The 137,989-nt window shown below is 36.9% G+C and overlaps 1 protein-coding gene and 1 long non-coding RNA gene across 3 annotated transcripts; one reads left to right on the forward strand and one right to left on the reverse strand.

The window, feature by feature from the left end:
• The first annotated feature begins 16,256 nt into the window (after window positions 1-16,256).
• Window positions 16,257-105,307, forward strand: LOC119776562 (potassium/sodium hyperpolarization-activated cyclic nucleotide-gated channel 1). Of its 2 annotated transcripts, XM_038275034.1 has the most exons (9): window positions 16,257-16,868; window positions 23,201-23,624; window positions 62,914-63,075; window positions 75,248-75,466; window positions 83,448-83,594; window positions 85,778-86,018; window positions 91,160-91,324; window positions 98,286-98,349; window positions 103,654-103,972. In XM_038275034.1, exons 1-9 carry the CDS (start codon window positions 16,513-16,515, stop codon window positions 103,838-103,840), a joined length of 1,965 nt encoding a protein of 654 aa, XP_038130962.1. In that variant the 5' UTR covers window positions 16,257-16,512; the 3' UTR covers window positions 103,841-103,972. The 2 variants fall into 2 exon arrangements, with proteins under 2 accessions (XP_038130962.1, XP_038130961.1); XM_038275033.1 differs by lacking the exon at window positions 98,286-98,349 and having other exon boundaries at window positions 103,654-105,307.
• On the reverse strand, window positions 36,191-46,564 carry LOC119776563. Its single transcript, XR_005279795.1, has 3 exons — window positions 46,406-46,564; window positions 37,533-37,591; window positions 36,191-36,242 (listed from the first exon to the last, which is right to left on the reverse strand). It is a non-coding gene; the product is annotated as an uncharacterized LOC119776563 (long non-coding RNA).
• Window positions 105,308-137,989: the final 32,682 nt, after the last annotated feature.

Below are 137,989 nucleotides of genomic sequence, written 5' to 3' on the forward strand. Positions count from 1 at the left end.
AAGCTTCAAATTCAGGTATGGGTCTATTGAGCTCATCCTCATAAATAATTAAGTGCTTCACAATGGCAGGGTGCCTCAGTTCGATCTCAAAGTAATGATTTAGTCACTAATGACTCACTTAGTACATTTGAAGTGACATGACTAGAGCCAGCATTTAACAGAATTTTACCCAAACACTGTTAACTCATGAGGTGTTGGTTTAATGTGTTAAAGCAGGTGTGGGCAATTCCAGTTCCTGCAACTTTTAGATTCACCCTTGATCCAACACACCTGATTCCAATGGCTGTTACCTCCACAGTATGTAGTCAGTTCCTCCGGAGTCCTCTCAATTATCTAATTGCTTGATTCAGGTGTGTTCAACCAAAGGAACTGGAATGGGCTCTATGCACAGCTCCACTACTTCCTGAATTTAAGGCAGCTCCTTTGTTCCCTGTCTTTCATTACTGGACGAACTGATTAATCCAGGTGTGTCTGGCCAGTTACTTAGGTCACACACACCTGGATTAATCAGTGCATCCAATCATGAAAGACAGGAAACAAAGGAGCTGCCTTAAATTCAGGAAGTAGTGGAGCTGTGCATAGAGCCTATTGCCCACCTCTGTGTTAAAGCCTTGTCTCATCTGTTCTACATATTTTCTTATTATAGCAGAATAACACACACAGGGAAACATTGAAAAGACCCTGTTTTGTGAAAGCTTAGGGTAAAAACTAAAGGGTTAATGAGTCAATAACTGTAAATTTGAATCAACATGATATTTGATATCCATTCTATTTATCCCTTTGTTTCAGAATTTCTAAAAAGCTATTTCATCGAGTCAGAGAAGATTGAGATACTGTCATGGTTTTGGTTCTCTTTAAGTTTTCTCTTTGATTTCTCATTTGTTTTATTTCCATTTTGTGTTATCCTAATCGTTTTTGATTGTTTTTTAGTTCTTATGTATGTGTTGAGTTACTCTCTGTTGTCCTTTGTGCCTGTCTCCTTTCCCTTTACTCCCTTCTAGTCACTTGTATCCACAGCTGCTCCATATCAGCTGATTACCCCAGTCTTTGTAATCTATCCTATATATACTCTCCCTGTGAAGTTCTTAGTTCCTCTTGTGTGTTTTCCCCTCCCATCTGTATTTTTCCCCTTCTGTATTTTTATTTCTTGAATTTTGCCTCTGTTGCCTTTTGGAACCTACATTAAATTGGCAAAACTCGTCTCTGCCTCCTCGTCACTGCACTTGGGTCCTTACTAACTCCACCAACCCTGACAGATACACTGCCGTAAGAATAATTTTCACGCCACTAGAAAAGGTGGTGGTGGTAGATGAACATACTGAAGTTTGTTGATAATGAATGACTCAAACCAATAAAAAAAAAGAATATTGTCATTGTTTGTTTATATGCCAGTACTCAGCAAGTCTTTGTCAACAGCAAGGCATGAATACAACTGTTTAATTACCATACTGTAAAATATACTGTAGTGTTCATCAAGACAACATGAGAATAATCTTAAGACAAAAAAGCAGAAAATAAAAATAAAAACATTTAAAAGTGGCAATAATTCACAGTTGGATCTGTTGGATCTTAAAAAAATTAGAATGAGATAAATGAGTCAGAAACTTATTGCAAACAAGTATTAACTGAAATCAACTGTTCATTAGCTGGTAAAAGTTTCTGCAGTTTATCAGCTAATCAAAGAAAAAAACAACAAAAAAAACCCTCCAAAATAAAAGTCTTCTTAATTACCTACATAATTAATTTTGCCATGCTATTAATTTGTGTTTCCAGGAGACAAGAGAAAAGGTAGCTCCAGAAGGCATCTACTGGAATCCATTTCTGCATACTTTCATTGCCATCTAACCTGAACAGAACTGCAAAAAAATGATTTTAAGTGGTCTGAATGCCTTTTATCTCTCCCCAGAAATAGTTTTACAATGTACAGGGTGTAAATAAAAACAACAGGCATTTTGCTTTAGGCGTAAAGTAAACAATAATTGAATCCCTATTTAATGGAGATGATTTCAAATCCCAGCATCTTTGTAATTTGATGATTTATTTGTAGTAATTCTAAGAATACATAATATTTATTTAAATAATGATACTTAAGAGACTTATCATAGAAAGACATTTTTCAAAGAAATGAAAATACCCTCAGAAGTTTTTAGTGATAATGTTCCTCAGGGTTAAATGTTCAGCTTTAGACAATAAGAGCATCACCTTATCTCTGTTTAACATTTCTTCTCTGAGTATTCTTTACCTGCTTACACCTTGAAGTGCTGTCCTGAGCCATCGTCTGACTTAAATGATGGAAGGATTTATTGAAATGCTGATCACACAGTGGTATACAGAGCTCTGCACATTCATTTCCATGCCTTCTCTCCGCTCATGTGCAAAACACATTATCAAACCAGAATGCTGTCAGTCTTCCAAGGTGAAGGTGCTGTATGTGTTAATGGGTAAAGCTGCAGGGAGCCCTTCCCTCTAGGGAGCTTTCACCTTGGTCGTCTGCTGAGGCAGCAGACCAAAACCCCAGGAAGCCTTACTGCTCCGACAGACTAGGAAAACAGAGAGAGCTGAGCTGAGGCAGCTGAAGGCAGCAATCAAGACGTTGGAAAGGGAAGCAAGGAGAGGACCATACTGAGTTATCTGAGTTCGGAGGAATACCTGAGTGAAAAAAGCCATAAAAGGCAGAAGATATATGATGGAAATAGGTGACATCATTACAGAGCGCATGTAGTAATCAGCAAGGAGAAATGTTTATCCAAAATTGAGAAAGGAACTATTAAATCTCCTAAAATAAATCTTTCCTCACTATCAATGCTTCAGCTGCACATGTGGATGTCTGTGTGTCTGCTACTAGCTGTGTCTTCTGCTGCTCGCTTGTACTCATGATTACTGTAGAATACTAATGGATTTTATAAACAGCAACAAAAATCTCTGGCTTTCAGCCTTCATGCGATTTGACCTTTTGGAGCTTTAAATAAACAGGCAGGCTCATCTCATACACACCCCAGCCAAAAACATACAGTAGCTACTAACGTTTTTCTAGAGCTCAATTTCTCTATGTTCAACAGTCCAACCTGTTATTTTCTGAACTCAAGTGTTAAAACAAAAACATTCCTTATCTAAAAAGGTCATTTAAAAAAAATCAAATTAAAAAAGGCAGTCACAAATAAACTTGACCAATTTCACACTGGAGAAATTCACCTCTGCATTTAACCCATCCCCTTTAGGGGAGCAGTGGGGTGACACTGTGCAGCAGCCAATGAGCAGTGTGGGGTTAAGGGTGGGTGGGACTTGAACTCTCAACCTCTGGGACCCAAGTGCAATGCTGTAACCAGTAGGCCACCACTCCCCTTGAAAGTGCCTCATGACATTTTAAGAGTCAACACTTTGTGTTTTCACAGATCATTCAACCGTGAGATAATTACAGCGCATGACAGCTTTTACAGATCCCAGATGGACACACTAACTTGGTACTCACATGTTTGACAGTCTCTAAAAGAGCTGCAAAACTAACTTTATTGATTGGCTGAGCAGATCACAGATGGGACCTTGCAATTTTCAAAAACTGCAATAGGTGGGGAGGTATGTGCTGCAGTTTTAGATACTACTGGATCACATATTTAGCTATTTCTCTCTGTAGTAGTTTGATGCACAAACTGTGGTCCAGGATTTCGCAACAGCAAAGAATATCACTTAATAATTATATCATCATATCACTTACCTTAGCAATGCAAACTTTCTGTATCTTTGTTCATAACATTGAAAGTAGTATAAGGAGCGAATGCATTCATTATAGACAAGCATGAACATACTGTAGGAAGCCTAAACGAATTTAGACCGACACTCATGCCTGAATCAGGCAACACTGGCCTGGCTTTTTAACCTTTAATCTCCATATATTAGGGATGTACAAATCAGGGTTATTTTCAGATAATTGACAACTGAAGCTCTAACTAAACCTTAATGCTAACTTTTTTTTTTGTATAATTTTGGGGATTCTCTCAGTTGGGTCTATAGTGAACCACACGACTGTATTACAGACTGCATATTATTATATTAAAGACGAATCTGGGTTATGACCAAGTTGTTCAAAGGGAATAAGGGACTGTGTTCCTACAGCTTCCAGTCTGTTTCTGTCTTGCTACCTGCTTTCCTGTTTGGATGCCAAGTGTCTAAGAGAAGTTCTGATCGCATTTAAAAATATGAAGCTTATTTTAAGCTTAGATTGCAGGAAAAGAATATTGCAAATTTTGTCAACACACAGAGTCTGTTTGGGAAGAAAATGGTTGTCTTGTGGAGCTTCTTTAAAAAAGTATCTGTTGGTCACAAGAAAAAAGTCAATCATTTTAGTTTAGAATTGGACTGTGTTTCTTATTCCACAAGAGTAAGTTCTTCAAAACAAACTGATTGGGACATCCTTGGATGTCACACTAGTGTTTAGTTCTGTAATTAATGTACTAATATAAAAAGATTCAGGTAGGTGAAATCTATTTTCATGGGATGCTTGGAGCAAACTCTTAATAACCTCTGGCAACATTAACAAATGCGTCATTAGAAGCACTTTAGTCGCAATAAGCGGTAAATATAGATCAGTGTTGGCTTTGCTTCAAATACAGTTTTATAATTTTCATGTAATCAGACAAGTTTCCTATTTTATCAGGATCACTTTCCATAATTTGCCCTATGAAAGTTTTTGTCAAGTGTAAGCCTTCTTGTTGGAGCTTTCTTCATGCAGAAGCCAACAGACACTAACCTACAAGTAGGCAAGCTTCACACTTACACATGCATCGCTGAACACTTTGTTCAGGGGCTTGAGCGGCTCACTCCTCCATGACTGTTCTAAAAGACGCTACCCATCAAGGGATCAACGGACGTCAGTAAATCCATTACTAAAAATACTTACCAATCCTTTGGGATTATTACGCTTAGCAAGTAGACATTGTGCAGGGCACAAATCTGGAATTAGGCAGTGAAAGGCTGTCAATGGCCCATCAATACCTGATCCACTGTGTAGGCATATGGTTTTCGCTGGCCAAACGTTCATGTAGCTGAGTTGCTTCATCTGAGCTGCGCATGTGTCACAGTGAACTTGGTCCACTGTAAGAAACACGAAAGAAGCAGAGAACTGTAGTTGCTTGCTATGAATACAGTAGACGGTTATACAAAGTAACCAGACACATTTACCTTGGTGTTTATCAAATGGATTATGCAAATGAAAATGTTCCGTTATTTATGTTGATATGGTGCCCAAAGGTCAGTCATTTGTCATAGGTCATTGGTCAGTCATGCACATACATGTCATATATGTGCATTTAGTAAAGTGTGTCAAAGATGAATCCATAAATATATTCTGAACATATCACTTTAAGGTCTTAGAGTTTGGGCCACATTAGATCAGGTGAATAAACTGGGTGACACCCAGCTTAGGCACTCAGCCCAGTGTGGTATTAGGCCTTGGTTTATCCTGCAGTGTGTTAGCTCTACTGTAAGTGATAGCCTGGAGTAGTAACGATTTACATGTCTTAGCGTAATTTTTTTGTCTCTTGTTTTACAGAAAATGTATGTGAAATGTGACAATTTTTTATAATAAATCTGTTCCATTTTCATAAAAACTCTATTTCTAGTTGTAGGAATTTATCATTTATTTATGTAACAAATTAGCCATACCTGACATTAATTTTCTTTCATGTTTTCCCATAATAAATATATGTGTTTACCTTAGCTCCAAACTCTTCTTCTACTCTTCAACTGGAAGAAAATGGGACCACGGCGTATCTCTTATTACAATCAGACATAAACTGCTAGGGAAAGATATATGTGACTGATATTTATTTAGTAGGGATCAGATAAAAGGTTAAAAGCAGTTCAAACCAATGAAAAATTAATTGCTTATACTTACGAATACAATAGCTCATGCTACAGTAACACGTGGTATATGCTCTGAGTGGAAATGATTGACCTCTTCTTGGTATGTGTTTCACACAGGGTGGTCATTGCTGGTGCACCATCTCTGAGACTAATTTTCTGTGCAAATAAAACCATTACTTCCAGGTTAAAAAAGGCCCAAAACCTGGCACAATGCTTTGACATTAGAGATATTTTAAGATGGCAAATTTCCTCTTTAATATTTGTACCTCTCAGACCAGCTGTTAGCTTCAATGATGAAGATAAACTGTTTTGGACAAACAGTGAATAAAGGCCTCTTTAGGTCAGATATCAATTTCTTAACCTTTTATCAGTACCTTTCTAAAACAAATCCCAAACTTCCTATTCAAACTTAAATAAACAATTTGCTTGTATAACACAGAAGTCCAAATTTAGTTCAAGTAGTTTCTGATGTTGTTTTCTTCTTCAGTTAAATTAAATTCAGTTTATTTCTATAGCGCCAATTCACAACACATGTCATCTCAAGGCACTTTAAACTACAGTGAAATTGATTCAAAGTTTTCTAGCTAAGGAAATTCAGTTGATTGCATCGACTCAATTACTCTAAAGCAATTCCTTATACTAAGCATGCTTGTAGCGACAGAGGAGAGGAAAAAATTCCCTTTTAACAGGAAGAAATCTCCAGCAGAGCCAGACTCAGTGTGAGCGACCATCTACTGAAGCCGACTTGAGTCTAAGGAGACAGAAGCAGACATACAAAAAGAAGCAGAGATACAAAAGGCAACTGTCAACCACCTCCATAGGCGGCCCTGTCCAGGAAACACACAGTCAGGCAGATGAGCTCCGAGCCAGCTCCCATGTCAGAGGATAAAGAGAGCGCATCCAGCTAGTCACAGTCAGAGAAACAGGACTAGACTGAAAAATAGGCTGGTCTCCAACATCTATAAACAAAGGTGTTGATGGCAGCAGCACAGCTGATATTTCTCTCCAGGATGGTGTCACAGCCAAACAGGAATAGGCTAGATGAAGCTACTATGAGAAAAAGCAGAGAGAACATAACGTTACAGATTAAACCAACAAATTCTGCAGAGTGGGAGAATAGAGATAGAATGAAGCAGAATGATGAAAAATGGTTCACTATGTCCTCCAGCAGTCCAAGCCTATAGCAGCATAACTATAGAGATAGCTCAGTATAGTCTGAGCCACTCTTAGTATAAGCTTTATCAAAGAAAGAAAGCTTTAAGCCTACCCTTAAAAGGCCATTTTTTGTTTTCATTTCAATTTTGTCTTTTTTCGTTTTTAACTGATCTACAACTGAAACAACAGAGAGGAGAGTTATATATGTCAAAATGGCCTGCCAAGTACACTTCACATAAACTTACACATAACTTAAGCGGCATTATTCTACACTGTCTTTCTAACCTTTACAGCTGTAGCCCTGCTGCTTGTTATTTTAAACACATTCAACAATTACTTTTTTGATTTCTGCATCAGCATCGCTAGTTCCAGTGGTGTCAAAATTGCCACGTCCTGTCGCCTTTTGTCATGGTGACTTGTCAAACTGGGGCTCCACAGATAATGCTGTGCAACTCTGGGTGGACCCATTTAAAGTTGATTAAACTACAGCTGCCATTGTGAAACCAAAAACTCAGAGTTTCCAACCTTAGGCCCCGTCCACACGAGGTCAAAACGAACACGAAACGCTGATATTTTCCAAAACGTTTGCCGTAAAGACGGAGACGTAAAATAAATGTGAGCGTCCACACGAATGCATGAAAACGCTGCAAAATGTATGCCAGGCCTGTAAGTGGCGCTGTGGTGCCAAAGCAAAAATAAGCGACGAAATGTTGGGCATGTGCACTAATATTTATACATGGTTGCCCTGCGGGTCCATTTTCGTGGTTAAGTCAAATTCAGGTGCTGAACTATGTCATCGATATTGCTCTGTTCTTCCTGGAGATATTCCAGAAGAAGAAGATTCTGTTGTAAGCCCGACAGCAGGGTGAGTAGCATTAGCAGCAACGGCGCCATTGTTGTTGTGATACTGCTCGCGCATGCGTGTTTAGAGGCGATGCTATGACGCATGCGTGTAAAAAAAAATATGCGGTTAGAGCGTAAAGATGGAAACGCGAAAACGGCGTTTCGAAATCTTCCCACTCTGAAGGCTGAATAAAAAAAAGATTGTTTACAGACCCCCGAAATGCCGACTTCGTGTGGATGAGAGGCTGGTTTGGTGAAAAATTTGTGCGTTTAGGCCAGGGTTCGTCTTCGTGTGGACGGGGCCTTAGGCTAGATCAATTCAGAGCAGTGGCAGAGCCAGAGGGTTAGTTGGGGTTGCAATTGCCATCTCAGAAAAAATCCTTGCCACCCCTGTTGCCACCCAGCTCAAAACATTAAGACTATGGTATTTTCACAGACATTTGCAAAGAAAACAGTCAAACTTCCCAGCATACCTGATTGCATCCTCACGCAGCAGGCTTCTGCTACACTTTTCACTGGTTAAGCTGAAATGCTGTTCCCTCCTGCTCTAAAGTACTAAACCTGAGACATTGCACCACAGTGCTTATGCTTAGTATTACCTATGAGTATTACTACTTAAATTACTTGTCTCATGTTTGGCTCTGCTGTCCATATGAAGTGCCTTGATGTTTATAAAGAAATATATAAACATGAAAAGCCAAGGGAACTTAGATGGGCTTGCAGGTACATGGTATGTAGAACTATGAGAGACACGCTTCCAGCAACTTTGAGGATCTACTGTATCAAGACATTTCACCAGAGAATTATTGTGGAGATAGGATGATATAAGCAAAGGGTCTTTTAGCACAAATTGACCTACAGTTTGTAGAACTTTTGTTTAACTTTTGCAAAGTATTTGGGGACGTGAAAAACCTGTCTGACATGCTCCAATCCAGAAGTCTTGATCTGGTTAGAGAAATAAATCTAGTTGGTTCCCTTAAAGACACGTTAAAAAGCCACAGAAGCTACAATTGTAATGAACACTGACGGACAGGGGCACTGTGAGTTTAAAAATAAGGAATAGTTCAATAGAGGTACTTTCTATCAGGTACTTGATTGTCTTGACGCAAAAATAGATAGACGATTTTCAGAAAAGAAATGTGAGATAATGGATGGAGTTGCAGTCTCTTGGCCCCAAAAGCCCATCATTCCTATGAGAGGCGCCTCTGCTTGCTTTCAGGAAAACATTTTAGTCAGATTTAGATTTGATCTATTATTACTCTTCTTGTTGCACATATTTAAATGCGCACCCATTATATATTGACCCCCCCAAATAATAATAATAATAATAATAATAATACATTTTATTTAACAGCGCCTTTCTTGACACTCAAGGTCACTTTACAAAAAATACAAAAGATAAATAAAAAGAAAAATGAAAATACATAAAAACAAATACAGGAACATAAAAACTGTTATGGATAGGGAAAAGAGCAGTGTATTCACAAATAACCAAGCTGGAACAGATGGGTTTTGAGTCTGGCTTTGAATAAGGGGAGAGAGTCAATACTGCGCCACCCCTTTGCCGCCACTGATTCAGAGTTGAGGATTTGGTATGACTTTGTTAAACCTGCTTCGTGAAATGAACTCCAGAACATAGATATTTTGTTCCATAATTGGCTAGAGTTAATATTAATATATGTTAATATTAATATAATCATATCAATATCATAATCATATCAACCGTTATCGTGCAACTTTTCTTTTTCATTTCAATAATGTTTTACTTAAGGTTAAGTAATACCAAAATGTATTCTAGAGTTGGGGATTAAAGGATTTGAGGTAGTGTAAAGTTGGCAGATTTTCTCATTTGTCTAATACTAAAAACAATACATTATTTTATGATTGTTTTGGTTAAACGTCAAACCACCATTAGGCTATACATTTTTCACTTAATTCAAAAGAATAAAATTAACTGCAGATTCCAGATCAGCTCTAACTTCATGATATTATCAGCTCTTTCTCTTGTTACAACCAGCCACTTAAGTAGGAGAGTAGGCTATACTGTCTACATCTATAGTACAAACTATCTCTCTGTGTTCTGCTCTCAGTTAGAAAGTCCTTTTTTCCAATGTCTTTTAAAAGAGTGTTTCATTATGATTTGATGTTCTTGTTATTTTATTGTGACAATGCAACTTTAACAAACTCTGGAACAAAGGATACATTTTTGGAGATATTTACTATGGTCTGATTAAGTTCAGGGATTTTCTGTAAAAGTAACTGGTGCACTTGAGAAAGTAGAAGGCCTCATTTAGAAAAGATAAAATGGTGTGGAAGAGCCATCTCAAGCTATCATTTGTCACAGGAGGTCTGTCAGGAAGAGTGAGTAAAAAAATGTTCCAAAATTTGATAAGCTTTTTGAAAGATATCCAAAATCATTGCGCCAAGTCATTCACACATATGAACAGCAATTCCAAAAAGTACTTAGGAAATGCTTGTAACATTTAAATCTAATTAATTACTCTTACATTTTAGAGGTTAATATTGCAAATGACCTGAACAAGAAGTTGTATGATTTGATTTCAGATACTAAAAAAAAAAATGATTATGCCTGTTATTCTCTGTGCATTTTAGTATCTGGATTTTAACTTCTGACATTAAAGTTCCATTTGAAAAGCTTATCAGGAAAAATATCCTATTTTTCTCTTTTTTTCAGCAAAGCTCCAGCTCCAAGTGAACATGGTAGCAGCCTGAATTAGCTTCTGGATCCATGGAATATCTTCAGCTGTGTTGATGCACTGCAGTCACTTTTTATGCTTGATATCAGCTTAAAGGTTAAGTACTGCCGTGACTCTGCAGCTACATAATCTGCAAAGGTTAAAAACAGCTAATCTCGGGTATGAAGATCTTTAGTAATTATGGTATGGCAATGCCAACTGTCACATTAACCCTACTAACACATAACGTGATCATCTATTTGACTAATGTAATATTCTGTTGAAGTCCCTCATATTGATTATATACAAATAGTTTTAAGTATTTTCCAATTACACAAGTAAAATATGAATTTGGACAAAATAAGTAATGTTTTGTGCATTTGTAATAATGTGTACTAAAATGTTTGCAATCCTAAAACCACTTTCTTGTTTTCATCTTATTGCCTGATAATGAGCTTTGTTCAAGTCCCCTTGCAGATTAAGCAAAACATATAACTCAAGCTGGTCCCTGCCCAATGCCTCACCCCTATCTCTCAGCTCCATGATACCCTGCTGGACTCAACTGGACACAAACCAAAGCTTGCAATCCTATTATAACACTACCATCATCCCTGACTCAATCAAAGTTTAATTAAAGCAGTCTGTCGTTGTACAAGTGTCTAAAAAAACCACAGTAAATGATTTTCTTTCTCTTGTGTGATGTAGTGTATGCTTCACTTTTTGATGTACTTTCACTTGTTTACAAGAGAATAAAAATCACTAGTTTAATGCTTTGGCATCTAAGATTTACTCATGTGTTTAATTAATAGTAATTGTCTGGGTTATATTCACTACAAAAATAGTTGATAGCCTCACCTGCATAAAATATAAAAGGGGGCTCATATTGGACCTGAAACACAAAGCTCTCCTGTAACTGTCTGCAGTTTGTGGCATGAGCAATGCTCTGCAAAGCAAAGGGGATTATGGACTGTTTCATGTCCAGTCGAGGTATCGACTGTAAGCAGAGATGACTGAATGCAATCTTGGACAGTAAATCTAATTTCAGAAGGGCAAATGAGAGGAAGGAACAAGGACAGTTTCTGATTCAGAAAGCAGGGATTTACTGTAGGGCCACCATTTTACATATGACCCTAACGATATTATGATGTCAACCTTCATTTATCTGGGATTACGTTAAACTTCCATATTAAAACTGCAATGTGTGGTAAATAAACTGCTAACAAGAGGTATTAGAGTTAAAATGGTATTATATTTTCTCTGCATCTCCAACTAAAAATTATGAGTCTAAAATTTGAACCATGAGCAGTAAAGATTTATTTTGGTGTGAGGGTATTTATTCTCTGGACACGTGAGCAGGCCATTTGGGATTTGTACTTGGTCAATATCAGCATTAGTTAAAGCCATAAAATGTTATGTAACATTTGTCTCCCTTGCTACCCCTCCCAACAACACTGGCAGCGTAGCCAAAGTTACACAAGCTTTGCAGAGTGGGAGACAGTTGGCATTCCGGCTAATCCAACTCAACCCAAACCAGCTGACAGGGAGGGGAAAAAAAAGCAATAAAAAATTAAGGAATGTCTGCTTCAATTACAATAACATTTGGATCATTACATCATAATCCACATCCGAACATGCAACAAATATCTGAGCTAATGCCCTCTCCAGTGATACACACAGCCAGCTGTGGTTTGGTAAAGCCATCGAAAAGATAAATAGAGAAGGCATGGTGCACAGTATGGAGGCAGTGACGGTGGTGCAATAATTGAACAGAAAATATGGAATTAAATATATTTATTTAATTTGCTAAATGATACAATGTAAGCATTGTGTGAATGAATGTAAAAGATTTGATTTTAATTTTGTTAAATGCACTGATCAGTGAACCTCTGACTTTTCACTGATGATGCCATGAAATTAAAAGGCTTTAACCCTGCATAGTTGGGTTAAACAATAAAACTTTTTCAGTTCTTTTCCATTCTCATTTTGATCCTCTGCTTCAATTTTTGATACGCCTTATTTTCTTTTCTTCAAACCACTGTCACAATATAGCATTTGTAGCTTCAATCAATAACACTTTATTTCTATAGCACTTTTCAGATGAAAATCAATGCAAAGTGCTCTATTGAATAAAAACCATACATAAGGCCCCCCAACAGCCTCATCCAAACAACTCCCTCCCAAACACAAACTTTACTATTGGCAAACCCTGAATTCATAACTTTAAACAACACGTAGAAATTACTGTCAAATTAATTGGTATATATAAACGTACATATCGTTCTTTCTATTTATTTTGTTCATTTTTTTTAAATTCCACTTCCTCTCTTTGTAGCATCTGTAGCACAAATTAAAAACCCCATACATGCAGCACAGGTGCTTTGTTGAAACTCTTAAGCAAAAACTGCATAAAAGCAAACAAAATAGCTAATTTTCAAGACACTTTATGAACTAACATACTGCCCTGATTAAAGCACATTCACCTCAACAGGCCCAATGCTTGAAGTAGCTGCTATGGCATGGCAGTCATTCACATTTTCTGAATAATGCCAATTTCAATCACATTTATTTTAAGGACATGAAGATATCAGATTAATCTTTCAGGCCAAGATAGTTAGATATAGGTATATACTCTGCACTGTGCACAAAACTCACATAGGATTATAGGCTCTTTCTAAAGGCTCCAATACAAGCAATAATAGACAATACAAGTTGAGTGATACATAAAAAAAAAAAATCTCTGAATAGAGTCGTGGTAAGAAAAAAATCCGCCTCCCTTTAATCTTAAGTGTTTCAAAAACACATTCCAATCCTGCTGATATTTAAATTTGTGTGCTGTTTTTTAGCTTAAGGTTGTAATCCAATATTTTACCAGCCTAATGAAAAGATTGGATTGTACATAGAAAAAATTCCTAAAACCTCCAGTACATTACTTTCTATGGCAGTTCATTACATTAATTTTTTCTAGTCAATTAATTTTTACTTAATGTGTTTTTATTTTTACTATTTTACGCATTATCATTCAGTTCTTATATGGTTACTCAAAGGTAAAATGATTTTTGTTTATCTGTTTTTTTTGTTTTTTTTTCAAGATATCTTCCTAACAGATTCATTATATATAGGACTCCCATCCAATATTAGCCAATTTAGTAAACGTCACTAATGGGAACAGCTGCTTTATATGAGGAAAACAATACAGTGTATTCTTAAATTCAGATATATTGTGATCTGAATGGAACTATGGGAGTCCATAGTGAGATACAGCAGCTGCTCACTTTGACGATATTAGGTGGTAAAGCACTGGATCGGTTGTACAATAATCGATCTGTTCTTGTAAAAAGGCAAATTTTATATCATAACGGTTGTCATGATAGTATGTCAAGCTTTCTCCTAGGTTGTCATAAACAAGGGAAATTATTTTAAATTTCAGGCGAAAGAGAAACATCTCAAACATCATCACCGGAGGGGAAGTGGAGGTGATGAAAGTGTATCATTATGAAGGTGTTCCCCTTTTAGAATAATCTGGAGATGATTTTACAAGGAATTCTCTACAAAATGAAGATTGGTTTCTAATAATCTTCTTCTAATATATGGAAGTAGTAAATTACATTGATACTAGTTGATGCAGCAGTTTCAGAGAATAAAGAGTAATAAAAAACTTCAAAGAACAATGGTTACAGCTCCTTCTTATACAGCTTCAGAGAGAACAAGCACACAAACGTTGCCATATATGGTTTGTCAGCCTGTAACTCCACTCACCCCCTTAGGATAGTTAGGAGTCCATTCATTGCCTTTTTTGAACACTCTTAGTATAAACATTTGGCAAAGGAATGTGCTCCCATCAAAACCTAAAGCTTTGAGAATCAGACACTGCTAAAGAGTTTTTGAAGTGAACTGAATTTAACAGAATGATTAATGAGGAAGGATGAAATGCAATTTCAACCCCTTCTTCTGTTTTGGTACACCTACATTAATGTGTTTTTTAAATTTAATGTGCACATAAGAGAGTATATGTATAAACAGATTTGATAAAGGAAAGAGATCTGCAAACTTACAACAACATTGTCATTTAACTAAGCTGAGAGACTAATCAAGGAGAGCATTAGCCATGGAAGTGGGCAGGTGGCCCAAGATATACCTGGATGAGTTAAAAATTCAAAACTTAGATAGGAACATATTTTAAAAACCTTGAGGAACAAGGACCCTGTTATAATCAGCAGGAACAATGACTAAATTTAATCATCAACTTGATCTCCAACCATTATTGCAACCAAAGCGTCAACATTTGTACATCAAGCCATCTAATTTTGCAGCGCAAACATATGTATTGTGCAGCCTTACTTACACCCCCTACAGCGTGAACACAGTGATGGCAGCATTATACTTGGTTAGATGTTTTTTAGCGCTGCATACAATTGGCCTGAATTTATGTTATCGATCAAGTGAGAATGAAAAAAATAGCTCAACTGTTTAGATCTGGAAATTTGGTAGAGACAATACATAATCCCCAAAGATGTACTATTTGATTGATTGATTGATTGATTGATTGATTGATTGATTGATTGATTGATTGATTGATTGATTGATTGATTGATTGATTGATTGATTGATTGATTGATTGATTGAGTACATTTATTTCAGATGATTTCCACCATGGAGCAAGAAGGTTTTAGGATTGATACCCGGCCTGGGGTCTTTCTGCATGGAGATGGCATGTTCTCCCTGCATGTTCCTCCAAAAGTCCAACAACACTACTGGTTAATTGGCTTCTCTAAATTCTTCTTAGGTGTGAGTGTGTACGTGAATGGTTGTTTGTCCTTTTTTTCTCTGTGTTGCCCTATGATGGACTGGCAAACTATCCAGGGTGTACCCCGCCTCTCGCCCGTGTCAGAAAATGGATGGATGATTGGATTTCCACCATCAAAAATAATTGTTTAAATAAAATGTACAAATGGAAAAAGAACAACGTATATATGTATTCTTTAGTATAAAGTCAATGCTGCATTACATATCCTTAGAACACAAAGGAAATAGATTAAACACTCTAAATTTCAAATTGAATAAACTATAAATAGGTATTTATGCCCTCAGATATGAATGATTGTCTGAAAAGCGGTATGAGGTAAAAGTTGTATAAATCCTAAGCAACAGGTGGTTATACCAACATACAACTTTCGTTCTCTTTCCCTGAACTTTGTTGCCTCTAATTTAAATCTGTTTTGAATTTGCCATGGCCTAGAGTTTGCATAGGCAACTAGTACTTACAAAGTGTTGACTTAGAGGGGTTGGATAGGTTTAACACAGCTCTTCAGATTTATGTTTGTGAAACAAACAAGCAAACACTGATTTTTTTTCTTCTTTCTGCCTCAAAATTAGGCAGAATATTAGAATGTAATATGATCTGAAGTATGTTGTGAGAAAATGTGGAAAGATATTTGTTTTTACCCCTGTGACCAAGTTGAAAACTGTGAATTGGTCACCCTTATTTTGCATATTTAAGTCGTTGTGGTAGTTTACATAGATGCTTTATTGGAAAAGAATAATAAATAAAAAAAAGTCTGAAAGCTCATCAAAAACAGAAAAGATATTAACGAAAAAGAAATGTTGACAGATGTTCAGAGAGGATGACATAGGGATCTCACGGGCCATATTATCATTATGTAAATAAGGTGCAGGAACATGTGCCAGTTAAACCGCAGTGCCGTACGGTGAGAGGGATGAAGCACAGGCGCTGCACGGCAGGAGCCGGGGCCGTCGGTAGATGGCGGTAACCCTAGAAACCTGATCCACCGGGCTCCCGTGCGCTCCGTCTCAGTTTGCAGCACTCGCATCTGAAGACCAGAGAAGCCGAACAGTTTGAAGGACACCGAGAAGAACCAGCAGAGCCCACGGCGGGTCCTCTCTCGCGAGCAGGCGGCGGAGAGCTCTGTCAACAGAGAACAACGGGCAAACTCGTCGCACCATGGAAGACAAATCCAATTCGTTCTCCAGTAACAAGGAGGAGAAGGCGGATGGGAATAATGTTTTTCAGAGACAAGACTCGATACAGAAAAATAACACGGGGAGCCAGAATACAAAGGACCATGGCAACTCCGTGGGCTTCAAGGGGGAGAGGGAAGAGGCCATGGTGGGCTTTGATGATCTGGACGGGGCGTCCAGGCAGCATGGTTTTATGCAGAGGCAATTCGGGGCGATGATGCAGCCCGGAGTCAATAAGTTCTCCTTGCGTATGTTCGGCAGTCAGAAAGCCGTGGAGAAAGAGCAGGAGAGGGTCCAGACGGCCGGATACTGGATCATTCATCCGTATAGCGATTTTAGGTAAGGACTGTAATAGACACCTGCTCACCCCTCCCTCTGATTGCATCCCCTCCGTCACCCAAAGGGTCTGAGAGATATATAGCCTCATACAGCCTGGCCCCTGAGCGCATCCACTAATCTACCTCTGCATGTAAGCAATCCGGTTTCTGCAGGCGGAGAAGCTCTTCTGCTCCAAGGCTTTTTCATTGCGACACATTAAAAAAAAGATCATGATTAAGATTAAGGCGAAATGCATATTTTGATGGAGTGTCCTTGGGGGTAGAATGCTGAATGTCAGGGTTTGCAAACACTCTCACAGTTTAGATTTTCTGCCTGTTTCATGCAAACTGGGTGACATAGTCCGCTATCTGAAGGAGCGACTTCACCTGGGAACAACGTGACAAAAACCTCTGCAGCATCACGGTAGTAAACATTTCATTGTAGGCGGCGGTGAAGCGAGGGGCCTGCGTGCAGGAAGAATGCACAAAATGCGGTAAAATCAGGCAGGGAGGACGAAAAAGAGCAAAAACTGCCATGTTGAATAAATTTAGGAAAACTAAAGCGGTGATGTAAGGTTATATCTGAGTTGCTGCCATCGGAATTTCAAACATCTTTCTGCATACGAGGGCAGAACATATGTGCAAACTCTAGCAGGCTGTTCTGGGTTATCTTCCACCTAGTGAACCCCGAAAATTTTATTTCTTTCACAATCTAAAACAGATAACCAGGACGATGTTTTTCTTTCCTCTCAACTAACTTTTATTTTTTTTATTTCTTATTCTAGTTTTATTTACATAAATAAATAGTTTTATTCTAGTATTTAGATTCTAGTCTAAAGCCATCTTCACAATTTCACAACAACACAAATAGTAACTGAGCTATAATCATTTAAAGATGCTGAGTCTGATATGTTCCCCCAATTATTCTTCAGAAGAACTATAGACTGCGGTTAAAGGAGGTTATAACTCCTTCCATAAGTGGCAGTATTATTTATATTTGTATGATTGCCTTATTTACATATATTAATTCATATAAAATACCTTTCCAGCACCAACTAGACCATGCTCGTGAAATACCAGTTACACACATGCTGCATGTTTACATATTTACAGTTCAATTCTTGACCAATTAAGCGTCTCATCTGGTCCAATCTTTGCACCAGTGGCCTTTTGGCAGGGAAACACTGAGCCCAGTTGCTCCCTCCCTTTGCCTCTATCACGGAGCTGTCCGTGGTCCTGAACCAGTGGTAAAGGACTGTGAGTGCAGCACACTGGGTGCGCTGCTAATGATGTACAGTCCACTTGTTCTGAGGTTGAATATGAGGGACCATATATTTCTTCTACTTTTCATTTTGTTAAAATTTTGCATAGAACGGAGCAGGAAAAATATGTTCCATCATACTTTTAATGAGATGCCATATAAATTGTCAAAGTAACTTCCTTTCTTTTATATGCTGTCTTTTTAGAGAGAGGAATAATGTAATGTGCCCTTTCCCCAATTATTTCTTGAACTGATCAACTGGTTGAAGCGCTGTTCTTGCACTTTTCCAATGTTTAGAAAAAACTTCAATGTGCCTCTCTTTAAATATGTATTGCTGTAGAAAAGTATTCAACATTAATAGTGACCAATCATCACTACCAGTAATACAATAGAATGTTTACGTCTTTCACTATAAAAATAACTATTAACTATGTAGAGTATTACTGTATTATCCGCTAACAGTAAAGTATGTTTAAAGGTACAGACCCAACCATATGCAGATGCTGTTATGGACATACAGATGTGCAACGATGGAGGGCAAGGATTAACAACGCACAGCAGTAAATGAGCTTAGTAGAAAATATAAACAATTACATAAGAAGACTGACCCATCTAAAGATGTCCAAATGTTATGGCATGAACAAAGAGAAGTAATCCATACTTCCTTAAGATAGTATTTGCTTTGTATGAGCAGTGTGTTAAAGCAGATTTCAGTGAATAAAAACAGAGGAAAAGTCGCAGCAAAACGACCAGACTCATCTCCTCCTACTTTCTGTCATAGTATTGCAAAATGTTCCTGTTACCAGAGCTTTGGAAGGTTGGGCTCAGGTACCCGTGACATTTTCCAAATAGTAATTCGACAGCATTATTTTTCTCACTTTAGTCAATGTAAACCTACAATAATGCTTCCCCGTCCTAACATTGGTAGACCGTACTCCAGATATCTACAATAGCTTTTGTTAATTAGTCAGTGCAGTGTTTTACATCCAAATATAAAAAGAGTATTGCATAAAACATCACAGGGTGACACCACTATTGGTGGTATGTTACTTTGTGGGAGTGTTTGAAACTCAATATGCAACATATTCTTTGTGCACATGACCTGCTCAAAGATTAATATCAGGTTAGTAATATCTATTATTCATGGATTATTTTAGAGAGGCTTCATGTCTTTCTACATGGACCTGTTATGTTTTGATGGGCTCTGCCACAGTCTACTTTGAAGGGAAGACTGCTAATATGCCATTTTGAAAATTAGTGATGCACTCATTAAGCTTTTCCTATATAGGGGCTTTTATTTTCTTGTCCCATCGTTTTATCTCTTGTAAATAGTCTACAAAAAAAAAGAAACTGCAGGTTATTCTCATTTATGCATCAATGTATTTATTCCTCACTTTATCTAAAATATCACTTTGTAAAACCAAAATGAGTCATGAAAGCTCATATAAATGTTTTTAATTTACAAACAATTGTGTCAGCTTTTATTTTGTACCATTCATACACCAAAATAAGAGCTTTTATACAAAACCATTCATAGTTTTAACTAAATAAATGAAAAAACAAAAAATCTAAATCACCAATGAAAGTCTCTATGGAAAAACTGTTAAGAACATATCACCAGATTGCAGTATCTGATAGTTCTATTGGTGCATCTCAACTTAATAAGTGGCATTGCTGTGTTTGTAAAAACAAACTAATCCTTCTTTCAGTTAAAACATTAGAAGTGTAGCACATGACATTGTACAATGGAAGTGCCCAAATATTTTAAATGATAAAAATGTAATAGTATAGGGAAGCCAGTACACATAATTCAATCAACAATGATTAAGGCTTGGCTGTACATATATATTGCAATTCCATCCATAAATTGCTTTGGCCCCACTTTAATTGAGTCAAAGATTGTACGTAACTCGCTGCACACATCATTACTTGGTGACCTTTCAATACGTGCTTTACCTGTTATAGTGCAGACAGGATTGGACCAGCCTGTGCTGACTAAGATCATGTGGGGTTCCCTCTGTTGCTTGGCAGGATTGGCCTGGCACTGATTATGATGGATCGCTTGTTGTAAAGAGGAAATCTACAAGAAAAAAAAAAGTACTGGCTTGATTTAAAGCAGGATTAGTTCCACTGCTGAATCCCTCTTCCTGGGAATTTTAGTTCAAGGTTCATGCCTTTTAAAACTTTAAGCTCTGGTATGTGCATGGACAGTTTGCCCTATTTTTTTTGTTGGTCTGTGTATTTATTTTTTCTTAAAATTATATATTGAACTGATGCACAAGGGATTTGCAGTCTCTGCGTTCCTAATGCAGAGTCAAGTGTGTCTTGCTTCTGTCTCATGTTAATCAATGACGGCTGACTTGTTTGGGTGTGTGGGGTGAGGTGCAGTGTGAAGCATGGGAAGAACAGTGTGCAGCTCATCTGGAGGTGACTGACTGCAAAGCTGAACAGAAGTACAGGAAAGTACTTCTTGAATAATGCACTCTGTCCATTGCTTGACACATTAAATCTGAAGCAGGTGCTGAGTTAGAGTCTGAATGCAAAGCCAGAAGGTACAGTTTCAACTGCTACTGGTTTAACTGGGGCTGGGTAAACCCTGGGAACTGAAGCGTTAATCCGAGAGCTTAGTCCAAGGATAACTGAGAACATTAATACGGTTGTAGAACTACTGTTCTTGTTGGAGTCTTGTGACTTATTCTGATAACAGCAAACACCACCTTCTTAGATTATATAAATAAATATCACATAGAATCTTTGAGTTCAGATTAAAACTTTGTAAAGTGTCTAACTTCTGTTATTTTCAGTGGGTTTAATAAAGGTTATGCACAGTATGATTGTTAGTCACCACAAGTCATGATAGTGATAAAGGTATATAAAGATGGGGCCATATTTTTTATGATTATATAAATGAAAAACATCTAAGATTTCCATAACTTGAAGCCTAACCTTTTGAATATTCTGATTTTGCTTTAATGAGACTTATTGCTTTAACAGCAAGCTTACATTCCTTCTTCTCTTTACTCGTTTTATTTCAGTCTCCACTTTTGACCCCTCCACACCTCCGTATCACCGCCACCATATAAATGTTCACATTCTTGGTGTCCCTTGACACCTAAAAGATGAATCATAGCATATAATTTTACTGCAGCTTTTAATATTCTGTGACAATGCAACCTCACAGAATTGGGAAGGTTTTAAAGTGAAAGCAATATAGTTTTAAACATATTTTTACCAGCATCTGAAAAGCATGACATGTTACAGTACTCAGGGTTTGTTAGTTGTGCACCCCATAAATCTGACCACAGTGGATAACTGATGGAAAATGGGGGAGAAGAAGGTACTGTCACTAACCAGCAATACAAAAAACACAACAAACAGCTGTAGAGAGTTCATAGGAAGATGGTTCCTGTAAATGACAGCCAAACTTTCCAGCAAGACAGGAATGATAAACATACAACCAGAACCTTATTGGAAGGGTTAGATCAAAGCAATGTCATGTGTTAGTGGGCCAGTGAACATCTAGCTTTAGCTCCGGCTAGAAATCTGCAACAAGACAGAAAGATACTAACACAAATGCATTCCGTTTAGTCTGACAATGTTTTGCTAATTTAAAAAAAGAAAATATTTAGCAAATTTTAGATGTCAAAGCTGATTAGAAGAGAATAGAATTCAACTTTATTCTCATTACTGTCACAAGTATAAAGCAATGAAATGTAGTTTGCATCTACATATAAGTGCTATACAGGATATAAATATTTATTTACATGTATACAGAGATTATATATGTCTTGACTATAAATGGTATATATAAACAGGGAATAATTGTAAGATGCTAAAAATAAATAAATATGAAAACTATATACAGATTATATAGGACATTTAGGATATGGATTATATATATATTATAATACATGGTTGTGACAGAGCCTAAAATACTTGCTGTTGTAATTGCAGCAAAAACATGCATGTCACAGTGTTGAGATTGTCCTTGGTTAAAATGAACACTGCACTGGTGTATATGATAAATTTTGATCATTATTGTGTCATCAACATGACATAAATAGGAAGGAGTATGAATAACGTTCCTGTAATGGTGTATTTCAGTGGTTGAACTCAAATGTTAGGTTAACAAAAATTCCTCTTTCTATTTCTAAGGCCTAAAATATTCAATTAAAGGTTGTCATTGTTATAATAGCATTCACATCTTAAAATAATGCATTCCTGAGGGAATCTAAAGCTTAAAATACCAATGGCATCATACAATGTCCTTAAACATCCTCACCAGAGCTTGAAATCTGCTGCTGGTGTAAAAATACTTCCAGTGGTTTTTTTATCAGCCACCTCAAAGACCGCTTCTCAGTCAAAGTGAAGACAATTATCGGACACATGATCTGTGGATATTTATAAAGCCAAGGCCTTGGTTTAATTTATTCACATAGATCCATTACTGCGTAGCCGGTCCTCCCGTCTGACAGGCTGCCTGCCAAGCAGCCGGTAAGTCCATTTCCACCTTTGGTAACGTCAGCGGGCTGGTAGTGAGGCAGGGAAAGACGCAATGAGGGTGGTGTCGGTGGAGAGTTTTTAGAAGGAGATAGGATTCCTGGAAGCATTTATTCTCATTTTGTAGTCACTCAGCCTTTGCTGGGGTCTGGGACACTTGGTGAACAGAGCATGGGAACTGATGAATCACTCCTGCCTTTTTCCTTTTACATTTTTTTTTTCTTCGCACGGCCAGGCAGAGCGCAGGGACATTAACTGGACTGTGAAGTATGAGAAGGTCTCAGTCCAAAGATTTCTGAGAAGGGATAATAAATGGCAGCAGTTGATAACACTGTCCTTGATTCATTGTTAACTTTGAGTTTAGATTTAGTGATGACTCTGATGCACATTCTTAAGCTTTTTGTGAGTTTACATAGAAGAATAAAGGACAGACTTAAATGTTCAACTTATAATTCATCCAGAATTAAGAAAATTCCATAAAAAAACCCACAAAACATAAAAAACCATATCAAATGCAGCAAAACCTTTCTATTTTATTGTTTTCTAGATCTTAACGAGTTACATTTACTAATATGCATGTATTGCTCTTACAGGTTCTACTGGGACTTGATAATGCTCATCATGATGATGGGGAATCTAATCATCATTCCTGTGGGAATAACCTTCTTCTCAGAGCAGACCACCACCACCTGGCTGGTCTTTAATGTGGCTTCGGACACCATCTTCTTGGTGGACCTGGTCATGAACTTCAGAACAGGGATCGTGAATGAGGAGAGCTCTGAGATCATCCTCGACCCCAAGGTCATCAAAATGAATTACCTGAAGAGCTGGTTTGTGGTGGACTTCCTCTCCTCCATACCGGTGGATTATATCTTTTTAATAGTGGAAAAAGGCTTTGACTCAGAGGTGTATAAAACTGCACGTGCCCTACGAATCGTCCGCTTCACCAAGATCCTCAGTCTCCTGCGTCTGTTGAGATTGTCCCGGCTCATCAGATACATACATCAGTGGGAGGAGGTGTGTATATGGCTGTTCAAAGCCTATAGATTTTACAGAAAAAAATCAGAAAGTTATTGTTCTAAAGTCCCTTGTATATACTTAAGATCTTAATGCTGCCATGGTAGAATTAACATCATGGAAGCACTTTTGTTTTTTTACATACATAGAAAATTCAATATAATAAAAAGCAACATTATCTCCTGCTTTTAATCATTTCAATATACAGAAATGTTTACACTGATGGGTTTCCTGCCATTGCCCTATGTAATGCATGGTCTTACTTTTACCGTGGACTCCAGAAATGTCTTCAGAAATTGTCAAGATTGTCTTGTTAAGTTCCATCTAGTTGCTGTGTAAGCCTGATTTTTTTCTGGTGAAGTTGATTTTATCTATTATAAATTCTCCATGATATGAAGGTGTGCACTTTAAGAGAAAATCATATATGAAAGTAAGACAGGAAGCCGTTCTAGAGCTGCAATGTTGTGTGTGAGAGTTGTCTAATCAAAGCCTCTTTTTAGGATGCATATCCAGAAAAAAAGAAATACTTTGAAGCGTTGCATTGACTTCTAAACAGATGCTCTCCTGTCAGCATAAGGCTGCCACTATCATGATGAACTACAGGGATGGTTTCATAGCTCAGTTCCTTTTCCCAAATTTAAGGTTTTACAAATAGTGGCAAAAACTTAGTTTTTCAGTATGGCTTTTGTGAAAGTGCCCAAATGATTTACATTTTCTTTTTACCAATGGGTCCTTAAACGCCCCCACATAAAGCAGCGTTTCGAGTGCATGATCAATAACTGTCCTGAGTCCTGACAATAGATCGTCCCATGGAGCTATGGGTCTCTGCAAATCTTCCATAGATAATGTTGCTTTTTATTATATTGAATTTTCTATGTATGTAAAAAAACAAAAGTGCTTCCATGATGTTAATTCTACCATGGCAGCATTAAGATCTTAAGTATATACAAGGGACTTTAGAACAATAACCTTAGGGCCTCTTTGAAGTTTCTCTAAACACTACTACCTTGGCCATCCTGTCAAGTGTATTTATGTGCACCATGTCTTGCTACTGAAATGTGGTATACAAAGGAAGCTGCCTTATTTTGCCTATAGGCCATGTCTTGATATGTTCCTTTAATTTCTTTTAATGCTATTTTTCTAAGAATGCTTTTATTCTTTTTTAAGATCTGATCACATAAAACTAACAGGGGTAGGTAAAACTGGAAACATATGCATATATCAATTTCAGTTTTGCTAAAAAAAAACGCAGCAAATAAACAAAAAAATATTTTATGCTCACAGATATTTCACCAATCACTGTATTTCCTTTTCAGTTTAATCTCTTTTTATGTCTGCTATCTATAATGTAAGTGCTCTTTGAAAGAGACAGTATGGAGCACAAATATTTGGTGCAGCAAGGTTAATGAAAATCTGCAGTGAGCATGCAGCCTTCAGTGCAGCATAGAGGGCCACGTCATAACGCCTGGTTAAAGAAGAAGAGCTCACAGCCTTGCTTTTCTCTCTGTTCTTCTCATTCACGTCATTCCACTTCCTCTCCAGTTGTCTCTCTTCTTTAATTTGTTTCCCTCATCTAGGTGTGTTGTCATGTCTTTTTAGCAAATTTTCCATTCGAGATGTCAGAGAGTTCATTTAAGAATACAGAGTTTGTGTCACTGAATAATCTGCAGTCTTTCTTAGATCCCTATTCATGACAGTTATCCACAGGAGATGTGAGTCGGAAAAGGTCCAACCTGTTTTAACATGTCAGGTGTCTGCATCAGGATTAGAGCACTAATGGAGGGACAAATCCAGTCTCTGCCATCGTAATGGGCTTCAAGCAGCGTACCGTCATTACATCAGTTCAGCTATAGACTTAGTTATTCAGGCAGTCAGTTTCCACAATAAGTCATCCTCCATCCTCTATCTTCATCCATCATTCCGTCTACAGGTGCTGGTCATAAAATTAGAATATCATGAAAAAGTAGATTGATTTCAGTAATTCCATTTAAAAAGTGAAACTTGTATATTATATTCATACATTACATACAAACTCATATATTTCAGATGTTTATTTTGTTTAATTTTGATGATTACAAATGACAACAAATGAAAATCTCAAATTCATCATATCAGAAAATTAGAATATTACTGAAGACCAATAAAAACAAAGGATTTATAGAAATGTTGGCCAACTGAAAAGTATGAACATGAAAAGTATGAGCATGTACAGCACTCAGTATTTAGTTGGGCCTCCTTTGGCCTGTATTACTGCAGCAATGCGGCGTGGCATGGAGTCGATCAGTCTGTGGCACTGCTCAGGTGTTATGATAGCCCAGGTTGCTCTAATAGTGGCTTTTAGCTCTTCTGAATTGTTGGGTCTGGTGTATTGCATCTTCTTCTTCACAATACCCCATAGATTTTCTATGGGGTTAAGGTCAGGAGAGTTTGCTGGCCAATTAAGAACAGGGATACCATGGTCCTTCAACCAGGTACTGGTAGCTTTGGCACTGTGTGCAGGTGCCAAGTCCTGTTGGAAAATGAAATCTGCATCTCCAAAAAGTTGGTCAGCTGCAGGAAGCATGAAGTGCTCTAAAACTTCCTGGTATGTGGCTGCGTTGACCCTGGACCTCAGAAAACACAATGGACCAACACCAGCAGATGACATGGCACCCCAAACCATCACTGACTGTGGAAACTTTACACTGGACTTCAAGCAACGTGGATGAAGTGCCTCTCTTCTTTTCCTCCAGACTCTGGGACCTTGATTTCCAAAGGAAATGCAAAATTTACTTTCATCAGAGAACATGACTTTAGACCACTCACCAGCAGTCCAGTCCTGTTTCTCTTTAGACGCTTCTGACGCTGTCTGTGGTTCAAGAGTGGCTTGACACAAGGAATGCGACAGCAGAAACCCATGTCTTTCATACGTCTGTGTGTGGTGGTTCTTGAAGCACTCACTCCAGCTGCAGTCCACTCTTTGTGAATCTCCCCCACATTTTTGAAGGGGTTTTGTTTCACATTCCTCTCCAGGGTGCGGTTATCTCTCTTGCTTGTACACTTTTTTCGACCACATCTTTTCCTTCCCTTCGCCTCTCTATTAATGTGCTTGGACACTGAGCTCTGTGAACAGCCAGCCTCTTTAGCGATGACCTTTTGTGTCTTGCCCTCCTTGTGCAAGGTGTCGATGGTCGTCTTTTGGACAACTGTCAAGTCAGCAGTCTTCCCCATGATTGTGTAGCCTATAGAACTAGACTGAAAGACCATTTAAAGGCTTTTGCAGGTGGTTTGAGTTAATTAGCTGATTAGAGTGTGGCACCAGGGGCCATCAATTTTGAACCTTTTCACAATATTCTAATTTTCTGATATGATGAATTTGAGATTTTCATTTGTTGTCATTTGTAATCATCAAAATTAAACAAAATAAACATCTGAAATATATGAGTTTGTATGTAATGTATGAATATAATATACAAGTTTCACTTTTTAAATGGAATTACTGAAATCAATCTACTTTTTCATGATATTCTAATTTTATGACCAGCACCTGTACTGTCGTGGTGTGTTGGCCGCCCCCTTCTTCACTTTGTCACATCTCTCTCCTCCATCTGCGGAGAAACGAAGGGTGTTTTTTAATCATCACCATAGGCTGGACAGTCAGAGTTGGCCATATATCATTTATTTTTTATTTTTTTTTGTTCAAGCTCCCTGAGATTTTTCCTCACCAGTCAATACTGTACTGTAGAGACAATAAAACCAGATTAATATATTGTCTGTATTCATGCAATTATGTTTTCATTTTTACCTACTGAGAGAAAGTTTATTTTTACTTGAACCAAAGGATGGGGGCCATGTGTGTTAAGAATAGGTTTGTAGTCAGCTGCAGGTGTGTTGAAGGCAGTAAATCTGCCTCTTTGTTTTGTTAAACTTGCTTGTGTCAAAACAGGTACATGTAGGGTTTTAAATAAAAAAAGCTGAGTGGATACTTCCTATTGACTATGACCTATTTGGGAAAAAAATATTTAAGAAAAGCTGGGTAGCTTGTTGAATGTTACACGCATGAATCCATCTACCTGATTGGAAAATTAAATCACCAGTGCACATTTAGACTCTACCTTGCTTGTTATTTCTGCTGCTGGTTGCTGCTTTTTTTATTCATGGGTCTCTCTGTGTTTGATCAGCCATTCAAGCATTTGTTTACTCGCACATAATTATCACAATGTGGAGAGCTTTGGGAAATTATAGTGTACAGCATAAAGGTCATGCCGAGCAGTAAATATGGCGTACCCTTCAAACAGGACAATTTAAATAGGCACTGGCTGCTCAGAAGCCAGTGAACTGTACACTAAAGGAGTTCCTTTTCTCATCTTCTTGTGAGGAGGTGAATAAGGCAGATTGGATTCAAACGGGCATCAGCAGTTTTTTTTTTTTTTTTTACTGCATTATTACTGGAGTCTTTTTTCAAAACAATAGCAGACCATATATTTCAATACACTTCAAGTATTTCTTGAAAATCAAAAAAATATTCAATGTTTTGTTATGTAACAGGTCTACAGTTTAAAGTATTTTGGATTTTTGTTTTTGTTTACCTTACACTCTAAGACCATGGCAATGTTAAACCATGAATCTCCAAATTATTCCATCTTACAATAGGCTTGAATCTTTGTAGGTTCTGATTTAATAAGTTTAAAGCATGACAATTTTTATCCCAACTGGTTGAGAATTGGAAATAAATCAGAGCTTCATTTTCCCACAGAAATATTAGCCCTGAAATATCTTGAGAAATTGCTTCTGGTTCTGGAAAAAAAATCCACTTGGATAAAACAAACTGCGGCTCAATAGAAACAGTTGGTTTGCTCATGAAAGTTTATGGACTTTGATGTGCTCTTGGGCAAAAGACTAAACCCCAAGTGGCCTACAGATCCACCTATGGCTGCATAAAGGTACCCATTTTTGTTTGTGACTTAGTAAATATGGTGATATTTAAAGTCAGGTTCATGTCAGGGCTCTGAAAACTTTACAAACTATACCACTACCATGTCTACATAAAGAATGAGATCAAGATTTTGCTTTGTTAAAGAGAAATGTATCCTTAAATGAGTGACTGTCAAAATATTGGAATATTTTTACATAATTTGACTGTGTGTAGATTACAATATTTTTTTGCTTGATATTTGTTTCTGAAAATCATCGAAGCAACTTTTTTTTAAGGTCATGCCACAATGAAAAGAAAAATGCCAAAACTAACAGGACTTTCATGCCTGTAATAAGTGAAAGTGAATTTTAACTGCAGGTTAAATCAGTGAATGTGGTCATGAGAAAACTCTCATTTAAAGCCTGGTTGTTGCAGAACTCCTTTAAAGCATTAACATTCTGTAGTAGTAATTACTGTATATAATTAAGAAGCTCCATCCCCTGAAACTGATGAACTCTTGGTGATAATCAATAGTATTCTCAGTACTGAGGTCTAAAACAAGCTATTCTGCATTAATGTTGTACTTTAGGGAATACTTAAGATACTTTAACTAAAGCAGCTGTGTTCACATTCCCCCTTTGTCTTTCACAGGATAGGGAACTCTTTACCACTCAGAGCTAGCTCTATTTCCATTTGATGTTTTTAATTAAAATATAACTTCAAACCCACATACAGTTTACAAAATCTTCTATAAAGAACAGAAAACAAAACTGCCAAAGCTGCCAGTAAAATAAATTTAAATTGATTACATTTATTATAGTTTTGTGTTATTTTAATTCCTAGAGTGAATTTATAATTTCTTTTAATGGGAGATTATGTTAACTTTCAAGCATAACTGTTGATATCACTAAATATTTCTCTACATCATATGGAGAATACAATATTTACCATGAAAGATTGCTAAAGTACAGTATATCATTAAATTGTTAGATTACTAGTTTTAATAAGCAAGGACATTTTAGCTCATTTCGTTTATTTGAGAACACCATGAAGGACATCTATTAATGCAGTGAATAATTAAATCAGTTACTTTGCTTAAAAAAAAAAAAAAATGACTGTGTTTTTTATTTTATTTAATTATTAAGGTTAAACAAGAGTTTTTGCTGCTGTTGGCCAGCTTATTTGCTCTGAAATCATTTACATTTTATTAACTTGCTCTAGATTAATGTCCCTTGTTTTGTCCTCATTTCTCCAACATAGAGACGGAGAAACCAAGACATTTATTCTGCGTGTTTCATGGTGCAGAGCTTGTAGTTTATTCCGGTAGTGACAGATCACCTTGATTTCTTACTGGGTGAGCTTGCCAGCAACTCATATGTAATGTCTGAGAGTTTAATTAATTCTCTTTAATGATGACAGTGACTAGTGGTGGCATTTTCTTTGTTTTATCTGCAAAATTCACCATCGTTTTGGGGATGTTTCAAGGACGTCTTTGCCCTCTGCTCTTGTGTTTTTCTGTTCTTCTGTCCGTATGTTTCACTTATTATTTCATGCCCTTGCAGACATAGAGCTAATTATCCAAATGACCTTAGAGTCATCATACTCAGGCTTAATCGTGTCAAAATTACAATGTTGTTTATACATGACCATCGTAATTTTGACATTTGTTCAAAAAGATTAATAAGAATAGGTTATTTAACTTGCTACTTCTGTGCTGGTTTTGCTCTTTTTATTTAATAAAAGATGCAATCGCATAATTAAAGGATAACAGTTGTAAACTGCATGTAGAAAATCCCCAGAGCTCCCAGTGCCACATCTGGCTCATCACGGCCACCAGGCCTCCTGCCAGATTCCGGCTCAAGCTGGAGGGCTCAGGTTGGGCTTGTGGAAACACAGCAACCCTCAGGGGTGGCTCTAACCTCTCTGAGACCTCAGGCTGTGAATAACTGATGCTGCACTGCTGGATAACACATGGAATCCTTAAATCATAATAGATCAGAAATATTATGTAGAAGATGTTCTGATTGAGTGATTGAGCTTTTGAGGTCAATTTGCTACAAAATCTCAGACTGAAACAAATGAAACAGAAATTGTTAAAGGAAAAGTCAGGTCACCAAGAAATAACCAATGGGTCATTATTTATACCTAACACTAATATGTTGCAGTATTTTAATTAATTCAGCGTTAATCAGTAAAACAAATAATTAAAATAATAATTAATAAAAATTTTTGACGCGATCACTAAGTCCAGGAATGGACTTGACGGCTCACTCTTGACATCTTCCAGCAGTGACGGTGCGGTAAGCCTTGCGCCATTCTCCCCGCTTTACAAGAAAAATCAATGGGAACCACTAGACATCCCTGCAATCAACAACAATTACTTAAGATTTCGAGAGGACTACACCATTGAAATTTGCAAGAGCTATAGTTAAAATGACGATTCATACATGCATGACAGTTGGGTGTTGTAATACATCGAGTAAACGTGAGAAAAGATTTGTTATTTCACCTTTCATGATCCACCACGGGTTTGTCGTTGGATTGCCAACTTAAAGAGGGAGTCTGTTACTCTGCTTAGCATTGTGCATTTGTCATCATTATCATTGATGTGATTGAAGTGCGTTGTGACAAACACCAGATACAGCACTGGGACTTGCTCAACAGCCAATACCTCACTGTGACGTTACAAAGCGGTAGGTGGCAGTAGTGCTCTTTGACAAACATGGTAAAGCACATTCAAATGAAATTACTCTTAATTAAAAAAACACTTATAGTTTATTAAAAAGTATGCAATAATTTCATACTTAAAGTACTTTCAGAAGTTTGTATTTTGAATGTGACTGGACTTTTCCTTTAATGTTATTGCAAACATATTTTTCCCGTTTTTTGATCAGTTAAAAGAATGAAATATTTACAAAAATGTTTATTGTAAAATAAAACATATGTTTTTTTTGGTTTGTTTTTATCAAACTAAACCAAGCTACAAATGTTTCACAGCTAATTTCTGTAAACAAATATATTCTGCCTACCGGTATATGTTTTCTGCTAAAATCCTTCCTACATGGCATGCATTAACCAGAGAATACAGTCATAAATCCCCCAACTTCCACACTGAAGAGGGTTATGCATTTATTGAACAGAAGACTATTGAATTTGATTATTAAAAAAAACATCTAATTATCTATCATGACTGGTTTATCTTAATATAGAATAGTTGGAAATGCTTGAAAGGCTCCTTTTTAGATGCTGCAATGTCAGAGAAGTATTTCAAGTTTTCCTTTTATGCTCCCTTTTTAAAGTCTTATCGTACTTTCCACCTACAGTGAACTTATTTTAGCATTGCTTGATAATAAGATTTATGTATTTTATTTAGAAATCCTTGGTGTTGAAGAGAATTTTGTGTTTGCAGTAATGTAGTTTGTTGTAGACTGAAGGTTTAGAGCTGACTGCCAATCGTTAAGTAAGGGATCTGTTTAATTAGAGCCTATCGGCACAGATCTGTCCTCCAAACCTGAGGTGCCGGATTTACAGCTGGTAAATTGATCTGAAAGGCGGAAATTGTGAGTAAACTGACCTGGTTGTCCAGCTCATTGTTTTTAGGAGAAGGAAGACTGAACTATCTTCCACTGGCCTTCATTCTTACTTCAAACCATCCTTTTTTGCGACTGTCTGAGACCACAGCTTTTGACACCCTGTTAGACAGGGTGTGAATACCTGTACCTTTTCTATAGTTTAATATTATTTTTATCTATTTATAATTTTTTTTACAGTTTTCCTTTAATGGTACATTTTTAAGTACGTAAGGAAAATTACAGCTGAAAGTTTATTCTTAAAGTAAAAATATGAAAACGAAACAAATTTAAGTGTCTTTCAGGGACCACAGGAACGCACAACAGAGAGTTGGTGTTTAGGGGCAGGTTTGGGATTCAGCCAGGTTACTCATCCAAGCAAATATTGATTCACAGAATCAAAATCTTCTGCTGGGGCCTTAATGCCTAAAGAACTTATTTCAATTATGTCTTTACCTGCTTGCACCTTCTTTAACTGCATTCGGCCTCGCAGAGGGCCTCTCACTCTGAGCCTGGTCCAGCTGGACGTTTCTTCCTGTTAAAAGGTAGTTTTCCTCTCCACTGCCACTACATGCATGCTCGGTGTGAGGGATTGCAGAGTTAAAGAGTCCATGCATTTGCATGGTTTTCTTTAGAGAGAAACATTTTTGAAGTATGTGATTTTGTTACCTGCATAAATAAATTAAATAATATTTTTCTGTTTGCAACTTTTCTCTGTGTGAGAATTAAAAATGAATAACTGCAATGTCAAACACCCCACTTGAGAAGTCCTTTATTTAAACATCCTAAGGAAGGGATTTATTGAGGTTAGCAGTGATATAAAACATTTCTGTCAGTATTAAGTTTATTATCATGTCTGTCGTTTAGCTCCAGTCTACTAGGTTGTGTCTCAAGTTGTAATGGAAATCATAAAGGATAAAAGCATCCACTGAATGCAAAAACATAAATATTTTGGATTCTATTTCTAAATCAATAATTGTAACAACTGTAAATTTTAAATTGTAATTCTGACTTGTCGGGGACCACTAAGCAGATAAGGTCTTCTTCCATTAATTCAGCAGATTTTTACAAATTTCACTCTTCTCTGATCACTTTAGAAAAAAGTCAACATGCAAATACTAATGCAGAGTCATTTTTCCTATTCCTGGTGCTGCTGTAATATGTGTATCCTTAAGTAAGTCAACAGCTGCCCTAAATTAGTTTCTTTATTCACCAAATTGTGTTGTTGTTATATGTTGTCTAAAATTATTTTATTATACTGTTGAGGTAACTGTCTGCAGTAAAGTTAAATTTGATTATGTCTGGAGACTGTTTTATTAGAGCTCAGGAGATTTATAAGCTTAATAACTCAATACAGATGGTTGGGAGACTATAAAAAAAAAAAAAAAAACTATAAAATAAAGTGCTTAAATAAATAAAACTTATAGGCTGAAAAAAAGCAAACTCCGGTCATCTAATGCTGTGTTTTTAAACCCTTGTCCTTAAGGTACAAGGCCCTGCATGTTTTAGATACTTTCCAGCTTTAACGCACCCGATATCAATTGACGGCATATAAAATGGCTTTGCTGAACTACAATCTTAACGATCATTTGGATTGATGCAGAGAAACATCTAACACATGAAGGGCAGTGTGCCTCAAGAACCAAGGTTGAAAAACACTGATCTAATGCATCATCTGTTCCAGATCTGCTTGTAATGGGGCATGCTGCCCTCTAATGATAATGAATGGTAATGGATTGGGAGGTGTGTGGATCACGATGAAGCCAATGGCATCTCATCACCATCTTGTTTCATGTTAAAGCAGATTATTGGGTGATACTGCATCCTGTGGTTTTGGTTCACCTGTCTTAGTAAAGGCTGTGCCAGGTGCTCAGAGCCAAGGGGCCAGCTTCCCAGAACCATGCAGAGACAAAGGTGCAATACCAGGCACACACAATTGGAAAGCTGTGCTGACTCATAACCTGCTGAATTGTTTGTTAGACTAAAGGAGAGTAGCATGAGGGAAAAGAAAGAACGGGAAGCAGATATTACTTCCTAACCAGTAGGTACAATAGGAGCATGCCTTACTTCTACTCTGCATTGAAATCAGAAAGCAGGCTACTGCGGTTAATTATGTAAAAACAAGCTAAAAGGTTTTATAAGGACTTGCAAAGGATCTCTTTTTTTCTAATCAGTCTCCCACTTAGTTTTCCAATGTGAATATAAAGAAGAAACACACAGCTAATTTATCACGAAGAGTGGCAAATGGCATTTACAGGAGCATAATTAAAAGGAGCCTGTCCTCATTACCACATTCTCTCAAATGGTTTTTAGTGGTTGGACACACAAGCAGGAAGTGGTTAGCAGAACTATGTGTAATTGCAGGACTCTCATTTTTTGTTGGAGCATAACCACTGGCTGTTTTCTGCTTACAACTGTTTCCTGTTATGTGTTGTGATTTGATGTGATGTGAGAGGCTGAGGATTGTTGGCATGTCTACGTGTTCGAGTGTGATTCTGGTTATGTTCTGTCCTGTGGCCAATAAGAATAGGCATGTAGCTGCTTGAGAGCACAAGTGAACTTCTTCAGTCTGGCTCTGTGGAAAATATCGATCCACCATTAGCGTGACTGATACTCCTCTTGCAAAGATAATCAGTAAAAAGACTTTTTTGTTCCCTAATCAGTAAAACAGAAGCCTTTATTTTAATGGCTTTGCCTGGAATTCTCTGAGTTATTTATCAAACCCTTAAAGCCTGGAACCACCTAGCATGTTATGACCGCAGGGGTAGGGGGAGTGTTATGCACCGTATTGTGCTAGTGAAAAAAGTGAGATGAATGGTCCAAGTGATTTTTCACTTTCTTTATAGGATTTGAAACATTGCAGGCATGATAAAATAAATGCAACAAAGGGGTTGCAGCAAATCTCTCTGCCAGCCTTTTGCTAGCGCATGCTGGGCGCAGTGAGAAGTGGGTTAGGAGGGACATCAATCCTATCTGTGCTGTCCAAATCCATCCAAGCCAAGAAATTTTTCTTTTCTTTTTTTCTTTTTTGTATTAATCTTCATTTCTTTTTAAAAATCTTAATTAGATCAAGTCAGGACTGTAACTAGATTATCTTATTAACATAAATCGTACTTGTGTTCAAAAATAAAAGCAGATTTGAGACAAGTTTTATCATCCTTCCTTAAATGCTAAATGTTGTAAAGGGAAATATCCTAACTGTAACTGGATTTTGCTTGCTTTCCCCTTTTCCTTTGCACTATCATGTCCTTTGCATTCCCTAGTGTCATGTGATATATAAATAGGCTGGAGTCTGTTCCAATATTTATTTTTATTTTACTGTCAGATATTCATATCCACTCATTTAGATCACACTAGTTTGTTCCCTCTCTTTTTTATGCTAATAATTGTGTGTAACTGTTTGCGTGTATGCCACCGTCACACTCAAAATTCCCAAATAAAAATGGGATAAAGGAATTTTTATTACATTATTTTTTTTTTCAACCTGGAGAGATTCGCACAGAGAAAAGCTGCAATTAGAAAAGTTTAATGGACATGAGGGAAATAAGTTATTTGGCGCTTGGGCCCGGCAGAGAACATTGATGCTGTGAATGAGCATTTGCATGGTTGAGGAACCTAGGTAAAGGATTAGAGTAGTCTACCCCCACCCCTGTGCCACACACTGGTGTTGAAATAAGCTAGAGGCTGAGTGGGACAGAGAATAATGTGACAATGAGGGAGGAGATGGGGCGGAGGTGGATAAAGGTTTTCTGGTGTGCTAGAGAGAGGCTAGTCCAGCAGCTAAATGAAGGGGATCTAGAAAGATGATTGGCTTCGAAGGAGGTGCTGCCCCAATGATCATTGGCTGAACATCGTGTGGTGCAGGTGAAGCTAATAAGAGTCTTCCAGATAGAATTTTTGCTTCAGCCTCATATCAGTGTTGAAACTCTTCTTTAAATAGGATTCGCCTTTAAAAACACCTGCTCTTACATTCACATCAGTTTTCACACCCAAAAATGTAGGTTTACAGTAAAAGAAATGGATATGGATGATCCTGAAATTACAGATTCTGTAAATGTACTCTTTATTCTACTGATTATAGTACCAAGTAGCATGGCCTACCGGTTTGTTAGAAGCAAAGCAGACGTTTCTTGTCTTGTGTGTGGGAGCTGGAGCCTGCAGGGCAGATAAAAGGCTCACTGTCACATTTCTATGTGTTGTACTTTGATTGTTACAAAGATGACATTTTTCAGGAGGGGGTTTGTCTATTCAGATGACTTCAGGAAATATTTTGACATTAATTTTACAGCTGATTAGATTTTTCTTTTAACTAAACTGTGCCCCTCGCTTTTAGCAAAAGATCCAGTGCCAACACTATCTCTATGAAAAATATTTGGAGAAATTTACATCCTTCAAATGCATTCAGTACTTTTTTAGTGCCATGGAAATGTTTATGAAGAAAACAAATTTGACTTATGCTCAATACCTAAATGGACTTAGTCAGACCAATTTTGTCAGCCAAAGAAAAATAAAGGACATTGCATTTTTCTCTTCTCATTCTGTCAGTTCTTGTCCTCTGTGTCTCCAAACAAGCCTCCTTGACAGTGAGCATAATTCCCCATGAATTCTGTTCTTGCTCAGCTCAATGAGGAAAACTCACTCTTGGCTCAAAGGGAGAAAAATCCCAGAGTCCAAAGCCTAAAACAACAACTTCTTCTCCTAGTTCCCCGCAGACTATCTTTTTTTTCCATGCCAAATGAATTGCCCCTTCTGTTGCTACTTGCTCTTGTTAACTGCAGCAGGGAGTGCTAATTGGTTATCTATATGGTAGAGCACACTGAGTTTCAGGTCATATTTAGGACTGAGAAAGAAAAGGGAAATCTATTGTTTAAAAAAAAAAACTGTTTAGACATTTTATTGATCCAACCATTGTCGTAGAAACCTCTTAAAAATGTGTAATAAATTTGAAAGTTCATTTTTATTGGAGTGGCAGGACCTGATATTGAAAATTGAAAGAAAAAAATCACACAAAAAAATCATAGAGTTTTTTTTAAGAAGGGGAAAGAATCATTATAAGATATAATGATATTTTATGAAACTACCTGTGCTGTTGCTGTTTTTTTTACTTTGTGCATTATGTAACCACACTTAACCTTTCTTTAACAAAGTCAAATCAAAACTATTTCGAGCACAATTGTTCGAAGTCATCTACTGTAGACTTTTGAGTCGACTTTAATCCTCTCCTCAGTTCACTTCACCAGTTTTTTATAGATTTCAGGTTAAGGACTGAGATACACTGGAAATACATGGTTGGCGTTTTTTGTCTAATGAACCATTTTTTGTTGGATTGAAGAAAATACAAATTAAAACATACTGGAAACTGGAACATCAATTATTCACCACTTAATAGTAGACATAAATCTGTTTTGTTTCAGATATTTATTTGGTATTTCAATCCTGACTTACCTGGTGGGTTTGTTGTGCTCCTGTCTCATCTTGCAAATTGACAAACAACATTTTACAGTCTGTAACGGGAGGACAGGAAGGCATTCTTTATGACATGTTTTCCATCTGCAGGCTTTCAGTACCATCTACAGTACAGATAAAGTATAATTGATAAATGAATGAAGTGGTCATACTGTTCAAGCCTTTGCTTGGTATATGTCTCTGAGATGTCAACAAATATAGACCAACATTATTTAAGAGAGACATCTGAGAGCATTGATTTGAGTTCAGAATAGATCATGACTTTTAACTGAACAGAACATTTTTATTTTGTTAAATTGGTACAGTTAACTCTTTTAGTTTAAGTCTTCTGTCTAGAATGCAGTTTATTTTCTTCATTTCAGTTTGAGTTATAGCAAGCTATATTAACAATAATCTTATAGCAATCTTCTTTTTAGGGTCTCCATAATCTTCAGAGAGACCAAGCTACGATATGGTGAAATACTAGTCCTAGCAGTGAATGGAGCTGAAGCACTTTATCACAAAAGACAGAGGCACAGGTTAACTTGTAGGTAATATTTTTTACACTTAATATTGGTTTATTTGTTTATTTAAATAAAGCTTCAAGACCAGAAAAAAATCAAAATGATCAAGAATATCCTGAGATTTAAAGTTTTTTTTATGAAAATACAATCAGCCAGAGAATTTAAATCTAAAGAATAAAATTATAACCATTTCCGACACCAGAATAAATAGACTTGTTAAAAGGAGCAAATGCGAAACAGTATCCAGCAGTTTGACCTAATTATAGTAGTACTGTAAATAAGATATATTTTAATGCAAGTATCATGTGGGTGATAAATATAATCATTCATACATGTTTTTGAAATATGAATAACAGGATGGCCTTCAGTTTGGACTGAATTTTTTAGGTTTTATTATTGTTTTTAATAAAGCGGTATATATATTTTTTACTTTTTTCACAGAATATCAATAAATTACTGGAGAATCATGTTATAAGTATAGCATTTTCAAGCAAGCAACTGAAGGTTCACCGGAAAAACAGAATGAAATTAAGTAATATACTGTATTACGGGTATTCTAATTTCTTAAAGTTGCTTGTAAAATTAGGGAACATTTATTTATGAATGCCTTTCCATCCACTTTTTGACTTGTTCTACATTCTGTCTCCAGGAAAAGAAATACCTGTAAATAAAAACTGCTACAGTATGTTGTGAATGCAAAATCATTTGAAACCAAAGGAGAAGCAAACTGCAGTGTTATGTTACTTCTAATTCACTTGTGAGGCCAACTTCTTCTGTCCCTTGTGGGTGAATGAGTCTGAGGTGCTTAAGAGTTATTCAAGTCTTTCTAAGGCCTCTTTAAAGTTGTAATTATTTTATTTGCTATGCACCTTTGCAAATACTCTGTCCCTGATGAGTTCTTGTTGGCAGTCTTTATTTTCTGTTAGAACCTGTATCGGTGCAAAGTACTACTTAAAGAGAGGATCCAACCAATAAGCCTTGTGATATACATTAAATGCCCACAGACTTAAAATACCCCCCTGCTTCAGTTCTGCACAGGTCTTGTGCAGCCTTGCTGGTTCTTTGCTTTTTAGAGATCTACCTTGGAGATGCACTACTCAGCAGTCTGGCAAATTAGAAAAAGAAAGCCATATTGTCAGGATTTATTCACTATGTTCTATTAGTTAAAAATATATATATTTTATGTGCTGCTTTAAAAGTCCTTTTAAAAATTCTAACAGATTTATTTTATATTTCATTGCTACACTGACAAACTGTAGAAGCATAATGTAGTAATGGCAGATTAATAGAAAACAAGAAGTGGAAAAACAATATGTTAAGCTAAATACACACTATTGTCAGGTACCTGCGTTTTGAGCTTTACGATGAACTACAGATAAATCCCTTTTTAATCCATAGTGTTTGATATGATGTAGGTGCAGCTTTTGGTAAACAGACCAGTCAGACTGATACAACATATTTACAGCTTATCAGTCTGGTAAAGTGCTGGCACAGCTGGTTTTCAAAGGCAGGACTAACAGGGTCAGCCTCATCAGGTGAGAACCAAGGTGAAAATTACAGATTTGATGCAAACTCTCCAAGTGATGTGCTCTGGTTTTGTAATTTTGTGGTCTGTAAAACATGTCAAGCCATCAAAGAAACCCTTCAGTGAACAATTTCCGATTTTGCTTAAAATATCAAGGATATAAGGTGTGCTCTCTCGGATGTTTTTTATTTTAATTGTAACAATGCTCTGTTGTGGGTGCCAGTTTGTTATTATGCTAGCAAAAAAAGAGCTGATGCATTGTGGGTAAATTTGGTGCTGACAGTCATGCATCGTAGGGTCTAACTTCCTGCGCTGCCGTTCCTTCCTGCGCTGCCGTTGGTCTGGCCAGATCTGGCCAGACCAACGGCAGTTTACCAGACTGAAGTCAGTCTGACTGGCCAGCCCAGGCTTTTGCAGCTAAAACAGCTTGAAATCTTGAAATACTCTCCTCATTTAGGCAACATTTTTATTGGCATTTTTTCAGAAGTGCTTTCATAAGTTTAGACATATTGGACATACAATTCAAATGATTGTTATTGAAACTGCATTCAGTTCGTGTTCCTCTACTCCAACCTGTCTTATCCATGCCTTCATAGACCTTGCTTTCTAAACTGAACTTTTTAGAATGTGGATTGAAAAAAGGTGGTATGGTAAAAAAAAAAAAAAAAAAAAAAAAAAACCTAAATAACTGAAATACATATATACAACCAGTAAAAGGTTTGAAAACTTTTTCTCATCCATTGGGTTACCTTTACTTTTATTGCTAACTTCAAAATAGGAGATTGGACCTACAAATTGAGATATTTGGATTGGGCCTCAAAGCTTGCAGGTTCTTCACAGTATCTGGGTTGTCCCTAGGCCTGCACTTCTCTGGCTGAGATACCATACCAGCAACTTGGTTATACATATATAATACATTTCATGTATCATTTTCATGTATATTTACTGCTGCTGTATTTTTCCATGCTGTGAGATGCTGGGATATTTCTAGGTACTCTTTAAATAGCCAACACCTGGGCTCGTCCAATGGTGAAGCTGGATCTCTATTGTTCTGTGGCTCAGGGCTTGCTTCTGTGCTGCCATGATCAGTGATTTGGTGCTGTCCTGTAGTCTTGCCTTCTCTAGCCATTGGTCTGGTCATATCAGCCACTTCAGGTAATGGTTGTTGGTATACTCCAAGATAGGGCTGAACGATTAATTGCATTTGCAATAATATCGCGATATGATAAAACGCGATTTTCTAACCGCAATGGACGCGATTTGACGGTCACGTGATGGTCACGTGACGGTGACGCGCTAGCCAAACAACACAGAGGGAAAGCTGATGTCGTCTGCGACTAACTTGCTGAACAATGGCGTCAGAATGCACAAACACCGACACAACTGAAGGTCTGGTACCAAAGAGGAGCGGCACGTCATTGGTGTGGAATTTTTTTGGGTTTAAGAAAGAAGACGCTGCGCAAACTCAGGCGTTGTGCCGGACATGCCTTGCTATGGTTGCTACCTCACGAGGTAACACGACGAACCTCTATCAGCATTTGAAAAAACACCACAAGGCTATGTATGATAGCTGCATGGCTAGAATGGCAACTACCAGTGCCTCAGCGTCAGTTAAGCAAAGTACCACCCGACAGGGATCACTGACCGAACTGTTTGAAAGTGTTACTCCCTATGAACATAATGCGAAACGGCACGTTGAAATAACTCGGGCAATTACGGAGTTTATAGCGAAAGACATGATATCCGTCAGTATAGTGACCAAGCCTGGGTTTACGGCTTTGGTACACACGTTGGATAAGCGGTATTCAATGCCCTCGCACACATATTTTAACCAAGTCGCAATACCTGAGCTATACAAAAAATGCAGAGACAGAGTTGCTGCGGAGCTGAAAACAGTGGAGTTTTTTGCAACAACTACAGATTTGTGGTCAAGCCGAACAGCGCAGCCGTACCAGAGTCTAACAGTGCATTATATTGACGAGGACTTAAATCTTAAAGCTCGCTGCCTTCAAGCTTCCTACTTCCCGGACGACCACACAGGGGAAAACATTGCTGCTGGCTTGAAAGAGGGACTGGCTAGCTGGAATTTACCGGAAGAAAATCACATCTGCATAACGACGGACAACGCATCAAACATGGTGTTGGCAGCACAACTAAATGAATGGACCAGACTGCAGTGTTTTGGGCACCGATTACATCTTGCCATCGGTACGTAACATATCTCAGCATGAGAGTGTGTGATTGTGAATGCGCAGAGAGAGAATATCTGTGGGTGTGTGTGTGTGTGTGATTGTGAATGCGCAGAGAGAGAATATCTCTGTGTGGGTGTGTGTGTGTGATTGTGAATGCGCAGAGAGAGAATATCTCTGTGTGGGTGTGTGTGTGTGATTGTGAATGCGCAGAGAGAGAATATCTCTGTGTGGGTGTGTGTGTGTGATTGTGAATGCGCAGAGAGAGAATATCTCTGTGTGGGTGTGTGTGTGTGATTGTGAATGCGCAGAGAGAGGATATCTCTGTGTGGGTGTGTGTGTGTGATTGTGAATGCGCAGAGAGAGGATATCTCTGTGTGGGTGTGTGTGTGTGATTGTGAATGCGCAGAGAGAGAATGTGTGTGTAATGTAAGGGGTTGAGTAAAAGAATGTGAAAGTTAATATCCTTTTTCACTAGAGATGCACCAATCCATTCATTTTATGATCCAGTACCTGTGCTCTGCATATTGGCTGATATTCAATACCAATTTGGAGGTATTGTTGTAATGAATTAACTGTATAACTTGCAAGACTTGATATAGACATTGATAAAAAAAAAAAAAAGGTAACAAATTACGAGATATAAATGTACTTAATATTATTTATTAAGAAATGAAGTGTAGATTTGCACTGCATTATGCTGCAAATTTTGCAGCATAATAATATAATCTAATAATCTAATTTTATGTTGCAGGACATGCACTTAAAGATGACAGAGTGTCCAGAGCAATAGGGCTGTGCAAGAAGCTGGTGGGGCACTTCTCCCACAGCTGGAAGAAGAAGGCAGCAATGGCTGAAGCTCAAAGGGAACTAAAACTTCCTGAGCACTCCCTCATCACTGAATGCCCTACAAGATGGGGATCCAAAGAAATGATGATTGCCAGGGTGCTAGAGCAGCTCAAAGCCATCACTCAGGTGTTGTCAGGTGACCGATATGCACGCTCCCTGATCCCAACCTGGCAGGATATTGAGGTGTTGGAGTCCATTCACAAGGCACTGCATCCTCTCCAGGAGTTTACGGATGCTCTCTCTGGAGAGGAGTACGTCAGCATCTCTTACTTAAAACCAGTTCTTCACCTTCTGTCCACATCAGTCCTGGCTGAAAACCAAGAGGACACTGACCTGACAAGGTCAATTAAGACCAAGGCCCTGGCTTACCTCACCGATAAGTACAGTGACCCCAGCATCCAGGAGCTTTTGGATGTTGCATCCTTTCTAGACCCAAGGTTCAAAACCAAGTACATCGCTGCAGACAACATTCCCACCATTAAGACCCGACTCAAAACTGAAATTATGCAACCAGCAAGGCGTGCATATAACCAGGTTGGTAATTATCACATTTATGATTCCATAAACACAATATATCTTTCTAGTTATAATTTAACCTCAACACTAATTACTGTATTTTTTTTGTTATCTGACAGGAGAAGAGAAGTCGTACTGAAACCACAACGATGCCTAAAAATGCACAGCCCTCTGTTGAAAAGGGCAAGAAGTCTCTTGGGAGTTTCTTCAAGACTGCTGTGGGCTCTTCTGTTTCTTGCATGCAACCCGAAGATGTTGTTGAGGCAGAGTTAAACAGCTACCTCATGACTCCTACCATCGATGGAGAGGAAGACCCCTTGGCCTGGTGGAAGATGCACAGGATTAACTTTCCACAACTGTGCAACATGGCCCGCAAGTATCTTTGTGTCCCAGCCACAAGTGCTCCTTCAGAGCGTCTTTTCAGTGCTGGAGGGAATATAGTGACTTGCACTCGCTCCTCTTTGAAACCAGCAAAAGTTGACATGCTGATTTTCCTGGCAAAAAATCTGTGAGCTTCTAAAATAAAATACAGAGACAAATCTTTGTGGCTTACAGTGCCATATGTTTTTTGCACTTTACAATAGTTGTTTGCTGCTCTTACTGAGTGAATATATAATTTATATGATTGTTCAAAACGTTTCTTAGGATTTAAAAAGGTCATACACTAATTTATTTTCTGTTTATTTGAGAGTTTGATTGACCTATTAAAATGTTTACAGGTTGAAAGAAGTAATTCATTCGGTATACTATGCTGCACTTTAGTATGTTTGATGCCACTGACTGGAGATCAGTGATTTATTTCGTTTCTTATTTTGTTTATTTATTTTTAGACTGTCCTGTTAAAATCTGACAATGTTTAAGGAGTGGAGTCTATATGTTTATATATCGCGTTTCATGAAACATGAGAAGATGTTAATAAGGTAAACGCACACAGATTTGTTTCGTTTATTATTGTAATCTGTGCTTTAAATAAATCTGATTATTATGAAACAGATTTGTTTGTATATGTTTAAAAAGACATGAGAAATTAAACCAGGATAGAAAAATCGCATTAAATCGCAATATCAAAGTAAAAAATCGCAATTAGATTATTTTCCAAAATCGTTCAGCCCTACTCCAAGATGGTTATTTTCTTCCTATAATGGTTCCTTTACTTCTGCTCCCAACTTTCTTATGCCCATTTGGCCTCTGCCACCTTGTGGGCTTTTGGTGTATAGCCTGTGAATACTGGATTTGGGGAGGAATCTGCCATGCGTGGTGAGTAGCTTTTGTGGTTTAACATCAGTGGTCTGACTTTTCTACTTTGGCTAAATTATTACCCCAGCATGGCATTGGATTATTGACCAGATGTCTTTTTGGGGTTATCATTTTCTTGTGGTATTTTGAGGTACTTATAGGCCTGTTCTAAATCTGCCATTGTCCCTTCTGGGGGTGCAAACTTCCCTCTACTTGTTACCATCTGGCCACATTCTTCTTCAGCCAGAATAACATTTCCACATCCCTACTGTAGGTCCTCCTGGTGTGGATCAGCTAAACAATGTCTTAATCTCTGTAGCATACAGTTTGATGTCAGCTAAATACAGGAGGTAGCATTAGGCCTATGAAAAACAGCAGAGGGCACAGAGCATATTTTCACAGGTGGCTTGAAGTCTACAATGAAGGCTATTTATTTATTTATTTTCAATACAGCTTCAGCCATTCCAGGGTCAATGTGTGTGGCATTAAGACAAAGGCTTTCTTTTAAACAACCTTGGCACACGTTTGTTAGTCTGGTTTTGCAGTTTCAGGGAAATGTCCTGTCAACCCATATTTGGTGTTTGGCTCCTCAGGTGTTTTACCAATGCCTTTTAATGCCACTATTATGCTTATCCATGTGCTCACTTATCTTAGCCGCTATGATGCCTTACCGGGACTCCCATGTTGTGGAGAAATGGGTTGTTTGCCAATAGTTGGTTTGTGTCCCTCCTTTCTGTCTTCAGTCAGCCATTTTGGGGTGGGTCCCATTGCTCAGCAACTCATGCAGAAAAGTCAGCTTATGTAAAAATCCCTCTCTCTGTGTCTCTGTAAAATGTCTGTGCTAACATCTGCTGTCCTTTGTACTGATACATTATCATTTAGATTGATGCTAAATTCCAGGTAAGCCTGCATATATTCCAATTTCAATGTATCATATTGTGTCAACCTGAGATGAACTCATCAGATGGGGTTATTTCTTTCTATTGCTCTTAGTCTCACTATCTTTGTCTCTTTATGTTGTGCTGTCAGTCTGTCTCTGGGTTTATTTCCTCTGGTTTGATAACAGGTACCAGGGACATGTCTGCCCAGTGGAGACAGTAAGACAGACACAGAGACAGAAAGGTAGTGACACCTAAAGGAATAAGCAGGGAAGAAATGGGTAGATTGTGAGCATGAGTTCATTCTTATCCATGACTGAAAATAAACCAACCTATTTATAAAATGATAAAAACAAATGCTAAATGGTCATTTTATTTTTTTCCCCCATTTGGTCTAGTTTTCAAGACTGCTTTGTATTTTTTATCTAACATCAATGTAAATCAAGTGTCCACTTTCAGGCCCTTTCTTTTCATTATTGAGTCTTTGCTTTTATGTAATTTTTCTTTTTTTGACCTGTACTTTATATTGTGACTGTGCCTAACTGTAACTTTAACTACCAGTAGATCCTTGTTTCTCTGGGCAATCTGACATTCAATGGTGGAAGTTAAACTTTATGCTGCTAGCTGTGCTTCTGGCTTAATGAAGTGCCAAAAATCATGAAACTCCTCACAATTAACTGTACTATTGGCATCATGAGGGATGAGGAACAGTAGACTTTGAGTCATAATGTCGGAGCACAACTTTAAACCTACACTGAAATGGTAAGGGGGGCATTAATCAGTGAAGCAGATTAATGCAGAGTTATATTATAGCTCGAGAGGAGAAGCATTGAGCCATGTCTAGATCAAAAAATCTGTCTACAGGAACACGGTTTGTCTTGAACTCTGCAAATGTGGCCTTCAGTTACAAAAGTATAGTAATTGTTTAAAGAAAGATACAAGAGGTACGCTTTGGAGGCTCAGAATGTCATAAAGAAGCCAAACCTGTGGAAACTAAACTCAGGCCTTTAAGTAAAGCATTTTGCCCAGTGAAAGACTACTGCTATATATCATCATGGAAACATCAACATCAAACACTGGGAATATTTTTCTTTGTTGGGGACAGGAAAGCTACAACAACATTGTAGTAAAAAAGATGGACCTATAAACTACTTACCCAGTGGAGCTGAAAGCACATGAACAGTACAGTACAACTCTTATTTCTTGTCAAGTTTTGTGACGTTTGGTTTACTGCACGATTCCCCACTTGAAAGGGATAGTCTCTACTATGGAACTTCACAGGATTTCACTCAAAGAGCCTTAAATTTAGCTGATCCATCTTCATTTTTTCATGATGGTCACCATGGCCTTCAAGTCATATAGGTGAAAAACCTCAAAAGAAATAGAAGCACATGCATTACATTTCGAAATCAACAAGATAAATACATTGTGAAATATTGAAACAGATTTCCATTCCCTTTAATCCATTTTTTATCTTATTTTTTTTATTGATTTGAATTTTAAAACTGTCCAATACAACAATCTATCAGAGTCCATATGCTGCTCCAATGAGAATCAGGAAATGTACAACAGCATTGTGAGGTCTACCGGCTGTCCTTCACAGTTTGTAGAGAACTTGCACAGTTCTGACTTTACATGTGCTACCAGCTCTGATTGCTCATCATGCTGTGGCAGTTCTTCAAACACGAGTGACAGGTCAGTCTAACCAAAAGTACCTGCACTCTCTGATTGCTCTGAGATTGAGTCCACCTCTTTTTCATCAAGCCACAGAGAGGTGCAGCAGTGGGGAGTGGCTACCAAGGAGTTCGCCAGAACATTTCTAGTTGAGACAACAAATGAATGCATGCTATTCTCCCCCTTTCACTGCTGTTTGTTATATAATAATCAAATAAAGTGAGTTTTGTGGCAACATGGCGATGAAAGGTGAATGAGTTCAAATTACAAATAACTTTTAAGGCTCTTTTTCATGATGTTTCCTTTTGCATTCTGTTATACTAGTTCCATGCCTCGATTTAAAACCATCATTATTTTCCTATAAACATCTCTACGGGTTCTATTTTTCCCCTAAAATAGGCAGATGGCTAGTTTACTGTCGATTAGTAGTTTTACAGCTTACTTTACTCTTCCTAAGGTGGCTATTTTCAACAGCCCCCATTATCTAGCACAATTAGAGCTAGGTTTTTGCCTAATTTAGCTTCTGAATTCATACTGTGTTTAGCAGCAACATCATCCTTGAAGTTCATTAACTCCCTCCAGAGTTGTGATTTAAAAACAGGCAGTAAAAGGCAGCTTTGATCTTCTGTCCATCCCCATGGGATATCCCCCGGCAGAGACAAGTTTCTCCTGCTCATTGTTCACAGTACAGTAAGCAGACAGAAGACAGATAACTTGGTCTTTCATGTATCTGGTTGGTGGGTGAGCAAATCTGTAGATTAGGCTTATCAATGGCTATTTATGTAGGCTGAGTTCTTACCTCGCCTTAGCAATGCTGGTCAGACCACTTTCTAATTGAAGAATGACTTAAAACATTGTTTAATCACATAAATATCACATTAGCCATATTTATTTATTTATAAGCTACAGACAGTATGATAATCTTTAAAAAAAACAACCTTTCGATGGACAGAATTACGCTGGGCAAAATTATGAACACAAAACATCTTTTATATGTATATAAAGATAAACACAATGGTGAGTAGAACCAGCTACATTTCTACATTTATACTCAGTTCATTTTTTTCATAACTTTTTTGACAAAAATGTATTAGAAGCAGTTTTACCGTTCTACTTTACACTTTTCCTGTAGTAATATTTCATATTTTCATCTTTATTGTGTAATTTTTTGCCTAGTCTACCTACCATGACACACCTCATTTCACTGAATAAGAGTTAGGAAGACTGTTACATTTTGGCCAAAATTAGTTTTATTTCATTTTATTTTTTGAAGTACCGGTAGTTAATAAGACTTAGTAGTTCAAATTTGTCAATGTCTAAACATTTCTTCTCATTCAAATTTATTTGACTCTGTGTGACATACTGTATTCCTCTTTTTTGACTATATTCAACTCAAACCTTTAAACTGAATTGACCTTTTTATCTATTAATTAAGCATAACTTAATTCATTTAGTACAGAACAATATGTCATAAGGAAATGCATCTGCAGATTTTGTTGATAAGACCAAAGTAACTGACTAGTTGGTGAAAGGTGTGGCTAGAGCTGCAGTTCCATGAGTGAGGTTGCTGTAAGATTTAAAGGGGCCTGCTCAATGTTGGTTTCTGACAGATGGTCAGATGTCTTAAACCTTGTAGACTTTATAATTAGAATCAAGAACATGAAATTTGTGCTTTGATGTTTGGTGACTTTGAGCACGGATGAGGAAGGAAGGTGAGAATGTTCAGTAAATAATTTTTCCTTAATTTCCAGAGGTTTTGGCTTTGCATTAAGTAAAATCAGACTTCAATCAAAAGTTTGATGACTTCAAACTTGATTTTATTATATGAATTATATGAATTTATTATATTTAAATGGGCCTTGTGACATACTCTGACTCACTGACCTTACACATTTCTATAGTCGTAGCAAACTCTCATTGCATAAGACTTTTCAATAAATTATCACATCCTGTGGACTGTTTAAATCTAGTCCTGGTGTATCTTCCAGAGACGATACAACATGACTAGATTTAAACAGTTTAATTCATATCCCAGTTTATATGCTGACAAATGTCCAGGTTAGACAAACAAAACAATTTACTGGCCAGAATTATCCCCCCAAAAAATTCGGATTAATTTTTTTAAACCTTCAGTGTATTCTTTATGACTAATCAACTAACTGACTGACAAACAGTGGGAATGACTGACAAATCAGTTCTAGTCTGATTGACATATTTGGCATCAGGGGGAACTATCTGTCAGTAATTAGAGTGAAGTACCACCACTCATGCCATGCATTCTGAAAAAGATGCCCTGTGCAAATTAATTAATTGGAAACTAGCGGAGCATTAAGATTTCTTCTCTTTTCGCTTCCCAGGAGTTAATGTGGCGGTGAATGAATTTAGCTTTGCGTCCTTTGTCTTGCTGTCATGACTACAGCTGCTCTCATACAGTGTCCCATTGAGAGGTAATATCAGGATTGTTACCTGCAATAAGAGCACACAGATGTGTGGTAGACAACTTAAAGGATTATGCAGAACATCAGCTGTAGTCATGACGCAACAGCCATGCATACAGAAGGCTTTGTATGTCAAGTTCCTTGCAAAAGTAATCAGAGCCCTTGCACTTTCTAGCCTTAAACCTGATTTTACTTAGTTAAAATTTTAACTAAGAATAACTCGTTTTATTTTGTGGTTCATCTGTTTTATTAGCTTGACTGCATGATTTTGTTGTGCTTTTATCCTTACTTGCTTTTATTCTGCCTTTGTGTTCCTTGTATTATACCGTTTAATTTAAATAAAGCCTTTTGAATTGTCTATGTACTGAATTGTGCCATATAAATAAATGTCCCTTGCCTAGCCTAAATAGACCCTTAAAATGTGGAACATAATTTTAAATCAGGAAAAAAATAAGATTTTTTTAATTTTTTAATTTATTTATTTTTTTTAGAAACATCCATCCATCCATTATCTGACGCGCTTGTCCCAATTGGGGTCGCGAGGGGTGCTGGTGCCTATCTCCAGCAGTCAATGGGCGAGAGGCAGGGTACACCCTGGACAGGTCGCCAGTCCATCGCAGGGCAGTTTTTAGAAACATGAATCTTAAAATTATGGTTAGGATTTGTGTTCAAGCCAATAAATTAATGCATCGTAAAGCCAGCTTTGTTGCTATTTAAGCTGGAAGTCTTTTTGGGAATTTTTCTACTTACTTTGTACAAAGAGAGATATTTTTCCCTTTGTTGCACAATAACTAAAGCTTAATTTTGTAATCCTGCCTCAGATTTTCCATTGGTGTTTTTCTGGACTTCTACTTGGTCACTCCAGCACAAGAAATCTTGCTCTAGCAGTTTGTTTAGCTGGTCTTACTTTCAGGTCTTTTTCGGTATTTACCATTTTTTTCCCATGATTGTATTTTACTCCACCCATCCGCCCCCAACCACTGATCCCGTTATCCTGAGCAAGAACCCCCACAGCATGTTTCCATCATTTGGTTGCATTGAGTTATTTCTGGTTGTCAGAATGACTGAATATGGAGCTCAGTTTTCAAATTATTATTTGGGGAAAACTTTAACGATACACAGAGTCATGCTGATCAGTCATATAAATCACAACAAATATGGGATATAAATACTTTTTCAAGGCACTATAATACCAGGTGAGCACTGTTTATGTCATTTTTTATGCTTGGATTTCTTCCCACAACATTTCCTGCTGGGCTATCGTCAGAATTATCATAGCAGGTGGTTAGGATCTAACAGTGAGGATCAGTTGGGGCTTGAGTATCTCAATGCCTTCCCTCATAAAATGGCTTCACTTTACATTGTAGCGAAAAGAATCCATCTTGCTGATGTTTACAAGAGCACAATGGGTCACCCTGTGCAATCCAGTCCAATCCCTCCCGCTCTCACACGGGCACTAATCTTTCATGACTGCCATGTACAGCACAACTACAACTTAGCTTATAGGACTACATGACCCTGTCCTCTCCATGAACCTTTCATTAGCTCCTTTTTGGTTTTATTTTTCTGTGAGTGTGTGTTTTATGTCTTCACAGTGAGTTCTTCTCTTCTGCTTCTTCTCTTCTTTTTTTTCTATTGTCATTCTTCTTTCTTTTGTTATTTAGTTGAGTTACACATTTATTAGAAAAATACATCTTACATTTCTGTTTTACATGGAATTTAGCGGTGATTATTAGTGTGTGTTATATAATAATAAAAGGAGCTGTGACCATGTCAGAATAACCATTTTAATATCATCTCTGTGATCACTCTTATGCTATTTCACACTCTGTTATTCTGCCATTGTCTCCATTGAGTTTTCCAAATACAGTACAAACTGGGCAGATTGGCTGGTGAGCTAGTGCTAGCCTACTAGTTCTGCTCGATTAACAGGTATAAATCAACAAAACATGAATCCACAAAGAGGTTGAATTCTACCTTAACAAGGCAAGGTTCTGTAAGCCTTGAGAGAAATACCTCCAGGATTTCACATAAATCATCATCATGTATTAATTATATAGAACTCAACAGATACCCAGAATAGTAGAATTTCCATATAATATGTGGGTAAAGATATGTGGGGGTTACTAATATAGGAAGTGGAAGATGCCAAAGTATGAAATCTGTGTTTTTTTTTTCCAGTCCTAAAGCCAGTCTTCTCCCAATAGCCACTCATTATTCTATGCAGACAATATCATAACTACAATTCCCTTTGGCTGTGTGAACCTGCAGAATGTCAGTGCTGCCAGTAAACCTCTGAATGGGAAAAGCACAGATTAAGCCAGAACCCAAGTGTTGAGGTTATCACATTCATGTGACTAAAATAGAATGCAGAGCGGGTGAAACGTCGGGCAAAGCAGCAAGGCTTGAGGTATATTGTGATGTACTTTGTGGGAGAGATTGAGAATGCTGGCACCTAAAAAACAGTGGAGAACAATATGTTTCTGTCAGAGTTTCCCCATGGATGACGCAAAGGTTAAAAAGGCATGCGGTCTTCCAAAAATCATTAGTCCATTCCAAGATCTTCAGAAAAACGTTCATTTTCATTAGGTGTTTGTATGCATTTGCATGTGGTACAAATAATTATTGTATGACATTATTTATTTGTAGACTCCATAGGCTGCAGATAATAAAAAAAAAACAGAACAAACTAAAAAAACCTAAGCAAAAAAATATTAATTATAAGTCCACAGCATAGTGCCTGTTACTATTTCGTGTTTCTAGAATACAGATATTAAAACAAAGATTTTAAAAGAGAAGCAGCAGAGGGTAACCATCCAATCTGTTTTTGAACTCACTGTGGTTATGCTGCAAATGTCTTCACATTAAATTACTACTTTGCTTCTTTTCTCTTTGGTTCATTAGCGCTCAACAGGATTTGCCTTTGAGTAAAAAAGTTTATGTTTTTATGGAAAGATGATGACAAAACCAATCCTTTTGTGCTGTACAACATTTGGTTCAATTCTTGAATAAAAACAACAAATACATATTCATTGCTTTGCAACCAATATTTAAAAAGTACTGAACAAACTTAGCAGTCACTTAATCATTTCTTTATAATAAACTACTAAACAAATTATGGTCAGCAGGTAACTATAGACAAAAAATTGGACAAACTTTACTTTTTTTTATCTTAGTGTTATACATTAAACAACAAACAGGATAATCAAATGCTTGTATACTGCAAAAACTTCATATTAAGCTACATGCTTTAGGATTTTAAATCTGATACTCAGCAATTAGCTGGTCTTTAACTACTAAATACTTATTTTTGTTGAACAGAAAAATCTTTACTAATGGTGATATACTTGGAGAATTAAACACTTAGTAACAGTTAACTCAACTACTGCTAATAATGTGCCAGTTTACACTTGGGGGCAGAAAAAAGGTTTCCTGCTGATTAGATCTGTGTAATCCACATGCTTGACTAAATAAGAAAATAAATAGAATTAGCAATTACAAAAATAAACAGATAACAAGATGTCTTCTGTTTCATGCCTTACCACTTGCATAAGTGCCACTTTTTTTTTTCAATTAAAACATTACTAAATATTTGGAAAATTATTTATTTTCTTGAAACAAAACAGAAATGTAATTTAGTCACGACATTGTACTTTCATGCTTTATTATTTTTAAATAGAATTGTTGAATATTAACCCAATTATCTCTCAATTTGTCTTGTGAAAGAAACAAGCAGCTCATTCTCACTCTTTGTAATCAACAACTTACTAAGCATTTCTTAATAACTTTTAGGTACAAAAAAGTGATCAGCAGTTTCTCATCAGGTACAGTAACAATCTACTTTTTACAATTACTTAATCGTGCTGGTCCATTCAGTTTATTCATATAGCATCAATTCACAACAGATATAATCTCTAGGCACTTTACAGAGATCACACAGATGTACAGATTCAATCAGATCACACAGACAGATTGGTCAAAAGCTTTTTTTAATCTAATGATTGCATCAAGACTAGATGCAATCAGTTAGGTTTCCTTACAGGATTTGCTTTTCCTGGATGAATTGTAGAAACAGTGGATTTTTGCTTGCATTGTGTCATCAACTGTCCAGAAATCCCTAACAACAAGCATATATGATTTTACAGAGGAGAGAAAAACTATCTTTTAACATTAAGAAACCTCCAACAGAACTAAGGTCAGGTTAAGCAGCCTTCTGCCGATGCCAACTGGGTGTTTAATTAGACAGAAACAACAACACATGAGGAAAAGATGGAAGCACTAATCCATAAATACTTTCTATTTGGGGAAATTGACTGTAGGTGGCTGTCCATGAACAAAACAGTTAATTAGGTCAGCTCTGGGCCAGTTTTTGAAGTCAAAAAGGATGAAAGAAAGCAAATACAGGTAGTCACAGTCAAAGCTGAACCCATATCTAACCTAGGAGAGGGCTAAGCTCTGTAGAAAAAGGCCCAACTCTCTTATATCTTATCTAATTGCATTTGTTAATGGCAGCAGAGCACCTCATGTCTCCCTTCAAGAAAATGCCGCAGCCAAACAGCAACTGAAGCTACTTTGATGAGAAAAGGCAAAGAGAACAAAAGTTAGGGATTGAAATACCAATAATGCACAATTTGAAAAAAAAAGTAGAAAAGGGCAGAATGGTTAAAAGTGGTCGCTATGTACTCCAGCTGCCTCAGCCTATAGCAGCATAACTTGCTGAGGATAACCTGAGCTCCTCTAATTATAAGCTGTATCAAAAAAGAAAGTTTTAAGCCTACCCATAAAACTAGACAGGGTGTCTGCCTCACAGACTAAAACTGGTAGTTGGTTCTACAGCCCTTTTCTACTTTCGATAGGCAGTCGTGGGTGAGCGGTTAGGGTGTCAGACTTGGATCCCAAAGGTTACCGGTTCGACTCCCGACCCGCCAGGTTGGTGGGGGGAGTAATTAACCAGCGCTCTCCCCCATCCTCCTCCATGACTGAGGTACCCTGAGCATGGTACCGTCCTGCCACACTGCTCCCTTGGGGCGCCATTGAGGGCTGCCCCCTTGCACGGGTGAGGCATAAATGCAATTTCATGGTGTGCAGTGTTCACTTGTGTGCGCTGTGTCACAATGACAATGGGAGTTGGAGGAGTTTCCCAAAGGGCTTTCACTTCACTTTCACTTCACTTCACTACAGTAGAGGAGCCTGATGCCTAAAAGATCCGCCTTTCAATCTACTTTCAGAAATTCTAGGAACCACTAGTAAACCTGCAGATTGAGAGTGCTCTGAAAGGAACATAAGGGACAATCAGATCTCAGATATAAGATGGAGCTTGGCCATTTAAAACTTTATATGTGAATGAGGATTTTAAATTATACTCTGAATTTAAGAGGAAGCCAATAAAGGGAGGCTGAAATAGTAGAAGTATGATCTCTCTTTTTAAGTTAATTTCATGTATCTGCTAACTAGAACCTAAACGTTGCAAACTGTTAAATATATTTGGTTATTTGGTAATAATTAACTGAAAGTTAATGCTCACAGGGCACACTCTGTTTACTTTATTACTGTTCTTTTACTGACACACATTATTGTAATGTTTACTAAGAATAAAAATTATTATTGGACTTGCATACAGTAAGTATATGCAGTGAGGGAATAATGACATTTTCTTTAAATTAATTCCTCTTTTTCTGAGTCTGTCAAGATCTTGTGGATAATAACAACTGCCATTTAATCAACCTTCTCCAATACAGATTCATACTTACTAGAAAGGCATCTTCTGCCCTTCTGGGAGGTCTGCTTAATTCTGAGCTGTACAATAGACAGAACTGCACACTGCATATACAGTACAGTATCCTGCCTGAGGTCTAAAAAAGCAATGTCTGCTCTGTTTATGTATATTTCTTGCTGAGCTTTATTATAACCATTAGAAACTGTTCTGTGCAGTCACATGAATTATAATTACTAATTTCACTTTCACTGATTGGCTTTTAAACACAGTATACATCTACACCACAGTTGGTAGAAATCTTGATTGCTGAGGGTAACATTTCAATTTCATCTGACTTTTAAAAAGCAAATCTATGTTCAGCCTGGCTTTTGTAATTAAGCAACACTAAAAGACTTCCAAAGAGAGATTTACAAGATGATGTTAAGCAGGAGAATTGCAGATTTTCCTGGAAGCAGTTTTGTTATCCCTCAATGTAATATCCAGTGGTGGATTTAATCCCATCAAATTAGTCCCATGCTAATCCTCACTAACCTCAGACAGAGGTCACTCATGTCCAATTTTAAGATGCATATAGGCCACTTTGTAATTGTGCTTTTAGAAGAAACAGCTTGCTCACAAGTAAATGTGCTATTTTTCTTTGCCTATTAATCTGAAAAGGTCAAATCAAGAGTGCAGCAATGAAAATAAAACAAAGTTGCAGGATTTTTTTTTTTTACATATTAAAAGAAACCTTATTTTGTATTTATCCAATGGCAACAGTATGTGAGGAGGAGGTGTAAGATATTATACTGCCCAAGTTCATATAAGTTTGTTCTTGTTTGTTCTGTTATGGGAGAGCTTTGCTGGCTGGACATAACCCATAACCAGCATGTGACTTTGTTTCACTATCATATCACATCTTGTGTGTTTGTCCTGGCAATTTTAGAGGATTATACTGACCAATTGCTCTTTCCCCAGAGAAATTGTAAGCTTTATGCCCTTAATTCTGAGACAATATTGTTGTCAAAACACCAGCTGTAGACCTTGATGGTGCTTTTTGCTCTGTGTTACATTTAACCCACTAATAATTATTGCTTATAATTAGTCATTTATATGAAACATTACTGCAAATATTGAGAGGCTTTCTTTGGATAGCTTGTCATGTAATAGCATTCAGATCCTTTACCCGGTAAAAGATAACTTTCATTATGCAACTGTAACTCAAGCTTCTTTCAAAGTTATTTCAAGTTATTGGGGTTTTGCTTCAATTCCACACACTAAAATCAATTAACTTTATGTTTGCATAAAAAAATGTTGTGGTACTCACTGTGATCATAAAATACAAGTGATAATACAAAAAGTTGTTAAAATGTGTTTTTAGTTTTTTTAAGGTTATTTCACGCCACTGCATTCAGCTACAAACTTATTATTTCTCTTAAAAGCGTAACCCTTCGCAATTAGGTTTCTTTAAGACAGTAGTGACAAAAAAGGATATTCCCATTTATAACAGAATTGCACAAAATAAATGCATTTAATTATGATTTCAAATCTATTGGTGTTTTTAAAGATGATGAAGCGGAATGTATTGTATTTATGTTATTATCATGGTAAGATTATATAAGTTAAATATTAGCAATACTAGAAAAGCTCATCTCTTCCTCTAATAGTCCCTGACATCAGTCTGGAAAAAATGTGGCCAAATCCCCTTTTTTTAGCACTAAGATGCTTATGGTTTCTTGAATATTCAGGTTATTATTGTCACAATATCAGCTTACTAAATCTCAACCAGTCTTTGATACAGTAGATTTCCTGTTTTGTTTTAGATATTAACAGATTCTGAAACTGATTCTGTTGAGCCATATCATCCCCTAAATTATTACACCTCCATCTCCATCTTTTATGGTTATTAAACATTTATTTTCCTTGAATTCTGTTTTTGGGCAATGTCCCCCCAAAAAAATCAACTTTAGAGTCACGTGTTTGAGGAAAATGGTTTTTATCTGAGGTCTCTCTGAAATTCTTCAAGCTTATTTCCATGCATTTCTTGCAAACTAGTTTTGTGATATCTCATTTGCTGTCTTGCAGTCTACTTACTGAGCTAATTTACTAGGCCAGTCAGATCTGGGCAAAACATTAGAATATTCTACAATGTAAGATATTTTCGATCTAGTAGAATATGTTAGTTTAAACTTATGAGAGAACTCTCACTTCTAAAGGACTCAGCAAACACTTTGGATCCTACATTGGTTATCACTCTTACTGGGCTTTAGTATAGCTTAGCATGACACTGTAAATGTCTTAGGTTTAAATGGGAACAAATTGAGGATTGTCATATCTAATTTCTTGCTGAACCTGTATTTTTTGTTATATTTTGCTGATGTATTTTTTTCAGTTTTTGTGTTTATCTATATTACTTTAAATTGCCCAGGCTCATTAAAGTTGATAATAAAACTATATGTCCAGAGATAAAGTAGGGTGTTTATTTTTTGTTTTTGTTTTATTTTATGTAGCTTACAGTGTTTTGCCCTCAACATTTATTGGTACCATGGACAAGTTTTTTCATGTCTTCATGGTTCCATGCTTAAAATAAACTTAATCTTATATGAATATATTCTTAATGAAATATACAGTACTTTGGGGTTTGCTGTTTAGGCTGACTTCTCTACATCTACATGTTGTTCAGCATGATGCACACTTGAACACCTCATCACATACCAGAGAATTAGGAAGCAGTCTCTGAGCTGCAGGTCAAGAGCAGGAGTATCAGCAAGAGAATGGTAAAACATGCAGATGAATGCAGACAATTGCATCTGCAGCAGACTACTCAAATTAGTGAGGTATGCTGAATATGGAGTCTGTGTGATCAAATGTAAAGCAGTTGGCCCTGATCTAACTTTCAGGCATTGCCTCATCAGTTACTCTGGAGACTTGTTGACCCAAAGGCACCACTCTTTAGTCCCTAACAAGCCTCTTACAATGTGACTGCGAGATAAACAAGAACTCTCATCAAGTTTAGTTCCAGTTTCAAACACTTTTTCTTTATTACTGTGAGAGCAGGTAGATGCAAGTGTCTGTTTTCTTGTGACTATTTCCTGGCATATGAAGGTCAACACACATCTGCCTCACCTGGCTGACACATCCTCCTTCCTTTCCCTTATTGAAGGGGTGGTCAGAAAAATAGTTTTCCTGTGATGTTATATTTATACCCAATGAAAACAGGAAAACACAGCGAAATCATTGTTATTTTCAGACCATTTAAAAAAAATGCTCCATTTCAGTGATGTAGGATTTCTCAATGTGCTGGGAAGTGTGGCAATGGTGAGTTATTTAAAAACCATTTCTTTTTACTTAAATTGCATATCCTACCCTTGCAGAAGCACTTTGCTCATTTCAGGGCGTTTGTGTTTTTGGAAATATGTTGTTTGGAAATATTTTAGTTAAATACTGTAACTGGGTAGTAAATAAACTTGGAAGATGCAGTAGACTAAATGTTTATTAGAGTCAAAGGTACATGTTGTTAGAGCAGAGTTAAAACGACTAACCTAGTAAGAGAATAAATGTGGACTTTTAGAATCAGGCAACCTTTGCAATATGGTTAGTGAAGTTTTTTTTTTTTTCCCCAAATAACTGTACTATTTGCTAGTAATTGGCAGTGCAATCTGAAAAGGGAGTTATATAGCTAAGCTGACATAATAGAATCCTAAAACTTAAAAGGTAACTACTGTCACCTGTTGTAAGTTTTAATTTGCCAATTGGGATTTTGTTCTTGCTTTTAATCTAGAATCCAAACACAAAATCAAACTTTAATGACATAAGGGTCCGTTCTCTCTGTGATGTTGTTTGCTTTAGGGGCACATGACACAACACATGGCACCATCCACTGGCATGCAGCTTCCTGGCAAAGACTAAGACAGAGAAAGAAAGAGTTTAAGCACAAGAGGGGATTCTTCTTTGTTAATACTCTGTGTAAATAATTAAACGATATAAACATTTTAAAGCACGGAATCTATAGAAAAAAATTAAGATGTTAAAACTGCTAAACAGTGGCTCACAAGGTTTAAGTGTACATCAAAAGTACAACTATAAACCAGTGTGTTATATAAAATAAGAGAATATACACACATGTACATGCAGCCAGGAAAATGGTGTTAACATCTGATCCTCTGGTCCTCTGACAGAATAAACATGCTTATGACTGATGGTAACACAATTTGGTTGCCTTAATTAATTCAAGGAGATAATTTTTTTTTTTTTATCAGTTTTTCTTGTTAATCTTAATGAATAACTATTCCTAAAAATCAAAAAGCTATAAATGTAATTTAGGGCAACCATGACTCAAACCGGGCGCTTCAGGAAGGCTATCAAACAGAAAAACTTTTTAAATCTTGACTTGTTTTGGCAATCGCTGAGTATAAGATCACCTGAAGGGACATACAGAAATGTTAAGATAGGCGATGCTTTGAATCACCAGTATTATGTGAGTTTTATAGGCCTCTAGTTTTTTTTTTTTTTTAAGCTCCCCGCTTTTCATATTTCTGTTTAAAAATGATGTTTAACCATCTTCATAATCTATTTTAGTCCAGCCCTTCTGTACTGAATGCTGATAAATTATTTGTTTTAAAAGCAGAGGAGACCTCACGTCCATGTGTGAGAAGATAGTGGCTATAAAAGAAGATTTATCTTATCTTTGCTGTGAAACAATTTTATTTATGGCGTTTATCATTGATTTTATTTTATGTCAAGTTTTTAAACAGATTAATAGTAATTAGGCCTGGATCAGGACTACTGCTGTTTCACAACATGTCTCTGTTCTGCATGACATAATAAAAGATATACACAGATATCTAACGTCACATAAGCATGCATAGAAGACATATTTTAAGGAAGACTGCTTTCAAAGCAGCTGCCCTTCAAATGTCAGCTAAACTTTAAGAGGAATGAAAGAAATAAAGCTGGGACCTTATGTTAAACCTAGCACTATAGAATACAAAAAGCAACAGAAAATATAGTTGTTTTGATTAAGAGTTCTGGTACTAAGAGATTTGCTACCATAGGTCTGTTTTAAACAATCTTGGTTATTTTGGCATTTCTTGATGTTTTAGTAAAGCTGTAAATTACCAGATTGTTTAAAGGTAGACCTGCCAGAGTATAAACTCGGAATAAACTACACTCTGTGGTAATGTGGTTGTATTTCATACTGTACAGTGCAACCCGTTTGACGCAGCACATCCCAAAGGTCTCAGACACCTTTCAGGAAAGTTAGACCTTCTTTTAGACTTTGGAAAACCTTTTACCAGTTTTCATCTTGTTTCATCAGTTCTTGTTCTGTCTTTTTTGTACATTCTCAAAGAAGAATGAGCAGATAAGCCATTAACTTTTTCCTTCACCTGTTTGTCTTTGTTTTGCCTTTCTGTTTAATGCTGCATAATTCTAATTAATAGAAAACAACCCTAGCAAAGTCAGTGGTATATATGTTAAATTGGGAGTGAAGAGAGGATGTTAGGTGCACTGAGACAACCACCCTGTAAGCTGGTGGCTAATTTTAGCCTTTCAGGGCAGTGCACTGTATCTCCCTGTGGATGAGATGAACCACAGAGGGATCTGAGCATCAGCAAAGGCCCTGCTTCTCCGCTCTGTTCTATGTGTGGACATTGTTCTTTGTGCAGTGTGGGGTTACAGGGCAGTTACAATGGATGGAGGTGGAGAAATGTGGATTCAAAGAGCTTTCAACACACCTGGGCAGAATCACAGACTACTGTATCTACACTGCCTGAGGCTCATATTTAAGATTGTTTGATATGAGGAGGAAGAAAAAAGAAATGTGACCATTTTTTGAAACTTAACCCATAAAAAAATTATAATAATAAAGATGCAAGACATGCAAAGATCATTAAAACTTAATGCCTATCTTATTTAAACCCCTCCTTTCCAGAATGTTTGTTTCACTTTCAAGCTCCTCTTGCCATATTTTACTTGTGTTGTTTTTATGTTATCATGTGAAGCACTTTGTGACTTTGTCTGTGAAAAGTGCTATACAAATAAAGTTTACTTTACTTACTTACTTACTTATGTGTACTTCAAATAGGAAACACAAGGCACTAACTATATCTCACATGCTTTAACTACTCAGGAAAAGTATTATGTTACCATCAAACCACAAAAATAAGAAAGATTTTATGCAGTCAGTATTTCCGGTATTTGTCTTTAAAATTAAGGGTGATGCATGATTTCCACATTTATGGGAAATACGTTTTTCCTCCAAATTTGAATAACTTAATAACTTTTTCTGTTTGCAATAATTTTTTGCCAGTTTAGGGTCCTCAAACCTTTTCTTGATCAGTGAATCTCTGTAACATCATGATTTTCAGCAGTGGTGCATCATTTTATTTGATTTATTTTCATAAAAAAAAAAAAAAAAACACAACATAAAATAAAAATAACATCACATTTTGGGCGGGGGGGGTTTGATGGACACGATTTAATTAAACCTACACGAGAAAACTTATCAACCTTCATACAATATATAGGAACACAGTACGAAACCAAAGTTAAACTTTTTTTTTTTTTTTTTACATCGTCATATGACATTTTTACGCTTTACATATTTCAAACAGCCACTGGAAACTGAAATATAGTTTAATCCAACTACAGGTGACTGGGAAATCAGGATATTACTAAACTATATGCTGGGCCTCATGGGAAATGCTGTCTTCCTTCAGGCACAATAGTACAGCTTGTCCACTGGGAGAAGGAAACATTGACCAAAACTTAAAGTTCTTGACTAGTGCTTTAATGGCACTGAAGTTGGAAAAAGCAAAAACACATATTTTCTCACCGTCTCTATCCTCAAAATCCAGTGTGGTTGCCTTAATTTTCATAACTTGTTACTGTCTTCTCTATGTGATAATCTTATTTAAGGGTTCACTCACACATTACTAAACAATCTCACTTAGGAAACATGTAACAGCAGAATAAAAAATGCATAATATAGAAAAATACATTAGTGTGCTTTAAAAGTTAAAAGTTTATACCTTTCAGATATTTAAATCACTTTGTTGGTCTTTTTGCATCATATCATTTAATGATGTGCTAAATGATTCATAACCCATTTCTTAACAAGTGTCACTATTTTTGTGACTTAGAAAGCCATTTGTTTTAAAAAGATCAGAATCTAAAATCATTTGCTTTTATTATATCGAGTTGAAATATATTGCTGGTTTATTGTGCAAAACGGACCAATCAGAAGCAATCTTTAAGCTTTTCTAGTAGGGAGACATTAAGCTGCAGCATAAAGAAGATTGTGACCTAACTAACCTGGAAGTAAGTAATTGGTTTCTCATGCTAATGATAATTTCATGTGCTAATGAGAAGCTCTGAATGAGCGCCATGGCCACCCAGGCGTGAGTCCATTCACCTCCGCCTAATCCAGTATAAATGACACAGTTCTCTCTGCAGATGTGCTTCTTGGTATTGATGACTTTTTGTTCTAAAAACTTCCAGGCTCAGATTAAATGGCTGTAAAATTCATCTCCTGCTGATGGCGTTTAAACTCACAAACTGGCTAATTATTCTTCTAGCTCTTCATCATTCAACTAATTTACACTGCATTACCTGCTGTCCTCTGCACTGGATTTGTGTTTCCTCTGCAGCTCTGTTTGCTTTGGAAAGTGGCCATACTGAATTATGTACAGCTCAGTGTCTGCAAGTGCAGATACACACATACACACATTTTTCCAATTGAAATGGGACTTTTCCTTTTTGAATACTATCCTCAACCAGTCAGTTTTATATACAGTATGAATGTCCAAACTATAATGCAGTCTAAGAGTGTTCTCTGTCTTTGCTTGTGTCTTCCAGATATTCCATATGACCTATGATCTGGCTAGTGCAGTGGTAAGAATATTTAATTTGATAGGGATGATGCTGCTTCTGTGTCATTGGGATGGCTGTCTCCAGTATCTGGTGCCTCTCCTCCAAGACTTTCCCCCTGACTGCTGGGTATCCCTAAATGGTATGGTTGTAAGTATTACACTTTTTTACTTTCTTACATAAAGCCATATTTATATTGAAAACTAATACTTTTTTATCCAATTGTTTTGACATAGTCAGCTGCAAAATATGTTTTGCATATCTAACGAACACAACGCAAATTTTCACCAATTTAACTATTACGATTCCAAACTACACATTTATAATGTTCATGTTCAAATACTTGAAACAGGTTTAACATTTAATATTTGAAAAAAAAGTGTAATTCATTTAAGGAATCTCTATGCTCTTAAAGCTTTTTAGAGCTTTTTAAAGTTTTCGATGTGATCACTCTTGTACATTATCTTGCTAAACTGTTCATAAAACTAAACAGGTTTATATTAAGGCCTTCTACATCAACAAACCTATTAACATTTTATTTGGTTGATAATAGATTAATGGAAAGACCCTAATAAATAAGTGATAAACCTTTCACATGTAAAGACAGAAAATTTTTGCCGCTCGTCTAGTTATGATATCTTGAGCTCTAAACGCTAATCTTTTGTTTCATAACTGCCCTTTATTCAGTTCTATCCATCTTTCCCTCGTGTCTGACTAGCTTCTATCCTTCATGATGCACTGTACTGCTACCAGTGTGTTCTTTGATCTTCATGATGTTGTTTGTCCTTTAATGTTCTCTCATATACCTCTGAGGCCTCCCAGAACAGCTTTTTTCATACTCAGATTATAACAGAACGAGATGGGCTCACTTAAATACTTTTGCAACTTCTCAGAGCATTTGGTTCAATTTAGGGTAATCAAATTAAAGAGGACTGAATACAAATCAATTCAAAAACACATCGTTTTTTTTTTTTCTTTGTTGTAACATAAAAAAAAATGCGTGAAAGTTTAAGAGGTCAAATGATTTTTAAAGGTATTAACCTTTAATGGCATCGCTTAAATTAGAAAAAAAAAAAACAATGTTCTTACATGAGCGTAGAAATTGCTTTGCTGTATATTAGATTGTTTTAACAGCAGTTAAAAAGGTATATTTAAAAGCATAACTTTTTTAAAGTGTTCATAGAATACTTAAAGCTACAGTGTGTAATTTTCAGCGACATCTAGCGGTCAGACTGCAGACTGCAGCAACATGAACGTCTCCCCCCCACCGCTTCTCCCCCCCAACAGTACGGCGAGCGTTACGGGACAAAATGTCTTCCACGACGTCCGCATCACCTACCTTCTCAAGTGATGAGGTTTGTTTACATAGATAATTTTACAGATAGTATTTCATTAGTCTGTGTAGGGTATAGATTTCATGTAGACTTAAGATAATAAATATACCCGTTATTTTTTCTACGTCGTTGTGACGTTTTGGTGAGCTGCTTTGCATGGTGATATAAACAGACGAAGTAATTGTAGTCATTAGTTTAACAGCGAGATTGTGTTCGCTGGAAGAATATATATTCCCCGTTTACAGAGTCCAAGTCTTGTTTGTGGCACGGGGGTTACAAGGCAAGGAAGAGGGAAAGGAAGAGGGCAGAGAGGCCGGGGTGAGCGTGCAGCTGGGGCCAGGCGAGAGAGGGGAGCCAGCGGGGTGAGAGCAGAGGAGGAAAGGCTTGAAGATCTCCAAAGGAGCCGGAGAGAAGTAACCGAGGTATATATCCAGAAAATTATTTTACAGAAAATTACTGAATCATTACCTGTGAAACGTCAGGGACGTTGCTGAATAAGTATACTGGAGAGTAACAGCATCATCACGCAGCATGTTATTGTTTTAGACAGGTCTGAGCATCCTGTACTCCAAAAACTGCAGTGATATTAGACAATTGTGTGTGTAGGATTAATTACCTGTCCAAGAGAAAACTGGCAACTTGAGCGTCACTTTGAAAACCTTTTTCCTCCATCAGTGACTTCCATCGTGTAAATGCCGTGCCAATGTTGATCCGCGTTTTTTGTCGTTTCTTGTCACGCTTGCGTTTATTCTCGTCGTGTTTCCGCTTCTTAGATGACGGGGGTTCGGTGTCCGCCGCTTTTCGTTGTGATACAGAGTAGGCATGATCCTCCATTCGTCTGATGTTTGGCCACACAGTGCCAAACAGTTTGCAAAGTCACTCACGCCTGCCGCCTTGTTTACCTTTCTTGTTACCGAGGCGCAGTATACCTGCTTCTTCTTCTTCTTTGGTTTCAGGCAGACTAAACGCTTCTCAGGCATAATACTGCCATCTACTGTTCAGTACCGTCTCAGTTCATCTCTCTCAACTTGCCGTAGTTATTTTCGAGCGTCATGGGAGATCTCGCAATCGCTAGTTTGTTGCCTCTGCGCTGCCGTAGCGCAAAGATGTCAGCCCCCATGGCTGCGAGACCCGCTCCTATGTAATTATAAATAACGAATTCTAAGGCAACGCAAATGTTATGGTTAAAAGGCTGAGCTCATAGGTGATGATAAATAACATAGTTATGTATAATATATTAAATTTCTGAATTTATATGCCTGTAATTATTACACACTGTAGCTTTAAAGTAGCTTGTTGGGAAAAAAAAATATGTTGACAAGTATATCATGCTTATATTGCACCTACCTTTCCCAGGGAATAGAGTAATAATACAGAACCTATAGATAGGTAGGCTTTGTTGATTGATCATGTTTGATTACATTCCTTTAGCTTTTCTCTGTTTATTTACTGTAAGACTTCTCATTTCTGTTTTCTGCAAAGTCAGAATGACAAAGAAATACACTGTTGATCATTGCATTGCAGTTGTGACGTTGTAGTAGAAGTCATTCCTTGTCCTGATGCAATTATTAGATCATTAGACCATTAAAGTTTAGCCTATAGGTGTATCCAATGTAACATAATGGTGAGGGATATGGAAGAGCACAACTTGTAGTGATGGACAGGATATTAAGACATTAACTTGTTTTTATAAGTTTAAGGAAATGAGACAACTCAATTCTAATTTATCCTTTTATCCATTTTTATATTTGCTTTACCATATGGGTCACATGGGGGCTGGTGCCTGTCTCTAGCAGTCTTTGGACAAAAGACAGAAGACACATTTGAGTGGTTGCACACACCTTAGATGTGTTTGGTAATTTGGAGGAAAGAAGAGTAACAGGAGAGAACCCACAGGGAGAAAGTGCAGAAAGACCCTTGGCTGGGTTTCAAACGCAGGACTTTTTTGCTGCAAGGCAGTAGTACTAACAAGTGCACCATAGTGTAGTTTGACTCTGAGGTTTCTGTTCTTCCTGTGGGTAGAAATTGTTTTAGAGTGGCAGGGGGGGTCACGCAATCAAACATGCGAGGCATTCTTACCTTAGAGTGAAGGCAGCGCCTGGTCTACAATCATATACACACAGTTCCATGCTGATCTACAAAAGGAACATGCTTGATTTCATATACAAATAATTTGGCAGATCTGGCCTTTTTTTTTATTTGCAGTTAAATCAAATGCCATCTTTCAGTTAAAAATCAACACAGGTGTGTTAACATGAAGATTTAACAATTATTTAATCTGTCATGCTGAAAAAGTGTTAAAAGGATAAACCTAAATAAAGCTTCACTGTAGTACAGATGACTGGAAAACACAGCTTTATAACATGATTATTCTCCCTGTAGCCCTCTTGGTCATGTGCGTGTGTTTCTTCCAAAGTATTATTTCCTTCTCTGCCTCTGCCTTAAGTTTGGGGTCAAACATTCCTGCTCCTCTCAGAACAACATGATTGTGCAGAAGTGTGTACATGCCTTGTGGCTCACACTGCTTGTAAATGCTTGGCTATGGAAGTCTTATCTTTTCTCATCTCCTTCTACGTGATAAACATTTTTGCTCAACACGCATGTTGACCACTCGAAGGCATTGTGCTTGAGGTGAAATGTAAACTCTGCTCAGTGTCATGATTCTGTTTCCCACTTGTATTTTTACTTTGAGGCCATAAGTTGCCGAGGACGTTCACTACCAGTTTACATGTGTTACTCATGCAAACAGATGGAACAAAACAGATTATTGCCTGTTTGCAACCAAAGACTTTGGACTGATCTAATTTCCCTCATGAATGTTACAAATCATCCTCACTAATAGTCATTTACACAAATCGGGAGAGAAATCTTCCTTAGTTGCATTCAACTTGATTTGCAACTTGTATTTATTAATAATCCTGAAGTTTGGTGATGAAGAGCCCCTGTGCTCATGCTGCATACTGTTGCCCTTGCTCAGTATGAGCTTGACAGATTTTCCTTCTTGTATGCAAATCAGTATAAAATTAACTCATGTAAAAGGCTAATTTGTTGCCCCTTATATGGCAGGACAGTTTGCTCATTAAACAATGCAATGCTTAAATCATGAGAATGCAGCAATATTTTGAAACTAAGAAGGCAAAAATGTTTGCTGGAGGGATGGTTGACCTAAATCATTAAACCCAACGACATAAATTCTCTTGCTTTATAATGCCATATAGCTGTACATTAATTTGCATGAAGAAACAAGAAAACAAACATGTCCTGAGGCTCCTAAATCTATGTCAGGTTTATTTTTTTCCTTTATGTTGATCATTAGTAGACCCCTGTCAAAAAGGCTTATAAATAACATTATATTAAGTTAAACTATAATTTGACCTACTGAGTAAAACCAAAAGACACAATTATTTTCCTCACTGTCAGGTTAAAGAAAGCAAATGCATCCACAATAAAAACTGGGGTAATGTTTATAACTAGGTAAGGCCAATGACAGGAGATTCACAGAGAGCTTTTGGTGAAGTTTTCATAAGTAGTTATTCAAATTAATACGAGTGATATAATGCAACACTTTAGAAGTGACTCTTACTAAAGATGCACAGCTGAAAAAGATGCTTCTGTACTGCATTGTCCCTCATAAGCATCCTAGTTGTGCTACAATTTTTTTTTTTTATCTAGTCACCCTGGGCAAAGCTGGTGTAGCTTAGTATGTTTTTTTGTTGGCCACAGCAAAAATATTGACTTTGTGGTTTGTTATCTACTTTGGTACCACACTTAGGGTGAAAGTAATTTGGACTTATTTCTGCCTACACTTTAAGTTCTTGGTTGTTCTTTAGTTATAAAGTCTTCATATTGTGTCCTTTCCATAATACCATCTGTGTTACGATGTGAACCATTGAGTTTGCTGCTCTCCCCTTGCGTGCAGGGGTTCTCACTATGCACTCCATCTTCCTTCCACAGTCTAAAAACATGACATATTTATTGGCTTAATCTAAATTAACTAGCTAGCTTAACAGATTCATTTAGTCATCCTTTTCTGAACCTTTTTTTCCCCAGGCCATAAAAAAGTAATTATCAATCCTAGGTTAAAAAAAAAGAGCAAGAGCAATATACCAATGGAGAACTATGGTTAAGATCCTTTTCAGATCTTCCATTTGTTAATAAGACTATTGTAAATGCTGTCTTTCGACAGCAAAGGATCTTCCTAATAACCAGCAGCTTAGACATATTTTAGTCTGCCCATGCCAGGGTGTTGAATTAAATCTACATGAATTGAAACTAGAGAAAAATTTGGCGCAATTAGCAATTTGCTAATTTGCTTGTAAGCAACTGGTGCTAAAATTCCTTTTGTTAGACTTTTTCTTATGAGCAGATGGTGGAATGTCCCAGACTCTGATCAGCAGATTGTTGAACCTCTTCCCCATGGATCTTTGCTGAAGTAATGGGCTGTGTGCTGAATGTGGCCTGGCAAATACAAAGTGATAAGTCGCACCCACGTGTGGGATCCTTCTTCTCACACTGTCACAATGCATTAGCATACACGGTCCAAATATCTTCACATCTCTCTCTTTGTTTTATGGTGTTTTTATTCAGTTTATTACAATTTTCTTGACGTAATTTAATGATCATCACTCATTTTTTTTTTTTTTTTTATTAACTGACTTTATTATTAGATCCTGCTTAAGACTTATGAGTTGATGCCTTTTTTTTTAAAGCTGGTTTGAACTTGGTTTCCAACTGGAGCTAGAAGAGTAAGGACTGTAGATACTGCTGAGTGTTGCAGTACAGGCTGTATGGCTGTTATCTTTCTGACTAATGGCCTGAGAGTACCTTCTTACTCTTTAGAGGCTGCATTTACTTAATCACCAGACAAGATAATACCGCTGTCACTGTGCTGGCTCTCTTGAGAGGGCAATGGGCCATTTTATTTGTTTGCATACGGACATGTGTTCAGGATCATGTGTGCTATGCAAATGTGCTTATATTAAGATATAGTCAGCTTAGACCGGTGAACATTCAGCCCTATGCGTGGAGACAGACAGGCAGAAACAGTAGGGAGACACACACACACATACACTCTCCTCTTGCTATATGTAATAAAGACCAATGGTTTAACTCACTTTGACTGCCATTGATTTTCAGTCATTTTCAATCCTTTCTATGCCCTAACCCCAGGAATAACCTTAAACTCAACCGTTACCAGTGCAAACCTCACCCTGAGCCTAACCAAACTGACAACTAGCTCTAAACCTAACAGTTAGCAAAATAGCTTGTGAGAACAAGTAAAATGTCCTCACAAAACTGGTCCTCAATCAGATGGTGACATCAGAAAAATGCTCCTCTCTCTGGTGCCTAGACAGGAGCACACACACATATATGAAAAGTTCACATTCCGAACTTTGAAGTATTTTGCAGGGGAACTTGGATGTTATTTTCTCCTCCAAAACAAAGCTATTAAGAGGATAGGATGTGCTCTTTGAAGCAGCTCCTGCATCCTGTTAGGCTCACAGTTAATCATCAGTATCAACAACAACCATCGCCTCTGGGTGACACTCAACACTGGGGCGATGGTGAATCAGCAACATGCCTGCCGGTCACATAACAAGCTAAATCTTGTGTAAGGCAACCTGAGGACACAAGATGGTGACTAATGAAATGAAATCCTGTCAGGCTGTTAGCTGCAGAAACATGCTGCTTAGCACATGGCACTGTTAGATTAAAGAAACTTTGTAGCATCTGATACTTAAATTATGGGATGGAAAGGGGCTTCATTTGGTTTTTAGGACTGCCTAGGTCTGCAGACTGATGGTATGACAAATATAGTGTGTGATGACAATAAAAAAGATACAGAAAATGACTGACAGAGTTATTGAATGTAAAGAAACTGTAGAGAGATATACATTAATGGAGCAATGACTTACTAGTCCCCAAGAGCAGTTCTAAAGAGGGAGCATCAAATACAAACTGTCCTTCTGACACATTTTGTCTGCACAACCCTGTACCCACTCCTGAGGGGGAAAGTCTATTAAATGTGTGCGAGAGCATGGACGAGCCTATTTCTCTTCGTTTATGCTCTGTTCAAAAGTTGTTGTTTGCATCACTCATACAAGCTTACTAGTGTCAAGTGAATATTCTGTAGGAGTGAGTTTGGCCTTGTTTATTTGTGTTTGAAGACTATTTTGTCCAAACGGCTAAAATTAAAACCTTGTTTAAGACTTAATTAATCCCAAAAGGTGGGAAATAAGTTGCCAGAGCAACAAGGCAGAATGAAGTGTTGACTGCTTAGCCGCTGACTGGACTGGACCTAAGCAGAGAGGCCATGAGCTGCCGGTCCTCAGCCAGAGGAGGGGTGCTGGGGGCTGGTAAGGCAGGCGGGGGGAATCACAGGGCCGCTGTTGTCCAGGCTACCATCACCGGGTGGGGTTCAGTCGCTCTGTACCCCGCTGGCTCCCTATCCCCGTCCGCCGTAGTTCCCGGACCATGTTTCAGTGAGTGAGTGCTTGTTGCTATGATGCATCTTTGCTCAGCAGCTTTGCTCATTGTAAACCAACCAATTAGTGCACAGCTCATCTAAATATATATAGCATACAATAAAAAAGAAGAAAACCTGTCTTTTCATTCTAGGGCTTTTAACCAGGCTTGCATTAGGAGGCATAGAACAGCAAATATGCCATTTTCAGCCCAAACAATGTTACACACCCTATTCAGAGACCTTAAGGACCAGCACCAAATACCCTCTATAATCATTCTATGACCCCTTTAAAGAGTTTCTGTCAGCACCTAAAAGTCCACACTGCACACAGAACGTAATCAAATCAAATTAAACGTCAAAGTTGCATCAAACGCCTGCAGCCTCCAAAAGCCCCCACCCCCCACCCCACACACACACATTGCCAATGTTTCCCACCATTATATTTTTCGATTACAAATGAGGTGTACAGCTTTAATGCCCATGAAATTCAATTTCCGCCCCTCCCATATATGGAGACCTTACAATAATACACTGGCACTAACCCAAACATTGACCTTTTTATCACTGGATCATCTCTGTTATGTAAACAATGCAGAAAGTCAGTCATTTCATAGCCTAAACAAAGCTCTAAAGCATATAATCCTTGAAGATGTTTGTGTGGAGTCAATGTATGTAATCCTCCAACATAGATGGCTCCTAAAGAAGTATGTATTTTTCTATCTTTATGGTTAGTCCTCTAGTTACGGAATTTAAATGTACCAAAACGTTAATCTCGTATACTGCAGTAAACAAGTTAAACATGCAAACACTGAAAAGCTGTTCACAGCCTCATGCACAGGTCCAGAATTTCCCTATTGTGGGACAATTAGGTTTTATACTATTCTATTTATACTATTTAATTTAAATGTTAACTGCTTAGTTAGTGGGGGTGTGTTCTTAGGTCAAACTCATACTGCATAGCACACCACATACACAACTGTTCCAAAGCCGTTTGTAGTGTAACAGGAGTATTACAAGCACTGTGAAGGAGGGAGAATACAAAAAAGCAAGGTGGGGCGGGTTTATTTATAGACGATCATTCATACTCAGGGCAATCCAGAGGGCTTTATAAAGAACATTTATTTTCTATGAAAAAATGGGGCTAAATATTGGAAACACTTAAAATCATCAAATAAAAGAAGGAATTTTAAAATGCAGATTCAAATGTCAAACTTAAATCTGTATCTAATCTTCACTTTCATTCTTCAATCTCCGATAAAGGAAGCAGGGCTAGGATTGATACTTTAACCTAATTCTGGGGTAGACAAAAAGTCTTTGATTTTTTTTTTCTTTTTTATTGTCCTTGAACTGTCACAAGTACAGAGCAACGAAATTAAATCTCTGCATTTAACCCATCCCCTTGGGGAGCAGTGGGCTGGCATTGCGCGGCACCCAGGGAGCAGTGTCGGGTTAAGGGCCTTCTGCTCAGGGACCCAGAGTGCAGGCTGTGGGAGTGGGGCTTGAATTCAGAACCTCAGGATTACAAGCTCTATGCTCTAACCACTAGGCCACCAGTCCCCCATTTCCCTATATCCAATACTATATAGATTGTTTCAGAGTACAGGAGGATACAAACTAAATGCTGCATGATCTGGTGTCTTAAGTCATGTTTTACCAGACCACCACCTCACAAACGTTGGTCCAATCCCAATTAGTTCTTTAAAGACCAACAGAAGGATTTTAAAATACATCATTTAATGAACAGGGAGCCAGTTTATGGATTTATGAACTAGTGTGATATGATAAACATTCCCAATGTTAGTCTGGACTCTGATGGCATCGTTTTGGATGGTCTAGATCAGAGGCGTCAAAGTGGTTCCAGAAAGGACTGTGTGGCTGCAGGTTTTCTTTCCAACCAAGCAGTAGCACACTTTTAATCTCATCAAGTCATCATGTTCAGATTGGACTCACTTGATGAGGTGGTCTACATTAATCATTTAGATTCTTCAATGTAAAATAAATAAACACACATTTTGAAAATCCTATTTTACTGTTCTTTACTGTTAACATGTGGGTTCTCAACCAAACCCAAAGGTAAATTAGATTTATTCTAATTATGGTTTATCCTTGATTTATCGAAATCTGAATGAATGTTGTTTTTTTTTCCATATACAGTAGAACATCCCAGTTATTGTAAAGTGTTATACTGTATATTTTAATTGATTCACATTAATTCTGTTACACAAATAAATGGGTAAAACATGAAAACAACAGTGCATAATGTCCATTAAAGAAAGCTAACCGAAAAATCCCTAATAGTCAGTTGATAAAATTTCTTTCAAAAAGTTTTTAAAATAGGAAATGATGAATAAATGTTGAATAAACAGCTTTTGAGTGACATGACAGAACAACAAAAACAGCAGGTGTTAGATTTTCATGTTGTTTGCATTTGTGGTGCTTTGTCTTTTGTTTAAAAAAAGCAATAAAACACAGAGTTGTTGCTGCACGTATGGTATAATTTCGATCTGTGGGAGACAAGTCGAGTTTTTTTTTTTAGCAATCTATTTTACATTTCTAACAATCTCTGTTTGACCTGTAAAAAGGAGGAGTCGCAAATCTTTCTGCACTTAACGAGTACCACGACCTCAAAGGGCTTGTTCTCTTGCATACTAGTCGTTTTGTTAGAGATCTTCTGGGAAATGAGCACACTTTACCATTCAATAAGTACCATGTTAATGAGGAGCCTAAGTCCTGCAGCTCTCACTTTCGAGCATGACTGTCAGGGTTCAGACCAACAAAAGTAAGGAAAAAAGACATTAGAGAGCTTAAATTGAGCTAGAATGTTTAGTTTGTTATTATGATAAAACATTAACACATTCTAATGATTTAGTATAAATATTTAAATGTAAGTCACTTCTAATGTGCTTTGTATTTTTTTTAAAAGTGCTAAATGTAACTCAGATGCCTAAAGGCCAAGGACATGATGCCAAAGCTGTTATAAACAGCATCAAACATGGGGGGGAGTTCCTGAAAATCAGAGTGTAAATCATTGCAATAATATTCAAACTGATGCACTTTTATACATTTTTTTTGCCTCAGGGTTTATTCTGTTGTTTCTTACATAAAACCTGTGGACGTAAAATCAAACAACACAACAGAACAGGCTTGAATCAGAAGCGACAGCACTTTTGCTAATTTCTTCTGAAAAAGTTTTGACATCTATTAGGCGTTTTTGTTAATTCTGTCAGCTTGCACTAGAGGGACATGTAGTTGGAGTTTTATAAACCTGTACTCCCAATCTCCCAAGCACATTTCAAGTGAGATGTCAATCAATGACCGACCTGTTGTTCTTCTGGGAGTACAATTAGCTGATTTTCCGACTGATTTTGGCTCTTTTTCACATATAAGTGCACCATGTCTAAATACCACAAAGTCACAAGCTGCTGTAAGTAGCAGCGTATATGCTGGCTTTTATGTTGAAATTTACATTTATGTCTAAATAAAAATTAGAATATTCAAAAAAATCAAATAGGAAGATTTGTTTTTCTGTTTTAAAAAATAAGTAGTGATGATGGTGCATTTTTCTAAAAAAAGAAAAAATGTCAGCATCAATTCTGGCAGTTAAAAGAAGAAGAGCCTTTAACTGGAGCAATGCTGACCCTAAGATCATCCTACGCTATTCCAAATCAAATGTTAATCAGTGACCCAGGAGAATAGCCTGTGGGTCAGCTAATTCTATTCTCACGACAAATTTCTGTTTTTGAATTAATCAAAATTTAAAACCCACGTTATTCGGTCTGTAGACGCATCAAAACCAGTCGGCTCTGATACATTTTTTTTCAAGCGGACTAAAATCTAAATAATTTTAGAGATTTATGCTTCATGAACAAATGTCTTACAAAATTAAAATTATTATTTGGCTATAAAACAACCATCGGATTCAGGAAACCTGCGGCACATATTTTCTTTTATGATTAATATTTATCACAATAATCATATTTAGTTGGATTTTTTTAATGATACAATCCGTCAAAAAGAAATTTGGAACCAACCCTAATTAGAAATAGTAGTCCAATAAAAAGCCTGCTCTAAAACTACAAGGTTATTTGAGCAAGTCTCTGATTAGATTATTTCCTGACAGAGGAATGGCTGACACTGCTGCTCATAAACTCATCTGGATACGCAGATGAATAAGAGAGACCTTACAAATACAGCTCTAAATGCTTTGTGTAGTTCAGGGCAGGTGCAGAAGATAAGTTAATCAGGTCAACAGAACACATGCAATGAGGGATTAGAGTAATACCTTTGATTTTTTTTCTGCTATTGAGAAAATAAAAATATGGAGTTCAAGTAGGTCCTGGCACAGTGAAAGCAGAAAGGGAAAGTAAACAGATAGAATGTCAGCATTAAGCTCTTAGGCTTGACAAGTACGCTGGCTAAAAGCCATTGCTCCATCAAAGAAAAGCCATCCTTTCTTCACTGCCTTGCCTTGCAGTAACTCCCCCAACATTTCTCCCCCTCTCCTCTCTCTCTGTCCTTGCAGAATGTATCCTGGGGTAAGCAGTACTCCTATGCCCTCTTCAAAGCCATGAGCCATATGCTGTGTATTGGGTATGGTGCCCGGGCGCCCGTCAGTATGTCTGACCTGTGGATCACCATGTTGAGCATGATCGTGGGCGCCACATGCTATGCTATGTTCGTGGGCCATGCTACAGCTCTGATCCAGTCACTGGATTCTTCACGCAGGCAGTACCAAGAGAAGGTAAGTAAGGGCCATGTCATTGTACACAAGAAAGAATTTAAAAGTAGATTGGTTTTGCTTTATACCAGAATGTAAGATTTAAGGTTAGAAAGATAGCGGCATTATCAGGTATTAGTTTGATTGGTTGGCTCTTTTGGGTTTTACATGAGATTTGCTCTTTGCAGCAAAACTTAAATTAGCTTTACCCTCAGTTGCTCGTAGATTATGAAAAATCAGGATAATGTCCTGAAAAGAGGATTCATCTCTCTCCAAAGCAGATAAAAAGAAGGTCATTGAGGTCAGCATTGGGCTTTTGAATGACCAGTCTGTCAGAATATACCTTGCTGTTTTGTTCCTTTAATTCTTCCTGTTACATCATTATATATTTCTTCCGCATGGACAGTTATTGTTTCGCATTTTCCCCAGCCACCATCTGTGATTATGCTGAGGGGCATGGGCTCCTCCCAGAACAGCCGGCAATGACCGATGTGCTCAGAGTTTGCACACGAGACGCCAAATTTAACTTCTATACATCTTTGTTATGCAGTCAAAATCCACTTATTGTGCTGTACATGCGACTTTGTACTTGTGGGGATTACAATCCCCTTGGTTGGGTCACGTCAGGATACATGTATGATTAAAACAAAAAGCTGAACTCTACCTTATGCTGCAGAATTACTAATGCCAGCTTAGACAAACGGATTTTCCTACCATGTAAAGCATTTAGTTATTTATTACTTTGATTGTTTATTCATATTTTTAAGAAGAAAATATGCTTACATATGCTTTTAGAAGAAAACCATAAAGTCAAGGAAAGATTGATTTGCAGAATTATTTCATCATCTCTTAAACAGGAATTCAGAAAAGCTAAAGGGCCTACAAATATTCAGATTTCATTTCTGTGCTCAGGTCTTTAGCTTTTTTAATGTGCTTCTTAGTCATATACAGTATCTTGCAACAAGTATTTGAATGATCTTATGAGTCTTTTTGTCTTTATGCTTCTTGCTGTAAAATGACGTCACTGCAGCTCAAAAGAAGTAGAAGTTAAAAAGATTTTCTGTCAATACATGAGATTCTCAGATACTTAGTGGTCACCTACACTGCAGCATATATAATTAAGGCTACTGTGATAAGATGATTATGAAAATCAATATGCAATTAGTTTGAGTTTCATTTAAATTGAGGTGATTTGATATTTCCAAAGAAATCAGTTCTATTCAATTAAAGCTTATCATAATAACGTAAATATTAGTTTAAGACAAAAATGTTATTTGACAATTTACTTCAGAATAACAGTAAATATAATAATCCTATGTTTTCTTTTCAAGGTATAATTTAGGCTAGTGAATGTTTAAACGTAAAATAATCTTTTCCTCCTTTGATCACAGTTTCAATCTTTAAACAATGCAGTCAACTAAAGAGAACCGATGTTTGCATACGAGTTAATGAAACTATATACTTTTTTTTTGTTTGTTTACATAAAGTGACAATTCAATATCTGTCAAAAATATTTAGAAAACTACTGACCAATACATATGATTTAAATTCAAATACATTTCATTGCAGCACAACAACATAGTGTACAAAAAGGAATATAAAATGCAATAAATATATGATACACTTTAATGCAACATGATATTGCATTGTTATTTCGATATGATACATCAGGATTGGATATAGTACTGTAAAACACAGAATCATACTGTTTGACATGATATCGTACGTCATTAAATTATTCAATAAACTTACAGTGCATTTCAGGATTATTAAGCACAATATGATATGGTGTAGAACTGTATGATAAGCTCTGAGGAGCTTATCATACAGAGGAGCTAGTTCTATTTGAGACAATAGAGAAAGAAGGATTTAGATTTAGAATTGCATACATGCAACAGCATGATGTCATTTAATGCAGTATAATAGAGTATGGAAAAATCTGGCATTAAATAAAATAATATAGTGTAATATAGTGCAATTTCATGGCTTATGATAACTTGGAATATGATCTGATACATTGCAAAACAATGTAACCCAATGTGACTATGATACAATACTGTGTGATGCAAAGTAATTCTAAATTATATGAAAAAAATTTCACTCACAGCATAGTACGGTTTGATAAGAGGTGTTTTAGTGTGATAACATTTGACAATGAAGTATTATATCATTCCACATTGTTCAATAAATGTTTGCTCTTGATTGTTCTTTGTACACAAAACTTTGGTCACGTCTGTCCAGTGAATCTGGAATGGTATGGTGGATTACGCAGCAGTGGTTCAGAAATGTAGGAAAGTTCAGATCCATCTTGCAGTAAGCAATAAATCATGACTGACACCCTGTCACAGCTGGTGTGTCATCTGTACTGGAAAAAAATCGAAATCTAGATAAGTCATTTTTTTCTTAAAATAAGTGCATTTGTTCTTGGATTGAGGAGGTAAAAGAGACATATTTTCAATGGAACAAGACAATTTACACTTAAAATAAGAAAACACAATTGCATTGTCTTATTTCAAGTGCATATGATCTAAATTTCATATTTTAAGATTAAAAATACTCATTCCATTGGCAAACGATCTCATTTACCTACTCAAATTAATGGTAAATACATTTAATTTAAGACATTTTGATTTATTTCTAGAACGTTTTTCCAGTGTGTCAGATGGGGAACCAGTCTGGCCTCAGCAATTCCAGACAGATTCTCAGTTTCCTTCCTTTATGGGTATAGAATAAAGATGCCAAAACATTTGTCAAAGGCTATTTAATAACATCTGGAGTCAAGTACAAAAACCTAGATACTGTACTTAAGTAGCCTTTATCTGTGTCTGCACTATAGTTAAGCATTCATTTTTCTGAGAACTTATTACTTTTTTCACTACATTTAAACACTGATATCTGTACTTTCCAGTCCTTGCTTTTTCAAATGTGTCACTACATTTTAATAATGGCATGATGTAACAGCTGTAACAAAACAGAGGGAAATGCAAGGGCAGAAAGAGAATATGTCTAATCGGAGCACAGTTTGTTTATAGACAAACCCTGAGAGTAACCTAAAGGAAAACAGAGGGCTGGAAAACACTGCAGATGATGGATCAGATTCTAAGATGTGAGACATTCTCTGTCCATTCCCTGTTTATTAGCTTTTGTATGTTGATTATGTTTCAACTTTTCTTTCAGTTGTAATGCTATTAGCAACTTTAATGCTATAAAAGCCAAAGACTGTTCGTTTCAGTTAATATTGTCCTGTCTGAAGTTTTCATTTCCAACAAAACTAGACAGAGTCCGTATTTGTTCTCCTTACAACACAGTGAGCAAAAGAGGAAAGCTAACACATTTTATGCATAGAACTGTTTTTAAAGAATAGCATTATTAAAGAGGTTTTTCTTTATTATATAAGTTTAAAACTTTATTTTACTTTTGCACTAGTCCTTTGTATTTTTATATAAGTTAAAAAACTCCATCAGTATTTTTACATTTAGATATCTGTACTTTGACCAACTAAATGATGTGTGCACCTTTGACTTCTCTGAATAGCACTTCCATCATTAAGGGGAATTTGAACTTAGTCAGAATGTATGATACTTTAAATTCCAATATTCAGATTCCAACTCAAATATTCTCTTTTAGTTTGATGCCAAACCAGGTTTTTTTATTTTATGTATAATCACAACCACAAGTTAAAATGATACACATTATCTTTCCCATGCGAGGCTGTTACCATAACTCAGATAAGCAGAGTCACCTTGGCTGTAACAGTAACAGGACATGCTAAAATACCAGTTCATTAATTTACACCTTGCATATAAAAGCATTTAGATGGTTTCAATTTATTCTAGAATGACGGGCTGACCTTGCCAGACGCTTTCATGGTCGATGCAATCTAGAGAAAGCACTCCTCATTGCATTTGGCACGGCTCCACCGAGCTGTTTAACATGCCACTTAAAACTTGTCATTACTGTGTAATTGCAGGGCTTTTTGCCAGAATGCATTTTCTGAAGCATCACTCTTATGCATAGCTGGAAACATAATCTTTAAAATTGAGGAACAAAAAAAAGTGAAAATGTGTGTCTTTCCTGTCCAAATGTATTGTACTTGGGAAGATAACTTTGAAATTGATTATGGACAGCTAAAGACACAACACAGAGTGTTCTCACAAAGAACTTACCACAGCAAACAAGTCTGCTGTCTGAAGTTACTGATTTTCTGACATGTCTCTAGCTCAGTGTGTGATGTGCATCTGCTTCACAGCAAATAGTCTTAATCCACCCCCCTCTTTCCATTTTACCTCCCAATTCATCAACCCCCCAGGCTCTGAACTTCTAGCTTTAAGGCAGTGAATATGCCTTGTTTGAGGGAGCAGAAACCCCATTGCGTGGTCAGGTTCAGCCAGTGCTGATTTTTGCTGCATGGCTGTGCATATCAGTGAAGCAGGATGAAGAGCAGCAGGGATGAGTTCAGGGTGCTGAGCCTCTAGTCATTACATCTATCTCTGCCACAGCTGGGGGGTTGGAAGCCCGGATGCAAAGATGGAAGATGTGGGAGTGCTTGTTGCAAGTAATTTCATGTCAGATGATGGTTATAACAAGGATGTGTTGAGAAAATGTGACCCATATAGTTGTTGTATTTAAAGGTTCTGTTATGATGCTTGATAAAACTTTTCAATACATTTGTTATAATGAAGAGAATCTGTCTTATTTAAAGAGGAAGAAAAATACAGAGTGAGCACTTTTAGTAGAGATGAGTCAGAAGATTGTCGGAGGGGAGAGAAGGAAATGAGGGAGTAAAGTATGCATGATATCAACACATCCATGCTGTGATGGCATGGTGCTGAATCACTCTTCAAGCCAGAGGACATCTGTGTCATTCATCTGAGGAGGGCAGAAGACCGCACTGTATAGCTGGTTCTTATATTTTTAATTAAACAAGATCCTATTTAGCTGCCATTATTTTCTCTTTAGGAAAAGAGTGATGGACTTCTGTAAGAAATAAAGGAGAAAATAAGGAGTTGTATCAGCCATACAACTGTTTTACTTCCTCAAAAACGTATAAAAGGATTAAAAAACATTAAATTTGGATTTACAGATATACATACTGTTATTTTTTAAAGCTTCAATCAGATGCATTAAAGCTAGAATGACTATCATTTAAAGACAGATTGCTATAAAACAGTTCTTCAGTCTAGTTCTTTGAAAGAGAGTCACTAATATTTGGGATCTTAAAGTTTTATTATCCCAGTTAAGAGAACTTATACAACAGTATTACTTTTGATTTTTGGTGGATTTAAATCTTTACCATTACTGAAAAAAAGAATTAAAATCTTTAGAGGTGGAAGATGAAAAAATAAACAAAGTAACTTTTTTGCAATATGCTGAGTCATCCTGTTATCCGTTGAAACTGTGGTTCTCTCTCACTCTTTCTTGCATTTTGAATGAACAGTAAACATGACTTCTCATTAAGAAAATATATTTGTTTCCTCTTATTTTAGCTTTAAACGTTTTGCTGATTTTGAAAATGGCACAGCTGACACTAGATAGCATAAACCACTGCAAAGAGTGCAGGATCTAGTGTTGCCTAGTGTTGAAATCTGATGTTTCAGTTGTGGCCAAGTTGTAGCTATTAAGCTAAAAATAATCCTATTCTGATTTCTCCTGTATCTCTTCTTGAGTTATTACTGTATGGACACAGAAGTTCAATCAGCCACCCAAAGTCACCACTTTCGCCTTACTCCATGCCCCACCTTGTCAAACTGAGTCCAAATGGCCTGCTTTGGCCACAGTGGACACTATCCAGGACAACTGTGTGAACTCAACATAAATCAATTTCCCACCTAAAAAAACATGGTCCCTTATCACCTTTCTGCAGCTGGGAGGAGGAATCAATAAAGGGGGTCATTGTGACTCAAGTGTCTTCTCCCTCGCTGACAAAATTCATTTTGTGGGGCTGGTTGCGCCACAGTGGTCAAAGAGCTCGCCACTGGTCTGAGCTACCATACTCACAGCTGCTGTCTGCTCTCACCCGCTCTTCTGCTATGATTACCCAGGGGAGTGTGAGAGATGCTGGTTATTTTCAGCTGTCTGGTCTGTGGACTAGAAGGGAAGATTGTGTCTGTCACAAATCTGTTGCAAAACTGATCAAAATAGATGGGCTCAATTATATTTTTGGCTTTCCCTTGCCTTGCTGTTTCTGCTCTTTTCGTTTCAAGAAGCCTCTATATATTTTCTTTTCTTAACATTTTGTTTTTTCTTCATCCTTGTGTTTGCTTTTTTGTATGTTATTGTTACAACTCTGCCAGAAAAGCTCAACATATTGTGAGATTACTTGATTTTTTTGTATTATAGCTGTCCTGAGAACAACCACATTTGCAATTTTAAATAAACCTAATATCGGAGGTACCTTTTTAGTTATATCCAACTAGTACTTCAAACCTTGACATGGCAAAACTACAACAATCAGACAAAACATTTTAATTTGTAGTCAAATGGCAACATAGAGCTGGATAACATTTCTTAGAAGAAACACAGTAAGATTTCTGCTTTGACTGTATATGCTATAAAAAAGCTAATTTTACTATGAAATGTGTCTTTAAGTTACTCATTAAATTTGCAATTATGTTTTATTTATACGTTTCAGTGTATTTTATGGAGAACTGTAAAACACTAAAAGGAAGAAAAGTGTGACCTTTAAATTCAACCGCTAAAAAAATCCGGTCCAGCATCCATCTGTTAATATCAATCTTTGAATCACCCTTTTACTAAAGGAGACACATAACCATTAATTTTCTTTTCTGGAAACACATACAGTATAATGTGATCTGAAACAAACACCTTTTGCAGTTATGTGGCACCATCTTCATCAGCTGCATGTCAAGTCAAGGCTTTATTTTATCCAACCCAACAGTTTGTTGCAGAGAGGTTAGTTATGAAACCTGATTGCACACATCTACCTCTCAGTCTGCTTAATATTGTCCTTCACGGTTTGATGTGTGTTGCAGACAAACACAGACAGGATTAATGTGGATAATGAAAAGGTCTTTCGCAATCTAATGGGCATTTTCAATCATTGAGTCAAATCTCCTAGGTCAGTTTCTTTTCAACTGCTTGCCACCTGTACCTTATACACACTAATTATCCTATGAGGAAAAATTGTGGAGATGTAGTATTGCATGTTTGGATTATTTTTTAAGCAACAGTTATGGTTGTTTTCATATTATTACGAGGTCCCAAAGGGGATTATATGTCCAATGAATATGGCGAAGCAAATTGAAGACAGATTGCTCAATATTTTCACTTTCAGCTGTTACTTATTTAGAGTTACAAAAAAAGTATATAAAAAAGACCAGAATAGAAGAAAACAAATGGACAATAATTTCAACATTAGAGCTTATTCAATAGGTAACATTTTTATCAATGTTTAACATGCACCTTAAGTGCTATGGAGAAAATTGACAGTGTCAAAATAAAAAAATAGAAGAATATGGATTTTTAAAAATGGGATGTAACTCCTTCAGAGTGGCAGCATCTTTATGAGTCATCCAGCTTCTTCTAATTGTCTTATGAGGAATAGCAGGAAGACTATTTGACATTTGTCCTGAAAATTGAGTTTTCAGTTAATTTTATTGGTTGCAGAGTTCTGCCTTGTTTATTTGCATTACCGCTGGGTTTGGTGAGATTTTCTGAGCCGCTACCTTGGTCTGACATCGCCCTCAGCCTGTTCTTGTTCCTGGATTTCTTCACCACCTGCATCCCTCTCATTGTGCTGCACTCTCCCAACACACAACCAGGACATGCCTCTGCTCTCTCAGTGAGAGCACAACTTGTCCTCTTACAGGGACACAAAAGTACACAGTGGGACGACAGTGCTTTATGCAACTTTGTTTTCGATTTAAATTGTGTTTTTAAATGAAATGATTCCTTCTTGCATGCATAAACAAAATAAAAAGGAAATGATTGTAAAATCATAGTTTAATCTGTCAGAAATTGGATCTTTATTATTTTTCTTTTCCAGTATAAACAAGTGGAGCAATACATGTCCTTCCACAAGCTTCCAGCGGACATGAGACAGAAAATCCATGACTACTATGAGCACCGCTATCAAGGCAAGATTTTTGATGAGGACAACATCCTGAGCGAACTCAACGACCCACTCAAAGAGGTGAGACAGCTCTGCTGATGAAACACAAGACTAAGTTTATACTTTGACCGCATATCATTTCCACTTGATAGGATTTTAAATTGTATTTCTAAAAAAGAATACCCTAAAGTGTTTCTGACAGCTGATGTCACATCGTTTTGCATTGAAATAATACTTTTTCTCGAAGGATAAGCTGAGAATTTTTATTTAGCAATAAAAAAGAAATAGCTATTTGAATGTCTGCAAATGTATAATCCTATTTACAGCTACTTCATTGAAAATTATATTAAATATTTATGCAAAATAAGAGGCCAGTTCATGTCTAAGCGTCCCATATCAGCAAACTGTATCAGGAATAATCAAGCCTGCAGGAATGTAGGGAGGAAGAAAAATAAACAGCAAACCAAGCAATGCTCTCAGTGCAATCTTTCATCTAGCCCCATTAAGTCACCTCACAGAGCTGTTGTGCAGTGCTGGTTTATTGTTCCAGATGTTTACGTGGAAGGAAAAGGGATTAAAACATTTTACGTAAAAATATTCTAATGGGGTAGTTCAATGTGTGCAAAAAGCTTGATGAAATCTGGCATAAGGACAAGAAAACAGCTGATCTAAACCCAACAAAAAGACCCATACACTTATATTGGAAAATGGTTAAATGGTAAATGGCCTGTACTTATATAATGGTTTTCAAGTCAGAGGACATGACCAAAGCGATTTACACCCATTCACTCACACACTCACACACCGAAAGTGGCAAGCTACATTGTAGCCACAGCTAACAAAAAAAAGATTATGTTTTCAAAGCCACAAATGCTGCATTTATGTTTCAAAATGTAGTCTGTGTACCCTACTATTCTTATTTCATATTACATTTGCCCATTTTATATTATATTATACATATATTATATTATATTAAAAAGTTATTGCACAATTTACCGCATTTTAAAATCTGATGGGTTAGCGCTCCTTTTTACAAACAGTGTATGAGTCTTTCTACAGGGTATATACTGTAAGTCTGTCTAACATTTTCAACACTGAGAACTTCAGTTAAAAATTTGGGCTCTTTTTACCTAAGAAAAAGCTTTAATGGGTAACCAACTTTGGGACAGTATGAAACATCTAGTACCAAATTTTAAGCCATATCCCTAAACATATTTATTCCCAATCTATATCAACATGCACTGAGAAGGAAGATTAAGGCAGAAACATAAGATTAATACATCTGTGCAGTAAACGTCACCATGAATAAATTTGAATAAATATCAAATTTAAACAGTTTTGCTAATTAAACTAAATAATTTTGAAAATGCTTTCTACTAATTTCAGTATTATCTCATTTAAGTTTTATGAACTGTAAAAACCAACCTGTTTCAGGTGATCAGTTACTGGAAATGTAAGGGGAAAAAATCACCTTTGATGTTACATTCAAGGACGCTATAAAAACACATGTAATCCCTGTTAGTCAATAGAGAGCATCACATTACAGCAATTCCTAGTGCTTCTGTCCAGCAGCAATATTACAAACTTTAGAAGAGTCATAGAAAAAGATTGAATCCCAGGCATGAATGCTGGCCAGCTACGAAAACTACTTCCTGTCTAATTCATTAGTTCTGGCGATTGATTGAGGTCAGAACTCCATGACATTTGCTGAAAAACACATCTGAGGCCGTCCTGAAATTCCTTTCCATTACACTGATGTAGCCAGCAAACATCGCAGAGATTGGTTATCATCCTGTTAATGTCCCGTTGTCACTGGAGGAGGGTTATCGCTCATGTGGGGTCAACAACACATCGCTGCGGTTGCCAAGTGCCCCGGCCTCCCATCTGCACAGCAACAGAGATGCAACAGACAAACAGACAACAAGCTCCTAATCTCCTGCTGCGTATGAGGGGACAGGATGAGACCAGCGAGATGGCTTGCAGCCGGCACCAGAGGGCAAACTCATCAGGATCTGATTTATGTGCCAAAAAGTTTCCTCTCATGAGAGATATGGGAGGTGCTTTGGAAGTATTAAGCCTAAATCAGCACTGTGTGTCCAATTTCATTTATGTTTGCAGATAGCGGTTCAGAGATGAAAGGGGGGGATGTGTCCGACCACCTAACCAGTGCTTGTTTTCCGCTGTGTTTAGGTGGAAATAGGTGAATTATTTATGGCATGAACCCTTCCGTTTCATCAAACACTTTCCCTTTCTTCCCCTGCCAGGAAATTGTCAACTTCAACTGCCGTAAGCTCGTGGCCACTATGCCTCTGTTCGCCAATGCTGACCCCAACTTTGTGACAGGGATGCTGAGCAAGCTGAAGTTTGAGGTTTTCCAGCCTAATGACTATATAATAAGGGAAGGCACAGTTGGAAAGAAGATGTACTTTATTCAGCATGGCGTTGTTAGCGTCATCACCAAGTTCAACAAGGAGATGAAACTAACGGATGGATCCTACTTTGGAGGTAAGAAAAAAAGAGACACATTTTCCATAAAATGTCTTTTCTTTATAGTCACATAAAAAATGCAAAATCAGATTACAGCATCCTTTCAGCCTGCTCCAAATCACGCAGTGTATATGTAACATGCTTATATAGAAAGCAGACTAAAGCTTGTGTTTGATTCTGTTGGAAGTTATTGTAGATGTCAATAAACCAGTGTCAGACATTAGTCAGCTTCTGCGATTACATAACCTCTCATCTGGTTGCTGGTGTTGGCCAAGGCACGGATCAGGCATCCCTAAAGACACACAGAGGTCCCTCCCCCACATTCAACTTAGAAATTTTAAACTCCTCGCCTTCTCCAGATTTACTTAACACTAGCCAGTGAAAACTCCTCTGCTTGACGTCAGGAGCACCTTGCTGTTCTCATCCTATCACTGTCCTAAATCTCTAATCTTAATTCTCTCTGCAATGCTCCAGATATAAATTTTTAAGATGTCGTTCCTGATTCCATTGCAGTTGGTTTACTTCAACAAAATTTACATGCAGACGTTGCTGTCTTTTTGAGAGGAAAGCAAAGTTTCCTATTTTAGGCCGTCTCGCATATTTTATCTTGTGTTCACCCCTGCTATGGGAGGAGGGTAAGAAGTCTAAGAATACCTTCCCTTTGGTGTGTCTGTTGAATGCACTGCGCGCCTCGTTGACAAGCTAAGGGAGGCAGAAAATCAGAAAAGAAACAAGAAGTCTCCCTGTTAAATAATCCAAATCCATTTTTCCTACCCAGCATCCCCTACAAATGTCACTACAGCTCTCTTCAAAAGGAAAAAGAACACAAAAAGCAGCACCTTGAAAAAGTATTCATACTTCTTCGGCCTGTTTGCATTTTGTCCCATAAACCTCCAAGATTTTTTTTTTCTTTCTTGTTTAACTAAATTAAAGTAGAACATATCGATAGTCAAAAAGGACACATTATTTAATTCATTTAAACTAATTATTTGACAAAGAACCCTGAATATTATATTCTAATAAGCTGAAGTCTTTAAGCCACGTCTCTACCAGCTATCAGATCTAAAGACAGATTTTTTTTTGCAGAATATCTCATCCTCAGTCAGATTGGATGGAAAGAATTACAGTAGTAAACAAAAATGTTCAAGACTTCTCTGCTCCACTACTACTCTTCACAAAATTAGCTTTGATCTGTTTCATTTTGGCTCTGATTGTATTTTTCTTTTTAACGTCCAGCTGGTAGATTATCTTCACTGCCTGTCTGAAGTCTCGTGTGTCCCATAACAGATTATCCTTAGAGCCTGCCATGTTTTGAGTTTCAGGTATATGCCATCCTAACAGTGTTGTGGCTCAACTTGAAGAAAAGCAAACATTAATACTGATTTGAATGGATGTTTTACAGTGTTTGTTCTGGATTTGTTTTTTGTTTTTTTGTAGTGCAAAAAGTGTCAAAACATTCAGTTATGGTTTCATCTGCCCAAAGTATTTGCTTTCACAGCATTTGCTTTCCCATGTCTATGTTCCTTGACTGGCTTGTAGCAAATTACCATCAAGACATAGTGTGGTTCTCTTTTAACACTACAATAAAGGCCTTATTATTGAAGAATTTTTTGCCAAAGTTTATAAACTTATTGACTAAAATAAAACTTTGAATATGTGTTCCTTTATCATATAATATATAGTTTTATTGCCACATGACAAAAATGGAAAAAGATTCAAAAGGTGCGAATACTTACAGTAAGGTGCCTTTAAATTTTAAATGATTCACTCTTCAGGAGAGTCAGAGACCATCTGGAATTGCTCCTGTAGAAAAAAAAAACAGGGAACTAATAGCATAATGATGAAAAGGACATTTGGGGAGGCAGTAGGTCACAGAACACCTTCAGTCATGGTCGTTACTACACCTGTATGTTGAAATAATATCACCTCTGGGGCCAAGGTTGATGGGATTGCACATTACTATCACACAGCTTGGAAGTGAAGCCACTGTGTGCCTTTAGGAATTATACTGTATGATGCTAGAACAATAAGACAGGAGAAAGAATCCCTTTTGGGCTTCAGTTTCTGAGTCATACAAGGCATACCCTCCTCACTCAGAAGGGGAGGAAGCTGGTTGCCACAAGTGTATACGTGACACATGATGTGATGGTAAATTATCCACAACGCTCCAGGAGTGGGCTTATCCTTTGTGACAGCACAACAGAAATGTGTCAAACCGCAACGTCATGAAGAGTGATAACAGGTCCCTGACGTTCACAAACCCACAGTAACACCAGAGTTTTTTTAAACTGACAGGGAAGATATTTCAGAGGAGTTCTTTTCAGGACTGCCACAGAGATTTGAAAACAAGGACCACAGAACACAGTGGCTTCTGAATTTGTATAATCGTATGGTGGTAACCCGGAGAACACGGCAGTCAGATAAATCACTAAAGCAGGATCTTGTGGCACAATAAATCACTGTGTCAGCATCACCTTTCTGACCTCGGTTTCTCAGCTATACAGAAATGTATTATTGACCTTGGAAAAGTTAACTGTGTTGTGATATCAAAACAATTGGTATTTAAGAATAAACATGAAATACTAACTGACAAGTATTTAAATCTTTTTATATTTAGCATAATTTAGCATTTGATGACTAAAGTTTTTGATAAAAGGAAACAATAATCTTTACTTTAATGTTTATGTCAGTTAAAACTTTGCAAGAGCTGTCATTTGTCTATATTAGCATTAGAGAAAGATTTGCCGACTCACCAACTGCTGTTCAGCTGTTCACTTTAGCAGGATCTTAGGGTATCGCATTTATCTCTGAATGTTACCATTGCCGTCATATAAGCTTATTAGTTGCATAGCATGCTGATTTAAATACAGACCAACCACCATCTGTACTTGTTTTGATTCTTTTATCTCTCACATGACTCAAACCACATGTTACATGACGCATTATTCCGGCAGCTTCTCTTGTTCTCTGAATGTAAGGTACCTCTCGCTGTAAAGCCTGCCTTCCATTACAGCAGTTCTAACACTTTCTTCAAACTCACAGCTTGAGACAGTGCTGCTTGCACATCTTGCACATTTTGTGCCCTGCTTCTATGATTTATAATGGCAGAGCCAAGAAAAATTACACCGTAACAGGTTAAGGTTGGCCACGTGAAGGAAAGTAATAGACTGTGTACAGGTGCAAATGTAAATGGAGATTATAGCGTTGGAACAAATACAGGTCAGATGATGAGGGTGTAGTCTATCTAAATATATGTATCTTTTGTTTCAGTGAGGCACTGCAAATACTATCTTATCTCATGAATGTTAATGTTTGAAAAAACACATTTTATGTGGCTCTCCTTATAGAAAATAAGAAAAAAATATGACGCTTTCCTGAAGTCCTTTTTCATTAACTAATGTACCTGCTGTTTACGATGTCCTCCTGTATTGTGAACCATTAGGATGAAGGGTTTCAAACGAACAGTGTGCCTTTGGGTCATAACACTCTCAGATTTTTCGCCATGACATCAACATCACTTCCCATTCAAATCAGTATTGTTGTTTTCAATGATTTTCTGGCCACTTGGGAAAAAATGCTTTATGCTTGGTGCAAATACTTTGAGTGAACGCAAGCGTTCAAATTATTGGCAGAATTATTAGAATTAACGTTGTTAGGATTCCAGTCTTTGCTACCCTGAATATTTTTATAACAGGTAATTTCTGTTTACAGTATCTATGTCTGCATTATCCAAGAGATTCAAAATTTAGGAATTTAAAACTGAAAAATTTATAACAGTGTAATACCAAGGCTGGAATTTAAGGTGGCATAAAGCTGACAATAACTACACAAAAAACATTGAAATTATGAAAATGCTGAGCATGGTCAAAACAGTACAGTACTGTACAGTACAGTAATGCTAGGACTTTTTACAAAACAAATGTATTTGTGAATTCTTTTTCATTGTTCATGTTTTCCTGTCAGTCATTAAGCTGGACAAGACAGGATAGGATATAAATCTAAAAAAAAAAAAAGGATAACCCTAAGTTGAACCGACTGGATGTGTGAAAAATGGGACCCTGTGCCATCATTTATAAAATTCTATGAATATCAAGCCCAGCGATGGACTTTATTGTCAGAGTTAAATTTTTTTATCTTATTTTGAAAAAAAATCCGGTTATGTCACTGCCTATTCACGTCATATTGCATGTGGACAGATGTACAAAAAGAACAATAGCCTTATGTTTTGCACCTAAGGTAGAATAGACAGGGCCTTAAATTTTAAAGAACAGGTCCTACAGTTGTATTTTGCCACTTCAAGGAACTGGCATGTTGAGCAGAGTAAATATGCTTTAAGTGCAGACAGATCTTGTGCATTCCATAAATGAGATTTAACTTTGACGCATCCTCCCCATGAAGATCAAGCGCTCAACTGTTGAACAGTTTTATAGGTAACTCCCACTGCATCAGGAGAGGAAATGATCCATCCACAATATTTGTCAAGATTAAGCTGCGCAGATTTCTAATCAAGGCAACAAATTTGACATAATCTTGTTCTTGCAGTGTATGTTATTAGTGGGTAACTGTTATGACATTTGAGGAGTGAGGCTTATTTCTAAATATGGATTTGTAATTGTGCTGTAGACAATAATTCAGTGTTATTTGAGGTGGGAAGTGGGGGCGCTAACCAATATTGTGTCTGCTTAGGGGTAATGTGATAAACGTGATTAACGAGGACTATGATGAGAACATAGATTTGTTGCTGATGTATTGTTCAGCTCTTGTCCTTGTGTTTTGATGCATTGTGAACAGGGGATACACAGATGCTGTAAAGTCATCCCTGTCTTTAGTTACTGATTATATTTTAAACTGGCGCAGTGCTTTGGAGCCTGACTCTAACACCAACTAGTGTTTTATATCACAGGACTATTATCCCTCTACAGGATGATAAATGATTTTGGCACAAAGAGTGTGACAGACGTGCTTATGAGCTTCTCAATTTATTTACATTCACATTAGCTCTTCTACTCCCTAACTCTTTGTTCCCACAGATTCATCTATATGATAATGTGTACAGTAATTACTGGGACGATTTCCTTTATCGCCTTCTGTATACTTCAGTCCTGCTGCTGTTTCCTTGATGTGTTTTTATTTGTGCCTCTTGTGTCACTGTCATGCAGAGATCTGTCTGCTCACCAAGGGCAGACGGACAGCAAGCGTTCGGGCAGACACCTACTGTCGACTCTTCTCCCTCTCTGTGGACCATTTCAATGAGGTGCTTGAAGAGTACCCCATGATGCGACGTGCATTTGAAACTGTCGCCATTGACCGGTTGGACCGCATTGGTAAGACACCATTATTTTCTCTTGTGGCTAATTGGTTGAATCTGTTGCCCGTCATTATGCCTTGTTGTCTTGTCCTAATCAGATCCCAATTGCCCTTATTTCCTCATAAAAGCATTGTGTGTGCCATCTTGTGTTGCATGACATGTATGCTACCATTTTTGTTTACTTTCGCCACTTAAAAAAAAATTCAAATCCGTTCTGTTGTAACAAGTATTAATCCTCTAATGAGCAAAAGTAGCATTTTGTGGTTGGATTAATTGGAAGGCGGTGCATGTTGCAATCAGGGAGGGAGTCTGGTCGCCCCCTTCTTTGGTTTGGTGTTGACCCCCCACTGGAAGCCACCTAGTGGATGGAAGCTAACCTCACGTGCATGTGTGTCTGGCTCTCTGTACACTCATCCAAACTCCTGGGTATGAGCAGCACCCCACCTAATTACAGATTTCTAACTAAATTAAAATCAGTGCTAAGAGAAATGTTACCATCTGGTGTAGCTCAGTTGACTGTCAAGCAGGCTCCTGATCAGTTAAACATACCGTGCCTTGCAAAAGTATTGATAGCAGTTAAACTTTTTTGATTTTTTTCCACTGCCAACACGAACTTGAATATATTTTCTTATGATTTTATGTGATAGATTAGCAGAAAGGAGCTTACTAATGTAACCCTTAACTTCCCCACTTTATCCAAGGTTCACTTGAATAAAGTGTATGTACCCTGGTCTCTAACAAACATCTGGGGATTTCACAGCTCCTCTTACTCTGAGATTGCACACAGTTAAACTATTTGCTGCACATAGGTTAGATCAAAATTAATACCCCTGACAAAGTTTAATTTATTGTAATCTTTTAATTTCGGTTTTTAATAGTGATGCAGCCCTGCATTCATAACTATAACCTCAAAGAGAATCTATCAGATTATAGATTAATTATCCGCATACCAATAGAAACGTGCAAAATATTTGATTTAAGAGATTTAAAATGTAAGATTTTAAAAGCAGTTAGACCAATACAGATGTTTAAGAGATCTCTGTTTCAATAATAACAGAAACTAACATTTTGGGGTAATGAAAAAATAATTAGAAATTTAAATCTGACAGGGGTATTACCGTAATAAGATTTATCTTAATAATTATTTTTGAGGAAACCCTTTGTGACCTGGATTGTATTTAAGTATATCATAGTAAGGGGGTAACTAAAATGCATGCACCCTTGTGAGATATGCATTAAAGATAAATGTGCACCATATATCCTTTTCTTCCACTTCATACTTTTATGCTGCTTTTTTTGGTCTATCACATAAAATCCTTACAAAATACAATCAAACTTATGTTTCAACTTCATAAAATTTGGCATAGTACAAATGTTTGAATATTGTTGCAAGGCACCCTGCTACACTGTCAAGGAATAGGTCAATTACAGTCAAACTAATTTATAGAAGAATACATGATTAACTCTGCCATGGCAGATTTAGAGAAGGATACGTAATCATTACATTTAACAACACAGACATTTCACAGTTACAAAAGGGCACATGTATGTAAAAACTGGTTAATAACTGGGTTTGCTTATATTGTAGTTTCCTTGAAATCTGATCAAACTGTTCCATCTGAACCATAAATGTCTGAATCACCATTCAGCTACTTTTAGGCCAAGTCACATTTGCTTTGCAGAAGTGACAACACTGTAAATGTTTATGGAGCATTCCTCTGAACAGCTGATGTCACAAGTAGTGTTGTCTAAATATAGACAACACTAAAAAAGCCTTTTTTGTCTAAAAAAGTAGGCTAAAAAAGCCTACTTTTTTAGACAAGTAGGCTTGTCTAAAAAAGACAAGCCTACTATATTAGCTAGAAATATATTTATATTTTATGTGACAAAAATGGAATATGGACTGGTTGTTGAAATTCACATGTAAAGTCTCGCCTCTAAAATCCTAAAATGTACACTGCTTAAGTCAGAATAATTCACGAAGCTGTGATTCTCAAAAACCTCTATTTAAATGTAATACAGCTATATCAAAGTTAAGTCTATCAATTCACATTGTTGTTTAGAACGGAGATGAATTGCTTGTTGGTATATTTCTCCCATAGTTTGACAAGAAAATACACCAATATACTGTTTCATTTATATAAAGACAATACCCAAATGTTTTAATATATATGGTTTGGCTTGAAACTAAGATTTATTTGATATAAATCTGGCTTTTTTATTGTAATAGCTGTGTTAGATCAGATCAGATCATTTCAGAATTGTTGAAATTTTATAAAATTAAAAAACTCTCGGTTATCAAGTTGTATTATTTAATTAGAAATCTACTAATGATATCTTCCAGAGTTGGTATATGCTCCTCGGTGTTGTGTTTTTCTACAGCTTTACCTGACAAATGACACAAGGTGCTGACTGATTAATGCATGGATCAATTAGTAAGCACTTGCAGCTTACTACACGATTATAAGAAAAACCCACAGAGCCCTGCAAAACGCTTGGTGTCAGAATGAACCCAGAGATATAAATAGCGTTTGTGTTTATGGAAATGAGAAACATGAAATGATGGTAGAGGAATCAATGATATCTGAGTATAATTTTCACATTTCTGACCTAAATTATTTTCACTCGTTGGAGATAAAGGTTGCTTAAAATGTTTATTAAAGTTATTGTCATGTCATTGCATGAAAGGATATCTTGGCTGCATCAGTCAACAAGCAAGATTTTCCAAAACAGTTTAGATTGGTCTTTTCTTTTTTCTTTGTATGACCTTTGAATTTGGGATGGGAGTCCGAGACAACTTGCTGATATTTTGATTTATCTACTCATTTCACTCCATTTAGAGTATATTGTATCTGGAGAATTGTCCATTGACTATTGTCTCAATGAAAAAGACATGAGGATTATTTTGGTATCTTAGCCAGCCACAGCAGCCAGTTATTAAAATGTAAAGATAATTAAAACTCCATTGCCAAATTACAGATAAAATGGCTATTATGGTAAAAGAAAGTGCTATTGCATTATTGGTTAATCTGGTGCAAGCATAAACTCTTACCGTGCACGCTGGGATTGGTCTGGTCTGTTTTAGACCAGAGAGTCTCTGAGCCTTACTAGACTTGCCCACACCATGTGTAAGTCAGTCTCTCTGACCAAGATACTGTTTTAAAACAGTTCAAAGATAAGCTAGTATCCTCCAATTACAGAGGAGCCCTGACCCATTGCCAATTTAGAAGCTCTACACCCTTCTATGGAATCTTGGCAGAGACATAAATAACAGTGTCATCAGCATATAGCTGGAGCTTCACCAGTGTTTCCTTTAACTAGAATTAATGGTAAGGATATGGAGTTGCACAGCCAGACACTTGACTTGAATGTGATAGAGAATCTGTGAAGGAAAAGATTGAGGTGTTGGCAAAGGTCTTCTAACCTTAAAGACAAATTTTAAAAGTACCAACATCCTAAAACCCAGTCAACTGTCACAAGAATTATATAATTGTTTTTTTAAGTAATTTCAACAAAATTATTTCTAATGACTATGTATGTCTATGAAGACTGATCCACATTACATATTTTAATTTGTAAAATGCAAAAGAACAGTTTGATTTATTAATATTGTTTTAGATGTTTTTAGTCTTTTGAGTGATATCTGTCTCATATTGGGTTAGAAACATTTCTTAGTTGAATGAAAAAAGTAATATCCTTGTATGATTTACTGAATGCCATTACTATTTAATTGCAAACAACCAAATATTTTCTTAAATTTAGGATTTTTTTTATTTGACGTTTGTGTTTAATTTCCATGTCAATTACAAAGAAATACAAGATTTTATGATATTATTTAATACATTTTTATTGTTTATTCTTTACCCTTACGTGTTTTAATGACTGTTCCTTAGCCATAACCAGTGTCACTGGTGATTTAAATCAAACTACAGTGTATACTATAGTATTCTTCTGTAATGAGGAGATTATTTAGTGCTTTTTAGTGGCTAAATGTTTGCTTAGATGGTAATTAATCCTTGGAATAAGTTTTATAAGTCACAGTTTTACTTATATCCAATTAAGAGTATCAAAAAGTCTCAAATTTTATCCGTACTAATTTAGTCCACTTGATCAGTGTGATAAGATGAAATTACGATACAAATGGTAAAACGTTTTACACCAAAGTCCAGCCATTCACATTTAGTCATTGGCTTTAAACCCTCTATTTTCTCAGAGAGCATATTTTTATCACAAAGATACCTTCAGCAAAACTAGATAACAGCTTAGATACTAAAAGCAGTTTTAAAAGGTTGAGTTGATTACTCCGTAATTAGAAAAAACAATACATCACTTAGAACTTAACTGGAAACCTTCTCTCAACATGAAGTAATCACTAATTACTGTTTTCTATATCTCCACTTGGGACTGTCCAATCCTTTCAGTCTGTTTTGGGAACAGACTGAAGACACTGCTGGCCTGATTGACCATGTGAGTGGTCAATTTTATGAGTCTGTGAGCTAAAAAATAACTGCCATTTTCAAAGTGGCTACACTACAGGCAAGCCATGTAATCCTCACAAGCAAACAGCACGTCTAACCCTTGGTGCAACGATGGCATGCCTTCATGTGAATCATAGAAGACTGCGATTTTCTACAGCAGTATATTAGGCTTAGATAAATGACGAAGTGTTTGCCAAGGTAGCAGAGGAATAACAAGCCATAAATGTCACCACTGACAGCTAGATTTGTGGCTTGATACCTCACCTCCAGGGATCACTGAATCAATGGAACCACAACAGTTTTTTTGCTGAGTAGAGCGAAGTTGAGTGGCGCGTAGGTGTGCTGTTCTAGAACCACAGATGCAAAAAAAAGTAGTAAACATTGAAAGAGAGCAACACAATTTGACCCTATCTAAGGAAGTTCAAGAATACATGACATTCAAAGTCATTAACATAAATCAGTCTGAAAAAACGTTGCAGATGAATTTAAAGGTTTTGGGACAATACTGAACCACAGTGAAATACTTTATGCTTTAATTTTACAGCCAATGTCTCCAAGGGCACTTCAGACTTATCCATCAACCATCTGAAGCTGGTTTTCCACTGAAAACCCAGGTTTTTCAAAACCGGGTTTACCCGCTAACCATCAGTTTTTGGCTCTTTTCACATTTTGACCGAAAAAGGTCTAACCCCTTGTTGGCGTGCTGCGTGGCCACTGTCCCCTACCACTGTCTGTCACTCACCCAGCATCACGCTTGGTGAGTGAGTGTTAATAATGTTGACAATGTGAACACTGAACTCACGGGAGTAAATCGTGGAGAGTAACATGGACGGGAACCAGAGTGTCGTCACTACTCTATTATTTCAGTCTTTTATCTTTCTGAGTCCCTCTTACCATGTTCATTGAAAGTAATCGTAGTTGTTTTCCGTCCATACGTTGCATTCATGGTGTCACGTAATTTAGGGGTTAACCCTGGTCAGGTGTTCTCACTGCATGCCGATCACAGCCAAGGCGATTTTAACATGGGTCGCTTGCCGAAACGTTAGACCCGGGTAGACCTGGATTAGTGAGCTGTTCCCACTGCCACTAAAAGCAGATTGTTCATAGGTTTAAACTGGTTTTTCGGCCAGTGTGAAAGGGCTACAAAAGATCCTGAACAACATCAACTGCATTTTATCACTATGCTAAGGACAGTGTTCAGGATCAAACAATAATGAGAAAAAAAAAAAGAAACAATGTTGAAAACATATGTGAGCTAACAACAACACAAATGTTGGTATCATATTTGTTAAAAATTACTCTGATGATCTGCAAACGCACTGAAACGTATTGATTGAATTGACTAAAAATGGAGCAGCTTGAATATATTTGTTCTAAAGCCGATGTTACATTTTAGAAAAGGAAGATTGTATAGCCAAACATAACATTTGAGAAAAAAGAACGATTGCACTTAATAATACAATACAATAAAGATGGGGGTTTATTTTATTGTGAAGTTTTAGGCACTTTACAACCTACCATAATACAACTACATCAATATCACATATAGCTAAGATATACGTGATAGCATACATCTAGCTAAGAAAACAAAACCAGTGATGATTATTTCCTTCTTAACTGAAAGTCATAAAAGTACAAATAGCTCGTAGCAACAACCACTCTGTTCATCACTGTGGCTAAAAAGAAAAACAAGAACAAAGCTTGCAGTACTTAATATGGACCTAAAGGACAAAGATATTCCTCACAGTTAAAGGCAGGAACAGCTAGATCCACGTTCAGAAAATATAGACAGTAGGGTCTGCTTATTTAAAGCTTTATATTTTGGATGAAGAATTGAAGTTTTCAAACTGAAGGATGTTTTTCTGACCTCTAGATTTATTTTGACACCTGGCAGGCTCTGTGAAACAATACTTAGAAAAAGTTATTCAGAACAAATATTCAAAATCTTTATTTCTGCAACAATTCCCCATTACCTTTTAGCTGTAATGTGACATTTACGACACTAAAGCATTGACTCACCCTGCTTTCAGGATTAATTAAATAGAAATATTCTTCAATGCTGCAAATTTGCATAAATCAGAAAGACAGTTAACTTATTTTCACAGTACGTTCTTCAGGGTAGTATATGTTTTTTTATGTGCCCTTAAATGTCAGCTGATTAACCAATATTTGCCCTTTTGTATACGAACTGCCAGATGAGTTAGATTTTCACTATCACTATATATTGGACAGCGAAAGCTCTGCACACTGACCCAGTCAGGGTGCTGCAGAACAGATTTGTCCTTTCAGACTAATCATGAAAGGGGTTTTGTCTCATACGATGGAAGGTATTTTGTCATGATCAGTGCTGGTTGTATCGTTTCTACGTATTGACTGCATTTGGTAATCTGCTTGTCTTGCTCTTTAAAAAAAAAAAGAGAAAAATAACCATGCTTTGAGAACAATATTTTGTTGCACCTTTGACGTTATCCTTCATCTATCTAAAAACTGTTTGACCAGGAGTCCATCTTGAGACGAGCTCATCTCGTTTTCAAGAATGCCCTGGCCGACGAGTAGGCACCAGGTAAACTTCTTATTCTGATTCCAGTATTTGGACAGGGCCAGATTTAACACATTCAGCCTTGCTAAATAAATCCAGTCTGCAAAAATTATCATCACAACAGCTTGACTTGTTGCTGAAGTTTACATTATCTGTTTGATTTTTGCATCCTAAACACATAACTTAAGTTACCCACACCAGAATTTCCTACATTCTGATGGACACATTAAAATATCAGCAACTAAGACAATCAAAGAAACAAAGGAATTTCATCCAGTTCTACATGCCATTTTTTCCTAAATGAAAAAAAATATATAGTTTATGGTAAGGTGTGATTGTTTTAACTATCAATGTTTTCTTTGTATCCTTTCCTGAAAGTGTATTCAGAAAAATCATATTTCCAAATTAGTAAGAATTTTACTAATACAACACCACATACAGTTCATTTCAGCTTTCAAGGTTTCATTTCATTATTTATTCATGTTTTCACCCAATTAAAAGTTTGTTTCTGATTGTCTGACCCGTCTGTTCTGTCGTGTGTAAAATAAAAAAATAAAAATGCATGACCTTATGCAGGTAAAATGTTCAGGTCCCTGTTTTCCTGCTTAAACATGCCTAATAAAAGCAGGCTACTGCAGAAATTTAATTCAGATTCTATGTGCCGCCACATGTTTTACATACAAGTTTTGGATATCCTACCTCTTCTATAAAAAACTGGAAACTAATCAAAGTTTTTTTTTTATCTCAATTTAAATGCTAATTATGATAAACTGGGACAGAGAGGTAAATGTTTTTTAAGTTGGAATTTTTATGAATAATGTTGAAAAGTGAAAGAAGCAATGATAAGACATAACACATCCGAACTGATTTTTAATTTAAAACTCAGAACTATATTAAATATAAAGAATAAAAACTAAAGTTTCCTTTAACCGTTTTGGGGATTTTTTTTTCTTTTTCTTTTCTTGAATCTGTAAATAATAATCAGCATAAATTAGACCTTCACAGATGTGCAGAACTTTCACTTGTCATGTGCATTGCTGCACCTCCGTGCCATCACAGATGTTGCCTTTTTAACTTTATGGCGATAACAGCAGGCTTGTCCCTCCTCTTTAGCCTGGAGGATTCAGCATTCACATTTCCCCCCACAAATAGGACATTTTAAATAGCCACATCTATAGCTTTTTCACTCTGTTCCAGTTTGTCTGAAATGAAATGCAGCCAATGGAAAATAGTATCATTAAAAATTCTAGATATTTAATTTATATATTGTTCTATTTGTTTTAATGGCAGAGTCACAGCATGTGTTGGCGTTATGCATTATCCAAAAGTGTGATTACTGATGCTACCAGACCACAGTTTGTTTATAATGCATAATGTTTGCATTTGTCTATAGAATACATTTTTATCTTACCTTTTACCCATAAATATTTCTTTACAGTTTAGAAGTATGTTTGAAAATGATCACTAATCATCAAATGAACAGATTGTATAAAGATTTAACAATAGGACATTATTCCTCTTAAATTCTCCCCATCTTTAAGGACTACAGAAGGAAAATAGCTACAGTAAATCTGGTAAAGATTATCTCTTTTCATTTTGAGATTGTTGTTTTCTTGGCACTGTCCTTATTTTTTATTTATTTTTCTTTATTAAAAAAAATTATTACTCTATTTTAAAAAAGTAAGTAACTTACTGAGTTGTGAACTCAGTAAGTTCACAACTCTGGAAATTTGGATACTTTTTACATGCTGGTACTGACTTTAGCAAATTCCAAATTATTTTTTAAAACTGCAAATAAGGGTTTTCAATATTTGTAAAAGAGATTGTAACTCAGCAGATGCTTGACTGAGACCAGAGGGATACAGTATTATTTATATATATATATATTAAAAAAAAAGACTAAAGGTCAATGTTTTAAAGTGTTATATTGATTTGTATTTATTAGTCATGTTGCCATTAGATACCAGCAAACAGCAGTCTGTATAAGAAGTAGCCTACATATGGAATGTAGAATACTATCCTAGCTTAAAGTTTACAAGTTTATTGTATTATTTTTGAGCTTCTTGGCATGTGATAAAGTGGGGTTTGTCCTTTTACCAAATCAGAATCCCTATCATAATAAAGTTACCTCCTCTTGTGGACAATTGCTTTCTGTAACTGAACAACTTTGGTAAAGAGAGGTCTAAACTACGAAATAACCATATGTTAAAGAACAAAAATAGCTACTAAAGTTTGGTCTTTTGGTCTAGCAGCTTGAGTGAAAAGATTATACCTTTAAGCACATCACCCAACTCTCATAGGGATAGTACCCAGGCAGTATTGGATTTACAGAGCAGAAAAAGTTAGGCTTTTACCCAGCTGGTCAGCCTGAAAATTGTATGAATCTATTCACCAGCAGATTTCTGTTTGTTTATTACTGTACACAACAATTCTCAGGTTCAGAGTCTTACATTTTTAAATGCTATAATTTCAGACAATAGATGCCTGTATTAAATTTTACCCTTCATTATTTCAGTTTTGGTTTTAAACATTATGTGTTTCATTTGCTTTACATGTGCTTGAATGGTGTGTTGCTAAGTTTTAAAATAATTCCAGTATAATGGTATTAAACTTAAGGTATTAAAGACACATCAAAGCTTTATGTTTTACTACAATTTTACAACAACTTACATTAAAGTACGGTACATTGATTTTGTTTGTAGGTTTATTTTTTAGAAGTAAAAGTAGAGACATTTCCTGTTGTCCAAAAGTGCCATGTTAAAAGATGATGTTATTAATTTTATTATTTAAATTATTAGAAAGCTGCAGCATCCTAATGTAGCAAAAGTTTTTGAACTGCTACCGGTAAATGTTTTTTTAAGAAGTGCATGTTTTTCATTTAATTCATGAGGACTTATGCCTGAATATTTCCTCTAAAATTGTCACCTTAAATCTTTATTTTTTATTTTTTATTTTAACATTTAGAGCCATGAGATAAATGACACTGGTCTGTGTTGGAAAATGGAAACCAGGTTTAAGGAGCTAATGACAATGCCATTTTTTCTTTTGTACTGATGATAATTGCATCATGAATGAACTGCAGCTCTTCAAAAATCTTGGTGACCAATAAGGATTAGAAGATATCCTATGAAGATTTGAAATTGAGAAATATATATATATATATATATATATATATATATATATATATATATATATATATATATATATATATATATATATATATATATATATATATATATATATATATAGTAATATTGTACAGTATGTTGAGATTGTATCACAAATACCTTCAAAGCAAGGTTTCATTTTCTGAAATTAAATGTTGGTTTTTGTTTTTTCAAGAGTTAAAACTGCTTCCAATAAAGATCTGTTACTGGGAGACATAGAAATTAAACAGCTCAGTTTGAAATAATGAATCCATGTATTTTCATTCCACTCCACAGGGTTTGACCCTTTCACCTTTAAAATTGCCATGTAAGCCAGATTGTAAGTTGACAGTTGTTTCAAAGTCAGCCTGTGTTTGTTTTAGTATTTTATTGCCAGACCCTGTAGTGGTTGTTTTGAACCAAGTCTTCAGCATCAAATAGAGCGCTGGATTCTGAAAAAAAAAACTAAAATAAAATTGATACTGCCAAAGTATGATTAATCCATTTTCGGAAGCTACAGCTCCAAACTTCTGTCTTATAGCTGAATGCATGGCTTATCAGCAGCCTTGGGTGAAGCAAATCCTTCCAAACAGTAAACAATGTGGAGAAATTCTCCACCATCAGGGACAGGATCAAATGATTGATTGACTGAAGTGTAGACCTTCACCACACTGAAAGTCCACTCTGTCTTCTTTACTGACAATGTTTCATGGATTTCAGGTACAGAAGGACAGCAATAATTTCAGGAAACACATTCTGTAAGGAAACGTTATGGATACCTTAAATGTAAAATCAAATCTTAATCTTAAATCTAAAGTCTTTTGGATGGGAGCTGTTCCTTTTTGCTAAATTTTTCCTATAAAAGCAACAAGAGTTTGCTGTTTAATAAGTAATAAGCCACATTTATATTTGTAGCCAAAGCATTTTGACACACTGGAAACATTTTTATTTGGGCACAAGATGTTCCTTACAGACCTTAAACATTCTCAATAAAAAAAACAAAAATTTTAGGCTAGCATAATAAATGGCAACTTCTCTTAGCTTTTCCATTTTATAGACTGGGCAATAAGACATAGTAATATTTAACTCTTTAAACCTTTAAACGTATGTATATTAAAAATGCTCTCTCATCATTCTGTATTATTATTGAAATTCTCAGGGGTTAGGGTTATTATTATTAGTTTGTTTTTGCTGTTTAAAAAAGTTTTATATTTTTTTCTACATATTTGAGCCTGACCATAAAATTTATTTAGTTTAAGACTTTTACACATACTTGCTAGCTGTACCAATAACATTAGTTCTTTCTAAGTAATATTTTTTAACAGTTTAGTAGAACATTATACTAATAATAAAACTAAATTTATTTTCTCAAAAAAAAAAGAGAAAACAAAATGGACTTCATTTTCAACTGCACATCATTCAGCTGAGGTGTAATTTTCGGTAACAATGAGTCAATGCAGCTAAATAATTTACAATTATTTTACAAATTAAGACTAAATAGGTTTTTCGTAAAGTACTAAATACATGTTATAGCAAAATTCTAGGTAAAATAGACTGCTATGTCATTTAATTAATAGAACTTAGAATTTCTAATTTCCGCCTTTAAAAAGTGTCCAGTATTGTGGCGTGTGGGTAAATCATCCATAGCTCCTCTGTGTTTTGACCTTATCACCCCCATTGTCTACGTCATCATGTCACATCCCTAAATAATCTTTGTCTCTTATGTGCCCTTTACTTTTGTCAAATCTTTTATCTGCTCATAGTTATGACTGTTAAATGTATTTTAGTTTTTACTAAAAAAATGTAGAAGTGCTAAATGGGTCTATAAAGATGCAGTTTGTGAGATTGAATTAGGTGCAGTGATCTGATTCTATTTAAATATATCTATATATATATCTATATCTATATCTATATCTATATATATATATATATATATATATATATATATATATATATATATATATATATATATATATATATATATATATATATATATATATATATATATATATGTGTGCAACGATGCATCCCTTTAACAGCTTAGAGCTGTAATTTAGGTATGCTTTTTAAGATCTGAAACTTACGAGCTGCAACTTTGTCGCCTGAGGTCCTGCCCTTCTCTTTTTTCTCCAAAAGTTTTTTGTTGCTGCATTGGTTAACTCTCCTAATTGGGTATCAACAGGGAAGAAGAACTCATTGCTGCTGCAGAAGTTCCAGAAGGATCTGAACGCCGGCGTGTTCAACACACAGGAGAACGAGATATTGAAGCAGATTATCCGTCAGGACAGGGAGATGGTGATGATGGTGGACCGCAAACAATCAGTTACCGGGATGAACTCGACTCCAATGTCAGGAAACTCCATCATTAACTCACCAGCCCAGCCACTCTACTCCACCGCCTTTGGCACCACTCAGCTACAGCAGTCCTCTGTACCCATGACTTATAGTGCTTCGGCTATTGCCAACGCCTCTGTTGCTCGCATGTTGCCAGTTGCTGCTGCTGCCGCCGCTGCTGCACAGGGGGGGTTCCCAGCTCCCAGTCTTTCCCAAATTAACCTGAATTCCTCTTCACAGACAGCATTTCAGCAGCAGGGAGCAATCATGTCACCCTGCTCCTTCACGGCGGCCATGTGCAGCCCGCCCGTTCAGACCCCGTTGGCTAACCGGAGCTTCCAGTATGGTTCACCAACGGCCTCCCAGCTGTCGCTTATCCAGCAGCCCATTGGCCAACAATCTCTACCCACCCAGCAACAGCTCGGTCAGCAGCTGGCTACTTCAACTGCTGCTGCAACCTCAGCGGCGCAGCAGCAGGTCCCTTCACCTCAGAGGGGAGACATCCACAAGAGTACCCAGGCTCTTCAGTCTGGCAGCTTGAGTCGAGATGTCCGACACCTGTCGGCCTCCCAACCATCACTGCCACATGACACATCCCTGGGGCCCAGAGCTCATCAAACCTCTGGGGAGTCTCTGGCCTCCATTGTGCCACTGACAGCAGCAGCCATCCAGGGAATAAGTCTACAAGGTGGCATCCGCACTACGGTGCCCCAGCGGGTCAGTCTGTTCCGCCAGATGTCGTCGGGAGCATTGCCCCCGGTGCGTTCGGGCGCTTCGGTGGCTGCGGCAGTGGCAGCTGCATCCTCATCCTCCACTCAGCACAGGGAATCCCCTGGATCTAGAAGAGATTCTGTCCTCAGCAGTACAGAGACTGAACAGGACAAAATGCGGTTTGCATCAAATTTATGATTCCATATGTCCTATCGAGTTTCTTTTTTTTTTTTTTACTTAAATGTGTTTCAATTCATCTTTAAGATGGGTATAGAACAAAAGAGGTAAAAGAGGGATTTATGAGTTTATTTGTTTCCCTCCAACTTTCCTCTAAAGTAACCTCATAGAAATCTTATATGTATGTAAGCCCTTGTATAATATTTTAGAAATTTTTGTCTCCCTAAACTTAAGAATGTATATTATACGGATACATGTGAATGGATGTTTGAGAGAGTGGGTGTGTTCAGATGCAAGTGTGTAAAATCCAACTACTATATTGGCAAAGGCAATTTAAAGCTGTAGTATAAATATGAGTCTTCCTTTCTAAGAAATATATGAAATCATATATCATGTATGAAGTTTTTTTATCATAATTTTTATTTAACTGTTATTGTTTATTTTTGATTTCTTTTTAACTGGAATGCAATGTCTTTTTTTATTTTATTTAACTCAGTGAAGAGCAAAAAACTGTCTTCTCATGTTTAATGTTGAAGGAATCATTGGATAATTATGAGTTAAATGAACTCTGAGAAAGAATTTTTAAAATAGCAAATTCTTAAAAAAAAAAAAAAGAATAATTTAGTGAGACTTGCTTCAGTGCTCATAATAAAAACTGTAACTGAGTATTAAGTCGCTCCCATTCATGAGAATACAGTTTGTTGAATGGTTATATCCCCCTAAGGCAGGCTCGCATTCAAACCATGACAGCGTTATGGGTCCAAAGGGAATAGGTAAAACTGATGCTGCTTCATTGTTTATTTCTTTGATGAAGAAAGAGCTTGGAGTTGAATATGAATGAATGATATTGATTTTTTTTTTCTTTCTGATTTCATATGGTTGAGATCTTACGTAATGTTCCTTAAAAAAAGAATTCTGTGTATATTTATAATATTTATAAACTAAAGATTATCACCATTATGCAATAGACTGTGACATAACAAATACCTATACGTGTGCTGTAAATAGTTTTGTAGATCTAGGATTTACAGATACTGTGTTGTGCATTCTCTATCATAACAATGTCTTACTTCTATCATCTATATGCGACAAAGGTTAAATGGCATAATACGTATGTTTCATAAGAGATGAGCAAACCTTAATGCAAGAGCGACCAGAACTTGATTCAGAGAAAAGTTGGCTTGAAGAGCATGTATGCTTTCCTCGCTCTTCTCTGCCTGTATGTTATATTTAGCACTAAAACAAGTTGTGCTTTTACATCAGTTAAGTTCAGTGTATTATATTCACAAACAAGATGTTTTACCTTTCTTTCAATCTAAAGTAGATAGGCTACTTTAAGCTGTTACGGTCATTACACTTTCTAAAAAATGCTGATGGATTTTCCATTATTTCTACTTTTCATACTGGAGGGTAGATACATTCATTTCAATTCTTATGAATTGCATCTCTTAAAAATTCATCAACTTAGCTTGTCCCCTGTATGCTAGTTAAGATTTATTGCCTTATACAGTTTGAAGGTAAAGCATTAAAAACTGCTCTGTTGGGTTAATTTCATTGGCCAATCCCTTGTCAAATTAGGGACTAATCCAGCCATAATTTCTTAACAACCCAGGAATGTGTGAAAGTGATTGTCTAAAAGTTTAAAAAGTTTTAAAAAGTATCCATTAAAGTCAGAAAAAAAAAGAAAAGGCTTCATAAACCATTTTACAACAATCTTATACATTTTTTTGCTCCAGTGTGTTTAAATAAAAGTTGAAAAAGAAAAATATTAAAACAACAATATATCTGACCCCTTTTGACGCCTTTTTTGATTAAAATGGTTTTAAAGGCAAGAACGCTTTCTCTCACAGCTTAGCAGAAAATATTTGTTTTGTGTGTTTGTGTGTGTGCACAAAACCTAAAATTACATCCCACTATCATTAACATTTTTATACATCACTACAGTTCCTTCCTCAAAATGTTTGTCTTTAAAGCACGATGAGGCTTCTTGCATTTTTTGCTAATCCAATGATTTTGACTGCAAATTTGGACCCAACGTTTAGTTAAACTTACCATAGAATACAAACTTTATTTGAAAGGCCTTTAGATTATGACTCCAAACTTTGAGTCTAGCCAGCACCAACTATTTAATAGTAAGATTATCTTGTTACAACACTTTCTCTTGTCTGGACTGAAGTAATTAACAGGGCACTAAAAATTATAATTATTATAGTATGATTTAACCACCTTACCATTTATCTTTTTACACTGGGGCAGAGGTTTAGTAAAGTTTAATCAGGTAATTGCTTCATTTAGAATGCTGGTCGGCAAAGACCACCACTAGGCTTCAATCAAAGGCAACCAGACATTCACTTAGATTTTTGTCAAATACATTTTGAGAACTGTCTTAGAGTCTTTGTCAGTTCTGGAGTTTGCAGTTTAGCAAGCTGGCAATTGAGAGCTGCTGTTTTTAGCACACATTGGCCTATCATCTGAAGAGCATTCAAAGGTCAGTAACAAATTGAAACTTTAGATTTTCAACTGCAAACCTATAGAAGATTCTTGAATAATTGTCAACGCATATTCACAAACACAGACCAAAATGTTGGTCTCCTTGTTTTTATGCTTGCTGTGCTTGTCATGACTCAGAAAATTGAGACACTGCTCAGGCAAGCTGGTTTAAAATTATGCTTCTTAGGTCCTTTTTCTAACCCAAGAAACTGGATTGCAGTTTTTGTTCAGTCAAAATTACACAATAAACCTTAAAAGATAAAACTGAGAAAATCAGTTTCATAAAAAGCATTATTAGATTACATGAATTCTACTTCAAAATATTATTTTTATAAAGAATAGTGAGTATTTGTGTTTTATTTCCTGTTAACAATATAAATTTTCCAATCAGTAGGGTGGGCATAATAAAAATAAACAGGGAATACCATTCAAAAGAGCCTATATGGTCATAATCCTTAATAAATCTCTTAAAAAATACAAAATTTTCAACATTTTAACATTATGGTCTCTAGAATTTATATGTGAGGTGCATGGTATGACATAACTTGTGAGGCTCTGCCCCTTATAAAGGCAAAATGACCACCAACAGACCAAACTACAGATATAAGTAGGGCTTCTTCCTTAGATTTACAATTGTGTTGGGTATCATCTTGCCAACTCTTAGTCTATATGTGATGGTGTGAGCTGCAGGATGATTACTGTAAACTCTTCAAGACTTAGGCATTAGATTGATTGTGTGAATAAGCAATAACCAAAGACACACACAGATGCATGCACACAATCTTGCTGTATAAAGTGAGGACTGTGTGTTAAGTCCTATTGACTTCCATTGATTGTCAGTCATTGTATAACTCTTTCTATGCCCTAACCCTGACAACAATCAGTGCATTCCTAAGCCTCACCTTAACCCTAACATGATTCACATTTTAGTCCTAAACCTAACCTAGCCAAATAGGAAGTGAGACCCAATTAATTGTCCCACTTTGAAACAAAGGGTACTCAATTTGATGGTGAAAAAAAAAAAAAAAAGATCTATGACACAAAAATACAACCAACCAGACACAAACATACAAGCAAAAGAAAGCGGAAGAGTGAAGTCAAGTACTGCACCCCTCTTTAAATGAACTTAAGACAGGCAACATAAGGGTGCTTTATTACTGTAATTGTGGTGTATTTTAACTAAAGCATATCTCAGACACTTTATGAAGACCTCAGGAAATTGTATTAAAGGCTAAAAAAAGCTGACCAAGAGTGGAGGATAAAGAAAAGCTGGTTTGCATTAAGGTTTCTGTCTCATGTAAATTCATTATGGGGCTTAGGTACTCTAAACTGACCAGGACATTAACACATGAAAGTATAAAGATAAGCAAAAACCACTGACTATCTGATTACACACAGAAAAGCAGCTACCATTACTGCTTGCTGGTTCATTCCGTGCGCATACAGTAGGTTTTACATTGTGCTCAAGGCCTTACTGCTCTCTCCTTAATCAAATGTGACAAATTCTCAGTCATGCAGAGTTTTCGATCCAAAGCTGCCACTTTTATGGCACCAAATATCCCATCAGTTCACAGTGACTAAGCCCTTTGAGAAACTGTTTTAAAAGATTACAAGTCTTCACTCCAGACTTTGTCGATAGGTCAATATTACAGTCAACCACCACTGTCATGAAAGCATGTGTTGTCACAAATACTTAAATAGAAACTATCTCGAAAATGTTGACGTTAAATGTTAATGTTAGATTCTCTTTTGTTCACTGTCCTACTGCCTAGATGTTATCTGTGTGTTGAAACAGAAGCATTTTTTTTTTCTTTGCATTAACGTTCTAAAGTATTTGTGCCTAAAACTATCGCCATGTTCCATCCTTTTCTTTGCTGGTGTGAGCTCGCCACACACTAGCGTCACTTCTGCACATGGCTGCGCGTTCACTCTAAATATACTATGTGTGTGTTCTGTGTCTCAGTGTTTTTAGATGAGGAAGGAGTTAACAACAATGATGGCCAAATGTCTCAGTATATGCAGCTGGTTTCTTCACTCACAGTGAAAACTGCTCCAAGTGGTTATTTTTTATTTTTCAAAATTTCAAATTATATAGAAACATCATGAGATAATGCACAGTTGATAGAAAAGGTGAAATCTTTGCAAGTATATCACAGACATGAGATATTGTATACATTTGGAGCACCTTTGAATCTTTCTTTGTAGTAAGCCACTGATGTAAATGTTGAGTACTGATGGGTGAAAAGAAACTGGCCAAAGCAAAACATTCAAAGTCTTTGTCTTTGTTTTTAAAATGCACTTTCTGACTTATAAAAAGATAGGTGTTCTTTCTGTTAGATGAGGTGCTGGATGAGGTAGAAAAGGGAGCATTATCTCTGAGAGTTTTTGCTGCCCTCATCTTGTTAGAGTTTCCTAATGGGAGCGGGTGGGGAGGTGTTCTATTTGCAACAGAGAGCGCTTAATTGTGAATATGCCATAGTGTATAGGAACTAGTACACAGTTGAGATGGATTGCAGCACTGTTGGTTTGTGCTGTTTTTGATACTTTGCCTTTGGAGGGAGAGCTTCCCAATTATGTGCTTTTTTTTCACTAAACAAATCGCTACATACTGGAATGGGCATTATCAGTGAGGTATACCAGAATAACAAGCATACACATAAGCAGTTTAGGAAACTGTCAGCAAACCAGCATCTATGTTATTTATATAGATTTCTTTTTGGTGGTTTTGTAAGTGTGGGTGGTGGGGGAGGGGGCTGCAAGATGCAAAATTAACTGAAAACATACATGAAGGATAAACCTGAATTTTATTTGGTTTTGACGATCACAGGTTTGATATGTTTACTGATATTGTGAGTTGTAGCACACCCGACTCACATGGTTACTGCTCAGTTCATTCACATAAATCCATGGCTTAGAGAAAACAAACTGTCTGTTGGTTACTTAAAACAGAGGAATGAAGGATAAATGTAAACTTTCTTACAATATTATGCAGACAAACAGTGTTTGTCAAAAACTCTTTTAGATTTTTTTTTCATTTATTTTGTTTGTAAATAATAAACCTTGAAAATATAGAAAATAAACGACATATTGTCATTTAAAATGGGTGTGACTCATTCTGTTGCATAAAACATTAAGGCAGATTGTGGACTCATTTAAATTTTGGTTATTGGGGAAGAAGGCGAAGGAGTATTTTTAGATGTGAAGCTGCGATAAAAGGTTCAGAGGTTATCTTGGTTAAGTTTTCATCTCCATTTACAGATAGTACTTATGCCCAAGATAGTTTCTAATGATAATTTGCTGAATTCTAAACTTAACAGACAACAAAAGTCTTATTAGGAGAATCCTCCCAGACACAGCAAATTTGACAAATTTTAGTCCTGTTCAACACACAAGAGTTTAAATATAAAACGTACACACTCAGTTATTATATAGTGTTTTCTTACATCTTTTTTTTTGTCCATTGATTGATATATATACAATTCCAGGAAATTGGAATTTAACTAAAAATTTATCTTTTTTAGTGTTTTGTTAGAGCTGCCCCCATCCAGCCATACTTTTTTCCATTCCCAATTTATTCCTACCGGGTCTCTCAGAAGCTTTAATCTATTTACAGTTTGAACTGGTACACCATGGAAAAGACACCAGTCCACCTTAGGGTATTAGAAACAGAAGGCAACCAGAAAAGAAAAGAGAAAAGAAATATTGTCATATATTAAAAACTCACATTTCAGAGTAATTATTTAATCTGAAAATTCTATTTTTGGATAGTAGGAGGGGCATAGAAACACTATGTGAAGCTGCCCCAACTGGGATTTGAACCCAAGACTTCTTGCCGCAAGACAACACCATTGACAACGGTGCCTCTGTGCAACCTGCTGGAACTGCAATAGATAGATGCAATTGTCAAAATTACTTAATATAAGGAGGTAAATATTTTTGTGTTTTTTTTTTCTTTGTTCTTTTTTAATATTCCAGTTTACTATGACATAGCTTGTTGCAATGTATGTAGGGATTCTGACGGTGGAAATCATGTACAGTATAATCTGGGCACAGACACATCTGTGATTATAATAATTTAGAAGTCTCAAAGTCGCATTCAAACATGCAAAGGAAGGGGAAAATAAAATGTTGTTTCAATAAAGTAAAGTTTAAAAATTGGCTAAAAAAGAAATCAACAACCTTTGTAGAATTTGATTGTTAGAACTCGCCATCAAATGGCTACCAACAGGATGGAGAAAAACTAATATTAATTACAAATTTGGTTTTTATATCAGGCGGAATCATTTTACTCAATTTCTAGGTCACACGAATTCTGCGACTGTTGAAGACCAACGTTTTTTTGAGTACTTTTTGTTTTGTTGGTAATATCAACGTCTATGGCAGTGAATATATTATTATTTTTGAGCCATTCAGTATCAGTACCAGAACTACTCCCCTCTAAAGACACACACTCCTCTGGCAGAGTTTTTAAAAAGAAACACTTCCCAACTTTCTGTTGCTGGCAGCCCGCAACTGCTTAGCGCTAGACTCTAAGTACTTCCCAGCTGAAGGCTATGCTACATTAGCAACCAAATCCCTCCGGAGTCGTCTGTGCCCGCTGGACAGAGTCAGACTACCCTTCGTACGATTCAGACGAAGCTGATCACAGTGTTTTAGTTTTATTTCTTGCGATTCAAACAAAGTTGAACGCAGTGTTTCCTGAAACCGCCTGCAGCAGAGCAGAGGATATTGCATCGAGCCAATCCAAAGCTGCTGTTGGACAAACAGAGTGGATCGAAGATCAGGGCTTTCAAGGAACCAAACCGAGGTGAAGGCCTTCCATTCCACCAAGGCAAAAAGTAACATCCATCCTGCTCCCGTTTCCATCTGATACTTATTAAGTGTTCTGCTCGGATGAACTAGGTAGAGCATATGGCTGTGTTTGTGTTTTATTATAAATAAGCTTTCTGGTTAAATTGCTGATGGTTTTAGGGGTTTTAACTAAATGCTAATGCTCACTGAACAGATGTAAAGACACTGCTAATGCTCACTGGACTGCCTAGCATCGTTAGCTCCCAGGTACCTCATGCTGGACAGGTGGTAGAGGCCGCATTGTGAGCACTAACCTTCCTGTGTGGACCAGACCCTCTGCGTCCAGATAAACTAACCCATAATCTTTCAGCCTCATCACAGTTTCATGCATTACTGAGTCTTTATTAATTTTTCACCATTAAAACAAATGAAACTGCAGTGTTTTGACTGCATCTAACATCACTTATGAATGTTCAACAAGAAAACATTGTAACACTGAATCATTATGCTCTGCTTCTTAACCAGCTTTTTTAACTAGTAAAGAACACAACATTTACACTTTTTTGTCAAAGTTATTGCATATAGTACTAACTTGTATAAACTTAGACTTTGTTGCTGTTTTTGCTGAAAAAGCTTTGTTTGTCTAACAAACTTGTTTTTTTGGTGGCATCTCTATTTGTTTTAACCATCCTGTCTCCTAACTTTTATTTAAACATATAGCGAAGAAGCTGCTGGTTAAAATTCACTAACTGCTACTGGGTGTTGTCTCTCCTCAAACCATGTAGCAATTATGTACGCAGTGAATAGCGATCGGCAATCATATACCATTGGAACCAGCCGTAGAAGACGTCTTCACCTGAGCCTGGCACACCTGGAGGAGAAGAACCCTGTTTTACCATATGCCATGTTTTTGGACATTGGGAACCAGTGTCCATATTTCATCTTGACATGATGCCCAGAGAAGGAAATAAAACTTTGGTGAATAACCCCCCCCCCCCCCCCCCACACACACACACACACACACACACACTCACACACACCCCACACCCCCTTTTCTGCCAACTCCTCCACAGGATCTCCCACAGAGGTGTGACTTGCCAGCCCCTCTCTGTGAGGACATAGAAAACCACTTCGGCAGGATCTCCGGCAAGATGGAGATCCAAGGCCCTGGGGAATCCAGATCTCCAGAATCATCAAGGAGTCATTATGGTGACCTTACAGAACAGATCTCATTCAGTCGGTGACTTTTAACTCCTCCACTGAAAGAGAGGTGCAGCTTGGTGGAATCGCCATACAGGGCCATGCTGCTTAAGGACCCAGGGAGCCCAAGCCACACCCACGGGGAACAGAGCAGCCAGCATTGGACACAAAATGGCGAAACAGAAGTGTAGCTTCACAGATGAACTCCAAAAAAAATTTGCACGTACCATCCTGGTCAGGTCAAGTGGGAGGCTTGGACTTTGATTTATGTCTTAACCAAGGTCATTGGGAGGATGAGGCAGTGCCCTAAGAGCCTCTACTGGCCCGCCGCCACTGCCCAGATTTCTTCTGTTTAAATTTGGAGGATACCTAATGGATCTACAATTACAGAGGGGCAATGATTAGGTAGGGGGGACAGAACGCAGATGCCTCCCTACTCTAGACAAGGGTGAAAGAAGGGTCATGAGAGATAAGAATAAGTTCACACAGCCTCCTTCATGACCTGAGTGTTTATCTGGCTAAAATTTATATATATGTATATAAATATATAAAAAAAAACTCTTCCTCACCCATCGCGGGTGGTTTCCACCCTATTTCCTCCAAGCTTGGGTCCTCTATCAGAGCCCTGGGAGCTCCGGGGATCTCCTGTAACCACTCCTCCAGTTTGGGGGTCACTGCCCCGAGGGCCCAAATGACCACGGGTACCACTGATGCCTTGACCTTCCAGGTTTTCTCCAGCTCTTCTTTGAGCCCCTGGTATTTCTTTAGTTTTTCATGTTCGTTTTCCTGATGTTGCAGTCACTTGGTATTATGGTACTATATCAACCACAACGGCTTTCCTCCCTCTGGTTTTTGTCCACCACCACAATGTCAGGTTGGTTTGCCATTACCATTCAGTCTGTCTGTATCTGGAAGTCCCACAGGATCTTGGCTTGATCATTCTCTACCACATTTGGAGGTGTTTCCCCTTTGACCTTTGATATATATATATATATATATATATATATATATATATATATATATATATATATATATATATATATATATATATATATATATATATATATATATATATATATATATATATATTAGTGCTGTCAATCGATTAAATTTTTTTAATCGCGATTAATCGCATCAATGCCTGAGTTAACTCGCGATTAATCGCATTTTAATCGCAAATTTTTTTTCTGATTGAAAATCATTTAAATACTCTCGATGACATACAAAAAATACATACAGGCTAGGTTTGTGCCAATGTTCTTTTTTTTAAAATGAAAACAGGTCACAGACACTGATTTATGCCATAGAAACATATGGCAAGAAGATGGGGAGGCATGTAGCAAAAAAATAACAAATATGTAGCCAAAAAAAAGGCCCTGAAAACAGGCTGATGTAAAAAGACAGTCTTTACAGTTAATACAGTCTTTTGAACAAAGACAAGCATTTTACCCTACTGCTATAAAATGTAGTACAGTTAACATTAGATGTTAATTAACCAAGATAATAATGAACAATTTTCAATCAATACATCAAAATCAATAGACCGACATCACTAGATGGAGGTAGTCTACGCTCTAGAAAGTTACTTTTCAGCCTCTTAACAAAAATGAGAACACACACACACCCACCCACCGACACACAGACACACCCACCCACACACACACACACACACACACACACACACACACACACACACACACGATACCGACCTGTGGCGTACACAGACAGCAAGAGCGCCGTAGCAGATTCCATTTCACCTCAGTAATCTGTTTTCTCAGCGTATTTCAGGTTGCTACTAGTTACCAGACACTCAACTTGTTTGTTGGTGGTGGGGCTTAAAGAAAAGGCACTAGCGCTACCCAGTGTATGAGCGTCTTTTTTCCTTGAGGAGCTCCGCTCTGGAAGCCTATGAGAAATGCATAGACTGGGGGAAAATAGCCCCGCCTTCCCGCAGGCTGCAGCGGGATGTACTTGGAAAATTGTACCATAAAACCACATAGCGTTAATCTCACGTTAAAAAAATTATCGCCGTTAAAATGGCCTTGCGTTAACGCGATAATAACGCGATAATTTTGACAGCACTAATATATATACATTATTCACCTAATTTTCAACTTGACCCAAACTCATCTGGTTTCTTTACAGCTGAGCTGGATAACTCCATTCTGTTCTCTTTGAGACTGAAATTCTGTGCATCTACATGGTAACCAAAAAACTACAGAGTTGCATAGTGATCCAGACTGCTGAAAAAATATCCTAAAGCCAAAAGTGCGACACTGATTAGAACACAAAAGCTTTCCAGATATTGTGTGACCTCCTCACTCTCCTACTCTTTTTTATGCATGGTATTTAAAGTACATATTTATAAAAAACATGGTTAAACAATCCTTTGACTGATAATAACCTGACCTCTAAAGTATTTTGTCCATCTGTTGTAGGGAGGATGGAAAAAATCTTTTTATCCTAACACCTGTCTGTGATGGCAAAACACGCTTTTTGTCAAAAACCCACCAAAAGGAAAAAGCAGAGTACTTGATTAAATTTCGACAAATCTTGTTCTGTTTAAATGACCTGCATGGAGAGCAAAAGATAAAGGTTTTAAAGTAGTGTAGTGGAAATGAAGTCAGCATGTTGAAAATCCTCTTCAGGAAAGAACAGCAGGAGCAGAATCTGCTCAATAATAAGGTCTGAAAAAACTGAAAAGTTGGGATTTCTTTTTTCCTGTTGAGGGCATTTTTAGTACACCAGCAGCTATGGAGAACAAACATACCCACTGAAGTAATTTATGTTTTATTGTTAAGCACAAACTTCCTCATATCTTACAGGGATTTTCCATCTCTTCTGCTGCTCAGTCTACTTTCTGATTTGTACACGATGCTGGAAGTTTTTTGTGAAATACAAGCTCACATACTGTGAATTCCATAGTTCTACTAGATGCATTAAGTTTTTAATTTTTTTTTTATTTCTGTGTACATGTCTGTGTTGTCGATATAGGACTGTGAATTGATGTCCTGATGCTGGAGGATAGCCTCACAAATTTGCTTTCACAAGTTGACCATTATTGCTGTTGGCGTAAGGCTCCACTAGGTAATTGTGTACAAAACTTTCTTTGAAAAAAAAAAAAAAAAAACATATGCCTGAACATGGGCTGGGAAAGTGAGGTGAGAAAGTGAAAGGGGATATGAATAAAGAGGAGAGCGAAAGGGAGGGAGGGAGGAAGAGAAAGAGAGAATAAAGAGCAGATTAAAACACAAAATATAAAACCAAGCTACAAATTTGCAAATGATTTTAAGTTCAAGAGTGATAAGCAATATGGGTCAATAGCTGGTAGGAAACGTGGGTCTTTGTCTGGTTTTAACAGTAGACTTAATATTGCAGATTCATATGTGGTCAAGTCTTCTTTTCTTTCTGCTTCCTGAATAATTCTGTGGAAAGTTGGTGCCAGGATATTGCAGAAATCTTTTTAGAAAACTACAAGTTTTTGATGATATCGATATCAGGGGATATAGATATTTTTTCTGTGTTTATTTAAGCTGGATAGCTATAAAAGATTTCAATGTTAAAGGTATAGTGGAGGATTTTATCAGAAATACTTTAATAATCCCGGAGGGAAAGACCCTCCCTCTCCATTAAAAAAATAATAATAATCACAAGCACAACCTTTTACCCACTCCAGAGAGGGAACGCCTACTAAACGTGCAAGCACAGCCCATTTCTCCTTGTGCACGCTCTTTTTAAAAGTTGCTGTTTGCTTCGCTCATGCAAGCTTACTTTCCAAAAGAAGATTTGCAATTTTTCCACTATCTCAGACTCACCACTGGTAAGTGCAAACGGGGACGTGCACATAGGACAGCCTTACATAAACATATCACCAGAATGATTGACAATTAGGAGGACCACTTATTTTGATCATCCACGAGACTTTTATTCAAAGTCTTTGTAGTAGGAATTTGGATTTTGTCAAGATATTTGCTTTATCATTTTCACCCTGCACTTCATTTTATTAGAGGTTTCAAACATGGGGGTTCTTTGCTTCATATGTAATGAGAATGAGATTATTTTACCTCTCATCCCAGCTTTTCTAGGCTTCCAGAGGACAGACACCGATGTTCCAGGGAGGTTTTATAAAATCTGTATCATTAAGCAATGATGTATTAAATCTTTTTGATGTCTAGATTTAAAGAGACAGAAGCTTGATTACTGACTGTAATGGTGTCTTTTCTGAGATGTTAGTCAAACAAGAGCACCTGACTTGGAAATAATCTAAGCTAGAAAAAGAAAGATGTACATGTGAGAAAAAAAGTATATTCCCTCCTGTTAGAATGAAAATGTTTGCCATGTATTGCAAAGTCAATAATCACTCCTGTACTGTTTAACTGTATTCATTGACTGCTTTGATTTGCATTGAGTTCCAGTTTTGTTCAACCTTCTTTTCATTTAAACCTAAATTAAAATTGTACCCAAAAATAAGTAAACTATCCAAATGTTCCCACAGCTGAGAAGAAAGTAGGAAAGAATGATGGGTCATCTAAGTGCAAGCAATAAATACCAACAGTACAAACATTTTGGCTAGAAATACGTACAATTATTATAAAAAATCTACCCTCTGGATTTTTAAATGTGTCTATTATTACGAAATGTATATTTTTGTACGTTAGAATAGCTACTGCTTAGTTAAAGCAGGCACAGAACACATGAGGGAGCTCAGGTGATTTAAGATCACTGGCAGATAATTTATGAATCTCTTGTAACAAGACAATGACTGCTTGCAGTCTTGCTGGAAATCAGGCTTAATGCCTGTGGTTGTCTATTTAATAGTTCAAAGGCAGAGTTACAGGATACAGAAATAAAGAGAAATAGCGGGATTGCAACATAGATGATGGTGTAGCTGAAGATGTAGATTTGTGTATTTTCCCTATTACAGTGTTATCAAAACCCTTGTCCAGGTACACTTTAAATAACACTTATAGGGTTTATGTACTATATTACTATGATACATGACAACTGATGTTGACAGAAACTTCAATCATACTCAGACCAGAGAAATGGCTTAGGTTGGCAGCACTTACCACAGATCGCAAAGCTTACCACCGGGCCCGCTTCTTCAGAAAGCCAGCCCAGAATACCAGATAAAGAAGCATTTTATACACCTAGTTTGCCACATGATCACATCTAACATCAGTGTATCGTACATGTTTGCACATGAGAAGACTTCACTGGCTCCAGCCATATCAAGATATTGATTAAGGACATTCCTAATGCTCAGTAACAGAGAGCTTGCTGTTAAGAATTATCTACTATGTCTGTGCTAACATTTCATTCCTTAACATGTAACAGGCAAGTATGACAAAGAGATATTTTCAGTTCCACAAAAAAATTGTTGGCAGAGCTGAAAGGTGTGTTTGGGCAAGGTGGCTTATGAACCAGACTCATTTACACCAGTTCTGTCAGGAGGAATTGAGCAAAACACACAAAGAAAAAATTGTTTGAAAACAGATTGAAAAGACGACATGATTTACGTTCAAATGACGTCTACATTTTTTTTTGGGGGGGGGAGGCGAAACAACGATTTTCAGATAATTGAAAACACGTTAAAAACTGGGTTAGCAACATATTTTCTTTGTATATTATTGGACTAAAGTGGGAAAAAATCAGACCGACCAAACACAGCACAACTATTTCTGGACTAAATCCAGACTATGACAGACCAACCAGATTAAACCTAAAAACCGTATAATTAGGTCTGTATGACCATTGCTCAAGGAAAATAAGGTAATTACTGATCTAAATCATAGATTTTAAAAAGTTATTTTAACAACTTCTAAGTAGTTTTATATTAAAGTTTGACAGAACCCACCTGTACCAGTAACCAGTACACATGGAAGGTGCAGACTTCTAGACAACAATTTGCCATATTCATTGCAAGCTGTAAACTTCCTTACCTACCTGACTGCATGTCACCTAAATTAGCGTACATCAATAAGCAGTAAAACAACAGATATTCTGAATTACATAAAGCTACAATGCTTTCCTACTGATTGTAATTTATAAATCCACTATAGAGATGTATATGTTAAAATACCAAAGGAAAAACTACCATTTGTAGCTTTTATGATAGCCTTGAAAACATTCCCCACAACATGGAGGATTATGTTTTTTCTTTTCTGTTTCATTTCTTCCTGATGTCCACATGTGCGATGAGTCACTCCAGTCTTTCTGAATGACCCTGCTCTCACTTAGCGTTTAACCTCAGATAGGATGACTGAACCTCTGCCATGACCTCGCAGTGGCAGGCTTCTTGACTTCTTGTAAGTCATGTCCAGCTTGTAGCACACAAACAAAACAGACACACCTGTTTTAAAACTATGGAAGTATTTATGACATCAGCAGATGGATGATTTCTAACTATGGCTGAGAAAATAAGAGAAGTAAAAAGATGATTCACACAGGAAATAAGTCATCTTATAACACAAAAGCTAAATAAACTGGTATTACATTTTATTTATCAATATTACAAATACATTTTGTGATATTTCAGCTAGTCGTGGTTGGCCCTGGAGGATAATGCTCACCACTCTGAAGCCTATTGATTAAATGTCAGCACACAGTGTTTATCATCATGACACAGGTCTGTCAATCAATTACACTGGAGGGATTTCTGTGCCCTGAAGCTCATTCGTGCATCTTGTTTTGTTTCCCCGACCTACCAGGTAGGAAAAAAAATCGTTTTTAATTTTGACTCACTCAAAGAAAATTGGATGAATGAAAGTACTGTCAAGAAACATTAGTTGTGAGACTTATTGATGACACCATCTGACAGTCCATGAAAGTTTACGCCCACTCTGTGCAGACTGTAATAAGTCCCCAGAGACAGAAAAGATATTCCCCAGAGTTAAATGTGAGAACCATTCATGAAAAGATGTGAAAAGTAACATGAAACAAATCCATTTACAAACTTTGGTTTGCAATCTGAGTTCCAGAACTTGCAGATAACTAGATCTGTGCATGTATCAGAATCAGTGAATCAATCATTTTTCAATTTGAAACCAACAATGAAAATACACCTGTGTAAATTCTTATGCATGCGGGTCAGGGTTATAGCAGGCTCTGGTTGGGTGTCCTGTGCGGGGCATGTAAGCCCTGATCCTGGGGGAGCTTTTGCTGGGGTGGTCTGGTCCGGGTACAGGGTGGGGGGCTGTGCTCGAAGCAGGAACGAGATGTTATGGTGTGGCGGTATCACGGCTCCCCTCCCCCCATCCACCTCTTCGGCTCTCCACAACCACTATTGAGCATTTTTTCTTTGGATAAACTTTACATGCACAAGTGCACTCTCACAAACAACTACAGGTGCTTGGTTCCAGGTATTCAGACATTCACTTCCATACAGAAAGCCCATATTCTTATCTTCAGGTACCACAGAGTACATGTCAGATTCAATAATACTACTTCAGCCGTAGTATCTAGGTGTTACTTTATTGTATGTCTCATACCATGTCTGTTGGTTGTGCTGTTCTTTTTACATCTCGTTGCAGGTGATGAAGCAGACTAAAAATGTTTTATCATTATCTCCTTTCTATCTCCTCTTTCTTTCATCTTTTTTCCTTTTTTTCCTGTTTTTCCTCTTCTGTTCTATTTACATTGCAGCGTCCATATAATCTGTAAAACTCCCTGCATAATTATAATAATATATACAATTTATATGCATGAAACAAGCGAAACACTATGGCAATAGCCCTTCTGCTCCACTTGTGAAAGTAAAATCTGTTGGGCTCTTTTTGGCATGAAAACAATTATTCTTATTGCAACATTGCCAGACAAGACACTGTAAAAAAAAAAAAAAAAAAAAGAATTGGTCATATAACTTAAGTCTACATGAGCTCATAAAGAAATGTAGGAGTAATTGGTAAAATTTAGTTCATCCAAAAATTAGTTCTGTGTAAAGCTGACAGTCACTGAAAGCAGTAGCGCAAGGAGTGAAGAACCAGGTTGCTTTGGTTTAAACATGGCAATATATCCATGCTCTATTAGACATAATTACACCACTTACTTACAGAATTATTTTTAATGTAAAATTTCAATTTGACTCCAAATGATAGTCGCATTTTTATGAAAAACTTGATGTGACTTCCAAAAGAAGTTGAACAATGAATTATGTGGCCAACAATGCTCACCTCTTTTCCCATCAGAATTCTTCTTATCGTCAGTCATTTTACAATGTAATGAGCTACCACTTAACTGAGGATATGTGTAATAATTAATTCCTAGACTTCCCATTACTGTGACAGAGCAGCACACACACAGAAAGCTCTAACATTTCTAGAAGATTAATGGCCATTCTGATTAGATTGCCAAAGTGGTAATCAGGTTATGTAGTGGGGATTATCTGGACTGTTTTTTTATTAAGAAGAACTAGTTTTTAAACTCAGTCATGAGAAAAGCTTGGAATATCCTTGTGCAGACACACAATAGAATGCCAATATATATATATTTTTTTAAATGGAACATAGAAATAGATTTTATAGAAAATCACAGATCTATCTTTTTAATGTATTAAATCCTCTGTTTCTAAATATTTGTAACAGGAAAAGTAATTTTTATTTTTTAAAAACTAATCATGCAACCCTCTCTGTTATGTGTCCCTTGATGTGATTAGAAGAAATGTTGTAATCTTTTCTATCCTTGACCCCTTTCGACATGCTGATTTGCATAAATAAAAAAGCTGATTTAAAAGTTCTAAATGTTTTAGTATCTTTGTCAAGCACATGTAGCAACTGTCTCCAGGCTCATTAGAGTGGTCCTTATTGTTAAAAAGAAAAATGCATAAATATAATACATGTTATATATAAAGAAAAATCAGTAACACTTTACAATAACCATCACAACCATAATTTATAAATGATAAAGATACCATTCATTAATGATTCAAATATAGGGGCAATGAAGCTCTCAGGTGTTGGGTAGCTGTGGAGAAGGCCCAGTCACCCGTTGTCCATAATGATTTTAAGATGGATAGGGGAGGTTGGTGTTATGGGAGCAAAGGTCACAAACGGATGATAGAGATGTGAGGAGGTGATTTACGTGTTCTGGAGCGATGCCAAGAAATAACTGCTGAGTGAACAGAGCAGAGGTAGGGGTTTCTTTCATAATGGTGACTCTGAGTTTTATAAAGTATTGAGAAAAGATGTCTGATGTGTTGATAAACATTCATATGAATTCTTGCAGCACATTCGTGAATGTCTTGCAGTAAAATGTTCATATGGGGGTTGTGGTGGAAATGGGGTTTGCAGGGGATGTATTTTCATTATACCTGTCTAAGAACAACATTTTTAACAAATACGTTCATCTGAGGACCATGGAGGCCGAGGGGTGCAAACGCTGTGTAAATGCATGATTTTATTGCAAAAAGATGCTACAAATGCAAAAAGGAAACTGATACAAAAAATATGCAAAACATGTTGCAAAGGAAAAATGCATGAACAACAGAGAATAAAAAGTAGCAAAACCCCATTGAAAGTACATAAATGATGCTAATATAGACGCATTTCTTTTGGCAACGGTTAAAGCGTATTTTGCCACCTACATTAAATCTTTTCATGTGTGCCCACCGGGGAAAGAAAATAAAAAATTAAACCGCCCCTTTGCAGCATATTCCAACCATTTATGAGATGTTTGAATATTTAATTATTGATTGTTTTGGTCCGTTGCTGGTGTCAAAGTCAGGTTCCAAATTTTTTGGACTGTTATGTGTCACTACGTGTTATCCTGCAGCATTTCCTTTTACCACCCATTATGCCTAAGGTGGAAGTAAAAGCTCTTTCATAATTTGTGTAAAGTTTTGGAGTTTCCAAGGTCATACAGAGTGATATGGAGGTATAATTTCAAGTCTCATATGTTTGATCAAATTCTTAAGGTTCTTGAGGTCCAACGTAATAAATCCAGTCCCTAACATGCTAAGTCACAAGGCACTCTTGAGGGTTTTCATCAGTCGTTGAAGTCTCTGTTGGATGTGTTTTGTGTTGAGTTGGACAGAAACTGGGAGGAAGGGCTCCCGGGGCTGATGCTAACTGCTCGGGAGGCTCCTCAGGACAGTACTGGGTTTAGCCCAAGATTATGTTGTTTTTGGACATACTGTCCATAGACCATTGGCTGTGTTTAAAAGTAACTTTGTTTCTTCTGATGTGCCATCTAACTTGATTGACTATGTGAATGGTCTTTGACAATGGGTTGGTTGTTTGGCCAAAGAGAGTCTGTAGGCAGCTCAGAGCATGATAAAGTCACAGTGTATAGTTCAGGAGATCAGGTTCTTACACTTAAACGTCTTTTCTGTTCTCCTTTTTTGCAAGGTATTCAGGTGTTTGCACATTTTGGTTGTATTCAATGACTCATGGTCTTCTCATATTACAAAGAGTGGAGCTTTGTTTGAGCACTTGAAGCCTAGTTAACTTTATTTATCTGGGGTCATGTCGTTTCAGTGGATGCAAAAGTTGCTGCATGGGCACAGTTTCCTTAGCCAACCACTAAGCAAGAGCTGCAAGAGTTTTGGAGTTAAGTGAGTTATTACAGGAGTTTCTACTTCTACTCTGTTGCTTTCTCCCTCATAGACCAGTCTGGTTTTTTCGAACAAGTTCCACTCACATCAGATGAATTACTATGTCATTGAGATGGAGGCTTTTGCCTTAATATGGACCATGCCACACTTTTACGTCCCCATGGGTGTGGCAGCACCCTTAGTAGTTTATACAGACCACAACCTTTAACCTTTTTGAAAAGCATCAAGTCACCAAATCAGTGTTTGGTTAGGTGGGCCTTGCTTTTACAGGGATTTGATTTGGACATCAGGTACATTTGTGGGCAGGAAATTGTTCAGGCAGATTCCCTGTTGCGTGCCCCTGTGTTGTAGATTGGGATCTAGGCACTGTCTTTGCGGACGTCGGCATCATATTTACCTTGTCTCCGTTGTGCCGTTTTGTCCCCTCAAATTTCTCCATGGTACCCAGTTTCTGGAGAAAGGTTGATAATTTATGGTGCAGGGTGAGTTCGTGTTCACTCTCACCTTTCACAATTTGCCAGTTTTTAAAAACCTTCGAGTAATTTCAAAATGAAATGCAATTTTCTGTTTTCCGAAAAGGTGGTAAGAAATGATGGTAAAAATAATCTGCTACTGTTTTTCTACATTTAACAAAATATATAAAACTGGTCATTTTTAATAGCGGTTGTAAAATGTTGTTTTAGGCGTCAGTGACAACATTTGAAATCTTTCCTGCCTTTCAATCTTTCAATTGCAGTATTTGATGTAACCTAAGAATGTGCACACAGTTTCATTTTGCTGCAAAATGATGCTACATCAAAAATTGGAACTTGAAATTGTCAGTACTGTAGTTTGTACCTGATCATATAACAACAGTCTAGCTGAAAGATTACTAATGCACGTACTATGTGTAGACAAACTTAAATCCTGGTTGGTTAGTGTCGGACATCGCTAGAGAGAAAAATATTTCGGAAGAATTGATGGGAGAGGTTTCCCAACGATTTGGAGTCCTGTCCTGACTCCATGGACATGTGACACCCAAAGCCTCCTGCCTCACTTTAAATAATCCTTCCATCGTTAAACCCAGCCAGATTAGAGCAAATCCCTTATGACTTGACAGCTTGTTTTATTTTCCATAACCATATTATTAGTCTTATAATGCTTCTCTCTTTATTGTTTTCTCTCTTTCTTATCAACACAAAAATGTAAACAAACTGTAGGACAGTGGTAGTCATTAAAGTTAAACAGAAAAGTGCAGAGACTGAAAAGAATTGTGGGACTTAGAGAAGAAGAGAGAATATGGTTGACATGCAAAATATGTATCTGTAATTTAATGGATTAACCAGTGAGCGACCTCTGCAGTCAGTCAAATTTAAGCTTTTGAATCCCAACCCGTCTGTTAGACAGCGTAATCTTTTCTATCTTTCATTTTCATGTTTACCAAAATAGAATGTGAACGGAAACTATTGTTCTATCGAGTTTTTTTAGCTAACGCTGCTATATTTAGTTGCTCTGATTAAATCAAAATTAATATCTTTGCTTGTGTGATAATTTACAAGTATTTAGAGTTTAGATGGCTGATATAATCCAAGAACTTTACATATTTGCTATTTTGCATCGCCGTTATATTTTATATTGAATGTAATTTTGAGGGAATGTTATTGGAACTTAAAAGAAAATCAAATCAAGAAAATTAGAAAATTTAGAATTCAAGTGCTGCATCTCGTCAACTAGGCTGCCCCATGCTCTCCAGGACATTAATAGTTATTTGAAGGTAACATTAATGATGCAAATAATAATAGTGATAATAAACCAACGGATTTATATAACATTCACACAAAGATATGTTCTCACTATTTACATTAAACTCTACATACCCAGTGTGTCAGGGAAGTTTCTTCACCTCCAACATCAGGTTCAGCGTTTTGTGGAGGTATAAACACAATCAGGCATTTAATCAGTTTAACAAGAGATAACAGGCATTTCTTTACTAATCACTAAACTAAAGTTTGGTGTGATCATCGTTGAAATCATCCAATGATACTCATAAAATCCAGGATCTTCTTTTCTGTGTGTCTGTAACGTTAAGGCTCTAACATTGAAAGTATTATTAATCATGTGTGACTATTGTATAATTGTATTATACATCATATGATCTCTTGTGGCTTTTTTTCATTCATTCCTCAATCTCTTCTTTCTTATTTGTGTTTCCAAAGGATTTCTTTAACAGCATGTATAAAGACGTTAGATGCTGCTTTAAAACTTTATGGATGGAAAAAGAAAATCAAGGTCATATCAATACAAAATCAGCTTTGCCTCTTTCCTTTGGTCTTGAGCTACTCATATTCTCTTCATTTTTGTTCCATGGTGTTATGTTTCTGTTCACTTCTTTGCCTCATCTGGTTCCATCTGTTTACCAGCTGTTTCTGTCTCACCTATTCCTCACATCTTTACCTCCTGACTTCCTTAGTACAGGGTCAGATCCATTAGTTACCATGCCTGTTGGCTACACACTGATCCTGTTAGGCCTGAGTTTCATGTCTTATGTTGACAGTTTTTATGTTTTCCTGTTAAAGGTATAATGTAGGATTTTTACGAATTTTTGAAAAGACCTACCCTCTCATATAATGTACCGGATTCTGACCCAAGATTCAACCATGACAGCTCAGTGATGTTTAAACAGTTTATTGAAAAGCAGGGTTAAACAGCGCTGGCTCTCGGGCGTGCAGCTCTCGTTAACTGGCTGGAACGTCCTAGAGACAGAAGGACAGGTTAGAGGCTGCAGTGGCAGGCTAGTAATGAGGAATTGAACGAGAGACTAACCTGATAACGAGAGGAGCCTGAGCACGGAGAGTCAGCCAGAGACAGGCAGGAGGCTTCGGGGACAGGAGGCATCCGCTTGTTGGCGCGGGCAGGCCATTGAGCGGCCGACAAACTGAAAAGCAGGGCTGGCTTTCCAGGGGCGTTTGTCCAGAGGCAGTCCGGTCTGATAACAGGGCCCAATAATGCAGCAGAGGTACAAGAAGGGGTAATCCTGCAGATTTCTCCTGTTCCAGGTCCAATATCCGATAACACAGAGAGTTAAGGAGGCAGGCAGGCTCAAGTACTCATGGGCAGAAAAAGGTCAGAAGCACAGGTGGTCAATCCGAAATCCAAAATCTGACAGAGCAAATCTCAGACAGGCAGACAAATCCAGAAAGGGATCAGGCAGGCTCAGAAACAGGGGACAGAGACAGGTTGGGTGGCAGGCAGGCAAGCAGACATGGTTTCAAACACAAAGGCTGGAGGGTTCTTATTGGGCTGGCTCAAAACAATCTGGCACTGGAGGCTGATCAGGACTTAGCATATATGCAGGTGGTGACAGGTGAAATCAGTAGAGGTCGATTGCAAGGAGGGTGGAAACTGAACCAGAGTGTTAATTGAGAACAGAATCAGCTACAGTGCCAGGATCATCACATCTCAATAAAAAAAAAAAAATGCACATGCACTGCCCTGTACCCGCTCCTGAGAGGGAACGCCTATTAAACGCTGAACAAACGCTGAACAAACTGTTTAAAAGTTGCTGTTTGCGTCACTCATACATGTTTATTTTCAAAAAGAAGATCTGCAATTTTTCCACTATGTCTGACTCACCACTGGTAAGTGAAAATGGGGATGAGCACGTAGGACAACCTTACGTAAACATATCAAGAGAATGACTGACAATTAGGAGGACCACTTATTTTGATGATCCAGCCAGAAAAAGAACATCCTCCACTATACCTTTAATTTGTTTTGTAGCTGTCGGTTTTAACCTTTGTTAGGTTAATCTGCCATTATTAAGTTCATTGCCCAGACTGCTTTAGGTTCCTATTCATCAAAATTATTTGGGTCTGCTTTATGACTGCAGTCTAGAAAAACAGTACATTGACTGTCCTAAAGCAACCAGTTACTGTGCAATTTGTTTGCCCCTGAGTCAGAGTCCGAATCCCAAGGTATGCTTAGCTCTGTTTGCAAGGGGGAAGGTCAAAGAACTGTATTTATTGAAGTGGAAATGGGGATTATTTGATTCCTCTATGTGATGTTATCCTTTCTTTTTCAGCCAGATTAAAGCTATCTGACCAAGGCTGTTATTTTACTGTACATTATTTACTTGCTGACATCCACATATGTATGTGGTTAGGTTCACTTGTGACCCAGTGTGGTCAGACCTCATTTAAATTCTCCTTTGACCAAACTGATTGAGAATACATTGCCTAAACTCCATGAATAAGCTGTCATTGCAGCAGCCAGGTTTCTGAACATAGTACACAGGACCCATTTTTGCATCCATGGATCAACACGAGTTCACTACCAAAAGCTTTGTGCTTGCTCAAAATACTGGTTTTAAACAATATTTAAGGGCTAACATCTAAGTCAGTGGGTGTAGAGGTAGATTCAGGTGTATAAAATCATTAAAGCATGTCTGAAAGTGTCTTGCTCCTTCTTTTAGGTCAACAGATTAAATGTTCCATCTGTGATATTCACATATTGTGCAGTATAGTTGGCTTCTTGCATGACAGATGCATGATAAATCCAAAGATAATCTGGCTGTAAGGCTGCAGTGGAAGAAAGACTTTATTCCTTTTTCACTAAAAGGTCGGAAATCTCATTGTTATTATAAGCAGTGAGTCTCTGCACCAAATTTCTCATGCAAGCTCTCAATTCTTAAAAGGGTGTTGCAGATTTCTTACCCTCAGCTCAGAACCTCGGATGACCTTTGAGGCATCTAGCGAGCACACTGAACTCCCAAGACAATCATGTTTGCTTGTCACTGAGCACCATTTTATGCATCCATTCAATAGATACAAGAAGTGTCTCTGACCAAGTAAAGATACAAATTTCCAAAGTAGATAAAATGCCAAATAAAGGAACACTGTGTCCACAAGATGATGAGCTTTTCATATGAAAAACAGTACAAGTATGAATGAGCTGTTGAGAGAGGAAAACCTTCAAGATGAAAAGATTTGCATGTTAAAGCAGTATGTCTGACAAAAGCAGTCTGTTTAACCTTACATCACCCTCATATGGCCAGACCTGCCCTTGCAACTCTGACAGAAGCTGTGATAATCCGATAGTTTCCTGTTTCACCATAAGGAAATATTACATCACGCTATGAACATACATGCACAGATTATGCTGTAAAATGGCCAACCAGATGCTCATTATTGGGCTCAAGCAATGATTCAGAGGGCATGATGGAAAGTCATATATGTTTTGTGTCAGTTTCAAAGTTAAATAAGCAAAGTCACAAGTTTAGTGTATTTTATATATATTTTTTTTTTACTATGTCAGTGACGCTTTAAAATACAAAGACATTTACCTACTTGACTTAAAGGTGTGTTATGCTTATGGAGCACCATTTCTTCAGATAATTTCTAAAATGTTTTAGGGATTGTTTTTTTTTATCATTTTAATGGTAGCGTCTCCTGTTATTACTCTTAATGACATGATTCTAGAGTGGACTAAGGTTCAGACACAATTCGAGTCAGGAAGCATTTTAAGATGTTTATTTTGGAGATTTACAGAGAGAGACTGGTTTGGTCCAGCGTGGTAGTTCAGAGAACTGAGACTAGACTGGAACTGCACAGGAAGAGTGATCAGTTAGGATGTTGGCAGGAGGAACTGACAGTTTTAAGAGAAGATGCGGATTTCTTACAGTTCCTTGGAGCGAGGACAGGATGGGGAGAAGGTTGGTGAGTCCACAGGGATTGGGTTTGGCATAGATGGAGTTATGGCTTGAGAGCTCCAGAGGGTGAACCGGCAGGTGAGCTGGATGGATCCAGGAGGACTACGTAGAGAACCAGCTTGGAGACAGCAAAGCTGCTAGGAGAGAAGGAGGACAAGAAGGTAAGTTTTAACCTCTAAGCACAACGCTCAGATGCAATGGAGCTAGCAGGTTGGTTACCACTAAATGGAATTTTAACTGACTGGCGTCTGTCCCAGGGAACCCACTCCTGTAAATACTGCTCCCTGATTGCATCCAATTGGAACCAGCTGGAGGCTCGCCTGGGCTGAAGTTTCTGAGGAGGAATAGGTAAAAACCTTAACACAGCTCAGCACACAATCCAGTGGACCCAACACTTAAGGGATAAATTGCAGGCAAAGCTTAAATGCTTCCATTTTTGCTTTTAAAACTGAAACTTGTTAGATTCTCCGTTGAATCTGTTCATTAGTGGTTCTGGTTCTCCCCTTGTGGACTTCTGCTTGAGTTTCTTTTTAAGTTTTCAGTTCCACTTTGATGGAACTGATGTTCTTTTCTGTTTTGTGTTATATCAAAGCAGTGTTGTATTTTTTAAATTGCTCTCTTTTGCCTCCTTTTACTGGTCTCCTTTCCCTTAGTCTGTCTACACCTGCTCGGCATCAGATAATTAGTCCTACCATTGTTTCTGTCTCCCATGTATAGACCACCTCTGCAGTTCATCATTACTGGTTTCTTTTTGCTTACTTGGCTCCCCGTGTGTGTTTTCCCCTGAAGTCCGCTGGTTTTTGGTTTCCAGTATTTGTGGTTCTTGGATTTTGTTTTTATTTCATTAAACCTGCAAGATTTCATCACTGCCTCCCTAATCTCTGCATTTGGGTCATCAACCAACCTCTCGCTCTTTAGAGAGCTGCTAATGACATAGATTTTTCCCATCTGAAATTTCCAAAAGTAATTTTTCAGAAAGCAAAAGGTAATTTTTCCTGACAACATAAAATAAATAGGTTTTAAATCTTATCAGGATTTTTAAGTCAGTTTTAGTGTCTCATTTGCAGTGTTTTATCAAAAGAAGGTGCTCAAGCTCTGAACCCACCATCCATACCACAAGTCAGAGTTTAATTGAATTTTGATAAAGTGTAGATTATTTTTTTTCATTTTATTTTAATGATGCCTAGGGAAAAGTCTGTGATGTATTCTTCCTCTAAAAGCTGATTTATTGCAACACTCTCTGAACTCATACCTGCCTGTTGTAAAATACAATGAAGCCAATTTTATAATTGAGGGTCAGAGAAACAGCAGGAAACAACTGTGAATCTGCTCCAGAAATGAGATATACTCAGAATTTCCTGTGGTATTATACATCCTTTAATCACCTTTACACTGATTGTCTGACGAACATTGCTAGTTTTCCTACATAAACATATATACTGTATGGGTAGAACCAAAGGATCGTTAAAGACTTAGGATGTTATTGGTTTAAATGTGTATGCAGAAAACAGAGTATCCACAAGGAAAAGGGGGTTAAATGTCAAAATGGCTTCGGATTCTGATTATGAAGATTGGGTAAACAGTTGGGTAGGCACGTCATGCTGTGTGCCTTTTTCATGATTAAAATGATGATTACTCTTGTGGCATGCAGAACACTGAGTGCTGCCTTTAGTTAAATGTTGAGGACTTTATTAGATTTAAGTTATTTGTGTTTGCTTGTTTCTCTTGTTGCAAAAAATGCTTCACACAATGCTTAATAATGCTCACAAGTAAAATGTGTTTGATGGACGTAGATGAATAGTTGTCAAATTAAACATAAGGGGGGCTGATTCAGGCACATAAATAATGTACTGATTTTTACAGACAGAATACTGTTCTATTTACAGTTTGACAATCAACAAAAAAAAAAACTAGTTTTTTGGAGTTAGTAATATCTACAAATATTTATTTATAAAAGAAGAAAAAGCATACCAACTTTTTCAGCTCACACATTGCTGCAAACCAACACAAACTGAATGTATTTGCTCAGGGGCATATCAAACACAAAACTCTGGAAATTTAAATGATTTGCAAGGGAACACATCTTTAATTGGAGTGAGAATTACTTGTAGTCAGCTTCTGAATCTGTTCCTGGAAATGGATCCCCAAATAAGACATAGGTTTCCTCTACTGTATGTCCTTGTCTCATTCATTCATTCCATTCTGCAGAACTTTCTGCTTACTATAGTACTAGTAGAACAATCACCCTGATTTGGCCGTCCCTTTCAGAAAGATAATAGAATATATGTCTCAGCTTACTCCATTTGCGATAGAGGATGGAACCGGGATGCAGGTCCAAGTCCTGTTATGCTCTTGGTAAAAAGCAGAAGTAACAATACTGTATACTGCTGCATACTGGCCCAGTTATAGCACTGGTTTCTGGGCAACATAGGATATATACATATTTTTATAAAGGATTTAATAAACTAAATTTGGAGGGGTTGGGGGGATTCCATGAAATATCAATTTCATGGGTGGAGACCCATATCGAAATATTTTCCTCCCAGGACCAGCCATGGCTGTCAGCTGGCCTGGTTTTCCCTCATGCATTTAGATTTTTCCTGTTAATATATTTTGGGCTTGGACTTGTCTTAAAATGGGTTTATTTATTTGTTTTGTTAAATAATTGCTTAAAATTTCATCTTTTTGATGTTGTAATTTGTGCAACAAAGCTTCGTTGTAACAGAGCAGAGATTTAAGTAATTTAGATTCAGGGAAAGTTTATTGTTACTGCTAATAAAGAATGAAATAATATAATACAATACTATATATATATATATATATATATATATATATATATATATATATATATATATATATATATATATATATATATATATATATATATAAAAACTGTTTTCTCACCCCTCGTGGGGTGGTATGTGTCATCCTCAAGCTCGGGTCCTCTACCAGAGGCCTGGGAGTTTGAGGGTTCTGCGCAGTATCTTAGCTGTTCCTAGGACTGCGCTCTTCTGGACAGAGACCTCTGATGTTTTACCTGGAATCTGCTGTAGCCACTCTCCCAGTTTGGGGGTCACAGCCCCCAGTGCTCCAATTACCACTGGCACCACTGCTGCTCTTACTTTCCACATATTTTCTAGCTCCTCCTTCAGTCCTTGGTATTTCTCAAGCTTCTCGTGCTCTTTCTTCTTGATGTTGCTGTTGCTTGGGATTGCCACATCTATCACTACTGCCTTCTTCTGCTGTTTGTCAATCAACACGATGTCTGGTTGGTTAGCCATCACCTGTTTGTCAGTCTGGATCTTGAAGTCCCATAGGATCTTAGCTCGGTCATTCTCAACTACCTTATATATATATATATATATATATATATATATATATATATATATATATATATATATATATATATATATATATATATATATATATATATATATATATATATATATATATACAGTAGAAACCTTGAAATAACACTCAGATTTTTTTATAAAAGAGTTAAAAAGTTTTTTTTCCCAGTTAATCAATTGTTTGGTAATTGTTACAAACCTTTTGACGATCCGGCTCCTAGAGGGATTTTGTTTATATATATATAAAAAATCTGAGTGTTATTTCAAGGTTTCTACTGTATATATATATATATATATATATATATATATATATATATATATATATATATATATATATATATATATATATATATATATATATATATATATACAGTAGAAACCTTGAAATAACACTCAGATTTTTTTTATAAAAGAGTTAAAAAGTTTTTTTTCCCAGTTAATCAATTGTTTGGTAATTGTTACAAACCTTTTGACGATCCGGCTCCTAGAGGGATTTTGTTTAGTTGCTTTCCTGGGCTTATTTCTGTTTCTGTACTGCTCTAATCTGGCTATATGGTCTCCTTCCTTCAACTTAGTTGACATCCAATTTTGTTGCATTTTCTGTGCTTTCCTGAATGTTTTGTTGATGCATGTCCACCATGTTCCTAAATTCTCAAATTCTTTTTGTTTCCAAGTATTAAACTTCACCTCAGTATTTCTATGTATTTAAAGGTGGGGTATATGATCCTGGATAAACGGTTCCTGCCAGCTACATTTTTGAAAATACACACCTTCAGCCCACCCCACGAAACCACGCCTCCAAATTACATGAACGCGCCTGCTGTCAGTCGAGAATGTTCGGATGTTCCCGAGAACGAGAACGAAACAGGCCGAGACCTCGCGTATCTTACAAAATGTTTATAAGCATGGATTGGACAGGAATGCAGCGTCAAGGAGGATAATACTTTATAGTGCCATGATAGCAATCAATATTTCAGACGGAGCTAGTAAGCTAGAGAAACATGCTGGGACATTGCATGTAGTCGACATCTTTGACTTTCTCACTAATGTGGTAAATAAGAAGTAACCAAGTATTATCTCAACATATAAGAAAACATAACGTTGTCTTACCTATCGAGTAGAAACAAGGCCACCTTAGCATCCGTCTGTAGTCCCCTGTCTTCTTTCAGTTGACGCCAACGTTGGAAAGCTGTACCGATTACCACTCTCGTCCTGTTTCGTTCTTCTGTTGCTTTTATCCTAGCTGTTGCTTTTTCAAGCACAGTTTTGCCTTTTCTTTTCGAACCCGTTGTTGTCGTCTTTTCTGCCATAGTCAATATTCTCTCTGGCTGTGTGAGATAAATCTGTGGAGTTGGGCTTGATAGCTAGGTAGCTAGCTCTCTAGTAGCATTTGAAGTTCACGGTAGGGTGGAGTTACCTGAAATGACTCCTGCGCCGGCACTTGGGGGGGGGGGGGGGGGGGGGGGGGGGTCACGAGTCTGTGAACGCGCAGGGGGGAGGGGTGGGGAGAGCTCAGAGCTGACGGTTGATGGGCGTGCCAGCAACCAGTAGAAGTAGGGATGATAGTTACTTCTATTGGTTAGCGTTTTCCTCTGACTACGCCCTCTACACTGGACTAAAAGATTTCGTTTTTTTTCCAAACATTCTATCTCAGTTGGCGCAATGGGCTCGTGAGGAGGTTTTCAATCAGTATGGTAAAAACATGCTCCAGAAAACATCACATACCCCACCTTTAAATCACTCACAAAGCCAAAACATGACAGAAACTGCTATGTTTTATTTATTTATTTATCATTTTAAATTGTGAGAATTATGCTAAAAGCAGCTGAGAGAGTTAGAATGTGATCTAGGCTAAAGAATAATTCATGTAAAAGAATAAAAAACCTTTTACATTTTGCCCCATAAACCAGAGAGGCACACTGTACATAGCAGCAGTCTAGCAGCTTGACAGGGAGCACAAGATAAGGAAGAGAGGGAAATTTATAATGCAAAGGGAATATCCTCACCTTAGTATTTATGCATTGTCGAGGATTATCATTGTTTAAGGCACACCCTTATCAATGTGAGTATGAAATAAAGAACGGTAAATGCAGGTCAACTTTTAACCCTACCTACAATATGAAAAAACCTACAGGAGCTCAAGTATAGAAACATAAGAGATGTATCTAAAACAAGAGCAGAAGGGTAATGATAAAGCCAGCAATAGTTATCACAGCTTTTTTATTTTTAAAAGGCGAACAAAAAGGAAACCGAAGTGAATGTTTACAGCTTCCCCAGTAAAAAAGGGCAGTGTATTGGTATATGCAGCTCATCTGGGCCACAGATTTTCTGCGGGGCAGAAGTCTGATGGTTTAGAAATAATTTAAATAATGATGAGTCACAACATTGAACCTGCGATGGTACTGATCAACACAGTCCTTAGGCTTTTATGTAATAATTTATTGTGAAAAACTAAGATTAAGTTTTCCTACCCACACCATAACTGCCTGCTCTATTTGCAAAGCTGCACAACAAAAGTCTAATATATGTATTAATTAATCAATCACCCAGTGAATTTAGCACAGAATAAGATCATTAATCCATTCTTTTTTTTCCATTTTGGATATTTCCACTTCCAGTTTTTGCTTACAGGTGCTAATCTTTCTGCTTTTGTATTTCAGCTTTAGGTTATGTCAAAGATATATTCAGAGTGCACGCACGAGTGTAGCAGAGTGTTTTGGGTTTTTTTTCCAAATAAAATGTCAATAAAATAACCAGTTTATGAAATAATCTTAATAAATTTATAACAAAAAGTGGGCAAATCAGGGCAGGTTATAAATACATATTTTGATTTATAAACATTTTAATAAAAGTGCAGGTAGAAATGTGAGGGGGGGATTCATGTGCATGTAGTGCATGCACATTTTTAAGGCAGGTGGTCAAGTTAAAAAATGGCAACCTTCAACAATTTATCTATAAAATATTTAATATATATATATATATATATATATATATATATATATATATATATATATATATATATATATATATATATATATATATATATATATATATATATAGAAATTTTTTTTATGTATAGCCCGTCTTTTCATTGCATGGGTTTCAAAATGTGTAAATGTAGTGCAATCAAAATGTTTCTATTTATAAAGGTTCAAATATAGTTTTACTTTAGGATGTTGTAGAGCACTAAAGGAATCTAAACCTGAACAATTGCTGTAGGCATGTACAGTTACGCTGGGGTATTACAATGTATACAGTAAACAGTGAAAATGCAGTGAAAGAGAGAAGAAAGGCTTTTGTTTTTTGATGGTGCAGTAAAAGGACATGGAGCCCTTTATAATTACTGGAGGGTACACATTCCTATCTCTCCATCAAGAGCTGAGAAAACGCTATTCATTACTCATGCTTGTACTGATCATCTACCACTTAGGACTGGGTTGTGGGGGCAGCAACCCTCTCCCCAGACGCCTCCTCCAGCTCCTCTGGGGGAAGCCTGAGGCATTCAATAGCCAGGTAAGAGACATTGTCCCACCAGCATGTTCTGGGCCATTTACTGTGCCCCATCACAGTGGGGCATGTCCGAAATATGTCTGAGCTGCCTCTGCTGACTTCTCTCAATGTGGAGGAGAAGAGGCTCTGCTTCAGGGCTCTCCCACATGACAGAGCTCCTCATCCTATGTCTAATGGGGTTCAACCTTGCAGTGAAAGCTCACTTCAGGCGTTCGTATCCAGGATCTTCTGTCCTGATCCAGATTTCATTACCATAGGTGAGGGTAGGAACATAGACAGACAGGTAAATCGGGAGCTTACCCTTTTGGCTCAGTTCTTTCTTCATCACAACAGACCAGTGCAGAATCCATGCTATGATGCAGCCACACTGATCCATCTACTATATATACCTTTGCTTTATTGTCCTCCAATGGATGCAGTACCTCTCTTCTGACCTGAAGAGGGCAAGCTAACTTGGAATTGAACATAGAGGAGCTAATCGACATCCACTTCTAAATTTGACAAAAACATCCACAAAAAGCTGGATCAAATCCACTGGTCCCCAAACCAGATCCCCTCTGACCCTTGGCTGTACCTAGAACATGCTGTCTATAGGGATAGGATATGAATAGGACCAGTGACAGAGGGCAGTCCTGCCAAAGTCGAACATGCAATGTAAACAGGTCTGAATGCTTGCAAAGTGGATCAGACTCTAACTCTACTGGTACAGTGACCAGATGTCTCCTGGTAAAGAGCCTTCGGCTCTGTACTCCTGAAATTGCTGGCTTTGATACATTATTGCATTGTTTGACAGACTGTTAGCGTCCATTAAAGATATTTCATTACTATTGATAATATATCTCATCTGACTGTCCTGAGCTCAACAGATGCCCACCTTTTCATTTCAAATTTAGAAACTTATACTGAGTAGGTACAGTAACATTAACAATAGGCTTAATATTGTGAGAGTAAAATCAAATAGAGAGCTACGCCAAGTTACATTTTCCTATTTATTTGTTATGCAGCATAGTTTAATTAATTGATGGATCATTGTTTAGTCATCATTAATGTTAATTTTAAAATACATATTATTTATTTTGTTTATTCAGTTAGGTATAAAATGTGAGCATTTCAAAGCTATTTGACCCAGGTTGTATCTCTCAATGCATCTTTATTTACAAGCAAAAAGGAATTACCTGTTTTTTTTGTTTGTTTTTTTTATGTTTTGTTTTTGACACAATAACAAATATCTCAAAACTTTCTAGAGGTTTGCAAATTATTATTAATGCAGTACTTTTAAAGTGGTTGTAAGTTTTGGGCAATAGATAACCTTCCATATATTTTTGTACACATGCACAGATTGAAAGCATTGACTCTAGATGTTAACAAGAACTGAAAAAAAATCTTTTGCACTAATTAAATCAGCAAAGGTGAGTCACCAGTGAACAGCTGGCAACCCCAGCAAGCCCTCTTCATTTAGTATGCCAGAGGGGAGGCAGAAATCTGGTTTGCCAGGCAGAAAACTACAGCTAGTCTGGCTTTCAATACTGTAACACCAACTTAAACAAATGCACAAACAGGGTTGTTAGATGACTTTATAAGTTGGTATATTATGGACATAATTTGGATATTCTTACTCATAAGTAAAAAAAATCATTGTCACATAGGAAAGCTTAAACGCAACCTACCAACGATACATTTGGGAGCCTCTGCTTTAGATATTCATTGTGAGTTTTAAGCA

This window comes from Cyprinodon tularosa, unplaced genomic scaffold, assembly GCF_016077235.1.
Source record: "Cyprinodon tularosa strain WSP-4 unplaced genomic scaffold, ASM1607723v1 ctg94, whole genome shotgun sequence".
Taxonomy (NCBI): Eukaryota; Metazoa; Chordata; class Actinopteri; order Cyprinodontiformes; family Cyprinodontidae; genus Cyprinodon; species Cyprinodon tularosa.

Bases quoted from the DNA above. Each gene is read 5' to 3' on its own strand.
- LOC119776562 (XM_038275033.1), top strand. From the start codon at position 16,513: ATGGAAGACAAATCCAATTCGTTCTCCAGTAACAAGGAGGAGAAGGCG. The intron at 16,869-23,200 runs GTAAGGACTGTA...TTGCTCTTACAG, and splicing joins CATCCGTATAGCGATTTTAG to GTTCTACTGGGACTTGATAA. The intron at 23,625-62,913 runs GTGTGTATATGG...TGTGTCTTCCAG, and splicing joins ACATACATCAGTGGGAGGAG to ATATTCCATATGACCTATGA.